Here is a 124,284-nt window from a genome sequence, read left to right as displayed (position 1 = left end):
TAAAACCATAAAGAGCACCAGCTGTTGTGTTTTTAATTCCTGTCTGCTGTGTGTGTGTGTGTGTGTGTGTGTGTGTGTGTGTGTGTACTTTATGAAATGGTTCTGAAAGTCTGCGTTTTAAAGTTATTTTGCCCTTCTTATATATATAGAAGAATCCTCCCAAAGTGCTGAGATTACAGGTGAGAGCCACCACTCCCAGCCTTTCTTCCTTTTTTGAGAATGTATCAGGTATCACTTCTGAACAAGAGCTGAAAAGATAAAAGCAGTACACTGAGATGCATGGCCAAGACTGACATTTGCTTACAATAGATAAACTTAATTCAAAATGTCTGTGAAGACAAGCATTTGTATGTGCTCAAATACACATGTAAAAAATTATTTAGCTGATCATTTCCTTTCCTTTAATTTGAGAAAGTGGTAAGTCATCACTACTTTCTCCCTGTAAGGATTTTCACATGGTTATCAGAAGCGGCAACATAAGGGCCGGGCACAGGGGCTCATGCCTGTAATCCCAGCACTTCGGGAGGCTGAGGTGGGAGGATCACTTGAGCCCAGGAGTTCAAGAACAGCCTGGGCAACATGGCAAGACCCCATCTGTACTAAAAATACAAAAATTAGTGGGGCGTGGTAGCGCATGCCTGTGGTCCCAGCTACTCTGGAGGCTGAGGTGGGAGGATTGCTTGAGCCCAAAAGGTTGCAGCAGCAGGGAGCTGGACACAGTGGCTCACCCCTCTAATCTCAACACTTTGGGAGGATCACTTGAGCCCAAGAGTTTGAGACCAGCCTGGGCAACATAGCAAGACCATGTCTCTACCACTAAATAAATAAATAAATAAATAAATAAATAAATAAATAAATAAATAAATAAATAAATAAATAAATAAATAAATAAAATCAGCTGAGTGTAGTGGCACATGTCTGCTGTCCCAGCTACTTGGGAGGCCCAGGTGGGATCACTTGAGCCCAGGAGGTTGAGGCTGCAGTAAGCCATGGTAGTGCCTTAAAAAACAAACAGCAGCAGCAGCCCAGGCTCTGCCATATCTACATACTTCCATAGGCCTTTCAGTATCATTAATTCTTAAATCTTAGAATTTTAAAGGAGGAAAAAGCTTTATAAATCTTTTGTTTGTTTGATATAAGGTCTGCCTTTATCACCAGGCTGGAGTGCAGCAGCACAATCTTGGCTCATTGCAGCCTCAACCTCCCTCGACTCAAGCCATCCTCCCACCTCAGCCTCCCGAGCAGCTGGGACCACAGGTGCGCACCACCATGCCCCACTAATTTGTGTATTTTTATCAATACCAGTCCTTTTCAAATCTCCCAAAAATTTAAGAGGAGGGAACAATTCCAAACTTATTTTATGAGGCCAGCATTACCCTGATACAAAGCCAGAAAAGGACACTATAAGAAAAGACAATTACAGACCAATATTCTTGATGGGCATAGATGCAAAAATTCCTCGACAAAATACTAACTTGCAAACTGAATTCAATAGCATGTTAAAAGAATCATCCCCCATGATTAAGTGGGATTTAGCTGTAGGACGCAAGGGTGGTTAAACATATGCAAATCAATAAATGTGATACACCACATTAACAGAATGAAGTTTAAAAAAATCACATCATCTCAATAGATGCAGAAAAAACATTTGACAAAATCAACATCATTTCATGTTAAAAACTTTCAACAAACTAGGTAGAGAAGGAATGCAATAAATATAATAAACATTATCAACATAATAAAGGCCATACATGCCAAGCCTACAGCAAACATCACACTTAATGGTGAAAAGCTGAAATATTTTCCTTTAAGATCACAAGGAAGACAAGAATGCCCACTCTTAACTCTTCTATTCAACTTAGTACTAGAATCTGAAATAGAGCAATTAGAAAATAAGTCACTCAAACTGGAAAGGAAGAAATTAAAAAATGTTTCTGTTTGGAGATGATCTTATATGTAGTAAACCCTAAAGATGCCACCAAAAAAAAATTAGACTTTTTTTGGGTAAAGTTGCAAATTTTTTTTTTTTTTTTGAGACACAGTCCTGCTGTGTTGCCCAGGCTGGAGTGCAGTGGCGCAATCTCGGCTCACTGCAAGCTAAGCCTCCCAGGTTCACACCATTCTCCTGCCTCAGCCTCCCGAGTGGCTGGGACTACAGGTGCCCACCACCATGCCTGGCTAATTTTTGTATTTTTAAAAATTGATAAAGTTGCAGAATATAAACCCAACATACAAAAATCAGTTGTGTTTCTGTACACTAATAACAAATTATCTGAAAAAGAATTTAAGGGGAAAATATCCCATTTGAAACAGCATCAAAAAGAATAAAATACTTAGGAATAAATTTAACCAAGGAAGTGAAAGATCTGTAATCTGGCAATTATAAAACACCGATAAAAACAAATTGAAGAAGACACAAGAAACAGATACCCCATGTCTGGATTGGAAGGATTATCATGGTTAATAAGTCCCTACTACCAAAAGTAACTGACAGATTCAATGCAATCCCTATAAAAACTTGAATTTCCACTTGCAAAGAGAATGAAACGGGACCCTTACCTTACGCTATAAACAGAAATCTATTCAAAATGGATTAAAGACTTAAATGTAAGATACAAAACCATAAAAATTGTAAAACAAAACAGAAAGGAAAAGCTCCTTGACATTGCTCTTGGCAATGATTTTTTGGCTATGACACCAAAAGCATAGGTAACAAAAACAAAAATGAGTAAATGGGACCACATCAAACTGAAACATTTTTGCACAGCAAAGGAAGCAATCAATAAAATGAAACAGTAACATACTACATAATAGGAGGAAATAATTGCAAACCATATGAAGGAGGCTAATATCCAAAATGTGTAATGAACTCATACAACTCAATAGCAAAAAGACAACTAACCTGCTTTTAAAATGGAAAAGGACCTGAATAAGCATTTTTCCAAGGAAGACATACAAATGACCAACAGGTATGTGAGAAACTACTCAACATCACTAATCATCAGGAAAATGAAAATCAAAACCAGGCCTGGCACGGTGGCTCACGCCTGTAATTCCAGCACTTTGGGAGGCCGAGGTGGGCAGATCACTTGAGGTCAGGAGTTCAAGACCAGCCCGGCCAACATGGTGAAACCCATCTCTACTAAAAATACCAAAATTAGCCGGGCGTGGTGGCATGTGCCTGTAATCCCAGCTACTTGGGAGGCTGAGGCACAAGAATTGCTTGAACCTGGGAGGCCAAGGTTGCAGTGAGCCGAGATTGTGCCACTGCACTCCAGCCTGGATGACAGAGGAGGGGAGGGAAGGAGGGCAAAGGGGAGGGGGACAAAGGGGAGGGGGACAAGGGGGAGGGGGAGATCAAAGCCATGAAGAGATATCACCTCCCACCTGTTAGAATGGCTGTTATCAAAAAGTCAAAAAATAAGTGTTGATGAAGATGTGGAGAAAAGGGGAACCTTTATACTCTGCTGGTGGGAATGTAAATTGCTACAGTCATTATGGAAGACAGCATGGAGGTTCCTCAAAAAACTAAAAGTAGAATTACCCTATGATTCAGCAGTTCCTTCTTCTGGGTATATATCCAAAGGAAATAAAATTGGCATCTCAAAGACATATCTGCACTTCCATGTTCAATTCAGTATTCACTATAGCTAAGATAGGAAAAAATCTAAATTTCCATTCACAAACGGATAAAGAAAATGTGATGTCTGTGTGTGTATACAGTTGATTATTATTCACCCTTAAAAGAGAAGAAAATCTTGCCATCTGTGACAACGTGGATACGCCTGGAGGACATTATGATAAGTGAAATATGCCAGATGCACAAAGACAAATACTACATGATCTCACTTACATGTAGAATCTATAAAAGTCAAACCCAGAAAAAGAACAATGGTTACCAGGTGCTTGGGTGTAGAAAGAAAAAGGGCAATGTTGGCAAAGGGTGCAAACTTTGAGTTCTAAGATAAATAAGTACTAGACATCTAACGTACAACATGATGCATATTGTCAACATAGGTACTTGAAATTTGTTGCTCTCGGTCTAACTTTAAAAATGGCCATCTAATACTGCCACCTAGTGGTCACTGCAGTTTAAAACACAATGACTCAATCATCACTCCACTTCCAAGACAAGCAAAAATGGCTTTATAAAAATGACATTGTTGGCCTGGTGCGGTGGCTCACGCCTGTAATATCAGCACTTTGGGAGGCCAAGGCAGGTGGATCACTTGAGGTCAGGAGTTAAAGACCAGCCTGGCCAACATGGTGAAACCCTGTCTTTACTAAAAATACAAACATTAGCCAGGCGTGGTGGTTCATGCCTGTAGTCCTAGCTACTCGGGAGGTTGAGAGGCAGAGTTTGCAGTGAGCCGAGATCACACCACTGCACTCCAGCCTGGGCAACAGAGTGAGACTCGGTCTCAAAAAAAAAAAAAGTTAAAAACAGCTTTCTAACAATGCCCATGAAAAACAATTTAAAATATATACCCCATTAACAAAACCATAATAACTAGAAGACCTAGATATTCTAATATACCTTGTTAAAATATCTGACAATCCATTTATCTTTACATGTTCTGCATTCTCGAGTATTCTAAATGATTCCGTTTAATCAAGCTAATCTCAGGTGGGATTGAAAAAATAACAATTCATGCTTAAGTATAAAGAGACTAATAAACTCCACATTACTATTCCCATTCATGAGTTTTTTCCTAACTTTTCAGGTTATGTTCCTTTTATAAATTTTAGAAAATGCAAGTCTTTTTATTTTTCTTATCCCAAACGAATTTCTCCCCATTAGCATTTTACCTTCTTGACCCTCATTCCCACTGATTCCTCTCTCTCTTTTCTCCACGTTCTTGTCTGTACCTTGGGGCCTGTACGTTGTTTTTTCAATAATAAGGGCCATTCCCACTTCAGAGAGGAGAGTGCTGCCTCAAATGCAAGCTGGCCTAGCCTCCTACACACCTGGGACTGTCCAGAGGGACAACCCCAGAATGCAATAGGGAGAACTAGGATAAAAGAGGTTCCTTAGCTCATTCAATAAAGACAAGCAAACTTCCTGTTAGAAACCTAGATGGAGGCCGGGCGCGGTGGCTCACGCCTGTAATCCCAACACTTTGGGATGCCCAGGCAGACAAATCACCTTAGGTCAGGAGTTCGAGACCAGCCTGACCAACATGGCAAAACCTGTCTCTACTAAAATACACACACACACACACACACACACACACACACACACACACACACACAAATTAGCCAGGGATGGTGCATGTCTGTAATCCCAGCTACTTGGGAGGGTGAGGCACAAGAATCACTTGAACCTGGGAGATGGAGGTTGCAGTGAGACAAGATGCAAGACGGTGCCACTGCACCCTGGCTTGGGTGAGAGAGCGAGATTCTATCTCAAAAAAAAAAAAAAAAAAAAAGCCTAGATGGAGGAAACAGCCAGTGCCCTCAGACTCTATCACCTAGCAGTGGAATCACATGGATGCCTTGGTGAAACACTGAATACAGTAATGACATGAACATACACGTTAACAGAACAGGGGAGAAAAGACCTAGCAACGGCCGGGTGCGGTGGCTCACACCTGTAATCCCAGCACTTTGGGAGGCCGAGGCGGGTAGATCACGAGGTCAGGAGATTGAGATCATCCTGGCTAACACGGTGAAACCCCATCTCTACTAAAAATACAAAAAATCAGCCAGGCGTGGTGGCAGGCGCCTGTAGTCCCAGCTACTCGGGAGGCTGAGGCAGAATGGCGTGAACCCGGGAGGCAGAGCTTGCAGTGAGCAGAGATCGCACCACTGCACTCCAGCCTGGGCAACAGAGCGAGACTCTGTCTCAAAAAAGAAAAGAAAAGAAAAGAAAAGACCTAGCAACATCTTGCCTCTCCAACATAAAAGAGCAACTCCTTTGGATGTGTAATGCTCAGGAAACACAAAAATTCTATGAAGAAGGTTTTTAAACATTCCAATTCAGTTTTGCTAAGGATATAGTTGAATAGAGTATACTTTGTTCATGCCAGCTCAGTCTTCATTGCTAGATATGTGTGCAGTGTGGTTGTCTTTTCTACATTTAGAGAAAGGTATATTAGTCCGTTCTCATGCTGCTATAAAGAACTGCCTGATATAGGGTAATTTATAAAGAAGTTTATTTGACTCACAGTTCCACAGGGCTTGGGAGGCCTCAGGAGACTTAAAATCATGATGGAGGGAAAGCAAACAAGTCCTTCACATGCTGACAGAAGGAGAAGTGCCAAGCAAAAGGGGGAAAAGCCCCTTATAAAACCATCATCTTGTGAGAACTCACGATCACGAGAACAGCAGCATGGGTGTAACCACGCGCATGATTCATTTACCTCCCACCAGGTCCCTCCTATGACACAGGTTTATGGGAACCCCAATTCAAGATGAGATTTGGGTGGGGACACAGCCAAACCGTATTGTTCCACCCCCGGCCCCTCCCGAATCTCATGTCCTCACATTTCAAAACACAATCATGCCCTTCCAACAGTCCCCTCTAAGTGTTAACTAACTCCAGCATTAACTCAGAAGTCTGAGTCCAAAGTCTCATCTGACACAAGGCAGCAAGTCCCTTCCACCTATAAGCCTGTAAAATCAAAAGCAAGTTACTTTCTATATACAATGTGGGTAGAGGCATTGGGTAAATACACCTGTTGCAAATGGGAGAAACTGGCCAAAACAAATGGGCTACAGGCCTCATACAAGTCCAAAATCCAGCAGGGCAGCCAAATCTTAAAGCTCCGAAATGATCTTCTTTGACTCCATGTCTCACATCCAAGGAACTCTGGTGCAAGAGGTGGGCTCCCACAGCTTTGGGCAGCTCCGCCCCTGTGGCTTTGCAGGTGTTGTCTGCAGAGTAATTTATAAAGAAGTTTATTTGACTCACAGTTCCACAGGGCTGGGGAGGCCTCAGGAGACTTAAAATCATGATGGAGGGAAAGCAAACAAGTCCTTCACATGCTGACAGAAGGAGAAGTGCCAAGCAAAAGGGGGAAAAGCACACAGTGCAAGCTATTGGTGAATCTACCACTCTGGGGTCTGGAGGGCGGTGGCCCTCTTCTCCCAGTTCCACTAGGCAGTGCCCCAGTGTGGACTCTGTGGGGGCTCTGACCCCACATTTCCCTTTCGCACTGCCCAAGCAGAGATTCTCCATGAGAGCACCACCCCTGCAGAAAATTTATGCCTGGACATCCATGTGTTTCCATACATCCTCTGAAATCTAGGTGGAAGTTCCCAAACTTCAGTTCTTGACTTCTGTGTACCCACAAGCCCAACACCACGTGTAAGCCACCAAGGCTTGGGGCTTGCACCCTCTGAAGCAACGGCCTCGGCTGTACATTGGCCCCTTTTAGCCACAGCTGGGACACAGGGCACCAAGTCCTGAGACTGCACAAAGCAGCAAGGTCCTGGGCCTGGCTGAGGAAACATTTTTTTCCTCCTAGGCCCCTGGGCCTGTGATAGGAGGGGCTGCCATGAAGACTTCTGACATGCCTGGAGACATTTTCCCCCTTGTCTTGGTGACTATCATTCGGCTCCTCCTTACTTATGCAAATTTCTGCAACCATCTGGATTTTCTCCTCAGAAAATTGGTTTTTCTTTTCTATTGCATTGTCAGGCTTCAAATTTTCTGAACTTTTATGCTCTGCTTCTCTTTTAAACATAACTGCCAATTCCAAACCATATTTTTGTGAATACATAAAACAATGCTTTTAACAGCACCCAAAGCACCTCTTGAACCCTTTGCTGCTTGGAGATTTCTTATACCAGACACCCTAAATCATCTCTCTGAAATTCAAAGTTCTACAGATCTCTAGAGACATGGCAAAATGCTGCCAGTCTCTTTGCTAAAACATACAGAGTCACATTCAGTTCCCAACACATTCCTCCTCTCCATCTGAGACCACCTCAGCCTGGACTTCATTGTCCATATCACTATCAGCATTTTGGTCAAAGCCATTCAACAAGTCTCTAGGAAGTTCCAAACTTTCCTACATCTTCCTTTCTTCTTCTGAGCCCTCCAAACTGTTCCAATCTTGTTGGTAACTTGCTTGTTACCCAGTTCCAAAGTCACTTCCACATTTTCGGGTGTCTTGACAGCAGTCCCCCACTATCTGGTACCTCATTTGATGGAAAATGGAGCCAGGTGATGGCTGCACAGAAGCACGCACACATACATGTAGCAGGTGTGTTGATGGTACCAATGATTCAATCTCTCAATTCTCCTGTCGTCCTCTGCTCAGCATACCCATTTCTCCTTTGTCGACTGGCTCTATGTTATTTCTACCAACAGAGGACACTAGAGGGAGACTGCAAATTGAAGAGGAAGAGGCACTGACTCCTTCCCGCCTGCTTCCCACAGCTTAATTCCAACAATGCTCCTTCACCCTAGCAAAGGCAGTGCCCTCCCATAGCTGCAGCTGAACTGAGTTAGCAGTTTTGCAGGTCTTCCAACATATACAAATTCGGTACACTGTGCCAGCCCCAGCCACCACCCCCCATGGACCTTTTCTCTAAACCTAGAAATACCACCCAACCAGCAAGTGGCCCCTCCTCAGACGTCTGTCTGACTCAATTACACAGGAACCCTTCTAGAAGTTGCAATAATTCTATTAGTTGTGGATTTTTCATAGACACATTTTATCATGTTGTGGGAAGCTCCCCTCTAGTCCTAGTTTGAAATAGGGATGTTTCTATTTCAAAGGAACAACCCTTTGTTCCTTCAGCCCTGGGGAAACTGCAGTTGTTACCCCTACAATAGCTTAGGGTAGTTCTCAAACTGTGATCCTAGGACCAGCAACACTGGCATCTCCTGGGAACTTGATAGACATTCACGTGCTTAAGCATCCCAGCCTATTGAGTAAGTAACTCTGATGGTTATCACCAGGAATCTGTTTAATGAGCCCTGACACATGCTGAAGTTTGAGAACCACTGCCCACTGACTTGGAGTTCTTATTTCACTCTCTCAGTTGCCTCCTTAACATTTACAGTTAACAATTCTTTCTATGTTATCAGTTTCAATAACTGGTGTATAACACTCTAACAGTTGCTATTGGAATAAAGAGATCAGATGGCTTCAGTGACGAATTCTATCAAATGCTTTAAAAAGTATTAACATAAATCTCTCTCAAGCTCTTCCACAAAACAAAAGGAAACATTTCCTAAGTCATTTTGAGGCAAACACTACCCTGATATCGAAGCCAGACAAAGACATTGTAAGAATGAAAACTACAGGCCAATATCCTTTAGGAATATAGATGCAAACATCAAAAAATACTAGTACACTGAATCGAGCAGCATATTAAAGGCATTATTCATTATGAACAAGTGGGATCTATCTCAATAATGCAAGGGTGAGTCAACATATGAAAATCAATGTGATACACTACATTAATAGAATGGGGGGGAAAACACCTCATCTGCTGCTGCTGCCAAAAAAAAAAAAAAAAAAGGATTTGACAAAATTCAACACTTTCATGATAGAAACGCTGAACATCCCTATTTCAAACTAGGACTAGAGGGGAACTTCCCACATGATAAAATGTGTCTATGAAAAATCCGCAACTAATACACTCATTGGTGAAAAACTTTAAGCTTTCCCTCTATGATCATGAATAAGACAACGATGCCTGCTTTTGACACTGCTATACAACAATGTACTGGAAGTTCTAACCAGAAAAGTAGGCAAGAAAAAGAAAAGACATCCAAAGACATTCAAATTAGAATAGAAGCAGTAAAATTATCTCTATTTGCAGATGACATGGTCTAATGCATAGAAAGTCCTAAAGAATACACACACACACACACACACACAAACACACACTACTGGAGTAAACAAATTCAACAAAATTGTAGGAAACAAGGTCAACATACAAAAATCAGTTATATTTCTATACACTAGCAATGAACAATCTGAAAATGAAATCTAGAAAATAATTCAATTTATAATAGCATCAAAAAGGAAAAAATACTAGAATAAATTTAAGCTAGGAGGAACAAAACTTGTACACTAAGAACTACAAATCATTACTGAAAGAAATTAGAGGCATAAATGGAAAGACATCTCACGTTCATGTGTAGAAAGACTTAATACTGTTAAGACAATCGTACTACCCAAAGTGATCTACAGATTCAATACAATCCCCATCAAAATTCCAACTTTTTTTTTTTTTTGGTGGGAGCACGCAGGGAAGAAGAACGGAAAAGCCAAAACTAAAATTCACAGGGAATCACAACGGATACCAAATAGCCAAAACAATATTGAAAACAAAGGTGGAAGACTTATACTTCCTAATTTCAACACTTAACCACATAAAGCTATGGTAATTAAAGTCATGTGGTACTGGGCATAAGGATAGGCATATTGACCAATGGAATAGAACTAAAAATCCAGAAACAAACCTATGTATCCATGGTCATCTGTTTCAGACAAGGTGCTAAGACCATTCAATGGAGAAAGTATAGTCTTTTCAATAAGTGGTACTGAGATCACAAATACCAAGACACAAAAGAATGAAGCCAGACTCCTATCTGACATCATATACAAAAATCCACTCATGATGAGTTAAAGAACTAAATACATAAGAACTAAAACTGTAAAACTATCAGAGGAAGACATAGGGATGAATCTTCATGACCTTGGATTTGGTAACGTATTCTTAGCCATGACACCAAAAGCACAAGCAACAAAAGAAAAAAATTGCTAAACTTGATTTCATCAAAAACTACAACTCTTGTACATGAAAGGGTACCATCAACAAAGTGAAAAGACAACCCACATAATGTAAAAAAATACTTGCAAATCATGTATCTGATAATCATATATCTGACAGAATATCCAGCATACATGAAGAACTGTTTATAATGCAACAACAGAATTAAAAAACACAGAAAAGGACTCGAATAGATTTCTCCAGAGACAATATACAAATGGCAAACAAGCACATGAAAAGATGCCCAACTTGGTTAGTCATTAGAGAAATGCAAATCAAAACCACAATGGGGGCCGGGCGTGGTGGCTCACGCCTGTAATCCCAGCACTTTGTGAGGCCAAGGTGGGCAGATCACCTGAGACCAGCCCAGCCAACATGGTGAAACCCCGTCTCTACTAAAAATACAAAAATCAGCCAGGCATGGTGGCGAGTGCCTGTAATCCCAGCTACTCAGGAGGCTGAGGCAGTAGAACTGCTTGAACCCAAGAGGCGGAAGTGGCAGTCACTCCAGCCTGGGTGACAGAGCAAGACTCCGTCTCAAAAAATAAAAAAACACACACAATTAGAGATCACTTCAAACCCACAAGATGGCTATAACCAACAAAACAGAAAATAACAAGTGTTAGTAAGGATATAGAGAGATTGGAGCCTTCCTACACTGCTGATGGAAACTGAAGTGTGTAACTGCTGCAGAGAACAATTTGGTCGTTTTTCAAACAGTTAAACAGAGTTATTACAGAACCCAGCAATCTAACTCCCAAGTATATACCTACGATGAATTCAAAACATATGTTCGCACAAAAACTTGCACACGAAATGTTCACCACAGCATTATTCATAATAGCCAAAAGAAGGGAGAAAGCCCAAATGTCAACTGATAAATGTTTAAAACGTATATACACATACAATGCAGTATTAGCCTTAAAAAGGAATAAAATTTTAACATGCTGTAACATGAATGAAGCTTGAAAACATGTTATGTGAAAGAAACCAGACACAAAAGGTCATACATTGTATGACTCCATTCATATGAAATGTTCAAAACAGGCAAATTTCGAGAGACAGAAAGTAGATTAACGGGGAGGGGACAGGGAGGATTGAGAGTGAATGCTAAAGGGCACAGGATTTCTTTTTGGGAAAAGAAAAGTTCAGGCATAACCTTGTGAATATATTTAAAAACACTGAATTGTACACATTTTTTTTTTTTTTTTTTCCGAGATGGAGTCTTGCTCTGTCACCCAGGCTGGAGTCCAGTGGTGTGATCTTGGCTCACTGCAAGCCCCACCTCCCAGGTTCACGCCATTCTCCTGCCTCAGCCTCCCGAGTAGCTGGGACTACAGGTGCCCGCCACCATGCTCGGCTAATTTTTTGTATTTTTAGTAGAGACGGGGTTTCACCATGTTAGCCAGGATGGTCTCGATCTCCTGACCTCGTGATCTGCCCGCCTCGGCCTCCCAAAGTGCTGGGATTACAGGCGTGAGCCAGCGTGCCCGGCCTGAATTGTACACTTTAGAATGGTTAAAATGGTAATTTTTTTCGAAATTTAAAACTAATTTAAAAAATAGGGCCGGGCGCAGTGGCTCACGCTTGTAATCCCAGCACTTTGGGAGGCCGAGGCGGGCGGATCACGAGGTCAGGAGATCGAGACCACGGTGAAACCCCGTCTCTACTAAAAATACAAAAAATTAGCCGGGCGTGGTGGCGGGCACCTGTAGTCCCAGCTACTCGGAGAGGCTGAGGCAGGAGAATGGCGTGAACCTGGGAGGTGGAGCTTGCAGTGAGCCAAGATTGCGCCACTGCACTCCAGCCTGGGCGACAGAGAGAGACTCCATCTCAAAAAATAAATAAATAAATAAATAAATAAATAAATGACGTTTGTCATGCTGGGATATTTGCTAAAATGGGGAAAGTAACTGCAATTGTGATAAGCAATGATAAAAAAAGATGCCATGAGAGCATTTATTTCAAACTGTGGTAAAACAGACATAAAAAGTTATCCTTTTAATCATTTTTAAGGATACAGTCCAGTGGCATTAAGTACACTTTCACACTGTTGTACAACCTACCATTACCATCCCAGAACTTTTCTTACCTTGCAAAATGAAACTTTGTACCCATTAAATAACAGCTTCCTACTTCTCCCTCCCCCAGCCCGTGGTGAGCACTACTCTGCTTTCTGAATGTTAACTACTCTAGGCACATCATTAAGTGGCACCATACAGTATTTGTCTTTTTGTGATTGTCTTGTTTCACTTAGCATAATGTGTTAAATGCTCATCCATTTTGCAACATGTGTCAGAATTTCCTTCCTTTTTAAGGCTGAATAATAGTCTGCTCTATGGATATACCTATTTTGTTTATCCATTCATCATCAGTCAATGGCCACTTAGGTTTTTTTCCATCTTTTAGCTGTTACGAATGCTATGAACGTGGATATACGTGTTTCTGTTCTGTCCCTGCTTTTTAAAAATAAAAATACAGATGGTCTCCAATTTCATGACAGTATAAAAGTGATACACATTTAGTAGAAACCATACTTCAAATTTTTATTTTTTTTCCCAGGCTAGCGATATGTGGTATGATTACTCTCTCGGGAAACTGAGCAGTGGCAAGTGAGCTGCAGCTCCCAATCACTATGCAATCAGGAGGGTAAACAACCAATACTCTACCGTGCTGATACCGAAAGTGCTGAAACTTCTAAGCTGTATTAAATGCATTTGCAACGTATGATATTTTCAACTTACAATGGGCTTATCAGGATGGAACCCCATCGGTAAGTCAAGGAGCATCTGTAGTTATGATGTTTTTGAAGGGAGACTTTGAAGGAATTTTGTTAAAAATAAAATTTTTTTGAAAACACATACCTGTTGCATCAGCTGAAAGATTACAACTCAGTTTAATTGAAAGCCACCCCCAACAGAGAACCCAAAAGAGCAATACTATTTGCTTTAAAAAAAAGACACGAAAGACATAAAAGTAACCACTGTAAATTTATTATGCATTAGGAAGCTTAACCTAAAAACCAACAGCATAGTAAAAAGATATGTTATCTCTGTTCATAGCAGAACAGGTTTCAAAATATATTTTCTTTTAAATGTATTCAGTCAGTACACAATCCTTTATAAAAGTTGTATATATTTTTTCTGTCAATACCTTCATTACATTTATAAATACAAGATTTACACAGCACCCCATCAAAAAAAAAATTAAAACCCTTTACAAATATCTACATATATTTCATACCTATAAAACTTTCAAAGGAGTGCTCTGTTAAAGGTGGGCCCTAGTTAATGGTCCATTTACTGGTGCAGCAAAATACATATAAATCTGTAAAGTTTTCTTTGTCCATAAAACATCTCAAAAAATAGCAAGACACTTATCGTGAAACTCGGCTTCATAAAACCTTATTTTAGAAAGGAACTTAATGTGCATATTCCCATGCGATTCAAAAGTTAGACAGATTGAAATAAAGATGAATTGAAAACAAATGCGTACTACAGAGCAGTTAAGGCAGAAGTGTGATGGATGAGAATAACTTTGAGAAGTAGGACATGGGAGACATGGGAAGAAGCAAATCATAACGCCTATGAGTCTGAACATGGATATAAACTTCACTCGTATCCAGTTACTAACTCTCAACCTACTTAGGAATTTCCAAACTGTTAGTAACTTTCTTAGAAGCAGCCTACAATTTCTATGTTGCCACCAGAATGCTTGAGTTGTTTTTTTCTTCTGTAAAATCACCTTGGACCCAACCAGGAAATCAGGTCCAGGAATCTGAGTTGTGAGTTTTACATGATTTAAGTTTGCAATAAAAATTTCTTTCATCTATTAAAGGTAATTACTATTCAATTTATTTATGTCCAGAAGTATATATATATGCTGAGTTTCATTCTAGCCAAGAATAGGAAGTAGAATAAAAAGAGACTAGGTTTTTATCTGACCTTTGAACAAAGACAATAGATCCCTGATACTGAGTGACTCTTAAGAGTGGCCATTCATCAACACCTATGGGCTGATTCAGAGAAACAGGAAGGTAGAAATTAAGAAGAGATTCTTTACCTGGAATCTTGGCCAGAGATGGCAGTCCCACTGTAGTTCTGTATACCTTCTGCTGAAAAGGGCATGGAAAGATTGCTGCCACTCTTACTCTATAGTCGTTACAGGAAAGCCATCCTTTCTACCAGAGAGATGACTTTTTCTATTTGAGTTTCACCTTGGGAATTGCACATTAGTTGCAAGGAAGTATTTCAAATCTTATCTTATTCTAATGTATAAACAGGAAAAAAAGAAAAAAGAATGTAAGAGAAAAAAAAAAAAAACAGGAGGAGGAAGAGCAGAATGATGGCGGTGGTATTTATCAAACTTGGCCCTGAAGGATGCCGCTAGCGTCTCCCATCCAGCACCATGAAGTCACCAGGGATGTGGCTACCTCCACGGCTCTCAGAGATGGCGTATGCAGAATCCCACTTTCTGCCGAGTTTACAGCTCAGTGCACTGATTCCCAGGCTCCTCAAATGAAGAGAGCTCCCAGATGCTGCTGTCTTGCAGTAGTGGCTCAATGTCCTCATCACTGCCCCGTTCTGGGGTGTTGGTCAGGCTGCCGCTGCTGCTGCTGTTATGTTTTTGAACTCCACTGGCTTTACTGTATTCAGGAATGAATAAGGCAACCAGAAAAGACATAAGAACTATACATGCCCCAAATAAAAACGGCGGGCCTGGGATGACAGCTCCCTGATGGATGTGGAAAACAAGTGGAGACAAAGAATATAGTTAGTCTCTTAACTCAAAATTATTCCTAGATTACCCAAAAAAACACACCACCAAAAAGTGAATCATATTCTCATAAGCAAATGTTTCATTAAATGTCAAGGCGACACTCCACTAGAGCTTGGTGTTTGGAATATGACAAAGGACGACTGATTAACTGCTTTTTGTACCACTTCTAAATAGCTTAAGCAAAACTGTAAGCTTGTAAGCAACAGCTGTTTACCTATAATCCCATCCTATGACTTCAGATCATGCACCTTTGTACATGAACATTAATTCCAGCTTTGTATAGATATCTATACTAAATATGGCTTAGAGGGAACAAGGGAAGAAATTTCAAATAAATAGTACAAAAAGTACCCTAGCTCAATTTTTAGCTGGATTTTTAGGTCATTTCAAATTTTAACTAGCTTGGGCTTAGCCAGAGAATAGTGTAGTGATTGTGTAGGTGAAAACAGAATCTGACCAAAGTTAAGACATATCTTTTACATAAGATATTAAATCACTAAAATGACCCCTCCCTGATCCCGAGAAGCAATGAACACAATACTTATTGCTGTCAAATAAAATATAGTAACATACAAGTAAGAATGCTCTCCAAATTTAAGGTCACAATATTTTGCTATAATCATACATAACTGTTGTTACACAACTAGACTTATGACCAAATTACCTGCAGGGGAACGTTGTTAGAGTTCAATTTCGGGCCCAACTCAGTCAGCTCCACATGGAACATGTAGAATATGAAGCCATACAGTGCTGGCCCCAGGCCATTGCATAGTCCTCTTATTCCAGTTATGATCCCCTGGGCAACTCCTGAATCAGAACAAAGAAAATAATGCCAGTCTTCTCAGAAAGGCATCTCAAGATTTGGAGCTGCACAGTACTTTCTCGCAACCATGATACACAAATTCGGCAAGACTGAGGAGAAAGCACGCTCATGACAGTAGATTAGAAGACTTCATCCATTATAAAATAAAATCCAAAACTTATAAAATCATATAAAACATATAAAATCATATAAAAACATATACAATAAAAAACTTTAATATCTTCCCATTTCAGGCAATGTCCACTTTTCTGTCAACTGAGATTTCCCTGCTCTGGTCATTTACTGGTGCTTTCACAACAAAAACTTGCCCTTCACCTCTGGCAGCCCTGGTTTCAGGAATACACACCAGTCCCCAGTAGGCAGACTTCATCTTCACAGGTGTATTCCAGCCTGTCTCCCTAGAGACCTACACTGAAAAACCCAGAAGTGCCAAATTCCTAAATATCTCTGCTTTCTAACATAGCAAGCAAAAAGTTAGCTTGAAGTGTATGAAATGAATGTTTCTGTAAATCAAAAATGGTAGTATATAATTCAGCCTAATACAATGTGTTCCAAAACTTTTATATTCTGACATTTAGAAACATGTATATTGACATGAATAGGTATAAAAACAGTCAAAAGAAAATCCATGCCCCAAATGACAGGACAGTGTCTGTCAGATGCCAAGGCAGTGACCGTCCTCCACGGATGGGTCACATCTTCACTTCAGACACAGCACCTCCCTAAGGATGCAAGCCAACTGAGTTACTGTAGCCAGGAGTGACATACAGAATGTGTGGTCTTCAAGGGACAATATTTAACAATGAATATGAGTAAGATACCTAACTTCTGATATAGAAAAAAAAATGCAATGAATAAACCATCCTTTCCAATATAGTTTTTTACTAAAACTTTTGAAAAGGCTCTTAGGCATTAAAAATTTTTTCTCCCTCTAAAATTGTCTACTACTTCTTCCTGAATACAATAAGGTGAGCCATTAGGAGACAGAGAAGGAAAGAGACTAAATTTAGCCATGGGAACTGCTTGAAAGGAAAGCAGTCCAGGCATGGGGGCTCACACCTGTAATCTTAGCACTTTGAGAGGCCGAGGCAGGCAGACTGAGCCCAGGAGTTCGAGACCAGGCTGGGCAACACGGCGAAACCCCATCTCTACTAAAAATACAAAAAATTAGCTGGGCATGGTAGTGTGCGTCTCTAGTCCCTGGTACTTGGGAGGCTGACTGGGAGATCACTTGAGTGCAGGAGGTGGAGGCTGCAGGGAGCCAAGATTGCACCACTACACTCTAGCCTGGGTGACAGAGTGAGACCCTATAAGGGGCAGGGGGTAGGGGGTGGGGGGAGGAAGGGTGGGAAAAGAGGGAGGAATGGAGGGAGGGAGGACAAGACAGGACAGGAAGGGAAGCAGAGGCACGGGAAGGATGGGATACGGATCTAGATGGTGGAATGCTATTTTCCACACAGCAGTCTTAATTTTAATCTCATCTCTCACTCAACGTCTAACTATCAACAACCACACAGACTTTTTCTTACTACTCTCAAATAACTATTTTCTAAATTAAGCTCACAGACTTTGAGTTATTCCAAATAATTAGTGAATAAAGTAATTAAGTAACTCGTGGTTAACTGGTTTTTCATTATTTAATAGACATCTGTTAAAATGTGATTACAGTCTGCTTAATTGTGACACTAAAGAAGAAAAGATGTATCAAAACTGAAAAGGGAAAATGAATAGTTCTATTTCTAATTGTTAGTAATCTGAACTGCTAAGTCTAGCTTTAAAAAATATAAGTGTAAGACCAAAGCAGAGAGGAAAATAGAATGTTCCTATCTGCCAAAGTAAATAAGTGTGATAGAAGGGGCCACATGGCTGTCAGCTCCTGCTGTCGATGGGGAGAACTCAGAGCTTCTCCTGCTTCTAGCAGGGAGGTCTCCCGCTGAAGGAGAAAAACAAGGGGTGGGGCAGTGACCTCACCTTGCTGATCTGACTCTGCATTCCGAGAGACGAGGGCACTGATTGCCGGAAACGTGATGCTGGACATGGCGGCCACGGTCCCTGCTGCCCACATCATCCTGCAATGACAGGACAGGCACAGTCAGGCAGCAGGCCAACCTCAAGGAGCTCACTATTCAGAATGCAATCAGTGGCAAAAGTACAAATGCCTTCTGCTTTCTCCTGTTACATTTTATTTATTTTTTCCTCTTTAAAAATGCATTTTTTTTTTAACCTACAAGGTTACACATCACATTGTAGAAAACAAATGGCCTAGGATGGGGACAGAAGGGCCAGGAAACCTTTGTTTCTTGATTTTACTTCTTTTACAAACTTTTCTTCTCCCTGGTCTCCCTATTGCTATCTTTAGACATAAGCTCAATGAAGTTCGCAAGGAGATTTCTTTTGTTGCTATAAATACATTTTCTCCACTGACTTTTCATTTTTTCTTTGTACCTCTCAAAGGCTCACTTTCACAATGCCCTCGAGCTACAGTTTGCTACCCCTCAACAGAGAGAGCATGGTGTGCCCCCAACTGGAAAAACAGACCCTGCCTTCTTCTTTAGACCTTTGTCCTTCTCTCAACAAAAGAGTCTTAACTATGTATCAGTATGAAGTGTGAGTGAGTAAAGTGAGGCCCCAACTTTGGGATGGTCATTACTGAAAAAGAAAAACCTTACATGATGACAAAGTCTTTTTAACGCTACATGAATGTGACAAAATCAGCTACTGAACCAAAGTTCACAGGAGCAAAATCAAAAAGAACAAGGAGAATCAAGCAAGTTAATCTGGCAAAAAGTCACAGATGGATAGGGGCAGTGGCTCATGACTGTAATCCTAGCACTTTGGGATGCCAAGGCAGGAGGATTGCTTGAGCCCAGGAGTTCGAGACCAGCATGGGCGACATGAGACCTTGTCACTACAAAGAAAAAAAAAAGAAAAAAAAAAATCAAAACATTAGCCAGGAGTGGGGTAAACATAAATAAATAAATAAAAATATTAGCCAGGCGTGGTGGTGCGTGTACATACTCCCAGCTACTAAGGAGGTTGAGGTGGGAGGATCACTTGAGCCTGGGTGCTCGAGGCTGCAGTAAGCCATGATTGTGCCACTGTACTCTGGCCTAGGCAACACAGCCAGACCCTCTCTCTCAAAAAAGGAAGAGCAAGCAGATCAAATGAAATTCCAAAATTCAGAATGGGCACATGTACTTACTCCCCAAACTAAACACTGATAACTATGGCAATTCTAGTTTCTCTAAATTACATTGTCTGTTTGTGTCCAAAGTAAGGACCAGCTCTACCGTCTAAAATGGAGAAGGCATTTCTGCATTTACCCACCAGGCACATGGAGAAATCTGCCACAGTAACAAAATAAAACTCATGATTCCTTCTATTTTTTCTTATTCCACTGAGCTTATTTTGACCTTCCTTCCTGTTTATGGGAATCTAATATGGTAGTAATAACTGCGGCAGAATGCACATGGTTTTGGAAGAAATCTTAGTGTTCAAATTCAAATGATTTATCAAGGTTATGTTATTGCCCCAAGGTCACTCAGTCAATGATAGCTAATGATAGTCAATCATAGTGAAGCTTGCCATAATCAGTCATTTTTTTGTATCTTCTTGTTTTGCTTTTGACTATATTCAATGTCTCTAAAAACTGGCCAGGCGCAGTGGCTCACGCCTATAATCCCAGCACTTTGGGAGGCCGAGGCGGGCAGATCACAAGGTCAAGAGTTCGAGATCAGCCTGGCCAACATGGTGAAACCCCATCTCTACTAAAAATACAAAAATTAGCCGGGCATGGTGGTGAATGCCTGTAATCCTAGCTACTCAGGAGCCTGAGGCAGGAGAATTGCTTGAACCCAGGTGGCAGAGGTTGCAGTGAGCTGAGATCGTGCCACTGCACTCCAGCCTGGGCAACAGTGAGACTCCGTCTCAGGGAAAGAAAAAAAAAAATTGGCATATGCTTTAAAAAGTAGACATAAAATTTTATTTGGGGGCTGGAGGGGAGAGAGAGACACATTCAATTAAGGAACAATTCTGTGAAAGTCCAATGACATAAAGGCAGTCTTTATAAATAATCCTGTTATCTAGCTCCACATTTCCCCAAATTAAAGCCTAATGGTTTCTGCAACGTTGAATACATCAAACCAGCAAAATAACCCTTGCTTCCTTCTCATCACACCCAACCACCCCAAGCTCCTCTAAGAGGCATCTGTCTGGCAGTTCATAAGAATCTAAGAGTGAGGCTTACCAGGCCTGTGATCCAAAACCATACCAGGCTAACTGGAGCATCTGGAAGCCCAAGCCAAGGAGGACAGTATTCTTATTTCCTAATGATCTCATCAAGATGCTAAGAAAGGCCGTCTGCAAAGTAAAGGAGACAACTCTGAAAAACCACATCAACACACAGAATTAAAATACAAGCTGTGTGTGTGAAGACCCTTCCCTGATGACCAGGGACCTCTAAGGGCACACTGCCTGACTCGCGACCTCAGAGTCTGGACAGTACTGATGACCTTCTACAGGGGTGTAGTGTTGGGGGCTCCCAGCCTGATCCGGGGCTCAAGGCTTTCAGCCTCCTCCCTAAGAAGCCTGTCTACCTGGTGCTCTGCTGGCACTTCCTGAAAGGATATCACAACTGTTCACCAGTTACTATGATTGAGAGGGACAGCCTCAGTCTCTGGAGAAATGCTAATCACTTAAATATCTGTGAATAGCAAACTCCTGCTGAACATTTACAGAATATGAGAGCTTCTGCTGGAAGTTTACAAAGTTGGAATTGACGTTAAGTTTGATTTTAACAAATACATACTCTGCTAAATATAACTAGTTGAGATAGTCCGAAAAGGGCTTGGATAAAAGATGACTGGGCTGGCCGGGTGCGGTGGCTCATGCCTGTAATCCCAGCACTTTGGGAGGCCAAGGCGGGCAGATCACAAGGTCAGGAGTTCGAGACCAGCCTGGCCAGCAGGGTGAAACCCTGTCTCTACTAAAAATACAAAAATTAGCCAGGCATGGTGGCGCACACCTGTAGTCCCAGCTATTTGGGAGGCTGAGGCAGTAGAATCACTTGAACCTGAGAGGTGGAGGTTGCAGTGAGCCGAAATCACACCACTGCACTCCAGCCTGGGTGACAGAGCGAGACTCCATCTCAAAAAAAAAAAAAAAAAAAAAAAAAAGATGGCTGGGCTAACTGGAGTTAATGTTTGATTTTGTAAAAAACCAAAATGATCAACTTGAAAGGTTAACATAATTTACATTTGCAACACATTTCAACAAAAAAATATAAACGGCCTTTGCCTTGATACATTCCCATAAGCCTTGTCAAATGTATTATTTTCATAAAGCAGTTTTGCAGCCTTCTCATTTCTCCTTGAGAGAGGTTACCACAGAAGAATGCTCTGCTTTCCTGGTAACCATTTCAGGGAAACAACCCCTAGACAGTACCATACAATATAGTGAATGTGCCTCAGCACAACAGTGAATTAATTTAAGGACAATATGCTTCACCTTTCCTGGTACTGTATTTACAATAGATGGGGAAATGCAAAATTATATATATATAAAATATATAAAATTTTATATATATAATATATAATTTTATATAATATATTTTTATTTTAAAATAGTTTTACATAATATTTTTTATATATATTTTTATATATATTTTTATATATATATTTTTATATATTTTTTATATATATTTTTTTGAGTGGTTTATCCATCACCAGGCTGGATGTATGTGGAGATTTGGTCCGCCACCTCCATTCCAGTTCAAGCTTTTCCTGCCTCAGCCTCTGAGTAGTGATTACAAGGTCCACCACACCGTAGAGACAGGGTTTCGCCATATTGGCCAGGCTGGTCTGGAGCTCCTGACCTCAGGTGATCCACCTGCCTCGGCCTCCCAAAGTGCTGGGATTACAGGTGTGAGCCACCGTGTCCAGCCCTCACTGAATATGTTTTAAAGCTCTGATTCATATTTCTTCAGTCCTGGGAACAGTCGGAGTTGAAGCAGTTACAGATTTTCATTTCTGCTTTTCATTTCTACTTACTTTTCAACATTAAAATAACACTGAAACATTTTCCTAGTTGATTTTGCAATCCATAGATAGATGATAATTATTTACTATTTTGGTTAGTGTAAAAGCAAACAAAATTATTGACCCAGCAGAAGTTAACAACAAATATTCTGAAAAGTAGGGAAGTTGTATCAAAGTTCTCCTAAATCATCTTCTCCAAGAAAACACTAAATGGCAGATGATGCCGGTGCAAGGGGAGCGCCAGAGGCCCCCAGGAGCCTAGAATGGGGAACCACTGTGGCTTCCGAGGAGGCTTAGGCAGTGGCATCGGGGGCCAGGGCCCCTAAGCTGAGGGAGGCAAGGCTGAAGACAAGAGTGGATGCCAGTCACCAAGCTGGGCTGCCTGGTCAAGGATATAATTTTAAAAACATTGTTTTAAATAAAAACAAAAAAAATTTCCCCTAAATTACAACCTCAAAAAACAAAATAACCTCTACACATTATATAAGAAGGAATAGTTCTGTGGACCACATTCACATCAGTTTCTTGATCTGATATTATACTATAGCTGTGCAAGACCTTACCATAGCAGGGGGTGAGGGACTGTGGTAGCAGTTCAGGGAATATCTCCCTGTATTTTTATATGTGGCTTCCTGTGAAACTATGGTTATCAGGATATTTTTAAAATTTTTTAAATACAGATAAAATGATACCCACCTGAGCCACAATGGACAGAATTCCTACCATAGCTATGAATGCTGCAATTTTAACAGATCCAAAACCTATGACCTGTGGAAATGGAATGAAAACACTTTAGTAACATAGATATTATAAAATAAGGAATATTATGTTCTATTACAATGATAAGCTGAGGAAAATTCATAAAACCAGTGGCAAATTAAGACATGCTGAAAGCTGAACCTATGTAACCAGCAATTTATATCTAAAACTGATATAAGAAATCATTATAAGCAGGCACAACTTAGATTGTGAAATGTTTTTTAGACATTTTCTATTATATGTCTACCTGTTGTTTTATATACCCTCTCCATCCCCAACCCCCAAATTGATAAATATAATGGTATCAAGTAATAAAAAATGAAAGAAAATGACTGACTTTTGATGCTGCCAATACAGCATTGCTCACTAGCAAACCCAGTGGCTCTCAACTTTGCCTGCACATTAAAATCATGATGTGAGCAAAAGACAAGGGATAAGGAGAGCAAGGGAAGGAGACCAGTGAGATGCTGGAAGACCACTGGAGACCAATTAAATCAGGCTCTCTGGGGGTATGAACCAGGCACAGATCTCTTTTAAAAGCTCCCATGGCGATTCTAATAAGCAGCCAAAGTAACTTGGCAATGATTTCTAAGCCTCTGACCATAACAGTATCTCTGAAATGTCTACAACTTTTAAGTCTTAAACATCAAGTTTCTTAAGTTACGTTATTTTGGGGCTAGGCGCGGTGGCTCACGCCTGTAATCCTAACACTTTGGGAGGCCAAGACAGGCGGATCATCAGGTCAGGAGTTCGAGACCAGCCTGACCAACATGGTGAATGAAACCCCGTCTTTACTAAAAATACAAAAAATTAGCTGGACGTGGTGGCGTACGCCTGTAATCCCAGCTACTCAGGAGGCTGAGGCAGGAGAACAGCTTGAACCCAGAAGGCAGAGGTTGCAGTGAGCCAAGATTGCGCCACTGTATTCCAGCCTGCGTGACAAAGCGAGACTCTGTCTAAAAAAAAAAAAAAAAAGTTACATTATTTTGCCCTATATTAAAATTCAGGAAAAGGACCTTAAAAATTATGAGATTAAATTATATACATTATTCTCATTTCATAAATGAGTGTCTTGCTTCCAGGCACACAACTGGCTAATGAAAAGTCCTAGGACTAGAACCTCTGAGAGTCAATCCAGTGCTGCTGACATTAACATTTTGTTAGACGTTTTAAAAATTGGAACCAGAAAAATGTAGATTTAGGGATTCTCAGCCTTTATTTGTAAATATATATTATTGTTAAAGAGCTTTATTAAGATAGAATTTAAGTACCATACAATTCACTCATTTTAAGTGTGTTTTAGTATATCCAAATGGTTTTAGTATATCCAAAGAGTTGGGCAACCATCAGCACAATCAAAAGTGATTTTCATCATTCCTCAAAGAAACACAGCAGCCATTAGGAGTTCTACGCCCCTAACCTTCCCATCCCCCAACCATTAGTCTACTTCCTGTCCCTATGGACTTGCCTATTCTGGGCATTTCACATAAATGAAATCATATAATGTGCAGTCCTTTGTGACTGGCTTCTTTCTCTGAGCATGTCGTCAAGGTTCACCCATGTTGTAGCACATATCTGTACTTCATTGCTTTTTACTGCTGAACAATTAACATTCTAATGTATAAGCATATTTGTTAATCCATTCATTAGCTGATGGACATTTGGGTTGATTCTACTTTCTGGACATTATGAATAATAATCTGTGTACAAGTTTCTGTGTTAGAAGTGTGTTTTCATGTCTCATGGGTATATATACCTAGGAGTAGATATGCTGAGTCATATGGTAACTCTATGTTGAATATTTTGGGGAACTGCCAGGGTGTTTTCTATAGCAGCTGTACCATTTTACATTCTCACCAGCGAGTATGAGGGTTCCAATTTCTCCACATCCTTGTCTGTCTTTTTGATTATAGCCATCCTAGAACATGTGAAATGATTATCTCATTGTTGGTGTGACTTGCATTTCCTTGACGCCTAATAATGTTATTCTTCTTTCCTGTGCTTATTGGCCTTTTGTAGATCTTCTCTGCAAAATCCTTTGCCTATCTTTTCAACTGAGTTGTCTCTTTATTGTTGAGTTATTGTAAGATGCTATTGAGTCTTTTATTATAAGAGTTCTACATGTATTCTGGATACAAGTTATTTATCAAATATATGATCTTCAAATATCACATGCAAATTTAACTAAAATGTTAGTGTGTTAATTGCTCTTAGCAGCCAGCAACAATATAAAATAACATGGAATGATTCCGATTTGTCATAATTGGTGGTGGTGGTGACATGAGCATATGTGTAGGAAAAAAGCTAGAATAAAGTAGTCATCGTTGTTTATTACCTACATAAAGAGATACAACTGTTTTTTTTTTTTTTTTAGCTTTCTTCCTTGGACTGTCTCATCTTCCTACATTATTTTGTGTTAAATGCATATTTAATGTAATGCAAAAATTAATTTAAATGCAAGTATAATTTTCTACATTATCTCACCATTCTTTCCTCTAAATCACTAGCATACAACCACTAAAAATGAGCGAAAGAGAAATGCCTGGTAAAGGTCGGGTGTAGTGGCTCATGCCTATAATCCCTGCACTTTGGGACGCTGGAACAGGCAAATCACTTGAGACCAGGAGTTCAAGACCAGCCTGACCAACATGGTAAAACCCTGTCTCTACTAAAAATACAAAACTTAGCTGGGTGTGGTGGTGCATGCCTATAATCCCAGCTGCTTGGGGGGCTGAGGCACAAGAATTTCTTGAATCCAGGAGAGAGACTGCAGTGAGCCAAGATCACACCACTGTACTCCAGCCTGGGCAACAGAGCAAGACTCTGTCTCCAAAAAAAAAAAAAGTAAAAAGGTTTTATTTATATGCCACCACGTAAAATATTAGTCCCACACTCTCGGGAAAACTATCAGAATGAAGAATTTAATACACTTCATTTTTAAATATCACTAGAAAAAGGGGAATTTATCTTAGGAGGAAGCTTGCTCTGTCAAAGTAAACTATTAGGAAAAGGCCTGCCTTCCAATGAAATCAGTAAAAGACCACAGGATGCAATGGAAAGGCAGCTTAGGTCTGAGCAATCCCAGAGAGCTGAAGAACAGTTGGAAAGGAGAAGTTTTTGGTTTTCTTTTTTTTAATTGCTTTAAGTCAATTATCTGTTTTGGGGGACAAAATAGGGTATAAATTTTTTTAAAGTGTACAAGACTCTAGAGAGGGAAGATTTTGATTAATGCTTTTGACCCCCCCTGAAGTCCACAGCAGCAGTTGAGCTATGACCTACTGAAGATGCCTCAGCAAGCTGGCTTCAATCAGACCTGGAACAAGGGCATGTCTGAAATAAGTTTTATCTGTTAAATTTAATTAATATTATTAAAGATTTAAAACATTACAGTATATGAATGTTACAGCAGCTTTATGCACAACTGTCAAAACTTGGAAGCAAGTAAGGTGTTGTTCAGTGGGTGAATGGATAAACTGGCAAATCCAAACAAATGCCAAAAAACAAAATGAGCTATCAAGCCATAAAGACATGAAAGAATCTTAAATGCATATTATTAATTGAAAGAAACCAATCTGAAAAGGCTACATGCTGTATGAAAAAGGTAAAACTATGGAGACAATACAGAGATCAGTGGTTGCCAGGAGTTGGTGGTGGAGGGAGAGATGAACAGGCATAGCACAAGGGATTTTTGCAGTGAAAATTCACTACGTGATATTGTAAGGGTCGATACATGTTATCATGTCATCATACATTTGTCCAAACCCACAGAATGTACAACACTAAGCATGAACCCTAATGTAAACTGTGGACTTTATGTTAAGATAAATTTGTCAATGTAGGTTCATCAGTTGTAAAAATTTCCCACCCTTGTGGGAGATGTTGATAGTGGAGGAGGCTACACATGTGTGGGGATAGGGGATACATGGGAAATCTCTGTATCTTACTCTCAATTTTGCTGTGAACCTAAAACTGTTCTAGAAAAATAGTCTATTTAAAAAAAAATAAATAAAACAGGCTGGGCACGGTGGCTCACGCCTGTAATCCCAGCACTTTCGGAGACCGGGGCGGGTGGATCACTTGAGGTCAGGAGTTCAAGACCAGACTGGCCAACATGGTGAAACCCTGTCTTACTAAAAATACAAAAATTAGCTGGGCATGGTGGTGCACACCTATAATCCCAGCCACTCGGGAGGCTGAGACAGGAGAATCGCTTGAACTTGGAAGGTGGAGGTTGCAGTGAACCAAGATCGTGCCATTGCACTACAGCCTGGGGGACAAGAGCAAAACTCTGTCTCAAAAAAAAAAAAAAAAAAAAAGATAAATTATGTTTCTGCTAATTCTGGTTAATTCTCAAGAAAAAAAATTTTCCACGGTAATTATCTTAATATAAATCATTGCATTAAAGGTGCCCTGTTTACTAATTATATGCCAGCACCTACATTTGTAACTAGAAGCAAGTTCACATGTTTTTTCCTCTGCAGTGGTTTCCTCAAAATATCTTTAGACAAATCTCCATCTTTGATTTTCCTGGTATTGAAAGGCTACTAGCCACTCACTACTCACCTGCCTGAGATAGAGAAAAAAACTTGAATACTGTCCAGCTTCAGGAAGGTATGAAAGAAATACAGTGATGCAGATTAGTAAGACAGTAGAATCTTTTCCAACTTTCTTCAACGACTGAGAATAAGCAGAAAGAACACACTTTATTAAAATGCCAATACACATTAATGTTGCCAATGTTCTGGGACATCAGCTTCATTATTTTGATCTATTAAGATGAATAACAAAAGTCAAATGGTTAATAAAAGGAAGTTCTATCACCATCTTTCTGAGGAAGTTACAAGTCTTAATTTCAGAGGTATGTTATTTCAAATCATATAGCTAAAAAAAAAAAAAGAAGAAAAAAAATAAACCCACAAAACACACTTACCCATCTTTGTTAACATACTGATTAAAATCCCTGAACAGATCCTGAACTTCCTATAAACAGAACCTGGAAATATATTCCTACAGAACCTTTTAAGAAAATCACTTCTCTTGATTTATAATGTAACTTCTTTAAAGCCATATTCAGTACAGAGGTTTCCGTATATGTAAATTCACTCTATTCTTCAATGTGTTCATGTTCAATTTATCTGTATATCTGGTGGACAAATAAGTACGCTCCAGCCATAAGGTCCAACAGGTAAGAACTTGTTGAATGTTACAACCTTGTTGAAAAATCCTTCTTACATACATAGGATTGTTGAATAGAACCAAATGGTAAGTTAATACCAAAGGAGTGGAAAGCGCTGCAGAGCTTCTAGGTCACCAGACCATAGCTTTTATGTAATTAATAAGCAAAAGCAGCTAATGTTTGTTGAGACCCTGCTGGGCAACAGACACTAGGCTAGTTAATTTACACACATTAACAGTAATCCCCACGACTGCCCTGAAAAGTAAGCCACGGTAGCTCTACTTCACAGAGGAGCTTCGATGCATAACCTGATCACTACAAAGGAAGGTGGGAAGCCTAACTGGCTGGCTCCCAACCCCACTACTGGCTTCCTTCTCTAAATATTTCTTTTGGTGTCTGACATTGTGACAATAATAGAATAGGCAGGATCCCTAGGTCATGCCCTCAGGGGGTATTTTAGAAAAAGTAATTTCTGATTAATTATATGAATTTTTCTGAAAGGTAAACTTGGGGGAGGAAAAGCAAAAACTAAACTGCTTGTTCTTTTTTTTTTGTCTACAATTTTTTTTTTCCCAAGAACAATTTCAAACCAGGTAGGGTAGAGAGAAGGTGAGAGATAAGATACTTTTTCCAGTTGTGTGACACATAACCTTCCCATGCCAGAAAAAGAAGGGGGTGGAGAAGGAGAGCAGAGGGAGGGAAGTAGGGAGGGAGAGAGAGAGAGAGACATATTATAAAAAAAAAAATACTCAATCTGTAACATACAAATTAAATGTCTCTGGTCAAAATTAAAATAACTCATTCAAACCAAAGGCATTTATCCTTATTGAGTTAAAATGAGTGAAAATGACCACTTCAAATGACCACTTTCACTTATTTTGTTTAAAAAGGATGAAAACAACCATGCAAAAAGAAACTTTCTTCCCAAACTCTCATCAAGAATTAACTAGACATTTTCTCTCTTCCTTTATGACATGCTTAAGCACCAATTCTATGTATTTCTTGATACAAACACTAACTCAATCCCTTACTTGCAATTAATTTTGTTTTTCTATTTTTACTAAAGAAATAAGTCAACAACTGCTAGGATCCTTGAGGCTGCACATACATACTTTCATTTGCTTGGCTTAGAAAGACATTTAGGAAAGTAAATATTTCCATATTTTTATTTACCGCAAAAGGGTCTGCTTGTTTCCAAGAAATCTGAGCTCCCCAGGAAACCGGTCTCATTTTCTCAGGCAGAGATTCTGGAACAGCCACTAAGATGAAGCAGATGTCCAGAAGAGCCACCACCGTGGCCACCAGCACAACGAGGCTGTCTCCGTAACTGGCAGAAAGATATGCTCCAATGGCCGGGCTGCTGACAAGACTAGCCGCGAAGGTGGCTGAGACCTGTGGGAAAGCATACTCTCACCCAGGGTCCCCAGGTGAACACCTGTGGGGAAAGCATATCCTTACCCAGGTCCTGCCTGCTGCAGATGCACACCTTCAGGAAAGCACACTCAACCAGGGTCCCACAGGTGCATACCTGCAGCCATGCTTCCCTGGCTTTAAGTAAGACAAAAGAAATGTGTTGCATATAAATTTTAAGAATGAAAGAGAATTAAAGTGATTTAAGAATGTGTTCATAAACTATTAACTAACTGGAGATACCCTGCAGAGCTACAAGAGTAAAAAAGGATTATCTTAATTAGAAATAAAAATTGTAAAAACCTTCCCCATAAATAAAACATTAGCTCTTTGGTCTTCTTTAACTGGGGACCGGGGACGTGAGATGGTATGAAAAGAATTCCTGCAGGGCTGATGGTAAAACCTACAAGCTACTGTGCTTGATTTAATCTTCTAAAAACACTGCACTGTTTGAACATTTTACCATTTGGTGGTCATTTCATTAGCACTGCCGGGGATTGGGGGGAACCCTCTGCTATTCTTAGAAAAAAGACTATTAACAACAACAAAGGAATTTGTTGAGGTGGAATTTTGAAGCTTTTTGACTAGACAGCTGTGGATTTCTGTCACTGTCACCACCTGACCCTATCCAGTATAGAGACCACAGAGCTAGCTAAGCACACCCACAACCTGAAGCCACAGTGAGCCCCTTCACACTGCACTCCCATAAGCACGTGGAATGTCCACTTTATTTTAGAACACAATCTGAATGGTCAGATGCTTATTGGGCAAACTCCAAATTATAACCACACTAAATGTCAAATGCATACCTGTAAGTTAGCTTTTTAAACTTCTAATGGATTTTATTAAAAATCACAAAAATTCTGGCAATAAAAAATTCTTTTTCATCCATCATCTTCAAACTGAATTTAAAAAACAGTATATCTGAAATTAGTATTATATTAAAAGTACTATAAAAGCTAAAAATCAAGTATTTTTGGAGGGAAAAAAAGAATGTGGAAAATTCCAATGTGGGGAATAGGAATCTTTCGTTCAATATTTACTGAGTATCTACTATGTACCAGATGAAGAAAAGTAAGCTCTTGCCCTCAGGCTTTCCCGCTTTATTCAAGAATATCAGGGCAACCAAATAACTGCATTATAAACTGCAACGACATGCAAACAGTTATGGGAACATTCCTACACCCTTCTCAGGTGTTAAGGGAGCACTGCTGCAGCATCTTCAGGTGTTAAAGGGTCTATGGCCTCATGAAACTCTATGCAAAATGTGTCTATCTTAAAGCCTAAAGTAGTCTACTTGCTTAGTTTATGTTTTTATCTAAACTCCTCTTTCACTTAACATTCAATACAACTCCGATGAATAAATCTAAAGAATGACTTCACCACAACAAACTCTTAGTGTTAACTCACTTATTAATATGACTAATCATTGCGTAGCCCTGAAAGAATTACTACTTTCTTGGTTTACTGAAGAAGTTTGAGTAAGGAAGGTGTACATATCTTTATATTGTTCTTTAATGGGTCTCAAAATGCTCCTTAGAACTTGACTGACACGTTCTGTAATTAATTGGCAATAAATTCTCCTATATCTAGAAGATAGGTAGACTGCAATCAAGGCAGCCTTGCATGCTGAGTTGCTTATGCTGGCTGGGAGCACACTTCAGCTGAGTGCCATTCAGTCTGGATGTGTGTTCTCACTGATTTCTCTCAATGCCCCTTTGAGCAGATACTAACCCTAACTGTCATTATACAATGAGGAGCTGAGCTGGAGAAGGTAATTAAGTCACAGGCACTTCTGGTTAGAAGTCTCTTAAATCTTTCTTGAAAGCACTACTGCTCAGCACAACAGCTGTGTGAAGGGTTTCCCAGCTGAAAGCGAGGAACAAAAATCTAATAATATTGCAGAAAAATGAGTATCTCAACAGGTATTTCCTATGCTGTAGAAGAAAGCTGTCCCTCACTACTCTGTTGGCCAAGCCTTATGGACACACCTTGAATATGAACAACCTGCCTTCTTGTTTTTGTTTTTTCTTTTCTTTTTTTGGCGGGGCAGTCAGGGGGTATTAATTTTTGGAGTTTGGGGGGCATTTTTTTTTGAGGTGGGTCTGACTGTCACAACCTGGAGTGCAGTGGCACGATCTTGGCTCACTGCAACCTCAGCCTCCCAGGTTCAAGCAATTCTCCTGCCTCAGCCTCCCAAGTAGCTGAGATTACAGACGCACACCACCACGCTCAGCTAATTTTCGTATTTTTAGTAGAGACGGGGTTTCACCATGTTGGCCAGGATGGTCTCGATTTCTTGACCTCATGAGCCGCCCCCACCTCAGCCTCTCAAAATGCTGAGATTACAGGGTAAGCCACTGCACCCGGCCTATTTTTGTTTTTGGTGTTCCTGAGTGAGCTCCAAATCTTGCCTTCTTCGAAGCTTTCCTATCAGCTTCTATCTCTGTCCTCCTCCATCACGACTGGAGATGCCCCTTTTTAGGGCATGACATGAGAGGGACATTCAGGAGTGGAGGGAATAAGCAAGGAGAGAGAGAGAGAAGGTAGAAGAGTCAGAGGGAAGTGGGGTTGAAAGAGTAATTTGCAAACTACTGATGTCTAAAGTCAACAAAGTAAAAATTGTTGTGTTTTGTGGAATAGTAGTAACTCATTTATATGCCCACCGTTGATTCAGGAAGTTATTCATTCAGTCAGCAATGAATGAGAATTTACTCTACTCCAGGAAGTAGATTTAAAAGACCCAGGAAAAGGAGATAAATAACCTAAGTTTCTGGCATTCAATCTCCCTCCAACCTATTCCCCACAACCTAGCCAGATCATCTTTCTTCTTCCAATTTCTTATTCTGAATATTTTCAAATATGGAGGAAGACGGGAGAAGGGTACAAAGCATACTTCCATGCCTCACAGGTTCAGGCATGGAACACACATGCCCATCCACATGCTATGCTATCTTTTCCCCTGAACCATCTGAAAGTAACTGGCAGAGTCCTGACACTGATGTAAAACGCTTCAGCTATCTTCTAACAAGTCTTTCTTCTACATAACCATGATGCTATTATCATGCCTGAGAAAATTAGAAACACTGTCAGGTGTGAAATTATCAGAAAAAAGGTCTCCTATAACTTTTGTTATTCAGCAACTATGTATTTGATGAATGAGTGAATGTAGTCCTTTTCTACACACCATGTTCCAAATGTATGTCCAAAACACACAACCACCAATAGAGTTAACAATGGATTAACATTGCTGAGGTTTAGCACCTCTCCAAATTAGGTGCACAAATTGCTTGTGCAACTTGACTGCTTAACGCTCCTCAGGGGATCAGATAACAAGAAACAAATCAAACTAATTTTTTAAAAAATTCAAATGTTCAATTGTAATCCCCGATGTTGAAAGTGGGGCCTGGAAGGAGGTGATTGGATCATGGGGGCAGTTTCTCATGAATGGTTTAGCACCACCTTCCTTGGTTGTTAATAGTGAGTGAGTTCTTGTGAGATCTGGCCGTTTAAAAGCGTGTAGCACCTCCCCCTTCACTATCTCTTCCTCCTGCTCTGGTCATGTGAAGATGCCTGCTCCGGCTCTGCCTTCCATCATGAGTAAAGGCTCCCTGAGGCCTCCCCAGAAGCAGAAGCCTCTATGCTTCCTTTATAGCCTGCAGAACTGTGAGACAAACCTCTTTTCTTTATAAATTACCCAGTCTCAGATATTTCTTTATAGCAGTGCAAGAAAGGATTAATAAACTCACTTTCCAGTAAATTTCTAATACAATGTTAATTACTATTCTGGTTAAAAATATATATATAGTCTATTATCTTACCCATCCATAAGCTGTACTTCGCTCGTGCTCCTGAGTGACATCAGCTACATAGGCAAATATAACAGAAAACGTGACCGAGAAGACTCCAGACACAGAAATCATCGCAAAATACCACCTATAAAAAGATTATTTTAATGACCCAAGAGAAGGGGAGTGTATGTACACTTTCATTACCTGAGCCAAAGACATCATGTAAAGATTACACACCAAGAAATAAGTATACTTGTATATGTATGTATACTTAAATATATCAAAAAAAATTTAAGTTAAGACAGGAAGAAGTAGAAACATATTAATTTCATCATTGTTCAAAGGGGGTCAGTACATGCCCCCTAAAAAAAACAAAAGAAGAGGAAAAATGGAAAGAATAAGGGGATTGGGTAAAAGTTGTATTTTTAAACGTAGCCAACAGACAGAAAAAAAACCTTCTCAAATATCCTAGCTATAAGTAAGGAAAAGACATACAACAAATGATTTGAAAAGATCTACATAAAAGCAGAAATCATAATGAAAAATATTAGTGTACTTAAGACCAAAAATTTATATCATGTGATAGATGCTTTTTTTAAAAACCTAGCTTAAAATTAACAAAGAAAAATCTTATAGAACAAAAAGTGGGGTTTACTCCAGGATAGAAAAATATTTTAATATTTAAAAATCTATTAATATAATTATTCATTTTAATAGCTCTAAAGAGAAAAGGTGGGCGGATCACGACGTCAGGAGATTGAGATCATCCTGGCTAACATGGTGAAACCCTGTCTCTATTAAAAATGCAAAAAATTAGCCAGGCGTGGTGGCAGGCGCCTGTAGTCCCAGCTACTCAGGAGGCTGAGGCAGGAGAATGGTGTGAACCCATGAGGCGGAGCTTGCAGTGAGCCGAGATTGCGCCACTGCACTCCAGCCTGGGCGACAGAGCAAGGCTCCGTCTAAAAAAAAATAAGAGAAAAGGTAAATAATATCCATTAAGGCTATAAAGTCATCAAATAAAATCTGACATGTACTCAATGTTTTTTAAAAATCTGTGGATACGATAGGAATATTTTTCAGTCTAAAAACCAGCTTAACACCTAATGATGAAACATTACAATACTCCCTTTATGTATATGATGAAAATAAGCCCAAAATCATCACTTTGATTTACTAATATTCATTAGTCAAAGCAATTAGCAAAAGCAGTGAGCAGTATGAAAACTGGAAGAGAAAAAATTATTTACAGATGACAATAACATACCTAGAAAACCAAGCAATTAGAAGAGCTCATGTTGTAGCAGAACAAAAAAGATAAAATTTATAGGAACAAAACTTAAGAAATATATAAGATCTAAAGAAAAAAATCTTAAGCTAAAAAAAGGACATTAAAAAGTCCCAACTCATGGAAAAGCATGACATCTTGGACATAAAGACTCAATACCAAAAAATTCATCAACTCGTAGAAAATAAAATGATTAGGGGTATCCAATAAATTCAGAATGTGATAGGTGTTAGCATAAAATTCCTACCAAATAATCAAATGAAAATATTTTCACACGAGCTAAAAAAAAAAAATCTATTAATAGGATTAAAAACCGAAACAAAACTTCCATATGTAAGTGTGTTCTTCACATAAGAAAGAGCATCTCTGCAATAGGAATACACACCAAAATACCATCTTCTGTTATCCAAAAAAAAAAAAAAACAACTAAGTTACAGCTCACATGCAAATTCCAACCTACCTTTGGTAACCAAATGGGCTTTGGTCACATGCTAAATACTCTCCCGATTTATACAAAGGAAAAAAAAAAAATTGGGCCAGGCACTGTGGCTCATGCCTGTAATCCCGGCACTTTGGGAGGCCGAGGAAGGTGGATAACCAGGAGTCAGGAGTTCAAGGGAAGCCTCACCAATATGGTGAGACCCCATCCCTACTAAAAATCCAAAAATTAGCCGGGCGTCTGTAGTCCCAGCTACTCAGGAGGCTGAGGCAGGAGAATTGCTTGAACCTGGGAGGCGGAGGTTGCAGTGAGCCAAGATCGTGCCACTGCACTCCAGCCTGGTCATCAGTGCAAGACTCCATCTCAAAAAACAAAAACAAGGAAAAAAAACCGAACTCAAATTCACATTATGATTTAAAATAGGCTATCAGCCTTATTACAGTATATTTTAAAGTGACTCCCGCCTATTATGATATAAACTATGTTTGTGTCAGTGCCCCACAGCAATGAGCTGACAAAAATAATATATTTATAAAGTCAACTAAAAGTCACAGTGATGAAGATGGGATTGTTAGCCCATTCTCAGGGTTAAGCTCCCATATCTGACATCATGGCAACATCAGCTGCCCGAAGAGGCATCTTTTATTTCTATTTCTTCACTTAAGTAACTTATCTCAGACTAGAATGTCTTCATTCTAGAATGTCTTCATTCTAGAATGTCTTCATTCTAGAATGTCTTCACTACCCCATTTATAAAATGGATATAATGACAACTGTCCAAACTGGTTTTCAGTATTACCAGAGAGATCAAATGAAAACACAAGTACAACTGCTTTGTAATAGTTAAGAAGTGCTCTGCAAATATAAGTATAATTCACATGTGACTCAAAACAAGCAGTCAGGAGGTGAAGGGCCAAGTCACTCACCATGGGCTGATCCTCATCAGTGGGATTGGGAAGCAGGTAAAGAATACAGTGCCGAGGAGAAAGGGCTTCCTCCCCCACACATCAGACAGGGCACCTATGAGTGGGGCACTCAAAAAAGAGAGCAGGCCCTGGAGAAGAAACCAAAGCAAAGGTTAGTTTTATAATCTGATCCCTCAATTACCTGTAATTCGTATTTTCTAAATGCATTAGCTCTAATTCATTGTATTGCCCCCAAAACAGAATAATACTTTGAAACATTAAATACAAACTACTACTAAAAAAATAAAATTAGGCCTGGCGTGGTGGCTCACGCCTGTAATCCCAGCACTGTGGAAGGCCGAGGCGGGTGGATCACCTGAGGTCAGGAGTTCAAGACCAGTCTGGCCAACATGGTGAAACCCCGTCTCTACTAAAAATACAAAATTACAAAAAATTAGCCGGGCATGGTGGCAGGTGCCTGTAATCCCAGCTACTCGGGAGGCTGAGGCAGGAGAATCACTTGAACCCCAGAGGCAGAGGCTGCAGTGAACCAAGATCGTGCCTTTGCACTCTAGGCTGGGCAACGAGAGCAAAACTGCTGTCTAATTAAAATAAAATTATAACCAAAAATGTAAATGTTCTATCAGAAAGGGAAGGAAGAAGTAAAAAAGCTTGTTTTCCAGAAGAAATTAGAAAAGAGAGATGACATGATATATATATACCCACATTTGGCCCTTAAGATGAACACACATCAAGCATATGAGAATAAGCTAGAAATTTAAATCACTTTAATAAATATATATGGCATATCAATTCTGCACAAAACTCTGCATTAACTGGTACAATGACACCCAAATGAATGTACACCATATACTATCCCCAGGGCCTCACAGGGATAAAGAAGAGGAGTGTACATATGCTTAATGCGCAAAAGAAAACTAGATTCTTTGTCAACTTTGTCAATCAAAGTAAAGTTCTCTCTGCCTGATGAGTTTAGGAAGGAGATAATCCAACCTGAACAATAACTACAGTTGAAACTAAGAGGAAGAGAGTCTGACATAGCTAACACCACACAGAAGCAAAGGAGGCCAAGGAACTCACATTCACTGCTTGCCCACTATTTCCCAGTCACCCTGTTGGCTGGCCACCTTCATTTCAATGCTACAGATAAGCAGCAGGGTGGGGAGAGCAGGGATGGACAAGAGTAGAAAAATGCTGATGAATAATGAAATAGGTGATGAGTACACAGGTATTCATTACACTATTCTTTTGTGTATCTGAATTTCCATGATCCATCTTAAAAATTCCTCAGCACATCACATAAATAGGACACTCCAAAACCTGGCTCCTGACACACATCCTCTGCTGTGGCTGCCTGCGATACTTCCAGTTTTCTGGACATAGAATGTTCCTGTGTGCCAATGGGCCTTTGCATGCACATCCATCCCACACTTGGAGCCTGGAAACTGCTAGTGATTCTTCTCAATCCTGGGAGAGAAGCACCTCTTCCTCTATCTAGTCTCTTAGCTCTTCTATTATGATTTCAGCACTCCATTAAATCACATGTTATTTGTCTGTCTTCTCTACTGGATTCAAAATTGAGATTAAGGTCAGAAGGATGACGTTTCTTCTTATCTCTGTACCCATGGTGCCTATCACAGGGCCTGATAAACACTGGTTTTCAAATACGTTTGGTGAATTGAAAAGAACTTTTCAGAGAAAATCAACTTACAGAAGTCTCCAAGTTCACATAATTGGAAAGAAAAAGGAACAGATTCCAATCCCCTATCAGCCACCAACTGATTAATCCCCTATCAGCCAATCCCCTATCAGCCACCAGGACAGCAGACATAGGTAAACTGGTAAGGGGTGGGACTCAAAGTGAAGCAGCTTCACTGTCTGGGGAAATACCCGCGATTCATCATCTTGCACCAAGAAGATTAAGGACATGGGCACACATGGGTGGGTAAAGGAGGGGAAAGTTTAATAGGCAAATGAAAGAAGAGAGCTTCCTCGTACAAAAGAAGGATTATTATTAATACTTTATATAAAAGAAGCTGTGGGTAAGTTTAGCTTCAGGCATAGCTAGATGGACAAAGGGAAGGAGTTGTTCATGTAGTGTCATCTGGGTTCTCTCACCAATTCTTAGTAAGGTGTCTCAACGTAGTAAGCAGGACAGTTTCTGCAATCCTAGGCTTACTACAAGTTAAGTAACCCCAGTAGACTGAGAAAATCTCAATACCTCTAGCAGAAAATTCCTCTGGAGAAATATCACTGATCTGGTTTGGATCATTTGCCCATTGTCCATGCATCTAGTTTAAATCACTATGCAGCCAACCCTCTGTATATGCAGGCTCCATATCTGTAGATTCATCCAATCATGGATGAAAAATATTTGGAAGAAAACAATTACAAATAAGAACACAACAATAAAAAATACAAATTAAAAAACAATATAGTGTAACAACTATTTACACAGTATTAGGTATTATAAGTGATCTAGAGATGAATTAGAGTATAAGAAGACTGAGAATGAGTGGCCTTACAGGTAGAAAGAAAACTATGCTAGGTCAAGTGAAGAAAGCAAGTAAAGAAAGCCTTTTAAGAATGAAAAAGGGGCCAGGCGTGGTGGCTCACGCCTGTAATCCCAGCACTCTGGGAGGTTGAGGTGGGCAGATCACCTGAGGTCAGGAGTTCAAGACCAGTCTGGCCATGGTGAAATCCCATCTCTACTAAAAATACAAAAAATTAGCCGGGCATGGTGGTGTGCACCTCTAATCCCAGCTACTCGGGAGGCTGAGGCAGGAGAATCGCTTGAACCCAGGAGGCGGAGGCTGCAGTGAGCCGAGATCGCACCATTGCACTCCAGCCTGGGCAACAAGAGCAAAACTCTGTCTCAAAAAAAAAAAAAGAAGGAAAAAGGATCAGAATAATTCTGGTGGAAGAGTGTGGAAGTCTACTTGTAATGAATGTAAGATAGCATGGCAAAGAAAGAAATGGGGTAGTAGCCTGAGGAGAAAAGGAAAAGAGGTTTTGTTTTTAGATTGGAGAAATGGAATGCTTGTATGCTGGTAGGAATAATTTAGAGGGAAAATTAAAAATACTGGGGAAAAAAGGCATAATTGCTGAATTCTTGAGAATGGATGAGATATGTGAAGAAGCTGGCTTTAGCAAGGAATAAGGACAGTTCATCCTTAGAAACAGGAGAGGAGGGAAAGTATATGAGAACAGATACATGTAGGTGGATAGGAGATGTGATGATGGGAGACTGAAATTTCTCTTTGGATTGCTTCTATTTATTTAGTGACATAGTTAAGGTCATCAGACGGTGTTAAAGGTACTGCCTCCAGACAGAGTAGCTGGAGAATTAAATTCTCAAGGGTTGGGGTTTAGCCAACCAAGTGTGACAGAGTAAAAAGAGGGCACGCTTTATATGCAAAGCAGTAATTATAATGATTGACCACAGAATTTAAGCCAAGAAAGATGAAAGTGAGGATACAGGGGTAGGGGTGACAATGAAAGGCAGGTAGGATGGGTTTTCAGTGCTGATATACTAAGCTGTAGTACAAAATAGAGTAAGCTAGAATGGTAAGGAGGTAGTGGTTGAATACTAGGATATATAGAGAAACAGTACGTATAATGGTCAGAGTTCGGATGCTGGAAGCAATACTTTCTGGGATAAAATTCTGGTTTGAGCAATTGTAGCTGTGAAACGATGGGCAAATTATTTATCTTTCTTTCTCAATTTACTTACCTATGAAAGGGAATAATGAGTACCTATCTCTTAGAAAGTTTGCCATTATTAATACTATGTAATGGTTAGAGTTATTATAAGTGAATGGCTAACTTAGGGTGGAGGGAAATAGATCAAGGAACTGAAAGACCACTATTATTGGAAGGATAATCTGTGTGGATATTGAAACCACCAAGAAACAAGACAGGTCTTTGCTGGGCGCGGTGGCTCACGCCTGTAATCCCAGCACTTTGGGAGGCCGAGGCGGGAGGATCACGAGGTCAAGAGTTCGAGACCAGCCTAGGCAACATGGTGAAACCCCGTCTCTACTAAAAATACAAAAATTAGCTGGGCGCGGTGGCTCACGCTTGTAATCCCAGCAAGAATGGCGTGAACCCGGGAGGCGGAGCTTGCAGTGAGCCGAGATCGCGCCACTGCACTCCAGCCTGGGCGACAGAGCAAGACTCCGTCTCAAAAAAAAAAAAAAAAATACAAAAATTAGCCAGGTGTGGTGGTGTGTGCCTGTAATCTCAGCTACTCGGGAGGCTGAGGCAGGAGAATCACTTGAACCTGGACAGCAGGGAGCTGCAGTGAGCCGAGATAGCACCACTGCACCCCAGCCTAGGCAACAGGGTGGGACTCCGTCTCAAAAAAAAAAAAAAAAAAAAAAAAAAAGACAGGTCTTAAATACTGCTAAAATTTCCTGTTCAGCCACTGGTAGGATTATATTATTGCACATTAGTGGTAAACACAAATTACCTAAATTTGCTCATAATAGTTGTTAAAAACAAAATTTTTAAAGTATTGATTTCAAAACTATTTAATGTAGATTATTTTTTGCTAAATTTAAAATTTTACCCTAATTGTTATTTCACAATTTTTTCTTTTATATTTGTAGAATATACTCCAATAACAGCAACAAAAGGTTTCTCAACAATCTAGAATTGTTCAGAGTGAGACTGAAAAGTTATATTAGCAGTTCATAAAGGTCTGTTGTATGTGGCAACACAATACATTGTTATAAAGTATAATGTATTTATGGAAGTAGAAGGTAGTTCTTTCCAAGTTTGAGAAAAAACATTTCAGATTTTTAACTACTTTCCATTTTGAATTCATTGTTTCTTTCCAAGTTTATGAGAAAAAACTTTTCAGATTTTTAACTACTTTCCATTTTGAATTCATTGTTTCCTTCCAAGTGTATGGGAAAAAAACATTTCAGATTTTTACTACTTTCCATTTTGAATTCATTGTTTCTTTCCAAGTTTATGAGAAAAAACATTTCAGATTTTTTAACTACTTTCCATTTTGAATTCATTGTTTCTTTCCAAGTTTACGAGAAAAAAACATTTCAGATTTTTAACTACTTTCCATTTTGAATTCGTTGTTTCTGATGTAAGTAATAAATGTATTTTTACTTTAGGATTCTAATGGTTTTGTGAGGATTATTCCAAACAAGAGTGGTAAACTGTGAATTTTATTTAGAAATGTACTTATGCACAAATTCTGTATGTTACTAACACGTTAGTCATAGTTCTCTGTTTAACTGGAAACAGAAAGTCTGTAAATCATGTCTAGGTTGTGTTTCACTTGTTTATGTATCCACAGTGTTTGTTAAATAATAAAAAGTACCGAAATGGGAGGATGTCTATGGCACACCTGGCTAATTTTGCATTTTTAGTAAAGACAGGGTTTCTCCATGTTGGTCAGGCTGGTCTCAAACTCCCAACCTCAGGTGATCCACCCATCTCGGCCTCCCAAAGTTGTGGGATTACAGGCGTGAGCCACTGTGCCTGACCTACCCTGACTTTTTTTTACACAATGTGTCCTTCTGAACACTGTAGACCAAGCCCCAGAACCTGCACCTGTGGGAAAGGCTGTATTTGCTATTTGTAGTCAGTCCAGGGGGATCCGAGGGCCACAGTGGCTGCCAGTGTGGGACTGACCGAGGGGGCAAGCCCAGAGCGTTCAGCCATGGCTGAGCTGCACACCAGCACCATGGTAGCCATCCCACCAATATGCCACATGGCCTGGCCTGCCCGGCAAGCTGCTCAGTGGCCCTGCGCACTGTGTACCGTCTCAAGGGCTGCAGGAAGGCCAAGTTACTGGCTGTATAAGAGTAGTACCCCAGGAGCTCCTGAAAGACCTAATGCCAGGACCAGTGTCCCTGGTGATGGAACATTCATAGGAGCTCTACAAGGACCTAAACCCCTTTACTCCTCTTACAAGGTATCCGGATTCCTGATTATGCCTTTATGCAAGACTTGGCCAAAATGTATGAGCATCCTCTTGCTCTCACTAGTGCCAACCTCAGCTCCCAGGACAGTTCTCTGAATGTCATGGAGTTGTAAGACCTCTGGCCTCAGTCGTCCTTGGTCATTGATGGGGGACAAACTAGGGATAGCCAGATCCCTGAGTGTTGCCTTGGCTCAACTGTGGTTGACTTATCTGTGCATATAAAATTTGGCATCATTCGTCCAGGCTGTGCCCTGGAAAGTACTACAGCCTTCCTTAAACAGAGGTATGGGTTGCACCCCTCATGTGCATCCTGCTTGTGAAACTCAGGAAGCAGGAAGGCCCATGGCCTGGTGCTGGATACTATGTGTCCGTCCACTGATAATTGCCAAGCCCTCATTTACAGAGGCCATTGGAGCTCCTGCACTAGTCTGATTTTTTTTCTTTTTTTTTTGAGATGGAGTTTTGTTCTTGTTGCCCAGGCTGGAGTGCAATGGCACGATCTCGGCTCACTGCAACCTCCGTCTCCCAGGTTCAAGCAATTCTCCTGCCTCAGCCTCCCAAGTAGCTGGGGTTACAGGCATGCACCACCACAACTGGCTAATTTTGCATTTTTAGTAGAGACAGGGTTTCTCCATGTTGGTCAGGCTGGTCTCAAACTCCCAACCTCAGGTGATCTGCCCACCTCGGCCTCCCAAAGTGCTGGGATTACAGTGTGAGCCACCGTGCCTGACCTAGCCTGACTTTTTTTTACACAATGTGTCTTTCTGAACACTGTAGACCAAGACCCAGAAGCTGCACCTGTGGGAAAGGCTGTATTTAATATTTGTAGTCTCATATATCAGCCAAAAGCTGAATGGAGAGGTTAACAACATTCCTAGGTGTCCTTATTCTAATAAGTTTATTTTTTTAATTGAAAAGTAATTTAAATAGCAGATTTAGAATCTAATGAGAGCCTCCTCTCTGCTGGGTGGTAGCATTCAAAATGGTTCAGACCAGCTAAAAGTGCCGATGCTGTTTAAAAAGTCTCAGGTGACCAAAGGCATGGGTTGGCCTCCTGAAGCTGGAACCAGGTAGAGCTACAGGCCAAACACTCTCTCCTCTGAACCAGTGGAGCTAGGGGTGTCGAGTACTGTAATTGCTGGCGGGGAGAGCAGTCATTTTGGTCTAACGCTAGGACGTCTGCTCAGTTGGTGGGGGTTGTCCAAATTAAAGAATATTGAGAAATAAATCTCCACTATCCTTTTCAGCCAGGGACTTTTTTCTTATTTATTCATAAATTAAGTTGTAGTTATACCTATAACACTTTCATCTAAGTCCAGTGTTCTCAGTAGCCTTTTGTCTATTTACGTGTACTAAGTGTTCAACATAATTACTGTTGGGCATTTGAACTTTGCTTTTCTTTAGTAAAAAGACATACAGCTATAAAAAAAAAAAAGTACCCAAATGATAAAAAATAAATAAAATGCCATTTTACATATAAATATCCTCAAATTCTTTTTGAAAACAGGCAAATAATAAATATTTATTAATATTTAACATTATTTATTATATGAATGTTTTTTAAGAGCTATGAAAATAACGAATTACAATGGCTAAATTCAGCACATTACCAGGGCATAATTTTTTTTTTTTTTTTTTTTTTTTTTGAGACAGAGTCTCGCTCTGTTGTCCAGGCTGGAGTGCAGTGGCGCGATCTCAGCTCACTGCAACCTCCATCTCCCAGGTTCAAGCGATTCTCCTACCTCAGCCTCCCCAGTAGCTGGGACTACAGGGGCCAGCCACCACACCCAGCTAATTTTTTGTATTTTTGGTAGAGACGGGGTTTCACCGTGTTAAGCCAGGATGGTCTCAATCTCCTGATCTTGTGATCCGCCTGCCTTGGCCTCCCAAAGTGCTGGGATTACAGGTGTGAGCCATCGCACGTGGCCTCAGGAATAATTTTAACTATGTTGTTCAGTACAATGTATAATTATGCATAGATTGACATTATCTAAACTGGAAAGCACAAATTAGACCCTATACTCATATGCTTTACTATAAGAAACTAAAAAATACTATTATACTTTAAACCCCTATTTAACTCTTTTCCTATTTAGAAAAAACAAGTGCAGCTCACCGCCAGCATTCATATAATTTTACATATGCAAACTCTTTGAGGCTGAAGCAAATCTGATTGATTTTTCAATGTGAAAATAAAATATAAAAAGTGTTCTTGGGGTTATTTCTAAACAGAACTAACATCGGAATCACCTGAATCATCAGAATTGTCTATTTCAAAAAACTGGATTCATCAAATGAATCTTCAGCCGGTAACTGTTCGAGAACAATGTTAACATCACACATAGAAGTGCTGTGTTTTCTAGGATTTGACATTTTCAGTGATACAGTGCTACTATAGTTTGTAACTAGAAACACCACTACTAAAAACAGAATACAGGCCAGGCGCAGTGGCTCATTCCTGTGATTCCAAGACTGTGGGAGGCCAAGGCGGGCAGATCACTTGAGATCAGCAGTTCGAGACCAGCCTGGCTAACATGGTGAAACCCCATCTCTACTAAAAATACAAAAATTAGCTGAGCGTAGTGGCGGGCACCTGAAATCCCAGCTACTTGGAAGGCTAAGGCAGGAGAATCGCTTGAACCCAGGAGGTGGAGGTTGCAGTGAGCTGAGATCGCGCCACTGCACTCCAGCCTGGGCAACAGAGCGAGACTCCATCTCAAAAAAAAAAAAATCATTTAAAAGAATGAGGAACAGTCAGGCGCGGTGGCTCATGCCTGTAATCCCAGCACTTTGGGAGACCAAGGCAGGCAGATCACGAGGTCAAGAGATCGAGACCATCCTGACCAACATGGTGAAATCCTGTCTCTACTAAAAATACAAAAATTAGCTGGGCGTGGTGGTGCATGCCTGTAGTCCCAGCTACTCAGGAGGCTGAGGCAGGAGAATCGCTTGAACCCAGGAGGCGGAGGCTGCAGTGAGCCAAGATCTCACCACACTGCACTCCAGCCTGGTGACAGAGTGAGACTCCATCTCAAAAAAAAAAAAAAAAAGAATGAGGAAAAAGAATGCTATCAATAGAATGATGTCTTTTGTTTCCAAAGTCTATATACTAAAGCAATGCGAAAATAATAATAAAAGCAACATGTTTTGTGGCAAAGTTATCTTGGAGTAAATGCAGCACCGCTGGTGAGTATTCTCGGTGCAAACAGGAAAACGGTTTAAAGCCGTTTCTATATATATCATATTAAAATCGACATAATGAATTAAGACTAATTAAATCAAGTGGTTGAGTTATTACAAAGCCATGGCCAGTGTTACCAGCTTGGCTTCCTTCTTCCTCAGATATACTTCTTTTTAGTATACCTAAAAAGAAGATGGTAGCAATTGCCCACTTTATTCTGTTGATAGGCAGAGAAGTTAAAAGTTACATAATAATTAAGCCCTTTATAATCTGTTGTGTACACAATAATAAAAATGAAGTTAGGCCTATAGAGTATTCACACTGCTATTTGCCAGTAAACTATTCTATGCCTTATATATTTGTGTTGTATTTTAAAGTGACTTTTAATAACCCAGCTAAAATTTAGATTTCAGTCTCCAGAACAAATAGTATTTGTTTCCCAAACTCCCACTAAAACTTCCAGAGTTAAACTACCAAGGATTCTTGACTTTGGTTCATTACAAACCACATAAAAATTTTTTCTTACCTTTACACCTTGAATGAGACCATTCATGAGGAATGTGTGTTGAGAAAATGTTTCATGTAGAACCTACAAAAAGCAAACATGAAGACAAATTCAAATTTAAGTTAAAGGAAAAATTTTCTGCCTCTCTTAATGGCATGCTACATAAATGAGTCCTGCAATGAAAAATTATAAAATATCAATAAAATCCAAAAAAATAAATAAACTGTGGTACATCCAGACTATCACTAAAAAGAAATGAGCTACTAAGCCACTAAAAAACATGGAGGAACCTCAAATGCATGTAATTAAGTGAAACAAACCAATCTGAAAAGGCTACATATTGTATTGTATAATTCCAAGTATACCTGGAAAAGGTAAAACTATGGAAACAATAAAAAGATGAGTGGTGGCCAGGGATTGTGAAGGCGGGAGGGATGAATAGGCAGAGCACAGGGGATTTTTAGGGCAATGAAAATGCTCTGTATGATACTATGATGGTGGATACATGCATTATATATTTATCAAAACTCAGAGTATAGAATACCAAGAGTGAATCCTAAACTACAGAATTTGGGTGGTAACAGTATGTCAATGTAAGTTCATCAAATAAAACAAATGTACCCCTTTAGAAAGGAATGTCCACAGTGGGAAAAAAAAAAAAAAAAAAAAAAAAAAAAAGGCTATGTGTATGTAGGGGAAGGGATACAGGGGAAATCTCTGTACCTTCCTCTCAATTTTGCTGTGAACCTTAAATGACTCCTTAAAAAATTAAGTCTTTAAAAAACAGAAATTAAAATCTACTCACAAATTATTTCCAACCTTTCCTCTAACATTATTTTTAAGGTTTAGAAAAAGTTTGTCATCTCAGCTACTGACATTTGAACTCTACTTGCCTGTACTGAAGAAAAAGAAAAGCAAATGAAGGACACCAAATATTTCAAGTGAAGTACCAAAGTTCTCAGAAAAAATCTTCCAAAAATAATAAATGTAAGTCACAGAGATACAGAAATTTTCTTTAAAGAGTAATATAGAACTGTTGAATAACTTGATTTGTCACATGCATCACAAAAACATGGTAAAATGCAGAACAAAAAAGCGTATTTTTAAAAAATGCTTATCGGATCATGTCAACTTTTTTTTTTTGGAGAGGGAGTCTCACTCTGTCGCCCAGGCTGGAGTGCAGTGGTGCAATATCAGCTCACTGCAACCCCCACCTCTCAGGTTCAAGCGATTCTCCTACCTCATCCTCCTGAGTAGCTGGGACTACAGGAACCCGCCACAACGCCCAGCTAATTTTTGTATTTTTGGTAGAGACGGAGTTTCACCATATTGGCCAGGCTGGTCTTGAACTCCTGACCTTGTGATCCACCCACCTTGGCCTCCCAAAGTGTTGGGATTACAGGCATGAGCCACCGCTCCTGGCCTGATCATGTCCATTGTTAACCCACTGTCTCTCAGTCCCACATTCTCCCTTCTATACTCTGTCAGATCAGAGCTAAGAGACTATGGACATTCCTCTGACTCCCTTGCCCCACAGGCTTCCTCTTAGTTTCTTTCAGTGGGAAATAGAGGGTGGAGTGAGTGCTGGTCAACACTGCACCAACACCTCCAGGGTTCTCTCATGCTGTCAAAGGAGCAGCAGTGCTGATCCTTCCCTGCCCCCACCTCAAACCTCACCCTCTCAACCTCAGACCACTGCTATAATCCTACATGGAAAATGATGCAAACTTGCATTCCCTTTGTACAGGTGATGCAGTTTAGGAATAACAGACCATCATTTTAATTTGGCAAAACCGTATCTATGGATGAATGACAGAATATATACTTAATGAGTTGCACATTAAATAGATCTCATGTAATTTCTGACCGTATGGGCCCATTTCTGAGCAATCAAGCTACCATGCAGGCAATTCCTCTAAACATTTTCAATCCATGTTTTTAAAAACTTTTCTACTGTTTTCTACCCACCCTCCCCCCAAAAAGGAAACAGTGAAATCTTACTAGAGAAAAAAGTAAAACAAGTCCATAATAATTTTAAAAGGCTAACCTTCATAAAATAAAGCAGTTGTAAATAAAACAGCTATATTCTACTCAGGTTTATGATAAAGTTTAAAAACCAAAATTAAGTATGTAAATAATTTAGCTACAAAAGGCAACAAATGTTATCAGAATAAAGTAAACCTAATAATAAAAGGTGTATTAAATATCTCAGAGAAGATCAAAGCTTTCATTTTTAACATCTCTGTATTAAAAAAAAATCTCAAGCTTAGCCAGGTACAGTGGCATACACCTGTAATCCTAGCTACTGAGGAAGCTGAAGTGGGAGGACTGGCTTGAGCCCGGAAGATCAAGGCTGCAGTGAGCTATGACTGTGCCACTGCACTCTAGCCTGGCGACAGAGCAAGACCTTGTATCTATCTATCTATCTATCTATCTATCTATCTATCTATCTATCTATCTATCTAAATAAATAACTCAAGGAAAATATCCCCTTTAAGTATTCTTGAGAAGGACTACAGTAAACATAAAATGGCATTTGCTTGAAAAAAAAAACAGGAAACATTTTAATAGAAAAAAAAATGACACTTGCTTCTCACTTTTAAAACAGTAACTATGAAGTTTTAAGAAACGAACTGTCTTCCAGTACAACAAAGCTTAGAAATATCTACATGTAACAAACATACACAGAGTTGTGTTTCTCCACTTCCACAGATGTAACAGAAAAAAACATGAAATTAAATTTACAGCATTCCTAGAAAGCCAAGAATCATCAGGCGCTTCTGGATGATACAGAACAGATGAGAAAAGACTGACAACAAAAAAAGAGCTGAAGAAAAGTAGCACTTGAAGGTGAAAGAGAAGACCTTGAAGAAGTTCATTTTCCAGAACCCAGAAAGAAACCTCCCAAATCAGAGGAGTAGGAAAAAATGGCCATAAATGAAAAGGTACTAAAAGGTCACAAAGTAAGCTCCCTGGTCTCTTCCTCTCAAAGCTGCTGACCTACAGATATGGCACCAGAATAACAGTCACAAGCATAGTTCTCTGAAAACTGTGGGACTTCTAAGTGGGATACTTGCAGAATTGAATGGAATGAGATTCAAAAAGGATGGTGCCCCAGATCTCTTATGGCTGCCAAAAGTGGACAAAGTCCTATGACCACATAATCCCATAGAGTACTTTAGTACTCTAGAATACCCACACTTTCACAGAGCAAGAGTGCCTATAACCAGTCCCTGCATTAAATTTTAGGGAATAAGGCTTTCCACCTGGGCTGAAGAACTACACTCTAGTAACCACAGGTATCTAGACTACAGGTGGAAAACTGGCTACAACCTGACTGTAAACTTGAAACAGCCTTTGCAAAATTATGACTGAGACAGTGAAAGATCTAACTTAACCGACTCCATCTTGCTTCTAACCTTCAAGCTGTCCTTGTTCATTCCTAGGCATAGCATGAACTAACTTTGGGAGAAACTTAGTTTATGGTTTTTTAAAACAAAGACAATAATAGCCCTTTCCCAAAGCAGACCTCCTTGCCTGGAGACTAGACTGCCTTTGTAGGACCAACATTAGCCACAAGATTAGAAATTATGGTTTATGAATCAGGTAGCTAGAGGCTACAGGATTCTGACCCTCCCCAAACTGTTTCTAATATCACTGCTTGAGATATTTTGCAGACCCTGCACTTAATGGATCAGCTGGCACCACCCAGATCGATAAACTGGCTCATCTGATCTTGTGGCCCCCACTCAGGAACTGACTCAAGAAGACAGCTTTGACTCCTCATGATTTCATCCATGACCAATTCTGTAGTGTGGCTCATTTTCCTCAAGATTGCCTTGGTCTAAGCCTTTTTTATGTCTCCATATATTTTATAATCAGCTCTTCAATAGCCACAAAATAACTTGCTAAGAATTTTGATTATGATTGCATTGACCACAGAATAATTGGGGAAGAACAGACATACTGTCTTTTTGTTGTTGTTGTTTGATTCAAAGTCTCACTCTGTCACCCAGGCTCAGGTGCAGTGGCACGATCTCGGCTCACCACAACCTCCACCTCCTGGGTTCAAGTGATTCTCCCACCTCAGCCTCCTGAGTAGCTGGGATTACAGGAGTGCACCACCATGCCTGGCTAATTTAGAAGAGATGGGGTTTTGCCGAGGCTGATCTTGAACAAAATAGGGAAACAGATGTCATTAGACAAATACCACAGTAAAAACCGTTGCAGACAAGCATTTATGGATGCTAAAATTAGTAGGACAACAGAAAAGGAACAAGATATCTGGATGGTCTCAAAGTATTTCTCCACAACATACTCACTTGAGACCAGGAGTTCAAGACCAGCCTTGCTGAAACCCCATATCTACTATTAAAAAAAAAAAAAAAGCCAGTTGTGGTGGCACACGCCTGCAGTCCCAGCTACTCTGGAGGTCGGGGCAGGAGAATCACTTGAACCCAGGAGGGAGAGGTTGCAGTGAGCTGAGATCTAGCCACTGCACCCCAGCCTGGGCAACAGAGTGAGACTCTCAAAGAATTAAAAAAAAAAAAAAAAAGCAGACAACAATATGTCCATTCTTCCACAATCAATCTATAGTCAATGCAATCATAATCAAAATTCTTAGCAGATTATTTTGTGGGTATCGAAGAACTGATTATAAAATATATATATACTGACATAAAAAAGGCTTAGACCAAGGCAATCTTGAGGAAAATGAACCACACTAAGGAATTTATACAAGATATTACGGCTGGGCGCAGTGGCTCACACCTGCAATCCCAGCACTTTGGGAAACTGAGGCAGGCAGATAACCTGAGGTCAGGAGTTCGAGACCAGCCTGGCCAACATGGTGAAACCCGGTCTCTACTAAAAATATAAAAATTAGCCAGGCATGGTGGTGTACGCCTGTTATTCCAGCTACTCAGGAGGCTAAAGCAGGAGAATCACTTGAACCCAGAAGGCAGAGGTTGCAGTGAGCCGAGATTGCACCACTGCACTCCAGCCTGGGTGATAGAGTGAGACTCCATTGCCGCCCCCCACCCACTTAAAAAACATATTACTTAGAAGTTAACACAGGATGGTGTTGGCACAAGGAAATATAGCTCAACAGAATACTAAAAAATTTAGAAACAAACCCGTATGTGGACAGTTGTCTCATTTATGACAAAGGTGACACAGTACAGTGGGGAACAAAGAACTTTTTCAATAAATGATGCTGGTTCAATTATATATTCTTTTGCAACCAAAGTGAATACTGACCCCCTACCAAACACAATGATCTTTTTAGATGATAGGACTACATGAGAACAATGAACCAATAAAGGTTTGTGGTAGAAAAAGTTTTCTTAACCAAGATTTTTTAAAACCCCTAACCATAAGGAAAAATAAATTCAACTACATAAAAACGTAAATTCAATTAAAGGCGGGGCGCAGTGGCTCACGCTTGTAATCCCAGCACTTTGGGAGGCTGAGGCGGGCAGATCACGAGGTCAGGAGATCGAGACCATGGTGAAACCCCATCTCTACTAAAAATACAAAAAAATTAGCCGGGCGTGGTGGCGGGCGCCTGTAGTCCCAGCTACTCGGAGAGGCTGAGGCAGGAGAATGGCGTGAACCCAGGAGGCGGAGCTTGCAGTGAGCCGAGATTGCGCCACTGCACTCCAGCCTGGGCGACAGAGCGAGATTCCGTCTCAAAAAAAAAAAAAAAAAAAAAAATTCAATTAAAATTAGTGTCATCCAAAGGCATTAAGAGAACAGAAAGTCCCTGGCATTGAAGAATTCAGGTGAAGATGCTGCCATTCTTGAACTGTGAAAGACAAACTAGAATCTGCAGAGCAGCCTCAGTCTTAAAATTCAAGCTTCTTTTTCCTACTTTTTATTTCAGTGATATTTAGGACACTCTATATTTCATAAGAGTTATGATCTAACTGGCTCTATAAGCCCAAGAATAAAAATCCTTACCACCTAGCAAGAGACCCATAGAACTAGTCAGTAGTAAGACTGAGGTCACATATTGGGAACATGAAAGATGTGGGCAACTCGGGCCTGCTGAATTAATCCTTTCCTGCCCAAGGTAACAGAAAATCACATATGGTTATATAACAACACACAATACAACAATGAAATGTTGCTACATACAACATGGATTAATCTCAAAAACGTACTAAGCCAAAAAAGCCAGACAACAAAGAGTATACATTGTATGATTCCACTTACATAATATTAAACACACAAACACAAAGGCCAAATTGTCATATTAGAAATGTGACAAGGACAGAAATTACTTAGGATTGTTTCTGGGAGTATGGTATAGTACTGGATATAAAAGTGTACTTACTGTATAAAAATTCATCAAGCTGTGTATTTATAATTTGTACATCTTTCTGTACACATTATACTTCCATTAAAAGCTTACACAAAAAGGTATCTGGTTCCTATTTTATTTTAGCCATGAGGAAACTTTAGGAAAATATATCATTCTATAGAATCATATTTTCCTCAGATCAAACTCCTAACACAGCTCAAAATCCTATAATTTTATATTGCAAGGGTAGGAGAACAGCTTTCCTATTTTCTGGTTTTTAGGACAATCAGGGAAATACAGAAATTGAAAAGTGCATAAAGTACTGAGATATCAGCTAATCCACTGGTTTTTCTAACTATATTACTCAGAAATATTATAGGAACCCTCTAATGGTTTGATTTGAATTTCTTTCATTTTTTTTTTTTTTTTGAGACAGAGTCTTGCTCTCTCACCCAGGCTGGAGTGCAGTGGCGCGATCTCGGCTCATTGCAACCTCCACCTCCCGGGTTCAAGCAATTCTCCTGCCTCAGCCTCTTGAGTAGCTGAGATTACAGGTGCCCGCCACCACGCCCAGCTAATTTTTTTGTATTTTTAGTAGAGACGGGGTTTCACCATGTTGGTCAGGCTGGTCTTGAAGCCCTGACCTCGTGATCCACCCGCCTCAGCCTCCCAAAGTGCTGGGATTATAGGCGTGAGCCACTGCGCCCGGCCTCTTTTATTTTTTTTAATTTTAATTTTTTTGAGACGGAGTCTCACTCTGTTGCCCAGGCTGGAGTGCAGTGGCGTGATCTCGGCTCACCACAATCGCTGCCTCCTGGGTTTAAGCGATTCTCCTTTCTCAGCCTCCCGAGTAGCTGGGACTACAAGCACATGCCACCATGCCTGGCTACTTTTTGTATCTTTAGTAGAGACGGGGATTCACTATGTTGGCCAGGCTAATCTCGAACTCCTGACCTCGTGATCCATCCACCTCGGCCTCCTGAAGTGCTGAGATTACAGGCATGAGCCACCAGGCCCAGCCTTGAATTTTTTTAAAAAGAAAGTATTATAAACCCAGTATCTACAAGAAAAGAAAATTGTCAGACTTCTCACACTTGACGTGACAGTATAAAAAGATTAACAAATTATCTTTCAGTACAGCTGTGTAAACCTATTTCAGTGCTCTGGAATTCAACCAAAGGCATAAAACAAACTGGGAGCATTTATTTATTAAGTTACTGAACTTCAGGCAGAAACGGTGGTTTTCAGTTTTGAGCTGCTACCAGACTCCTGACCCTTCCCCAACCCCAGCTCTGTGGGTATTAGTTTAAGCAGAGCCTGCTGCTGCCTGAGAGGACTCATTGGATTTGGAGTGTTGTCAAGTTAACAGGGCAAACACGGAAGACTAGTGGCAGACTGGTGGACTAGGCCAGGGATATAACAGGTAGTTGTAGGAGGTGAGACAGCCACAAGAGGCTTGAAAAGCTCTCCCCAAATCGGTTGACTCTAGATGATATACACACATATAAGAGACTGGAACACACTCAAGCCACTCATACATCCTTGGCCATCAGAAGCTGCACATACTCACAGAGATTCAAGAGAATCTGGCAGAGAGCAAAAGCCAGGGAAGAACTGAAAATGGCCTGAAGTAAGAATGCACTTCCAGCTCACATACAGATCCATTAGTAGAGAGCTGAAAGTTTACTGGCTCGAGGTGTTTTAACTATAATCTCTTACCAATCTGGCTGATCCCTAAATTATGGAGACAGAGATCCCAAGGAAGCCAAGCTTAAAAATAAAAATAAAAATAAAAATAAAAACTGAAAAGAGACATCAGCAGCTGCATACTGTAGAGACTTCACAGATTTAGTCCAAGCAAGTTACTAAACAAGCAAAACGAAAACAACCTTCAAGGTGAGAAAAAAATCAATATCCATGGCCAAGTGTAGTGGCACACGCCTGTAATCCCAATGCTTTGGGAAGCTGAGGTGGGAGGACTGTCTGAGGTGAGGAGGAGTTCAAGACCAGCCTGAACAACACAGCAAGACCCCATCTCTAAAATAAAAACAAAAGGCCGGGTGCAGTGGCTCACGCCAGTAATCCCAGCACTTTGGGAGGCCAAGGTGGGTGGATCACGAGGTCAGGAGATCGAGACCATCCTGGCTAACACAGTGAAACCCCGTCTCTACTAAAAATACAAAAAAAAAAAAACAAAAAAAAAAAACAGCCAGGTGTGGTGGCGGGCGCCTGTAATCCCACCTACTCAGGAGGCTGAAGCAGGAGAATCGCTCGAATCCAGGAGGCGGAAGTTGCAGTGAGCCGAGATCGCGCCACTGCACTCCAGCCTGGGCAACAAAGCGAGACTCTGTCTCAAAAAAAAAAAAAAAAGTTAAAGCTTTAGCCAAGCGTAGTGGTGCACAACTGTAATCTTAGCTACTCAGGAGGCTGAAGCAGGACAATTGCTTGAGCCCAGAAGTTTGAGGTTGCAGTGAGCTATTATTGTGCCACTATTTCAGCCTAGGCAACAGGGCAAGACCCTGTCTCTTAAAAAAAAAAAATCCAAAATTGCAAAACTATACTATCTACATATACAGGTTTTAACAAAAAATGATTGCAATATGCAAAGAAATAAGAACATATAACTCACTCAGGAAAAAAAGGGAGTCAACAGAGTCTCTGAGTGTTCCCAGATGTTGAATATAGCAGACGAAAACTTCAAAGCAGATACTATAAATATGTTCAAAGAACTAAACGAATCCATGTTTAAAGAGTTAGAGGAGACCAGGTGTGGTGGCTCACACCTGTAATCCCAGAACTTTTGGAGACCGAGGATTGCCTGAGCCCAGGAGTTTGAGACCAGCCTAGACAACACAGTGAGACCCCACTTCGTAAAAAAGGAAAGTATGGGCCAGGTGTGGTGGCTTACGCCTATAATCTCAGCACTTTGGGAGGCCAAGGCGGGCAGGAATCACTTGAGGTCAGGAGTTCGAGACCAGCCTGGCCAACATGGTGAAACCCTGTCTCTACTAAAAATACAAAAATCAGTCGGGCGTGGTGGCCCACACCTAGTCCCAGCTACTTGGGAGGCTGAGAATCACTTGAAACCAGGAGGTGGAGGTTACAGTGAGCCAAGACCATGCCACTGCACTCCAGCCTGAGTGACAGAGAAAGACTGCATCTCCAAAAAAAAAAAAGTATGTTAATTACTCAGTGAATAGGAAATTTCAAATAGAATATAAAAATTATAGAAAACGTGGAAATGCTGCAGTTAAAAATTCGGTAATCAAAATCAACAGTCCACTAAAATGACAACACAGACAATTTAAGATGAACAAAGAAAGAAACAGTAACCTTGAAGACAAATAAATAGAAATTATTCAAACAAAAGCATAGAAAACAATTGGCAAAAAAATAAAATAAAATAAAATAAATAGCTCCTCAGAGATGTATGAGACGTTATCAAGTGTAAAAAACTTACCTATGGCTGGGCGCAGTGGCTCATGCCTATAATCCCAGCACTCTGGGAGGCTGAAGCAGGCGGATCACGAGGTCAGGAGTTCGAGACCAGCCTGGCCAACATGGTGAAACCCTCCGTCTCTACTAAAAATACAAAAATTAGCTGGGCATGGTGGCACACGCCTGTAATTCCAGCTACTCGGGAGACTGAGGCAGGAGAATTGCTTGAACTCGGGAGGTGGAGGTTGCAGTGAGCTGAGATTGCGCCACTGAATTCTAGCCTGGGTGACAGAGCAAGACTCTGTCGGGGGGTGGGAGCGGGGTAGCGGGGAATAGACCTATAATGAGAGTCTCAAAAGGAGTAAAGAGACAGTAAAAATATTTGAAGAAATAATGGTCAAAAACTTCTCAAACGTGATGAAAAGCATTAATCTACAGAAACAAGAAGCTCAACAAACCCCAAGTAAAATAAACAAAAAAAGACATTCACACCTACACACATCATAGCATAGTCAAACTATCAGAGAGTTTGGCTATTTTTTTTTTTTTTTTTTTTGAGAAAGAGTTTCGCACTTGTCGCCGAGGCTGGAGTGCAATGACACAATCTTGGCTCACTGCAACCTCCATCTCCCAGGTTCAAGCAATTCTCCTGCCTCAGCCTTCCGAGTAGCTGGGATTACAGGCATGCACCACCATGCCCAGTTAATTTTGTATTTTTAGTACAGATGGGGTTTCACTATGTTGGTCAGGGTGGTCTCGAACTCCCATCCTCAAGCGATCCACCTGCCTCGGCCTCCCAAAGTGCTGGGATTACAGGCATGAGCCTCTGCGCCCGGCCTAAAGTTTCATTTTTAAAAGATGAAATGAGTTTTAGAGATGGATGGTGGTGACAGATACCCAACATAATAAAATGTATCTAATACTACTGAACTGTATACTTCAAAACAGTGAAAATGGTAAGTTTGTTATGTGTATTTTACCATAATTTTTTTAAACGGAAAAAAAGTGATTTGGTTTATCTATATTCATACTAAAAATGTGTCCTGAATAAACACATGTATTTGTTCAAAGAATATATTTATTAAGCACCGACTATATCCCAGGCAGCACTACGCAAACAGTGAGGAAAATTAGAATCTCATGAAACTCAAAATGGGACTAATTATCCTCATTAACTAATAACTAATAACCTACTATAGGTTTCCTACTATGAAGGAAAAACTATTGCAACAAGAAAAAAAGAAGGATTAAGGATGCAGGCAATTTTTAAGTCCTCTGTTCCACCCAAGTTATAATTTTAATGAATCAAACTGTGTTTTTTTTGTTTTTTTTTTTGAGATGGAGTTTCGCTCTTATTGTCCAGGCTGGAGCGCAATGACACGATCTCAGCTCACTGCAACCTCCACCTCCCGGGTTCAAGCAAGTCTCCTGCCTCAGAATCCTGAGTAGCTGGGATTACATGCATGCGCCACCATGCCCAGCTAATTTTGTATTTTTAGTAGAGATGGGGTTTCTCCATGTTGGTCAGGCTGGTCTCGAACTCCCGACCTCAGGTGATCCACCAGCCTTGGCCTCCCAAAGTGCTGGGATTACAGGTGTGAGCCACCGCACCAGGCCTCAAACTGTATTTTAAATGTGCCAGAAGAATTAAAAACTTTAAAAGGTTCATAGCAAAGTCTTATGTAAGGCTAACGGGCTAACAGCCACCCTCTAAAGTTCTCTGCTGTCTAAACCTTATTTAAGAACAAAGATTATCTGTACCCAGCGGGATTCTTTGGTAAGGCAAAATGATGATTAGGAAAGGTTAAGCTCCAATTTTTTTTTTTTAATTTTTGTTTTTTTAGAGATGGGGTGTTGCTATGTTGCTCAGGCTAGACTTGAACTCCTGAGCTCAAGCAATCCTCCTGCCTCACTCAGCCTGCTGAATAGCTGGGCCTAAAGGCATATGCTACTGTGCCCAGCCCATCAATAATTTTTAAAGAACAATTAAGACAACTGAAACTTAACTCCAATTTAAAATGTTTTACTAAAATTAAGTGTTAAATAGTTGTAAGCCACCTAAGATCTGCCCCTGTCATCTTTTCTTTGGCAACTCCCTTCCTTCTAACCACATCATAGATGAAACATACAAGTTCTTGCTAAGATATTCAATACCACCTCTGAAGAAATGGCTATAGATAAGCTACGAAAAACTGAAATTTAGACATTCCTACAATTATTACTCATTGTTACAAAGTACTCACCAATCTGCTATTTACCATGTTCTTAAGTCAAAGACCATTAACATTCTCCTAAAGAAGTTACAGACTTCAACAATGCTCTGCAATTTCCTGTAGGACACGACCCTGTGAATCGGTGGCCTGTTAGGAACCCAGCCATGCAGAGCAGCAGGTGAGCGAGCATTATCACCTGAGTTCTGCCTCCTGTCAGATCAGCAGCAGCATTAGATTCTCATAGGGGTGTGAACCCTACTCTGAACTGTGCATGTGAGGGATCTAAGTTGCGCTCATTATGAGAATCTAACTAATGCCTGATGATCTGAGGTGGAACAGTTTCATCCTGAAACCATCCCCCAACCAACCCAATTCTGTGGAAAAATTGTCTTCCACAAAACCAGTCCCTGGTACTAAAAAAGTTGGGAATTGCTGCTGTAGAGTATCTTAAAGATCTTGCTAAACATATACAGTTCATTTGTATAACAGCACCCCCAAGTCTACTTCAATAGGAGCGCAGTGCTACCCAGGAATATTTAAACAGGTGTTTTGTGTTACATGTGGTTCAGAAACCACAATGAAAAAAAAAAAAAATGAAATAAGCTGTTTTAAACCATTATCAAGAGCTACTCCCAAACACGTATCAAGACATACACAGTGATACATGCCTAAGAACTTACCTCTTTCTCTTACAAAACAAAAACCAAGTTCAGCAATACTTACAGTCAACATTGGAGTTGTCAACAGGCCCCACGCAAAGAATTCAAGGAAGATGACAATAGCAGCATGGTACACACTTGGTCGGCCAAAGCCTTGTAGCTTAAAAAGAAAGTTATTATGAAAATTAGCAAGGAAATATAAGAAATCTATTATCTTAAAATGGTATAGAAAAAAATGTGTAAAATAAATTTAGGGCCTACCTCTGTCATTTAAAATAAAACTTCATTCTGTGTTATCCCTGATGCCTTCACTTCCCCAATAAGGGAAGGTGCTAAGATTATAGACTTTCGGTTGGGCGCAGTGGCTCAAGCCTGTAATCTCAGCACTTTGGGAGGCCAAGGCGGGCAGATCACAAGGTCAGGGGTTCAAGACCAGCATGGTTAACATAGTGAAACCCCACCTCTACCAAAAAATACAAAAATGAGCCAGACATGGTGGCGGGCTACTTGGTCCCAGCTACTTGGGAGGCTGAGGCAGAACTGCTTGAACCCGGGTGCTGGAGGTTGCAGTGAGCCGAAATCCCGCCACTGCACTCCAACCTGGGCGACAAAGCAAGACTCTATCTCGAAAGAAAAAAAGATTACAGACTTCCGATCTGTCCCATCGACGCAAATCACTGGAGCTTTAGTAGAAAATCAACTGGATCTTCAAGAGACTAAGGTTCCAGGATCTGACTGCTCTGTCCCTTACGAATTATGTGTTCCTTAGCAACTTAACTTCTCTAGGGCTGAAGTTTCTTTACCTACATAATAAGAGAGATGGGTATGGGTATCACATGCTCAAAGGCCTGAGGGGCAGCTCAGATGACTTTAAATCAGTATGGAGTATCTTGAGATATCCCAATCCAGAGATGTTTAGAAGCAGAGGATGAAAAGTGTGCAATAATGTCTTTGCACACTCTTACTTATCATCTCTCCCACAGATTACTGCAATGACCTGTTAACCCTGCCTTGACTCGTTTTCCCTGTCCCCTCCAAACTCGTGGTGACATTACACTCAGAGTGAACTTTTTAAAAATACAAATCTTATTCCATCACTCCTGTGGAATACTGCAAAAATAAAGAGCTACAAATTGCTGTCATCCCTGCACACACACATTTTCACAATATGACTTTGCTGCCAATTCCATCAAAAGGTTCAGTCTGTTTCTCCATGTCCCTAGATCAAAGCTGGTTTGACAACTTCCTCTAACCAACACTTAAGTGAAGTGAAAACATGGATTTCTGAACCTAGATTGCCAAAGATCTTCAAGACTACCACAAGAAATATCTTCCTGCCACAGGCATATGAGAGGATAAGAAACTCTCCCTATCAAGGCCTCACAGACAAACCAGTTAACAGCCATCACCAACTGTCAGATATAGGCGTAAGGCCATCTTAGACGACCCAATTACAATCAAGCCTGCAGGTGACTGCAGAAGCACGAGACACATTGAGAGAAATCAGCGAAGAACTCTCGCTGAGTTCCACTCAAACCACTAACCCAAAGAATTGTAATAAATGGTTGTTGTTTTGGGCCTTTAAGTATTAGAGCTGTTTCTTAATTTTTATTTTTTTGAGATGAAGTCTCACTTTGTTGCCCAGGCTGGAGTGCAGTGGCGTGATCTCAGCTTACTGCAAAGTGCTGGGATTACAGGCATGAGCCCCCATACCTGGCCCACATTCTTTTTAAGAGCTAACTACTCAGTATCTCATTATATGAATGTGCCACAATTTTAACCAATCGAATATTGATAGGAGTATATGGAATTTTCACTTATTTAAAACTGCTGCAATTAACTTTTCAAATTTTGTAATAATATTAAACCTACAGAAAAGTTGCAAAAACCAAGAGTTCCTGTATATGCTTCACCCAGCTTCCCCAAATGTTAAAATCTTCTATAACCATGGTATAATTATCTAAACCAGGAAATTAGCATTGCTACAAAACTTTAATCTACATACCTTATTTGAATTTTGCCATTTTTCCCATTTTCTTTTTCTGGTTCAGAATCTAATCAAAGATTTAACACCGCATTTAGTTCTCACATTTCTTTAGGCTCTTCCAATCTAAGTCAGTTCCCAAGACTTTTATTTTTTTACTTTCATGATCTTGATACTTTCAGGGAATACTAGTATACTCTTCACCAATAGTTTTATAGTGTCCCTGAATTTGAATTAATCTAATATTCTCTCATGATTAGACTGAGGTTATACATTTTATTTTTTTTAAATGTCACATCTCATAAAATTCACCATTTTCAAGTGCACACAAGTCAGTGGTTTTTAGAATATTCACAAGGTTATACAACCATCACCACTATCTAACTCCAGAACATGTTTATCACCCCCTAAAAGAAGCCCTACACCTATTAGGAGACATTCTTCATTTCCTTCTCCCCCTACTTCCCCTCAGAACCACTAATCTGCTTTCTGTCTCTATGGATTTGCCTATTCTGGGATCATACATAAATAGAATGAATAAATGGAATCACACAATGTGTAGCCTTTTGTGTCTAGCTTCTTCCAATCAGCATATTTTCAAGGTTCATCCATGTTGTGGCATGTATCAGTATTTCATTCAATTTTATAGGTAAATAATATTCCACTGCATCAATATACTACATTTTGTTTATCCATTCATCAGTTCATAGACACTTAGGTTGTTTCCATCTTTGGCTATTATGAATAACGCTGCTATAAGCAGTGATGTACAAGTTTTTGTATGAACATGTTTCCAATTCCCTTGGCTATACACATAACGGTGAAAATGGTGGGACTATTAATATCCTTTTATTAGTATTCTAGGATAAATTTCTAGAAGTGAAGTTGCTGGGCCAAAGAATATACACATTTTAATTTAGAATCCAATTATAATTTAAAAGTTTCACTAATTATGAGTCAAAAAATACTTCATCTTATGTCACCAAATCAACTAATATCTCTAACATATAAAAAGCTTCTAAAAATGTTAAGAAAAAGACTAACAGCCCAGTAAAAAGATTGGCAAGAAATATGAACCAGTTCACTGAAGAAATCAAATGTCCCTTCAGTAGCCTCATTTGTAGTAAGAAAAATGCAAAATTAAGCTAAATTGAAACACAAGTTCTCAGTATCAGACATTAAAAATTCAAAAATTCAAACATCTGTAAACTTCTATTGATGATGCAATTGAAAAGAAACACAAACCGCAAATAGGAACGAAAAATGGTACACCGCTATGGAAGAAAATGTGGCAACATCTAGACAAATTACATATTTCTCCTTTGAAGCAACAATTCTACTTTATCCCTAAACTATGAGGTGCCATATGCACAAAGCTAAAACACTGTAACAGCAAAAATTAACTCTGGGCCAGGGGAAGTGGCTCACACTGATAATCACAGCACTTTGGGAGGCTGAGGCAGGTGGATCACTTGAGGTCAGGAGTTCACGACAAGCCTGGCCATCATGGTGAAACCCCATCTCTATTAAAAGTACAAAAATTAGCAAGGCTTGGTGGCGGGTGCCTGTAATCCCAGCTACTAGGGAGGCTGAGGTAGGAGAATGGCTTGAACCTGGGAGGAGGAGGTTGCAGTGAGCCAAGATCACGCCATTGCACTCCAGCCTGGGCAACAAGCGCGAAACTCTGTCTCAAAAAATAAAAAAATAAAAAATTCGGCTAACGAATGAAGAAAGGAATAATTAACTTAGAATCCTGCCACTTCACAGCCTCACTGAAATAGTGAATCTAGGCCATGACCATTAATGGCCACTGAAATCACTGGGTAAAAGCTGACAAGGTACAAGGGAATAATCAAACTGATAACACCTGAAGCCTGATCAATCATAGAGACTGATCACAGAGATCATTTGCTACATGATGTAATACAACAAAAAATACCGCCACTTAAGAAGTATTCTTTGAAAAAACAAAGTAAAACAAAAAACCTGGATTCAATGCAGCCAAGACATAAACCAGTATACAGAAAATGCAGGTAAAACAAGATTGGCCTTGTTGTAGTACGGTGATGAATATGGGGAGGTATTCCTAATAATATGTAAAGGTAACCACAAAAGAGCTTTAAACAGATTGCTAAAAAGAAAAGTACTTACAGTCTAATTAACAATTAAAAAAAAAGAACAACTTACAGTCTCATTAACAATTTTGAGGGATACCTGTCCCACCATATTCTAAGACTGCATAATAATTTTTAAATGTTTTGCCAGGTGCGGTGGCTCATGCCTGTAATCCCAGCACTTTGGGAGGCCGAGGCAGGCATTTCGGGACCAGCCTGGCCAACATGGCAAAACCCCATCTCTACTAAAAATACAAAAATTAGCCAGGCGTGACGGCAAGTGCCTGTAATCCTAGCTGCTCAGGAGGCTGAGGCAGGAGAACCACTGGAACCCAGGAGGCGGAGGCTGCAGTGAGCCAAGATCACACCACTGCACTCCAGCCTGGGGGACAGAGAGAGACTCCATCTCAAATAATAATAATTTTAAAATTTTTGCTAATTTGATTTTTTAATGGTTATCTAATTTTATTTTGTACTTCCCTTACTCCCAATGAAGCTGAGCTTCTTTCCTATGATTAGGAATTTCCATTTCTTTTTCTGTGAACTGCCTATTCATCTTCCGTCAATTTTTTATTGGTGACTTTAATCTTTCATATTGATTTATAGGACCCCTTTAGAATCAATATTAAAAATATTTATACAATGCAACATCAAATTATCATTCTCAGCCAGGAGTGGTGGTGTGCACCTGTAGTCCCAGCTACCTGGAAGGATCACTTGAGCCTAGGAGTTCAAGTCCAGCCTGGGCAACACAGCAAGAACCCCATCTCTTAGGGGGGAAAAAAAATAGGCCCAGTGCAGTAGCTCATGCCAGTAATCCTAGCACTTTGTGAGGCTCAATCAGGTGGCAGGTGGGAGATTTACTTGAGGCTAGGAGTTCAAGACCAGTATAGACAACATAGTGAGACTCGATCTCTCCAAAAAAATTAAAAATTAACCAGGCATGGTGACATGTGTCTGTAGTACCACCTCCTCAGGAGACTGAGGCAGGAAGATCGCTGGAGCTCAGGAGTTTAAGGCTGCAATGAGCTATGACTGCACCACTGCACTCTAGCCTAGGCCACAAAGTGAGACTCCAGTCTCGTTTACAAAAAAAAAAGTCATCATCCTCACCTACTGGCATCAATACTCTCTAAAAATAAAAGGCACAAATACACAAACGGACAACAGCTGGAGACTTCAATACTCATTTTCAGTAACTGATAGAACAATTAGAAGATCAGCAAGAAATAGAAGACTTCAGTAACACTGTACACTAACTAAACCTAACAGACATTTATTGAACACTCTTCCCAACAAGATATAAATCCTCATGTGCACATGAGAAGACTATAAAACAAGTCTGAATAAATTTAAAAGGAGTTAATTTAGACTAACTATGTTCTTGACCACAAAGAATGAAATTAGACATCATTAACATAAGAAAATTTGGAAAATTCACGAATATTAAAATATTAAAACATACTCCTGAGTAACAGATAAAAGAAATCACAAGGAAAGTTACAAAACTTCCATTTGAACAAAAATGAAAATGCGACACACCAGTTGAATGCAGCTTAAAGCGGCGCTTAACAGGAAGTGTACAGCTGTAGATATGTGGTTATAAAAGATCTCAAATCAATAATTTAACTTTCCACCGTAAGAAACTAGAAGAGAGCAAACTAAACTCAAAGCAAGGAAAGAAAGTAAGATCAGAGCAGATACAAACGTGATACAGAACAGAAAAGCAATACAGAAAAATCAACAAAATCAGGTCGGGTGCAGTGTGAGCCTAGCACTTTGGGAGGTCAAGGCGGGCAGAACACTTGAACCCAAGAGTTAAAGACCAGCTTGGACAACATGGTGAAACCCCGTCTCTACTAAAAATACAAAAAAAAAGTTTACCCAAGCATGGTGGCACATACACCTATAGTCCCAGCTATTTGGGAGGCTGCAGTGAGAGAATCGCCTGAGTCCAGGAAGTTGAGGCTGCAATAAGCCATGATCATACCATTGTACTCCAGTCTGGGAGAAGGCTGTGAAACCTGGCCTTAAAAAAAAAAAAAAAAAAAAAAAGGAGGCCAGGCGCAGTGGCCTGTAATCCCAGCACTTTGGGAGGCCGAGGCAGGCGGATCACGAGGTCAGGAGGTCGAGACCATCCTGGCTAACATGGTAAAACCCCATCTCTACTAAAAATTAAAAATAAAAAAAATTAGCCAGGCGTGGTAGTGGATGCCTGTAGTCCCAGCTACTCGGGAGGCTGAGGCAGGAGAAATCACTTGAACCCAGGAGGCGGGGGAGCTTGCAGTGAGCAGAGATCGTGCCACTGCAATCCAGCCTGGGCAACAGAGCAAGACTCCATCTCAAAACAAAAACAAAAACAGAAAAAGGAAAGGGAAGAGAAAATCAACAAAATCAAAAACTGATTTAATGAAAATATCAAACTAACGGACAAACCAAGAAAACAGAAGACCTGAATTACTAATACCAGAAATGAAAGAGAAGATAATAATGGTCAACCTTACAGAAATAGAAAGGATTATAAGGGAGTCTTATAGACAATTAGCCAACAAACTGGATAAATGAAATACAATGGACAAACTCCTAGAAACACATAACCTACTAAAAATGAATCATGAAGAAACAGAAAATATAAATAGACCTATAACTAGTAAGGAGACAGAATCAGTAATCAAAAACCTCCCAGAATTCCAGCAGAGTTAAAGAATTAAAACTCTACCCAAGACATGAAGAGGAAGGAGCACTTACTAACTCACTCTCTGAAGCCAGCATTACAGTAGTTGCCCCCTTATCCAAGGGGGACACATTCCAAGACCCCTAGTGGATGCCTCGAAAAGTACCAAACCCTATACAGCTGTTCCTCGACTTACAAAGGGGTTGTGTCTCAATAAACTGACTATAAGTTGAAAATAAACTAAGTTGAAAGTCGCTTTAGACTTATGATATATTCAACCTATGATGGGCTCATCCAGACAACCCAATCATAAGTAGAGGTGCATACTCAATGCATATTGCTTTTGCATCAAGGTAAAGTTGAAAAATCTTAAGTCCAACCATCAAATTTGGGACGATCTATATATACTGTTTTTTTCCTATACACACCTATGATTGAGTTTAATTTTTAATTAGGCACAGTCCTCTTGTGCTTTTGGTCATTATTAAATAAAATAAGGGCTACTTGAACACAAGCACTGTGATACTGCAGTCCATCCGATAACTGATGGCTGACTAACAGATGGACAGCATATAGAGTGTAAATGCTGGATGAAGGGATGGAGCAAGATGGCACAGTATTTCATCATACTACTCAGAATGTGACGTGCAACTTAAAACTGATGAATTTTTATTTCTGGAATTTTCCATTTAGGATTATCAAACTTCTGTCCACTTCGGGTACCTGAAAACCATGGAAAGTGAAACCATAGAAAGCGAAATCACGGATCAGGGAGTACTGCCATACTCTAAAAAAGCCAGACAGGCCGGGCGCGGTGGCTCACGCTTGTAATCCCAGCACTTTGGGAGGCTGAGGCGGGCGGATCACGAGGTCAGGAGATCGAGACCACGGTGAAACCCCGTCTCTACTAAAAATACAAAAAATTAACCGGGCGTGGTGGCGGGTGCCTGGAGTCCCAGCTACTCGGAGAGGCTGAGGCAGGAGAATGGCGTGAACCCGGGAGGCGGAGCTTGCAGTGAGCCGAGATTGCGCCACTGCACTCCAGCCTGGGTGACAGAGCGAGACTCTGTCCCCCCCAAAAAAAAAAAACCAGACAAAGACACTACAAGAAAACTATAGGGCCAGGCACAGTGGCTCATGCCTGTAATCCCAGCACTTTGGGAGGCCGAGGTGGGTGGATCACAAGGTCAAGAGTTCAACACCAGCCTGGCCACCATAGTGAAACCACACCTCTTCTAAGAATACAAAAATTAGCTGGGCGTGGTAGTGCGTGCCTGTAATCCCAGCTACTCAGGAGACTGACGCAAGAAAATTGCTTGAATCTGGGAGGCGGAGGTTGCAGTGAGCTGAGATCACGCCACTGCACTCTAGCCTGGGTGACAGAGCAAGACTCCATCTCAAAAAAAGAAAAAAAAAAGAAAAGAAAACTACAGACCAATTTTCCTTATGCACATTGATGCAAAAATCCTCAATAAAATATTAGCATACCAAATTCAACAGTTTATTACGCAGTTTATTATGGTTATACACCATAACCAAGGACTTATTCTAAGAATGTCGTAACAGTTCACCCATGAAAACCAATCAATGTAATACAACACATTAAAATAAAGAGGAAAACCCCACATAATCATCTTAATTGATGCAGTAAAAGCATCTGACAAAATTCAACACACTTTCATAATAAAAACACTTAGAAAACTAAGAAAAGAATAAAATTATCTCAAATAATACTGGCCAAATATGAAAAACCCACACTTCACATCATATTCAATGGGGAAAGGCTGGAAACCTTTCCTCTAAGATCAGAAACAAGACAAAGATGCGCACTTTCCCCACTTCTATTCAGTATAATACAATACTGGAAATTCTAGCCAGAGTAATATGGCAAGAAAAAGAAAGAAAAGGCATTCAAACTGGAAATGAAGAAGTAAAATTATCTCTGTTCGCTGGGACAAGATCTCATAAGTAGAAGACACTAAAAATTCCACACACAAAAAACCTGTTACAACTAATAAATTAATTTAACAAAGTTACAAGATACAAAATCAACATTAAAAATCAGCTGCATTTCTATACACTAAAGATTAACAATTTTAAAATGAAACTTAAAAAAATTCAAATTGGGCTGAGTGGAGTGACTCACACCTGTAATCCTAATGTTTTGGGAGGCCAAGGCAGGAAGACAGCTTGAGCTCAGGAATTTGAGGCCCTCCCAGGCGACATAGTGAGACCTTGTCTCTACTAATAAACAAAAAACGGCTGGGCACAGTGGCTCACGCCTGTAATCCCAGCATTTTGGGAAGCCAAGGCAGGCAGATCACGTGAGGCTGGGAGTCTGAGGCCAGCCTGACCAACATGGTGAAAACCTGTCTCTACTAAAAATACAAAACTAGCTGGGTGTGGTGGTGCCTGCCTGTAATCCCAGCTACGTGGGAGTCTGAGGCAGGAGAATCGCTTGAACCTGGGAGGCAGGGGTTATGGTGAGCCAAGATCGTGCCACTGCACTCCAGCCTGGGCAACGAGAGCGAAACTGTGTCTCAAAAAAAAATAATAATCAAAAAACTTAGCCAGACGTGCTGGCGCACACCTGTGGTCCCATCTACTCAGGAGGCTGAGGCGGGAGGATCACTTGAAACTGGGAGTTCAAGTTTGCAGTGAGCTATGATCACCCCACTGCACTCCAGCCTGGGCAACAGTGACACCCAGCCTCAAAAAAAAAAAAAAATTCAAGTTGCAATAGCATCATAAAGAATAAGATACTTAGGAACAAATTTAACCAAGAAGGTGAATGACCTCTATGCTTAAAACTGTAAGACACTGTTGAAAGAAATTAAAGAAGGTATAAATAAACATAAAGACATCCCAGGTTCACGGATTTAAAGAATATAGTTAAGGTATCACTGTTACCAAAAGTGATCTGCAGATTCAATGCCAGTCCTATCAAAATCCCAATGATGCTTTTTGCAAGAATAGAAAACTCCATCCTAAAATTTATACAGAATCTTAAGGGACCCCCAATAGCCAAAACAATCTTGAAAAAGAAAAAAAGTTATCTCGCACTTTCTGAATTCAGAACTTACTATAAACATATCGCAATCAAAACAGTGTGGTTCTGGCATAAAAACAGACATACAGACCAACGGAATAAAAAGCCCAAGCGGGCGTGGTGGTGTGTGCCTGTATTTCTACCTACTGAGGAAGCTTAGACAGGAGAATCACTTGAGCCCAGGAGTTCAAGTCCAGCCTGGGCAACATGGCAAAGCCCAGTCTTTTTTTTTTTTTTTTTTTTTGAGACAGAGTCTCGCTCTGTCACCCAGGCTGGAGTGCAGTGGCATGATCTCCACTCAATGCAAGCGTGGTCCACCTCCCGGGTTCACGCCATTTTCCTGCCTCAGCCTCCCGAGTAGCTGGGACTACAGGCGCCCGCCACCACGCCCAGCTAATTTTTTGTATTTTTAGTAGAGACGGGGTTTCACCATGTTAGCCAGGATGGTCTCGATCTCCTGACCTCGTGATCCACCCGCCTCAGCCTCCCGAAGTGCTGGGATTACAGGCATGAGCCACCGCGCCCAGCCTAGTCTTTTAAAACAATAAATTAAAAGCCTGGAAATAAAAAGCCCAGAAGTAAATACATATATGTCACAAATGATATGCAACAAGGGTACCAAGACCATTTAATCAGAAAGGAAAGACAGTCTTTCAGCAAATGGTGATGGAAAAACTGGATATCCACATTAGAAAGAATGAAGTTGGATCGCTACCCTAAACCATATATAAAAGTTAATTCAAAATGGACCAAAAATAACATAAAAGCAAAACCTATGAAACTCTTAGAAGAAAACATGGAGGAAAGCTTCCTGGTATTTGGATTTGACAATGACTTCTTGGATATGGCACCAAAAGAACAGCCAATAAAAGAAAAAATACATAAATCAAACTTCATCAAAATGAAAAACCTTCGTATACCAAAGGACACTATCAAGACAGTGAAAAGGCAATCTACAGAATGGCACAAAATACACGCAAATCACATATCTGATAAGAGATTAATACCTAGAATATATAATAAACTTTTTCAACTCACAGACAAAATAACAACCCAATTAAAAACAGGCAAGGAAACTGAATACACCTCTCTAAATGAGATACACAAATGGCCAAGAAGCACATGAAAAGATACACACAGGCCGGGCGCGGTGGCTCATGTATGTATGTAATCCCAGCACTTTGGGAGGCCGAGGCAGACGGATCACTTGAGATCAGGAGTTTGAAACCACCCTGGCCAACAAACCCTGTCTCTAGTAAAAATACAACAATTGGCCAGGCATGGTGGCGCATGCCTGTGTTCCTAGCTACTCTGGAGGCTGAAGCAGGAGATTGCTTGAATCCGGGAGGTGGAGTTTGCAGTGAGCCGAGATTGCACTACTGCACTCCTGCCTAAGAGACAGAGCAAAAGTCTGTCCCCCGCAAAAAAAAAGAAAGAAAAAGAAAAAAGAAAAGATACACATCACTAATCATTAGGAAAATGCAAATCAAAACCATAATGAGATATCACCATATACTCATTAGGATGGCTACTGTCTTAATCTGTTTTGTGCTGCTGTAACAGGATACTTGAGACTGGGTAGTTTATAAATAACAGAAATTTATTTTTTCACAGTTTTGAAGGCAGGGAAGTCCAAAACAAGGTGTTAGCATCTGGGGTGGACAATCTTACAGCATCCTCACAAAGCAGAAGGTGGAAGGGCAAAAGAGGGTGAGCCCTCTCCCACAAGCCCTTTTTAATAGCAGCATTAATCCATTGATAATGGTGTAGCCCTCATGACATAAACCCTTCGCAAAAGGCGCCACCTCCCAATACTCCTGCACTGGGAATTAAGTTCCCAACACATGAATTTTGGGAGACACATTCAGACTGCAGCAGCTGTGATTTTTTTCTTAAATAAGAAAATAAGTGCTGGCAAGGATGTGAAGAAATTAGAAGCCTTGGGTTGGGGGGAGCGGGGAGGGACAGCATTAGGAGATATACCTAATGCTAAATGACGACTTAATGGGTGCAGCAAACCAACATGGCACATGGATACATATGTAACAAACCTGCACATTGTGCACATGTACCTAAAACCTAAAGTATAATAATAATAATAAAAAAAAAGAAATTAGAAGCCTTGCACACTGTTGGTAGGAATGTAAAATGGTGCAGCCCCTATGGAAAACAGTTTGGCAGGTACTCAAAAAATTAAAAATAGAATTACTCCATGACCCAGCAATTCCACTTTTGGGTATCTATTCAAAAGAAACAATAGGAGGGACTTGAACAGATTTTTATATACCCAAATTCACCGCAGAATTCTCTTCACAATAGCCAAACAGTAGAAGCAACCCAAGTGTTCAACTTATGAATGTTTAAACAAAATATGGTACATATATACAATGGAATATCATTCAACCTTAAAAAAAAAGGAAACTGTCACAACATGGATGAACATTAAGGACATTGTAGTAAGTGAAATAAGCCAGTCACAGCCGGGCATGGTGGCTCATGCCTGTAATCCCAGCACTTTGGAAGGCCGAAGCAGGTGGATCACCTGAGGTCAGGAGTTCAAGATCAGTGTGGCCAACATGGTACAAACCCATCTCTACTAAAATACAAAAAAATCAGCCGGGCGTGGTGGCAGGCACCTGTAATCCCAGCTACTTGGGAGGCTGAGGCAAGAGAATTACTTGAACCTGGCAGGCGGAGGTTGCAGTGAGCGGAGATTGTGCCATTGCACTCCAGCCTGGGCAAGAAGAGTGAAATAGAATGGAAATGGAAAGGAAAGGAGCCAGTCACAAAAATCAAATATGGCATAATTTCACTTATATGAGGTATCTACAGTAATTAAATTCCTAGACAGTAAGTAGAATAGTGACTACCAGGGGCTAGGGAGTTATTGCTTAATGGGCACAGAGTTCAGTTTGGGATGACTAAAAAATTCTAGAGACAGACAGTGGTAATGAGTACACAACAATGTGAATGTATTTAATGCTACTGAACTGAAACTTTAAAAACTATGTTATGTATATATACTAAAATAAAAATAAGTAACTCAAAATACATCATGCATTAAAAATAAAATGCAAAACTATTAGTTTCTAGAGGATTATCAGGAGAAAATATAAGTGACCTTGGTCACATGGTTTCAAGGTAAGTCTGTAGGTACAAGACTTAAGTCATGCCACATGCAAGAAAAAGTTGATATATTGGACTTCACTAAAATTAAAAAAACTCTGCTCTGCAAAAGACACTGGTAAGTGAATGAAAAGATAAGCCACAGATTGGAAGAAAGTATCTGCAACAATCTTATCTCATAAAGAACTTAAATCAAGAACATAGAAAGCGCTCTTACAAGTCACTAATACAACAACCCAATTAAAAAATGGGTAAATGATCTGAGAAAAGGGAGAGACAGAGGGTGACAGTTAATGGATAGATATAGGGACTCTTTTTGGGGAGAGGAAAATGTTCTAGAATTAGATAGTGATAGTTCTACAACACCGTGAATATATATTAAAAGACCAAACTGTATACTTTTAAATGATGAAATGTATGGTATGTGAATATTATCTCGATTTTTAAAATGCAATAGAGAGAGAAGAAAGCAGAGATTCTTTTTCTGCCTCTGGAATACTTTAACTACTTTAACTGTATGTGAAGCCTAGAACTGTCAGAGGCGTGTGAACCAGAGCAACTCCATCTTGAACAGGAGCTGGGTAAATGAGACTGAAACCTACTGGGCTGTATTCCCAGACAATTAAGGAATTCTAACTCACAGGATGAAGATAGGGAGCACAAGATACAGGTCATAAAGACCTTGCTGATAAAGCAGGTTACAGTAAAGAAGCTGGCTAAAACCCACCAAAAACAAGACAGAAACGAGAGTGATCTCTGGTCATCCTCACTGCTATACTCCCACCAGTGCCACCACAGTTTACAAATGCCATGGCAATGTCAGGAAGTTACCCTATAGGTCTAAAAAGGGGAGGCATGAATAATCCACCCCTTGTTTAGCATATAATCAAGAAATAGCCATAAAAATGGGCACCAGAAGCCCTCAGGGCTGCTCTGTCTATAGAGTAGCCATTCTTTTGTTCCTCTACTTTCCTAATAAACTTGGTTTCACTTTAGGGACTTGCCCTGAATTCTTTCTTGTTCAAGGTCTATCCAGGAATCCTCTCTTGGAGTCTGGATTGGGACCCCCTTCCTGTAACTGAACTATGGCAGCCATCTTGAGACCATGAGAGCCAGACAAATCAACACATTGAAGATGGAAAGAACCTGGTCCTTGACGCAAAATCAAGGACCAATCCTGGAACTGTCTTTCCATCAGATTTCTTGTTAAATAAGGTAATAAATCCCAATCGTAAACAAGAAAAAGGGGGAGGGGTGACAGGACCGCAACAGTCTCCTCAAAGATGACATACAGATGGCAAATATGCCTATAAAAAGATGTTCATTGCCAGGCACAGTGGCTCATGCCTGTAATCCCAGGACTTTGGGAGGCCCAGGCGGGCGGATCACCTGAGGCCAGGAGTTCAAGACCAGCCTGGCCAACATGGTGAAACCCCATCTCTACTAAAAATACAAAAAAGTTTGCTGGTTGTGATGGCAGATGCCTGTAATCCTAGCTACTTGGGAGGCTGAGGCAGATCGCTTGAAACCGGAAGGCGGAGGTTGCAGTGAGCCAAGATCGCGCCACTGCACTCCAGCCTAGGCGACAGTGAGACTCCGTTTCAAAAACAACAACAAAAAAATCAGCCAGTGTTTGAGGGTCCTCTTTTCTATTGCAGTTGACCCCACATGAAAGGGCAAACCTCCGTGTCAAAAAAAAAAAAAAAAAAAAAAGAAAAGATGTTCATTATGTGTCACTTTTAAAATGCAAATGTCACTTTTAAAATGTCATTTTAAAATGCAAATTAAAACAATGAGATTGTTAGAAGGATGGATCTGAAATGCATATTGCTAAATGAAAGAAGCAAGTCTGAAAGGCTACAAAGTGTAAGATACCATTTAAAGGGCATTCTGGAAAAAGCAAAACTATAGATAGTACCAAATCAGTGGTAGCTGGAGTTGGAGGGCAGGGTTAAATGGATGAAGCACAAGACACTTTCAGGTAGTAAAATTGTTCTGTATGATATTTTAATGATAGGTAAACAGCACCACGCATTTTTCAAAACCAGCAGAACTTCAGAGAACAAGAGTGAGCCTTGGTACATATTAACTTTTAGAAAACATTTCAGAGGTGGGGAATCCCAGGATGGAATGCAGAATACAGCAGAAGAATCTAATTGTAGTACAAACACATGAAACAACCTCACTAAAGGGGGTATGGGGAAAGGCAGTGATCTAAGTAACTCTGGGAAATAGTGGAGTCTTTTTTTTTTACTTGGAAGCTGGAATTTCATCATAGGCAATAAATATTATGTTTTCTTTTTTTTTTCTTTTAAGACTGGAGGCAAAAAAGCTGCACATAAATGAAACTGGCTCAATTTCCCCATAGAAATTATATTTACAGGTCTTTGAATAAACATAGAAACTGACCCTTCCAGTTTTAAAACCTAAAACTTATATTTGTCTCCAGCGAGTTCTTTCCTCAGGAAAGGGACCCTCAAGCAATGGACTGAAACTCACCAAATCACCATTCGACAATGAGACCCCAGACACCTCTTTCCCCTCATACATCAGGACTGCTTCCTCATCCTTTTCCTAATTGCTGTTTTCCTCACACATAGTTACATTCCTTTTTTCCATATACAAACTCCCCAGTTTTAGTTGGTCAAGGAGGCAGATTCGAAACTAATCTCCCATTCTCTTCAGCAGGCAACACCTAAATAAAAAGGCAAAATTTTTCTCTGGCCTGGAGCAGTGGCTCACACCTGTAACCCCAGTACTTTGGGAGGCCTAGATGGGCAGATCACCTGAGGTCAGGCGTTTCAGATCAGCCTGGCCAACCTGGGGAAACCCCCCATCTCTACTAAAAATACAAAAGTAGCCAGGCGTGGTGGCACACACCTGTAATCCCAGCTACTTGGGAGGCTGAGGCAGGAGAATCACATGAACCCAGGAGGCAGAGGTTGTAGTGAGCTGAGATCGCACCACTGCACTCCAGCCTGGGCAACAAAAGTGAAACTCCATCTCAAAAAAAAAAAAAAAAAAAAAAAATTGGCCTTCTATGTGGCGAGAAACAGGACCTAGATCAACCACCTGGCATTTCTGTAACTTAAACACTGTTATGCTATAGTTGAAAGTTGTACCCCATGGAAATAAAGATTAACAATTCTGAAACCATGTGTGCTATGATTGACCAATTAAATAAACTGGATGGCAGATGGTGGAAGCCAGGTTTCTCACTGCTGGAGTGGAAGGTTACAAATAAACAAGAGAAGGAAGCAAGAATGATCCATGTAATCATGGATTGGAGTTGGGCACATCATTATTAACTCATTTTTTTTTTTTTTTTTTTTTTTTTGAGGCAGAGTCTTGCTCTGCCGCCCAGGCTGGAGTGCAGTGGCGCGATCTCGGCTCACTGCAAGCTCCGCCTTCCGGGTTCACGCCATTCTCCTGCCTCAGCCTCTCCGAGTAGCTGGGACTACAGGCGCCCGCCACCACGCCCGGCTGATTTTTTTATATTTTTAGTAGAGACAGGGTTTCACCGTGGTCTCGATCTCCTGACCTCGCGATCCGCCCGCCTCGGCCTCCCAAAGTGCTGGGATTACAAGCATGAGCCACCGCGCCCGGCCCATTTTTAACTTCATATAGATACAGATGGTCACAAATGGAAATACTTATAAATGTGTGTATTATATACACCTGTTTCCTCACTCTATCAGCTGAAAGAGCCTAAAAGAAATTACGCCCTAGAAACTCAACAGCAATAAGCACATCTAGCGTGACATCTTGGTTTCAAATGCCATTCTCAAATAAAAGAAACCAGGGCTCCCTGGAGAAACAGCTAACTCTGGGACTAGAGTGGGAAATATGTAAGAGGAGCGTGGAGTATCTTGTAATTCCAGAATATAAGCATGGCAGGCCAGGTCTCACTAACTCAGGCCTCCAAAACAACTGTTGCTGTACAGACTGAGTAGTTAAATATTAAAAGCTGAAAGAGCTGGCCAGGCACAGTGGCTCACATCTGTAATCCTAGCCACTCTGGGAGGCCAAGGTGGGGGGATCACCTGAAGTCAGGAGTTCGAAACCAGCCTGGCCAAAATGGTGAAACCCCACCTCTACTAAAAATACAAAAAATTTAGCCAGGCGTGGTGGTAGGTGCCTGTAATCCCAGCTACTTGGAGGCTGAAGCAGGAAAATCGCTTGAACCCAGGAGGCGGAGGTTGCAGTGAGCCAAGACTGTATCACTGCACTCCAGCCTCGGTGACAGAGCGAGACTCCATCTCCAGGGGTGCAGTGGGGGGAAGAGCCAGTACCCTTATGCAAAGGCTGGAATTTAACAAAAGCCCACCAAGAGTTTTGCCTAGGCCTTTCCTGGGCCTTAAAGCATGACAAAATAATGAAGGAATTCTTAAGGCCCATTTTAGTATTAAACAAGTTTTACTGTGGGTCTAAAGAAACTTCCCAGGCCTCCACAAACAAGTTTATTGGGGTATGAAGGAACTCCCCAAACCTCCGTGATTTAGCAGGAGACAAGATAAGGGTAATCACCCCAGCACCTGGACCCATTTAGATTAAGTAAATTTACTGAGGCTCCACAGGAAGGTCTTCAAGACTCAGACCTCAGTTATGGACTAAAAGAAGTTAATCATTAAGATGAATGCACACTTACAGGTAGATACATAACTTAGAAGGTATATAAGCTATGGAAACTGTGTAATATTGAGTTGGCCTGGTGATAATTTCTAGGTATTCTCCCTGTAACCCATTGCAGAAATAAAAACTTTCTTCCTACCCAGTTCATCTGCATCTCGTTATTGGGCCTTAAGAAATAGCAGCCCAACCCTCAGTTTGGTCCGGGAACATAAGTGTTTAAAAAAAAAAAAAAAAAAAGATAGGGTTATATATGTCAAAGCACTCCCAATGGCCAAAGCTAGAACAATTTAAACAAGAAAATAAAGCAATATTGGATTTGGGGATAATCCAAAGTACAAAATAAATATCTATGAGTTCATACTAAAAATGATTAAATAGAAGAGGCAAATCTCTCATGCAGAGGAATTCCAAATAATTTATGCAGACACTCTGCCCCCAAGTAGGTGGAATATAACTACTCATTCTGAAAGTGTGGGCTGCACATAGTGACTTCCTTCCAAAGCGTACAGTATAGAAACGGGTAAAAGAGCAACTTTACAGTGGAGAAATCTGATAAACAGTATCTCAGCCAGGTGATCAAGGTTAAGATCAACAGCGGCACATACTGTTGATATGATATAATGAAAATGGTACTTCATCTCTATGGGCTTCTTCCCAAACACCCGTAATTCCACTCTAATCATGAGAAAAACACCAAGATTAATCTCAATGGAGAAACATTCTACAAAACACCTGATGAGTCCTCCTCAAGACTGTCCAGGACATCAGAAACAAGGAGCGCCTAGGAAACTGTCACAGTCCAGAGGAGCCCAAGAAGACACAACAACTAAATGTAATGTAGTAGCATGAGATACTGGAACAGAAAAAGAGCATTCAGTAAAATACAAGAAATCTCAGTAAAGTATGTATGGACTTTAGGGGTTTTTTCTTTGGCAGTGGATTTTTTTTTCTTTTTTTTTTTTCCAAACGCTCTCCCAAGTAGCTGGGACTACAGGCACACACCACCATGCCTGGTAATTTTTGTTTGATGAGCAATGCCCAAGCTGGTCTTGAACTCCTGGTCTCAAGTGATCCTCTGGCCTCACCATCCCAAAGTGGTGGGATTACAGGTGTGAGCCACCGTGCCTGGCTGGTTTTAGCTGATAATAGTGCATGGACATTGGTTCATTAATTTTGACAAATGTACCATGCCAATGTAAAATGTTAATAATAAGGGAATATGGGTATGGAGTATAGGAAACCTCTACGCTATCTGCAATTTTTCTGTGGATATAAAACTATTCTATAAAAAAGTTTTATTTTAAAAAATAAATAGACAAGAATATAAAAACATCCTGAAGGAGAAAAAGAAAGGGACAGAGGAAAAATTAGTACTATTAAATATTAGAGGCCGGGCACGGTGGCTCACACCTATAATCCCAGCACTTTGAGAGGCCGAGGCAGGTGGATCACCTGAGGTTGGCAGTTCAAAACCAGCCTGACCAACATGGAGAAACCCCATCTCTACTAAAAATACAAAATTAGCTGGGCCTGGTGGCGCATGCCTGTAATCCCGGCTACTTGGGAATCTGAGGCAGGAGAATTGCTTGAACCCAGGAGGCAGAGGTTGCGGTAAGCCGAGATCATGCCATTGCATTCCAGCCTGGGCAAGAAGAGCGAAACTCCGTCTCAAAAAACAAAAAAAAAATATTAGAGCAGGGGTTAGCTAACTACAGCCCACAATCCAAATCTAGTCCACTGCTAATTTTTATAAAGTTTCACTGATATTTAGCAATGCTCATTCATTTACATATTGTCTGTCTATGGCTGCTTTTGTGCTATACTGGCATAGCTGAGTAATACATGGCCAAAAAAACCCTATAACATTTATTACCAGGTCCTTTACAAAAAAAGTTTGCTGACCCCACCCCACTTTGTTTTCATTTTACTTTAATTTTTTGGAGACAGAGTCTTCCCATCGGTCGCCCAGGCTGGAGTGCAATGGTGCAATCTCACCTCACTGCAACCTCCGCCTCCTGGGTTCAAGAAATTTTCATGCCTCAGCCTTCCCAGTAGCTGAAACTACAGGCGCGTGCCACCACACCTGGCTAATTTTTGTATTTTAGTAGAGATGGGGTTTCAGTATGTTGCCTAGGCTGGTCTCAAACTCCTGAGCTCAGGCAATCCGTCTGCCTCAGCCTCCCAAAATGCTAGGATTACAGGTGTGAGCCACTGCGCCTGGCGTCAACCCCAATTTGAATAAATAGAACCCAATGTGGAGTTCACAAATATCAATTATATGGGTATATCAAAAATATACCCATATAATTTATTATGTGAGCAGCTGTTGACATCCCATGACTTTCCTGAGCAGAGGCAGGTACTACACTGCCATATCCCTGTAGCTTCTTTTCCATTTAGCGCACATGCTCCTCCTATAATACACAATTCTCTCAAAGACAGGCTCTAGTAATATTTCTCTAAATGTATCCTGAACTCAGAGATAACAGACATTCGTTGTGGCAGAAAAGGCTGGCTTCCTACACTGCCCTCTCCTCAGCTACTCAGGAGGCTGAGGAGGATTGCTTGCTAACATCTTCTCAGTTTTGTTCATGTTTCATTAACTGCATGCTTAAGCTGACCATGGTCACCATCTTGAGACTGCAGGCTAGAGCGCTCACTAGGTCCTGGAGTTGAATCTAATTCAACCATAATAATTCCATGATTTAAGACAGGAATGAGCTACACGGCCCAACTGTGGTCGATAAGATATAAGGGAAGGCATGTGGGAGGGCTTGTAGACGGTTTTTCACTCTCTAAGGGACGCATAACAAAACAGTATTACTTCCAATTTGGGGGCATTGCTGTGTAATGATATGATAGAGTTGCTCAGTCATCTTGAGGCCACAAGGGGTCAATCCTGAAGATCAAAAGCCAGCACACTCGGAAGAGCAAATAAGACTATAATGAGCCCAGGTTCTCAGCAATATCATTAAGCTGCTGTGCTAAGCACTCTATTCCTGGAGTTCTTATGTGCAATAATAAATCCCCTTATTATCAAATACATCATGTATAGGCATTTTGCACAATGCTAACTTATTTAAAATGAAATATTCAAGTTTTATTTTTATGAGCAAGTTAAGAAATCAAGAATATAACTGTCTAAACTGTTGACTCTACTGTACTTCTAAACAACAAAAAAATATTATTCTAAAATATATTCAAATTGAAAACTGGTGTTCCCTAATTTGAACGTACTGCCACAAGGTCAAGCACGGTGGTTCATCCCTGTAATCCCAGCACTTTGGGAGGCCGAGGTGGGCGGATTACTTGAGGTCAGGAATTCAAGACCAGCCTGGCCAACATGGTGAAACTCTGTCTCTACTAAAAATATAAAAATTAGCCAGGTGTGGTGGTGCACACCTGTAGTCCCAGCTACTCGGGAGGCTGAGGCAGGAGAATCACTTGAATCTGGGAGGTGGAAGTTGCAGTGAGCCAAGATCACGCCACTGCACTCCAGCCTGGGCAACACAGCAAGACACCATCTCAAAAAGAAAAAAACAAAAAAAGTACTGCCACAAGACTCATAGTCATTTCTGTATTAGTAGTGAAGACACATATAAAAAAAAGTTTCACTGTAAGCTGCCAATATCTTAATAATTCACATATTTGCTATTTTTTGCCCATATCATTTATAGCTATCTGGTTAGTAAAATGTTCCATCTAAAAAAGTACTTATCCAGGCCAGGCACAGTGCCTCAAACCTGTAATCCCAGCACTTTGGGAGGCAAAGGTGAGCAGACTGCTTGAGCTCAGGAGTTCAAGACCAGCCTCAGAAACGTAGTAAAAACCCCATCTCTACTAAAAACACAAAAATTAGCTGGGCCTGGTGGCACATGCCTGTGGTCCCAGCTATTGAGGAGGCTGAGGTGAGAGGATCACTTGAGCCTGGGAGGTGGTGACTGCAGTGAGCTGAAATCCTGCCACCACACTCCAACCTGGGTGACAGAGCGAGACTTCATCTTGAAAAAAAAAAAAATTCTTTATCTGAAAGTTTTTATATAAACATAAGGATGTAGAAGATGAACCATTTTAAAAACCAAACAAATGACTATATACTTGAAGACTTTGCAATTTCACCCCCTACCTAATAATAACACTGGAATACAAGCAGAAAAAAAGAATTTTACTGGTTATCTCTCCATATAAAATAACTTTTCTATAAAAATTTTCTCAGCATTGTATTAAATGGTTGAATAAATGGCATGCCTATCTCATCGGACAGACCAAGCAGCATTCATTAAATATTTACAAAATAACTGCTTTTCACAACTTTTCAAACAATTTATTAACCACCACCCAAATGAATACAAACTAAGATGCCAAGAACTGTTTTTGTAAATATTCTTATCTCTACCAAGATTATTTTTTTATTTTTTTGTGGGTACATAGTAGGTGTATATACCCAACATTCTTTAAGAGTGAAAATACTCAACTCCAAACGATTCATTCACTCAACACACATTTGTTAACCTTGACTATACCAGCTAGGTGTTGGGGACAATGGTGAGCAACAGGATACGGTCCTTGCTCTCATTTCATGGAATGTAAAATTATAAATGGAAATATACGCTCTGAAGGAAAAGGACAGAGGTTACTGAGTATATTACAAAGACCCCTGAGCAATATCTGGGCAAAAATTATAATTATCCTATAACAGCAGCAACAATAGCAGCAACAGATATTATGCCGGGCCCTAATGAAAGCACATTATATACACATACCTTCATTTTATCCTCACTACAACCTTTAAGATAGGAACTATTATTATCTCGATTTCATAGATGACAAAACTCAGATGCAGAGAATTTAAGTAACTTTCCCAACTCACATAGTAAGTGCATGAACTGGTATTCCACCAAGATAGTCACACACCTCCAGAGTATGTGCTACTAACCACTGTAATATATTACTTTTCTTATACAGCCCAAATGTTTCCACAAATAGAATCAGTACATACATATGGCAGGCAGCATGCATTGCAGCAACCTGAGTAAGTGACAGGAGTCAAATGTAGCTAGTTCCTCAGGCAAAGCAAAGTGTAGACCTTCACTTGACCACTAAACCTGTTCCCCACGCTAAGGAGTTCTAACCTGCTACTGTGTACTGGAGCAAAAGGGCAGTCTCTACCAACCCCTTCGCCTACTTTCTCAATATGACCCAAAAAGTTCAGATGAACTAGGCACCTGGCTTTTCTCAATCAATCAGGTCATCTGCTGTCCATCAAAAAAAGATAAGGTTGGAAGCTGTTCCCACACATGACGGCCAACTCAAAGATCACAATACACAGTAAATATCAGCAACTTGGAAGCAAAAGGAGATAGACTGTCATTTCCCCTGGACATGCAGTGTCATGGCTGTTCTTCCTCCTTGGCTCAGCCTGCTTTCTAATTCCACATTGATGGCCAAGAAGAGTTCAGAGGCTAATGGACAGACAACATAACCACCTCAGTAAGAGAATTAATCACTGGCTTTTCATGAGATAATTTTTAGAAGGGGGTGGTGGCAGCATGTTATTAGTCCCAGATACAAAATGTGACCATTCCTATAAAGTAAAATCTAGATAAGATGCCTTAATTGGGAGGAAATACTACAGATGATCATTGCGTAATCTTAAAATTGCTTTTAAGCCGGGTGTGGTGGCTCACGCCTGTGATCCCAGCACTTTGGGAGGCCAAGGCAGGCAGATCACAAGGTCAAGAGATCGAGATCATTCTGGCCAACATGGTGAAACCCCGTCTCTACTAAAAATACAAAAATTAGCTGGGCATGGTGGCGCAAGCCTGTAGTCCCAACTACTCGGGAGGCTGAGGCAGGAGAATCACTTGAACCCAGGAGGCGGAGGTTGCAGTAAGCCGAAATCATACCACTGCACTCCAGCCTGGCAACAGAGTGAGACTCCGTCTCAAAAAAAAAAAAAAAAAAAAAAAAAGCTTTTAAATACAAAGAAAATACTCCCATTATACTGCAATCTTTCAGTTCAATTGAAGATCTTGAGACAGATATCACACACTTAACAATAGCTATAATCTTCCTCAAAGGCAATCTAAGGAGTCATGAGAAGTCAGGGTGGAGCCACAGTTAAGAGAAGATACAAAGCATGTATAGTCTGAATGCTGAAAATGGGAAGCCCACCACTAGGACGGATCAAGAACAAGTATCAATAATAAGGATGAACAGCATGTATCAGGAGAGCAAAATATCAGAAGTGTTAGCAATCCCAAGAGTTTCTTTTGAGTATCCCTTCTCCCACCCCTCAATCTCCTGCTCTCTTTCAATCTTATGGGCTCAGTTGACACTACAACTTTGATACAAATAACCAGTGTCTCTACCGCCAACATCTCTCCCTGATTCCTATCTCTAGATTTTCTCACCATCCAGCCTCAAAAACACATGTCAGGAAAAAATAAAGGGGGTAGGGGGGAGGCGCAATGGTTCATGCCTGTAATCCCAACACGTTGGGAAGCCAAGGCAGGAGGATCACTGGATCCCAGGGGTTCAAGACCAGCCTGGGCAATTTAGTGAGACCTTGTCTCTACAAAAAAAAAAAATTTTTTTTGACACAGGGTCTCGCTCTGTTGCCCAGGCTGGAGTGCAGTGGTGCAATCTCGGCTCACTGCAACCTCATTCAAGGAATTCTCCTGTCTCAGCCTCCCAAGTAGCTGGGACTACACATGCCCACTACGACACCTGGCTAATTTTTTGTATATTTAGTAGAGATGGGGTTTCACTATGTTGGCCAGGCGGGTCTCAAACTCCTGAACGGAGGCGATCCACCCGCCTCAGCCTCCCAAAGTGCTGGGATTACAGGCCTGAGCCCCCACACCTGGCCAAAATATTTTTTAAAGAGTTCACATCCAAGTGCAATTAGCACTCTCAAAGTCAACAAAACCAAAAGAAAACTAATCATAGTAATTAATTTCTCCTCCTGACTTCTCTAGTGATACTACTGCGCTGATTTTTTACCTGATTACATTTTCTCATTCCCCAAAATTCAATCTGCTTCTGGCTCCTCTACTAGTTCCTTAACATCTCTCACATGAATCACTTTTCTTTTTCCTTTTTTTTTTTTTGAGACACAGTCTCGCTCTGTTGCACAGGCTGGAGTGCAGTGGCCTGATCACAGCTCACTGCAGCCTCAACCTCCCAGACTCAAGTGATCCTTCTGCCTCCCAAGTAGCTGGGACTACAGACACACACCACCAAGCTCAGCGCCCCCCGCCTTTCCTTTTTTTGGTAGAGACAGTAGGCTGGTAACAAATTCTGGGGCTCTAGCAATCCTCCTGCATCTGCCTCCCAAAGTACTGGAATTATAGGTGTGAGCTACCACATCCAGCCAATTTTTTTCTACTAGGTCAAGACCCTGGTCCAGAAGCTCTTTTCTCCCAAGGTTTTGCCTCCTTACCAATCACTTAACTCTTGTGTCTCTCCACACTCAAGCACTGCATCAGATAAATCTTCCTGAAGAACAATCATGAGCATAGTTTCTCATTGTTCCCATGATCAAACTTGTCTAAACTTGTGAAGGAAGCAAGCAATAAGCTATGCATAGTTACACAGGCAGCCTTTGAGTTGAGGTACTCCTAATTCCTAGAGATTGTGCTCTTCATCAACCAGCCTTGCACGTATCAGTACTACCCAACGCTTTCCAGCCACTATCAAAAAAATTTGTTTCATGGTCTGTGACATAAAGGAGAAGGAAAGAAAAGAAATTTAACAAAGTATTACATATTTCAAAACATAAATGTTCAAGCATGTCTACACTAGACAAAAATCAAAGCAGTCACATGTGCACATCCACATATGGGATCAACATGTGTCCTCAGGCAGGCATATCATACTGGGTAGCCCATTCTTTCATCTTCAAAAGCTGAGCTCACTAATCCTCCCCCAATAAGATTAAAAATGAACGGACTGTCTTGATGCAGCTTCAACTATCATCTCCAAACAAAAAAAGCTCACAAACATCTCTCTCTCTAAATGACGTCTCAGCTACTTTTACTGACTAGAAAATAATGACTTAGATGTCCTGGCAACACCTTCAATTCAACATATGAAAAGCATCTTACTCTACAAACTGCCTTTCCTTCCAACCATTCCAATTTCTATTAATGGATCTTGGTTACAGGGTTAGTCTGTATGACACTCTCCATTATGCCTGTTTCCCTTATGAGCGGGGTAAACATTTATCACACAAATGAGACACTTTTTTTTTTTTTTTTGAGATGGAGTCTTGCTCTGTTGCCCAGGCTGGAGTGCAGTGGCGCAATCTCGGCTCACTGCAAGCTCCGCCACCCGGGTTCATGCCATTCTCCTGCCTCAGCCTCTTGAGTAGCTGGGACTACAGGCGCCTACCACCACGCCCAGCTAATGTTTTGTATTATTAGTAGAGATGGGGTTTCACTGTCTTAGCCAGGATGGTCTCGATCTCTTGACCTTGTGATCCACCCGCCTCGGCCTCCCAAAGTGTTGGGATTACAGGCATGAGCCACTGTACCCGGCCAAGACACTTTTAAGAGTAAAAGAGGGGTCAGGCATGGTGGCTAATGCCTGTAATCCCAGCACTTTAGGAGGCTGAAGTGGAAGCATTGCCTAAAGCCAAGAGTTTGAGACTAGCCTGGGCAACATAGTGAGACCCCATCTCTGCAAAAAAATTAACAATTAGCCAGGCATGGTGGTGCACACCTATAGTCCTAGCTACTCCAGAGGCTCAGGTGAGAGAATCACTTAAGCCCAGGAGTTTGAGGCTAAAGTGAGCCATTATTGTACCACTGCACTCCGGCCTGGGCAACAGGGCAAGACCTTGTCTCAAGTAAATAAGGAATAAAAGGGGGTCCTTGTTAAGAATTAAGCATAGGCTGGGCAGGGAGGTTCACACCTGTAATCCCAGCACTTTGGGAGGCCAAGGCGGGCAGATCACTTGAGGTCAGGAGTTTAAGACCAGCCTGGCCAACATGGTGAAGCCTCGTCCCTACTGAAAAAAATATGTATAGATACAAAAATTAGCTGGGGGTGACGGTGTATGCTTGTAGTCCCAGCTACTTGGGAGGCTGAGGCAAGAGAATCACTTGAACACGGGAGGTGGAGGTTGCAGCGAGCTGAGATCCCGCCACTGCACTCCAGCCTGGGCAACAGAGTGAGACTCTGTCTAAAAAAAACAGAATTAAGTGTAGGCAAAAGGCATAAACTGAGATGTCTGATCACCCTACTTATGAAAAGCACACATAATATGGAAAAAATTCTCAAGTAGGAGCAAGGTAACCTGAGTTCTATTCCTGGCTCTGCTGCTAACTATTAGTAGCTTCCTGTCTTTAACCAATTTTCTGGCCTTTAGTGCTCTCATACATATACCGAGAAAACTAGGACTGGCGTCTAAGGCCCCTTATAGCCTCTAGTGCATATACATCTGAAAGCAGGATCAACTCACACAAAAGGGTGATCCCTAGACAGGCAATGAGGGAGGAGGGAAGATAGGTCAGAAAACAAGAAAGAGCTTGAGGCAACCCAAACACTCAGGACCAGGAAGTCTGTGAGGCAACGGTGTGTCTAACTTCCAGTATTCATGTATCCTTTACATTGGTCTTTTTATTTTTATTTTTTGGCTTTGTAACTCATACATGTTTAGTAGAAAACGTATAAATGAAAATAAAGAGGCCGGGCGCGGTGGCTCACGCTTGTAATCCCAGCACTTTGGGAGGCCGAGGCGGGCGGATCACGAGGTCAGGAGATCAAGACCACGGTGAAACCCCATCTCTACTAAAAATATAAAAAAAAAATTAGCTGGGCGTGGTGGCGGGCGCCTGTAGTCCCAGCTACTCAGAGAGGCTGAGGCAGGAGAATGGCGTGAACCAGGGAGGCGGAGCTTGCAGTGAGCCGAGATCATGCCACTGCACTCCAGCCTGGGTGACAGAGCGAGACTCCGTCTCAAAAAAAAAAAAAAAAGAAAAGAAAGAAACAGGCAAGAAATTATATTAAAATCAACAAAAATCTCAATACCAGCAATGATCACTAGTGTTTTCCATGATATTTCCAGATATTTTTCCATGCAAATACATAAATGTATTTTTAATGTGATAAAAGTTGTGTAGCCAATTTACATAAAAATATATTCACCATATTTATATCAATAGGCATATAGTCATTTCATCCCTTTTAACAGCAGCTTAGTACTCCACCTAATGTATGCACCACAACTGTTTCACCAAGTCCCTTTTAAATTACAATCTTTCATGAATATATATAATTACTACATACATATCTTACAAATATACCTCTGTGGTCTTGTCCCAATAGTGCCTTACAGTAAGCTCCTTGAAGACTGACTGCCAGGTCAATGGGTATGGGCTTTTTTTTTGTATACATTAACTGGCCTCCGTAAGTTTCCCACCCAAGGAGTATATAACAAAAGAATGGTAATTTAAGAACTGAAGATTTCTCCAAAGCAGTATTCAAGATGCCTAAAGCTAAAAATAATCTTCACATTTCACCACACAACACCTTATGACTCTTTTTTCATGACCCATGATATTCACATGTATCTGGCTGGCTAATAATTTAAAATATAAAGCCACTATTTTTCTTCAGGGAACATATTACCATGCTACAGATCTTAAATGAAGTTTCTGTACTTCTATTGCATCACAGTATAAAGAGATATTCTTCTACATTACGTGCAAAAGATACTTTCATTTAATTACTTAAGTACTTCAAAGATCTATGCACAAAGAACTACTAATATATAAAATTCACACTTTTGCTATTTTTAAATTGAAGCAATTAGTCAGATGAATAGTAATTATTACCAAGAAGCAGATTATCCACAGAATTTTAAGTTTTTCTTCAGATCTCCTCGTGGCTTGACCTAATTTAACAATAGACAATGTAGAGCAGGGGAGCTATTTAGGCACAGAGTGACTACACGACAATGCCTAACTCTGTGACAGCACACAAATGACAACAAAAAACAATGCTCAGATGACTCAGGAGTCTTTTTCCTACCTCTACTCTTGAATACGAAAAACAAAATTGCCTATATAGGCAACATAAGGAACTAAGCTGTCAAATAAAAATTAGATTTGAGAACAGAGATGAGGAAAGTCCCAGCTCCATTGTTCAGTCAGCCTGGTCACTTTCAGCAAGTCAATTTATCTCCATGCACTGATGTTTCTCACCATTAAATCATGCACTGCTCTATCACCTACTTCAAAGCTATCATGAGAACTGATGAGTCATAGTCAATAAAAACATATCACATTCCTTAGAACATTAATTAGAATATTCATGAATTCTAAAAAAAAAATAGCAAAACTAGGTGAGATACACTCAATTAAGAAGATTAAATTTAAAAGGCGGGAAAACATCCAGGTTTTTAGGTGCTTAGTTATTCTGCCTCATTGGAAAGGTCTAATACTGTATATAAATAATATTAATATGATTTCTAGTAGAACAGTAGATATCAACAGAAATAAGTGCAGAAAGGGATGTGGGAAGCATAGGAAAATGAAGATGGTGAGGGAAAAAACTTTTTTACATCATACATAGTGCCCCTTCCCACCCACCTTAATGAATGTCACAGTAGACATGACAGTGTTCTCCATAAAAATATTGAGAGGATGGCCCAGGGCTGATGTGAAAGGAAAGAAAAGGTAGAAAACCACCGAGTATGGGGCAAAATAGTAATATTCATATTGAAATACTGATTCTATAAGAGGAAGAAACTTTTAAGCCAGAGAGAAGACAACTGTTAATGTAAAATTAATATAAATGGATAGTAGAAAAAAAAGTCTGAAAAGCTGAGTTTTTCATCCATCTCAAGAAAGAGTCACAAAACCAATCTTTAACAAAGTGGAAAAAAAAACAGTTAACAGTAATCAAAATTACCCTACTGCTTTAAACAACCAAGACACACTGGATGCCAGGCAATGAAGGACAGAGATTCCTGAAAATCAGGAAAGAAAAGATGTGCTGTACTATTATCCCAGCTTACTGCCTGATAAAGATTCCAGGCCTCTGCTCTGGTAGGAAGAACCCAGACAAAGCCTGGAGGACAACTTCCTGAGTTGACACGAAAGTAAGAGCTAATGGAGATCAAGGCAGAACAGAGTAATGGAGGGAAGAGAGATAGAAGCTCAGAGATCTGCAGAAGATCCACTTCAAGAATTCAGCAGGGTACTGATAAGCACATGCATGTGACGTAATTATCAAAAACCAGGGAAAAAACATCTGAACAGTATACAGATCTGGCCAGATGTCACTCTGAGCCTATGCAAGTTTCCACCATCTAACCTTAAAAAACTTTTTTCACTCACATAGTGCTGAGTACAAAATCAGGAAAACCTTGCCTGAGTAGTGGAGAATACTTAGTCCTACAATGAGCACTGCTCCAAATGTGCCTAATAAGATAACTGCAGATTAGACAACGCAGAAAAACGATACAAACACATATGTTCTATACATACATGAAATTAAGAAAGTAATTTCATTTACAACAGCATCTAAAAGAAAAAAATACCTGAAAATAAATTTAACCCAGGAGGTGAAAGACTTATACACTGAAAACTACAAATCGTTACCAGAAACAAATTTCACCTAAATAAAGACATTTATGTCCACAGGAAGGAAGACTTACTATCACTAAGCTATCAATACTATTCAATGTGATTTACAGATTCAATACAATCCCTATCAAATTCCCAAAGACTTTCCTGCAGAAATGGAAAAGCCCAGGAGTTTAAGATTACAGTGAGCCACAATCACACCACTGCACTCCAGCCTGGGCAACAGAGCAAGACCTTCTCTCAAAAAAATAAGTAAAGAATAAAAAGGAGGTCCTTATTAAGAATTCAGGATCACCTCAAATTCATATGGAATTGCAAAGGACACCAAACAGCCAAAACAGTCTTGAAAAATTACAAAATTGGAAAACACACACTTCCTGATTTCAAAACTACAAAGCTACAGTGATCAAAAGAGTGTGGTACTTGCATAAGGAGAGACATACACCAATGGAATAGAATGGAAACTCCAGAAATAAGCCATGTATGGCCAACTGATTTTGAGTAAGGGTGCCATAAAAGAATGGTCTCTTGAACAAATGCTGTTAGAGCAACTAATTTTTGGCATGTAAAAGAGTAAAGTTGGACCCCTACTTCACACCATATATTAAAATTAACTCAAAGGGATTAATGGCCTACACATAAGAGCTAAAAACATAAAACAGAGATAAATCTTGGATTTGGTAATAGATTCTTATATATGACACTAAAAATACAAGAAAAGAGAGAGAGAGAAGTTGGGCTTTCTCAAACCACAAACTTTTAAAATGAACCAAAGACCTATCATTAGACTTAAAACTATAAAACTTAGAAGAAAACATAGGGCAAAAACTTCATGGTATGAATTTGGCAATGACTTCTTGGATATGACGACAAAAACCCAGGCAACAAAGTCAAAATAAATACACTGGACTTTATCAGAATTTAAAACTTATGTGCCTCAAAGGACTCAATCAGCAGAGTTAAAAGGTAACCTACGGAATGGGAGAAAATTTGCAAATCAACTGCCTGCAAGGGAGTGTCTCAGTCTATTTTGTGCTGCTATAATAGAATACCACAGACTGAGTAATTTATAATGAAATGAAATTCACTGGCTCACAGTTCTGGAGGAGAAGTTCAAGAGAGAGGGAACGGCATCTGGCCGGTGCCTTCTCACTGTGTTATCCCATAGGAGAAGGCAGAAAGACAAAAAAGAGACAAAGGGGAGCCAAACTCATTATTTTATAAGGAACCTACTCCCAGGATAACAAAACTCACTGCATTAATCCATTAATTAAGGGCAGGGCCCTCATAGCCTAATCACTTCTTAAAGTTCCCACTATTTTTTTTAAACGATTTTCTTTCAATAGCCCTGACAGTGCCACCTCTTAATACTATTACAATGGCAATTAAGTTTCAAAGTGAGACATTCGCACCATAGCAGGGAGTTAATATCCAGAATATATGTATAAATAATTTTACAACTCAACAATAAAAACAAAAAGCAAATAACCCAATTTAAAAATGGGCAAAGAGGCCAGGAATGGTGGCTCATGCCTGTAATCCCCGCACTTTGGGAGGCCAAGGTGGGTGGATCGCTTGAGCCCAGGAGTTTGAGACCACCCTGAGTAACATGACAAAACTGCAACTCTACAAAAAAATACAAAAATTAGCTGGGCTTGCTGGTGCGCGCCTGTACTCTCAGCTATGAGGATCGCCTGAGCCTGGGGAGATCGAGGCTCCACTGAGCCGTGATCGTGCCATTGCACTCCAGCCTGAGCAACAGAGAGAGAGAGACCATGTCTCAAAAAAAAAAAGGAAAATTCTGACACATGGCACACATGGACAAACCTTGGGGACATTATGCAAGATGAAATAAGTCAATCACAAAAAGATAAGGATGAATACCGTATGATTCTATGCATATGAGGTATCTAAAGTAAGTCAAACACATAGAAACAGAAAGGAGAATGGTGGTTGTCAGGGAATGGGAGGGTGGCAAAAAATGGAAAGTTGTTGTTTCATGGGTATAGAATTTGTTTTGAAAGAAGAAAAAGTTATAGAAATTGGCTGCAGAACAATGTGAATATAGTTATACTACTGAAGTCTACACTTAATAATGGTTAAGATGGTAACTTCTTTGCTATGTGTATTTTACCACAATTAAACAATTTTTTAAAAATCAACTGTATTTCTATATACTGGCAACAAGCAATTGTGAATTTAAATTTAAAAAAATTACATTTATGAAATGATACCATTTACAATAACGTCAAGAAATATGAAATGGAATAATCTGACAAAAGATAGGAAAGACATGTCAACTGAAAACTACAAAACTCAGCTGAAAGAAATTACAGATCTAAAATAAATGGAGAGATACTACATTCATGCATCAGAAGACTTGATCAATTCTTCCCAAACAGATCTTCACGGCCAAAGAATACCAATGACAATCCCAAAAGGCTTTCTTGTGGAAACTGCCAGGCTAATTCTAAAATGCAAAGACCCGGAATCACTAAAATGACTTTAAAAAATAACAAGATTGGGGGACTAACTGTTAGCTTTCAAGTCTTATGAACCTCCAGTTATCAAGACTGCATGGTACTGATGTAAAGACAAATAGATCAAAGGAACAGAATAAAGAGGTCAGAGACTGAGTGATATACGGACAATTGATTTTTGACAAAGATGCAAAAGCAGGCTGGGCACGGTGGCTCACGCCCATAATCCCAGCACTTTGGGAGTACAAGATGGGTGGATAACGAGGTCAGGAGTTCGAGACCAGCCTGACCAACATGGTAAAACCCTGTCTCTATTAAAAATACAAAAATTAGCCAGGCGTGGTGGCATGTGCCTGTAATCCCAGCTACTCAGGAGGCTGAGGCAGAAGAATCGCTTGAACCTGGGAAGTGGAGGTTGCAGTGAGCCAAGACTGCGCCACTGCACTCTAGCATGGGCAATGGGACAAGACGCCATCTCAAAAAAAAAAAAAGATGCAACAGCTATTCAATGAATAAAAACATATTTTTCAGCAAATGAACAACTGTTCATAAACAAATAATTTCCACCCTTATCTTGCACCATATAAAAATGTAATCAAAATGAAACATAAACCCAATTGTAAAATCTAAAACTATAAAGCTTCCATAAACAGAAGGAAGGCCAAGCACAATGACTCACGCCTGTAATCCCAGCACTTTGGGAGGCCGAGGTGGGTGGATATTAAGGTCAGGAGACTGAACTCATGCCTGTAATCCCAGCACTTTGGTAGGCCGAGGCAGGTGGATCACGAGGTCAGGAGATTGAGACCATCCTGGCTAGCGCGGTGAAACCCTGCCTCTACTAAAACTGCAACTCTACTAAAAATACAAAAAATTAGCCGGGCGTGGTGGCGGATGCCTGTAGTCCCAGCTACTCGGGAGGCTGAGGCAGGAGAATGGTGTAAACCCAGGAGGCGGAGCTTGCAGTGAGCCGAGAGTGGGCCACTGCACTTAAGCCTGGGTGACAGAGTGAGACTCCGTCTCAAAAAAACAATAATAATAATGCAAAAAAAAAATTAGCCAGGTGTGGTGGCATGCACCTGTGCCTGTAGTCCCAGCTACGTGGGAGGCTGAGTCAGGAGAATCCCTGGATCCTGGGAGGTGGAGATTGCAGTGAGCTGAGACCGCGCCACTGCATTCGAGCCTAGGCGACAGAGCGAGACTCCGTCTCAAAAATAAAAATAATAATACAAAAAAATTAGCCAGGTGTGGTGGCACGCACCTGCGCCTGTCGTCCCAGCTACTTGGGAGGCTGAAGCAGGAGAACCGCTGGGAGGCGGAGATTGCAGTGAGCTGAGATCATGCCACTGCACTCCAGCCTGGGCGACAGAGAAAGAGACTTCGTCTAAAATAAAGAAAAAAATAGAAGAAAATTCCTATGATTTGTTATTAGGCAAAATTTCTTAAATATGAAACCAAAACCCTGATCTATAAAAGAGCAAATTGATAAATTTCATCAAAATTTAAAATTCCTGTTCTTCAAGACATTGCTGAGAGAATGAAAAGATAGACCACGGCCTAGAGAGAATGTATTTGCCAATCATTTGACGAGGGACTTGCATCTCAAATATATAAAGAACTCTCAAAACTCAATTACAAGAAAACAACCAACCAACAACAACAACAAAAAATAGGCAAAAGACAAGAACAGACATTTTGCCAAAAGGGATATACAGATGATATATAAGCTTAGGGAAGTTGGGCACATGGCTCACACCTGTAATCCTAGCACTCTGGGAGGCTGAGGCAGGCAGACTACTTGAATCCAGGAGTTCAAGACCAGTCTGGGCAACATAGCAAGACCCCATCTCTATAAAAAAATTAAAAAATTAGCTGGGGCCGGGTGCGGTGGCTCACGCCTGTAATCCCAGCACTTTGGGAGGCCGAGGCGGGCAGATCACAAGGTCAGGAGATCGAGACCATCCTGGCTAACACGGTGAAACCCCGTCTCTACTAAAAATACAAAAAATTAGCCGGGCGAGGTGGCAGGCGCCTGTAGTCCCAGCTACGCGGGAGGCTGAGGCAGGAGAATGGCGTGAACCCTGGGGGGCGGAGCCTGCAGTGAGCCGAGATTGCGCCACTGCACTCCAGCCTGGGTGAAAGAGCGAGACTCCGTCTCAAAAAAGAAAAAAAAAAAAAATTAGCTGGATATGGTGGCATATGCCTGTAGTCCCAGTTACTCGAGAGGCTGAGGTGGGAGAATTACCTGCGCCCAGGAGGTCAAGGCTGCAATGAGCCAAGATCATGCCACCGCACTCCAGCTTGGGCAACCAAAGTGAGACTCTGCCGGAGGAGGAAAAAAAAAAAAAAAAAAACTTATAGAAAGATACTGAATGCCACTAGCCATAGGGAAGCACAAATTAAAAGAACAATGAGACATCACTAAAGACCAATTGGAAGGGCTAAAATTGGCCAGGTGTTGGTAAGGATATGGATGAACTAGAATTATCATACAGCGCTAGCTGCAATGTAAAAACTGTACAATTACTTTTAAAATAATTAGTTTGGCAATTTATTTTATTTTATTATTTTTTTAAAGATGGAGTCTTACCATGTTGCCCAGGCTGGTCTCAAACCCCCGGGCTCAGGCAATCCTCCTGCCTCAGCCTCCTAAAGTGCTGGGATTACAGGCATGAGCCACCATGCCCAGCCAACAGTTTCTTAAGAAGTTAAATACATCTACCATATGACCCAGCCATTTCACTCCTATTTACTTTTAAAAAAGTGTATTCTGTACAAAGATTGGCACACGGATGTTCACAGCAGCTTTATTTGTAATAGCCAAAAACTGGTGAGAAGCCAAAAGTCCATCAACAACGGAATGTACAAATTGTGGTTCATCCACAAAATGGAATACTACTCAGTAATTAAAAAGAATGAACTACCGATTTATGTAACACTGATAAATCTCAAAATAATTTATGCTGAACTTTTTAAAAACCAAAGAGGAGAATATGCTGTATTTATAAAATAACAACAACAAAAAAAGCCAGAAAATTCAAACCAGCTGGGGGCAGTGGCTCACGCCTGTAATCTCAACACTTTGGGAGGCCAAGGTGGGCGGATCGCCTGAGGTCGGGAGTTTGAGACCAGCCTGACCAACATGGAGAAACCTCATCTCTACTAAAAATACAAAATCAGCCAGGCATGGTGGCGCATGCATGCCTGTAATCCCAACTACTTGGGAGGCTGAGGCAGGAGAATCACTTGAACCCAGGAGGCGGAGGTTGCGGTGAGCCGTTATATCCCGCCATTGCACTCCAGCCTGGGCAACAAGAGTGAAACTCCATCTCAAAAAAAAAAAGGAAGAAAATTCAAGCCAATATATAGTGACAAAGTAGATAAATTATTGCCTGGAAATGGAGGTGTAGAGGGAGGTAAAAACAAACATTTGAGAGTGATGAATATGTTTACTATCTTGATTATGATAATGGTTTCACAGGTGTATAGACACGTCACAACACAAAACTGGGCACTCCAAACACATATAGTTTATTTTATGTCAAACTGAATAAGGTTGTTTAAAAAAGACAAGCAAATACAAAGCTAACTATAAAAAAAGTCAGACTAAGGCTGGGCACAGTGGCTCACACCTGTAATCCCAACGCTTTGGGAGGCCAAGGCAGGAGGATTCTTTGAAGCCAGGAGTTCGAGACCAGCCTGGACAACAAAGCAAGATCACATCTCTATAAATAAAAATTTAAAAATTAGCCAGGCATGATGGGGACATACGTGTAGTCCCAGCTACCAGGAGGCTGAGGCAGGAATATCACTTGAGCCCAGAAGTTTCCGGCTGCACTGAGGCCATAATCACACCACTGCACTCCAGCCTGGATGAAAGAGCAAGACTCTTGTCTCAAAAATAAATAAATAAATACATACATACATACACATTAAGAATAGATTTCTCTCCAATTCTCACAGAACAATGCTCTTGCTATGCCATAACCTCTTTCTCCATTGCATATCTAAGATTTCATAACCACTTGTGAAAGTTCTACAACATGCTGAACTGGAGGAAGGGAAGAGGGAAAGGGGAAGAGAAAACACATGTAAGAAACTGAGAAATTTCTTTTTTTTTTTTTTTTTTTTTTTTTTGAGAAAGTCTCGCTCTGTCACCCACGCTGGAGTGCAGTGGCACGATCTCCGCTCACTGTAAGCGTGGTCCACCTCCCAGGTTCACACCATTCTCCTGCCTCAGCCTCCCGAGTAGCTGGGACTACAGGTGCCCACCACCAGGCCTGGCTATTTTTTTGTATTTTTAGTAGAGACGGGGTTTCACCGTGTTAGCCAGGATGGTCTCAATCTCCTGACCTTGTGATCTGCCTGCCTCAGCCTCCCAAAGTGCTGGTATTACAGGTATGAGCCATCACGCCCAGCTGAAACTGAGAAATTTCAAAAATGCTTCCATAGGGTAATAAAGCATGTTTACGTGTATACAGCCACAAGGATACCTAACAGTAAGAAAAAACTAATGTATTTGTGTTATGTAGAGGAGGCTGTATGCACTTTTACCATTACCACTGAATACTTTCCTGTATATTCTAGTTCATTTAACATCAAAATAAGATATAAAATTATCAACACATGCAATATTTGTGAATATTTATCAAGAAGATCCTACAAAATTAAATATTTTTTGAAAGACAAAGCACAAGTTATCAATGCAGAGTACCAGCCAGGCATGGTGGCTCATGCCAATAATCCCAGCACTTTGAGAGGCTGAGGCTGGAGGATTACTTGAGGCCAGGAGTTCAAGACAAGCCTGGACAACATAGTGAGATCCAATCTCTACAAAAACTAAAAAAACTAGCCAGGCATAGTGCCACGTGCCTATAGTCCTTGCTACTAGGGAGGCTGAGGTAGGAGGATCATTTGAACCCAGGAGTTCAAGGTTACAGCAAGCTATGATTGTGTGCCACTGCACTCCAGCCTGGATGACACAGTGAGACCTCACCTCTTAAAAAAAAAAAAAAAAAAAAAAAGGGCCAGGAGCAGTGGCTCGTGCCTGTAATTCCAGCACTTTGGGAGGCCAAGGCAGGTGGATCACCTGAGGTCAGCAGTTCAAGACCAGCCTGGCCAACATGGTGCAACCCCATCTCTACTAAAAATACAAAATTATCTGGGCATGGTGGCACATGCCTGTAATCCCAGCTACTTGGGAGGCTGAGGCAGGAGAATTGCTTAAACCCGGGAGGCAGAGGCTGTAGTGAGCCAAGATCACACCATTGCACTCCAGCCTGGGCAACAACAGTGAAACTGCGTCTCAAAAAAAAAAAAAAGAAAGAAAGAAAGAAAGAAATGTACACCACGAATCCCTACAGAAGATGAAAAGAGCCTAAGCGGTCATTATTCACAATTTTATGCCAATTAATTTGACATTTTAGATAAAATGGGCAAATTCCCAACAAAACACAACTTACTGAAACTGACAGAACTAAAAATCAAACAGAAAACCTACGCTGTTCTAGAATTAACCGCCAAAAGGCCAAGAACTATAAAGTTCTAGAACTGTATTACCAATCTTACACAAACTCTTCTAGAGAATAGAAAACCAAACTATCCAACTTGTTTTTAAGGCAGATAGCATTTGGGTATCTGTCTCCTCCAAATCTCATGTTGAAATGTGACCCCCAATGTTGGAGGTGGGGCCTAGTGGCAGGTCTTTGGGTCATGGGGGCTGATCTCTGCTCAGTTGTTTGGTGTCCTTCTCACAGTAATGAGTGAGTCTTCGCTCCATTAGTTACCACAAGATCTGATTGGTTTTGTTTATTGTTTGTTTTTGAGACAGAGTCTGACTCTGTCACCCAGGGTGGAGTGCAGTGGCGCCTCCCAGTTTCAACCTGTCTCAGCCTCCCAGGTAGCTAGGACTACAGGCATGCACCATCACACCCAGCTAATTTTTGTGTTTTTAGTAGACGGGGTTTCACTATGTTGGCCATGCTGGTCTCCAACTGCTGACCTTAAGTGATCCACCCCACGCGGCCAAGATCTCATTGCTAAAAGAAGCCTGGCACCTCCTCCCGTCTCTCTCTTGCTCCCTCCCCCACACGTGATAAGCTGCTTCCCCTTCGCCTTCTGCCATGATCGCAAGCTTTCTGAGGCCCTCACCAGAAGTAGATGCTGGTGCTAAGCTTCCTGTACAGCCCAAAGAACCACTTTTCTTGATAAATTCCCCAGTCTCTGGTATTCCTTTACAGCAACGCAAACAGGTAACACACACCTCCTTTTTTTTTTTTTTTTTTTGCGATGGAGTCTCCCTCTGTCACCAGGCTGGAGTGAAGTCTGTTGCCAGGCTGGAGTGCAGTGGCAGGATCTCGGCTCACTGCAACCTCCGCCTCCCAGGTTCAAACGATTCTCCTGCCTCAGCCTCCTGAGTAGCTGGGACTACAGGTGCGTGCCACCATGCCCAGCTAACTTTTGTATTGTTATAGAGACAGGATTTCACCATGTTGGCCAGGATGGTCTTGATCTCTTGACCCCGTGATCCGCCCGCGTGGGCCTCCCAAAGTGCTGGGATTACAGGTGTGAGCCACCGCACCCGGCGACACACCTCCCTTTTCTAGAAGGAAATGATCTCTTGGAGTAAATACTCTTTTATTTTTCAGATTATGACATCTCTTTGCCAGTATCTTTTTCTCTTTGCCAAACAAGGTAGAAAAAAGTTGTCAGGCCAAGCATCATGGCTCTAACCTATAATCCCAACACTGGGAGGCTGAGACAGGAGGATCATTTGAGCCCAGGAGTTTGAGACCAGCCTGGGAAACAGAGCAAGACTCCATCTCTACAAAAAATAAATTAAAAAAAAAAAAAGCCAGGCATGATGGCACATATCTGTTGTCCCAGCTACTCAGGAGGCTGAGGTGAAAGGACTGCTTGGGCCCAAGAATTTAAGGCTGCAGTGAGCCATGACTGGCCACTGCATCCCAGCCTGGATGACAGCAAGACCCTACCTCAAAAAAAAACAGAAAACAAAAAAGAAAAAAGTTATCAGCTGGACAGTATTCCCTGTGATTACTAGTAGCATCTAAGAACCTGAAATCATGAGTGTCACTGAAACCAAGCGGTAAGGAAATCCCAACACATTAAAATGAAATCAATTCATATAGGGGCTATAGGACACAGCACCCAGAGTTGACATTAGAAACTGCAAAAAAGGGCCGGGCGCGGTGGCTCACGCTTGTAATCCCAGCACTTTGGGAGGCCAAGGCGGGCGGATCACGAGGTCAGGAGATCGAGACCACGGTGAAACCCCGTCTCTACTAAAAATACAAAAAATTGGCCGGGCGCCTGTAGTCCCAGCTACTCGGAGAGGCTGAGGCAGGAGAATGGCATGAACCCGGGAGGCGGAGCTTGCAGTGAGCCGAGATAGCGCCACTGCACTCCAGCCTGGGCAACAGAGCGAGACTCCGTCTCAAAAAAAAAAAAAAAAAAAAGAAACTGCAAAAAGGAAAAATGCATAATTCAGGGGTACTAGCATATGACACGAACGTATATGATTAAAAGCATTCACTGTTCTCCCAACGTCCACACACTCAGGAAAACACTGCTACCTGCTGATGCTCGTCTTCTCACTATCTACTGCAAACACCAAGAAAACTCAGTATTCATCACAATTAACATCAACTCCATGCGTTCTCAGAGAAGAGGAAAGACCAGGCAGGAATCTACCTGTGCCCAAAATTAGGTTACCATCAGGATCCAACGGAGAAAGAATTGGGGAATAAACTGAGTCTAGGTTTCTTTGAGTAAACATCCCTCACAAGTTTCTGCTCTTAAGCACATAAATTTAGCAACTTTAATTTTTAGGTTGGGGACTAGTTCCTGTCAACACTAGGAAATCGGAGACAACTACTTTTATCACGGTCAGATCACCTATAGATTGTGATCATTCAATCACACATGCAAAGAATATTACAAAATAATAACAACATTAGTATGTATTAAGGGGCTTACTAGATGCCAAGTTGCAGCAACCCTCACAACCCTATGAGGTAAATGCCATTATTAATCAGGAGTTACGTTAACTTACCGAACAGTGGAAACTGGGATTCCAAGCATGCTCGTCTAATCACTATACTAATAATGCTTCAACCTGCCAGTTTATTTTTTATTCTGTAAGCCATAAGGAGCCAATGAAAAAAATTAAGGACAACAGTAATGATCATCTTTACATGCTAGAACACATTACTCAGCCATGTGCAAGGTGGACTGACGCTGGGGTGAGCAAGGGTCTTGAAAGAGATAGTCAAAGGCTGGGTCAAAAATGCTGAGGAAACGAGCATAAGAATGCATAGGAGAGGATAAAAACCTAAAATCTGTATCTAATAAACTTAGCTAGACTTTCTGACTGTTGTAAGTATGGGAAGGGATGAAGGAAGCTACCTCGCGGGTTACTAGCTGGGCCACTGGTTAGTAATTACTGCCATCAATTAATGAGACAGGAGGAGGAACTGGTGCTTTAGTTTTTTGTAGCAAGCAGGAAGAGAACAAGTCTACTTAACGCGAATCAAAATGAGAGAAAGCAATTCTACAAAATTTCTCTCCCCCGACAAGATAAGCTTCTCATATTACAGAGATCTTAACTTTGAAATGCTTTTCAAAATAGGGAGTCACTTGGGCTGGGAGGGGACTTCAACTAAGTCCTCATTTTACAGATTAGGCACTGAGGGGCAAGCCTGTTTGAATACTCTGTCCAGGGTGTGCACTGTTCAGGCAAAACCAGGACTAAAAACCAGCTCTGCCGGCTCCGTTCTACCTACTGCTCCTTCTGCTTCACCGGCCCTCCCAACCTACTAATAGGGATTTACATCCCCAAATACGTTCATGTAAACACTTAGCATTCTTCAACTAAAAACAAAATCAGATATGTAAGCTAAAAATCTAAAGCCAAAAGCATGTATTTAATTTCCATAAAATTTCTATTTTTCTTTGGAAAAACTTTCCCATTGTGTCAGTTTCTATTCACTGTAACATTCTCTATATTTCAGGTCCTAAGACCCGAAAAAACTCCTTTTTAAACTTAGGCCTTGAAGAAACGACAAACCCTCTAGGCTTAATATTCCACCATATGAAACCACTGACATGGACAAGGCCTGTTCTGCCGAAACCAGGCCAGTTAAGTTAGGGCTCAATTGCTTCTGTATTATTGTCAGAAGTCATCTCGACCTCAAGTAAAAGTAAAACTGGAGAAAGAGGCCGGCCTAACTTGCTCCTCAGCTGGTCCCCAGCAACGCCCCTGGAAACTCTGCTCCCCATCGCTAGGACCGCCCCTCCGACGCCGGGAGGACACGGAAGGAGCAGCGAGGCGCTGCCCGGCATCCGCCGCCAACTTCCCGGTCGACGGTCTGATTCAAATGCTCCCTACCCGTTTTCCATGTAGACCTGGAGAGAAACTGCGCCAGGAAAACTGTTATCAACTGTTACAGGGACCGAGAACTCCGAAATAACCAAATTACTACTTATATTCACTGTCCCATGTCTAGCGCCTTTTGAAACAATATCCAAACCCTGTAAAGTTTTGTCTGCGATGAGCAGTCACTAGGAAAAACCTGTATTCGTGATGAATCCCCCCCCAGAAAAGGACCGGTTTTCCGAGAGCCGAAGCCCCTGCCCGGAGCGACGGGCTCGCGGGCCCTGGGTGCGACTCCACCCAGCCTCCCCGGGATTCAGGCCGCCGGGCCCCGCGCCCGCGCTCACCCAGCTGCTCCCCGCGGCCTGCGCGCCCGCGCGCTTCGCCGGCATGGCTCCCGCCTCGGGCTCCGACGCCGCCTTCTCCTCCGGCTCCGGCGGCGGCTCCACGCTCATGCCGCGGCCATGCCCGCGCCAGCTCGGGGCGCTCCGGGACGACGGCGACGCCGCGGAGGCGGCGGCGGTGCCCGCGCCCTCATGGGCTCTGCGGCCCGCGGCGGCCTGCGGGTCAGGCGGCGGCGCCAGCGGCGGCGCCGAGGGCTGAGGAGGCGGCGGAGGCTGAAGCTGCGGATCAGGCTAGCAGAAGACCGCAGCTCCAGGAACCGACCACTTAGCAAACCGCACCGACCCCGACTCTCGCAGTTGCCGGCGGCGTCAGGGGCGGGCTGGGCGGTCAGGAGACTGTGCCCCGCCCCGCCTCCCCACAGGCCGGCGCCGGGCAGGAGGCCCCGCCCCGCACCTCAGCTCCCGCCTCTAGAACGAGTCCCGCGCCTGAGTAGCCTCCAGCGACACCACGCCCACTTCAGACCCCGCGTTACCTCGCGACTGGCGCCTTGGCATCAGGACTTCGCGGCGCGCGGGAAATACGTCATTTCGAGAGCCCCTACGTCTGATTTCTTTTTCCGGAGAATGTGGACTGAGGCTAGCAAGTGGGGAGGGGCAAACTCGTGGGGGTTTCGTAGTGATTGCAGTTCAGTTCTGGTCTTGGTTTGCGCCAACCCACCAACTTCTCAAGTTTTTCTATGATTCTCCAAGAAGAAAATAATATAATAGCAATGTCTCCCAAACGTACTTGAACACTTTTTATTCTTGACACGATTAATATCTTGCAGAATGTGTAGGACACAGTTGGAAAAGCCTGGCTTCTTATGTTTATTTATTTTGAAAGATATGCACATAATACTTAAGCATAAAAAAGCCTAGAGGCCTGGCGCGGTGGCTCATACCTATAATCCCAGCACTTTGGGAGGCCGAGGCGGCTGGTTCACCTGAGGTCAGGAGTTAGAGACCAGCCTGGCCAACGTGGTGAAACCCTGTCTCTGCTAAAAAAAACAAAAAACAAAAAACAAAAAACAAAAAAAAACACCAAAAAAATAAGCCAGGCTTGGCGGCGCACGCCTGTAATCCAAGCTACCCGGGAGGCTGAGGCAGGAGAATAGCTTGAACCTGGGAGCCGGAGGTTGCAGTGAGCCGAGATAGTGTCACTGCACTCCAACCTGGGCGACAGAGTGAGGCTGTGTCTCAAAAAAAAAAAGAAAAAGACTACAAAACAATAATAGATTTTTATCTTTTTACAAACATCAATAGAAAAAAGAATAAAATTATTTCTATTAACAGGATTAATAATTTTAATTGAATTAAAGTTATTTCATTTAAGAATTTTTTCAGGTTGGACGTGGTGGCTCATGCCTGTAATCCCAGCACTTTGGCAGGCAGAGGTGGGCGGATCGCCTGAGGTCAAGAGTTCCAGACCAGCCTGGCCAACATGGTGAAACCCCGTCTCTACTAAAAATACAGAAGTTAGCCGGGCGTGGTGGCGGATGCCTGTAATCCCAGCTACTTGGGAGGCTGAGGCAAGAGAATCGCTTGAACCCAGGAGGCGGAGGTTGCAGTGAGCCAAGATGGTGCACTGCACTCCAGCCTGGGTGACAGAGTGAGACTTCGTCTCCAAAAAAAAAAAAAAAAGCCTCTTTTTCGCTTCCCACCCACCACCCCCAAACACACGCACACACACTTTGCAGAAGTCGATACTTTTATTTATTTATTTAATTTATTTTTTGAGAGTCTCGCTCTGTCACCCAGGCTACAGTCACCCAGCCTAGATCAGTGGCGTGATCTAGGTTCACTGCAACCTCTGCGTCCCGCATTCAAGCGACTCTCCTGCCTGAGCCTGCGGAGTAGCTGGGATTACAGGTGCGCGTCACCACGCCTGGCTAATTTTTGTATTTTTAGTAGAGACGGGGTTTCACCATGTTGGCTGGGCTGGTCTTGAACTACTGACTTCAGGTGATCCGCCCCCCTCGGCTCACTGAGCCGGCCTGGTCTTTTTTTTTTTTTTTTTTTGCGACGAAATTTCGCTCTTGTCGCCCAGCTTAGATCAGTGGCTCGATCTCGGCTCACTGCAACCTTTGCCTCCCGGGTTCAAGCAATTCTCCTGCCTCAGACTCTCGAGTAGCTGGGATTACAGGTGCATGACACGACCTGGCTATCTTCCGTATTTTTAGTAGAGACAAGTTCACCATGTTGGCCAGGCTATTCTTGAATTCCTGATCTCAGGTGATCCACCCGCCTCGACCTCCCAAAGTGCTGGGATTACAGGCGTGAGCCACTACACCCAGCCTGATTTGTCTACTTTTCTGAATGATTGTTTTAACAAATAGTTTTCAAAACACAAAGGGAATATATGCATTATGTCATGCTGTTTGAGTATTATGTTTATGCCACTTATGAGCTTGAGTATCAGTTTCTGATTCCTGTATCCATGAAACAGAAAATTTTGTAGACTGTTTTTTTGTTTTGTTTTGTTTTGAGACAGTCTCGCTCTGTTGCCCAGTCTGGAGTACAGTGGCGCGATCTCAGCTCACTGCAACCTCCGCCTCCCGGGTTCAAACGATTGTGGTGCCTCAGCCTCCCCAGTAGCTGGGACTACAGGCACCTGCCACCACACCCAGCCAATTTTTGTATTTTTAGTAGAGACAGGGTTTCACCATGTTGGCCGGGCTGGTCTCCAACTCCTGACCTCAAGTGATCCGCCTGCCTCAACATCCCAAAGTGCTGGGATTACAGGCGTAAGCCACCATGCCCAGCCTGGACTGTTTTCTTAAATAGACTTACAATAAAGTTATCCTAGAGGGAATAATGGAGTTTTTGGAAGTTTATTTTCGTTATCACAAAAGCCACTAAAGTTTGCTATAATACTAGCAGTGTATATTTTTAACTATGGAATAGGCTGTGATTCTACTGAGGCAAACTTATAAATTATACCAGATAAGTATACCATTATATCTTTGATGGTTGATATTGCCATATCAGCTATATCAGAGTAATATATGCTAATACAGTTCTTTTTCCTAAGAGGAGAAATTCAAACAATTTGCTGATTTTTTTTTTTTTTTTTTTTGATACAGAGTTTTGCTCTGTCACGTAGGCTGGAGTTCAGTAACGCGATCACAGCTCACTGCAGCCTTGACCTCCTGGGCTCAAGTGATCCTCCCACCTCAGCCTCCTGGGTAGCTGGGACCACAGGTGCATAAAACCATGCCTGGCTACCTTTTTTATTTTTGGTAGAGACAGTGTCTCACTGTGTTGCCCAGCCTGTTCTCCAACTCCTGGGCTCAAGCAATCTTCCTACCTCAGCCTCCCAAAGTACTGGGATTATAGGCGTGAGCCATTGTGCCTAGCCTTGCTGATTTCTATTTAATATTTTTGTTGAGATTTTTTGTTTTAAAAAATCCTGAAGCTGGATTTTAAGATTGGGTTAAACTTAATGCTAAAATAGGGTATCTAATAACTGAGAGTCTTTAATCCCCAAGACTATCCTCTGGTTTAATGATTCACTAGAAGAACCCTAAAAAGTTATTTTACTCATAGTTACAGTTTATTATAGTGAAAGGATATAGATGAAAATAGCAAAGGTAAGAGGCAGCAGAGTCCACGAGAGACCACGCACAAGCTTCCAGTTGTCCTTTCTGAGTAGAGTCTATGGGCAGCACCTAATTCTCCCAGCAATGATATGGATCTGGGTGCTGTGCTCTCTCTCTCTCTACTTATGTGTGCGTGTGTGTGTGTGAGTGTGTGTGTTAACAATACATGTAGTTTCAGAATTTCTAACTCTGTGGAAGCAAATTTTCCAACTATAGTGTTTATGTACGGTTCTTTTTGTTTTTATCCTGATAGTAGCCAGTCAAAACAGTTTTCCAAATCAATTCAATTTATTTCTTATTTACTCAAATCAATTATTTTTTGATTGAGTAATCAATCAAAATTTTATTTATTTATTTACTCAAATCAATTTATTTTTTCCCCACTCACTTTGGTGAGGTTATGCCATACCTTTGTAATATAATTAAGTTCATTTGTCATGCCGGCCATTCTAGCCTAAGATCCCACTTTAATTTGCATAAAGTTAACTCTCTGCGGTGTATCGTTCTGTGGATTTTGACAAATGGATGGGCCAGGTGCAGTGGCTCAGGCCTGTAATCCCAGCACTTTGGGAGGTCGCGGTGGGAGGATCACTTGAGACCAGGAGTTCCAGAGAAATATGTAGTTAGGCATCTACTGCCACAAGACCCTAAATATTCCCTTGTGTGGTCAATTTGTAATCAACAGAAAGGGGTAAGTGGTGTTGAATTCATCACTTTTTATATATAATCTGAATCTTTTTTAAAGTATGATGCAATTGGGTTGTTCAATAATGTCTGTGAGTCTTGTTGTACTGGCAGTTGTCTGCTGGGAAGGAAATCCAGAGCTGGCACCTGCATGGCCCAGATCCAAGCCAAGGTGTATAAAGCAATACCTTCACATGGTATCTTTGTTGCTCTGTTTCTCCACCCGTCTACTGTTCCCTGTGTGAAAGGATAACAAACTGTCTTACAATAATAGTCTAAATGTTTAAAACACACTTCACTTAATTTTGTTTGTTCCAAGCACTACTTTGTAATTATAAAACAAATTAACAATTATAACCTAATGTGTTAAGATAAACTTATTTTCACAGATTTTTTTTTTTTGAGACGGAATATCACTCTCTCACCCAGGCTGGAGTGTGGGGTGCAGTGGTGCAGTTTTGGCTCACTGCAACCTCTGCCTCCCAAGCTCAAGCGATTCTCCTGTCTCAGCTTCCCAAGTAGCTGGGATTACAGGTGCATACAACCATACCCAGATAATTTTTTTTTTTTGAGATGGATCTTGCTCTGTTGCCCAAACTGGAGTGCAGTGGTGCAATTTTGGCTCACTGCAACCTCTGCCTCCTGGGCTCAAGTGATTCTCCTGTCTCGGCTTCCCAAGTAGCTGGATCACAGGCACATACTACCACACCCAGATAATTTTTTTGTTTTTTCAGATGGTGTCTTGCTCTGTCACTTTATAGTGGCACAACCTCAGCACACTGCAACCTCCACCTCCCAGGTTCAAGCAATTCTCGTGCCTCAGCCTCCTGAGTAGCTGGGATCACAGGTGCCCACCACCACACCCAGCTAACTTTTGTATTTTTAGTAGAGATGGGGTTTCACCATGTTGGCCAGGCTGGTCTCGAACTACTGAACTCAGGTGATCTGCTCGCCTTGGCCTCCCAAAGTGGTGGGATTACAAGGGTAAGCCACTGCGCCTGGCAACAGATTTTAGTTTAAGATAATGTTCTAATCAAAACTTGTTTTCACTATTTGCAATGCATTATCAGTCCTATTTGAGAGTATTCAGTTAGGTTGGCGCTTTTGTTTTTCTTTTTTTTTTAATGGAGAACTATCCTTACTGAACCTCCTCAATTATTTGCCTTCCATTCAGCACTAGGCTAAAAGGCAGATGTGAATTGCCATCTGGAAAAAAAGTATATTTGGCAATTATACATACCAAGATGATTCAGAGTCAAATGGACCGGGCAAACGTTTTATACAAAGGGTGGAATTTTAGTTAGAATGGCGATCATTAAAAAGTCAGGAAACAACAGATGCTGGAGAGGATGTGGAGAAATAGGAACGCTTTTACACTGTTGGTAGTGTAAACTAGTTCAACCATTGTAGAAGACAATGTGGCGATTCCTCAAGGAACTAGAACTAGAAATACCATTTGACCCAGCCATCCCATTACTGGGTATATACCCACAGGATTATAAATCAAGCTACTATAAAGACACATGCACACATATGTTTATTGTGGCACTATTCACAATAGCAAAAACTTGGAACCAACCCAAATGTCCATCAATGATAGACTGGATTAAGAGAATGTGGCACATATACACCATGGAATACTATGCAGCCATAAAAAAGGATGAGTTCATGTCCTTTGTAGGGACATGGATGAAGTTGGAAACCATCATTCTGAGCAGACTATCACAAGGACAGAAAACCTTGACACAGGGCAGGAAACATCACACATGGGGGCCTGTGCGGGGTGGGGGGCAGGGGGAGGGATAGCATTAGGAGAAATACCTGATGTTAATGGGTGCAGCAAACCAACATGGCACATGTATACCTATGTAACAAACCTGCACGTTGTGCTCATGTACCCTAGAACTTAAAGAATAATAATAATAATAAAAAGGTAGAATTTTAAGTGACCCAGGCAAAGGGTTTATTCTACAATGTGTGTGAACCATGTAAAAAGTAGGAATGTAAGGACTTTTTTCCTTGCCCTACTTCTGTTTCACATGCTAGAAATATATACAGCATGCTGCCTGCTGTCCCTGTAGTCTTCACAACAGAAGTGATACCATCTCTATGCCAGAAGCAGGAATTGCTGATGTAGGTCAGCCCCTCTTTTCCTTGTCATCCTCGCATAGTCAATGATCAAATCTTGCTTATGCCCTTTCTCACCTCCTATCTCTTTCACCACTCCACCAAAGCAACTATTGTGCCCTATTTATTTTATATGTCAGATTGTTCTATGCCTGCTTACTGCCTTAGTTCATACCCTTCCCATTTCTCAGTAGTTTGCTGTACATCTTTGGGTTCACTTCCACTTATGCATGTACTCTTCACACAAAATTAGTCTTTCTCACCAAAAGCAATTGTAACAAAAGCAAAAATTGACAAATGGGATCTAATTAAATGTAAGAGCTTCTACATAGTTAAGAAACTATCAACAGAGTAAACAGCCTACAGAATGGGAGAAAATTTTTGCAAACTATGCATCTGACAAACGTCTAACATCCAGGCTCTATTAATATCAGGAACTTAAACAAATCAACAAGAAAAAAAAGCCAATCCCATTAAAAAGTAGGCAAAGGACATGAGCAGACACTTTTCAAAAGAAAACATACATGCAGCCAATGAACATATGAAAAAAAGCTCAATATCACTTATCATTACAGAAATGCAAATCAAAACCACAATGAGATACCATCTCACACCAGTCAGGATGGCCATTATTAAAAAGTCAAAAAATAACAGATTCTGACAAGGTTGCAGAGAGAAGGGAATGCTTTTACACGGTTGGCGGGAGTGTAAATTAGTTCAAACCATTGTGGAAAGCACTGTGACGATTACTCAAAGAGCCAAAAACAGAACTATCATTCAACATAGCAGTCCCATCACTGGGTATATTACCCAGAGGAATATAAATCATTTTATCACAAAGACACATGTATGTGAATGTTCACTGCAGCACTATTCACAATAGCAAAGACATGGAATCAACCTAAATGCCCATCAATGACAGGTTGGATAAAGAAAATGTGGTACATACATGCCATGGAATAGTATGCAGCCATAGAAAAGAATGAGATAGTATATTTTGCTGGACCACTCATGGAGCTGAAGGCTATTATCCTTAACAAACTAGCACAGGAACAGAAAACCAAATACCAGATGTTCTTACTTATAAGTGGGAGCTAATTGATAAGAACTCAATGACACAAATAGGTGAACAACAGATAGTGGGGACTACTTGAGGGTGGAGGGTGGGAGGAGGGAGAGGATTAAAAAAATAACTATTGGGTACTAGGCCTAGTACCTGGGTGACAAAATAATCTGTACAACAAACCCCCATGACACTAGGTTACCTATATAACAAACCTGCACATGTACCCCTGAACCTAAAAGTTTGAAAAAAAAAATGGTCTTTCTAAAATACAAATCTATCTTACGCCACTTTCTTGCCAAAAATTCATCAAGATATCCTGTTTTCATGAAGGAAAAGGCTCTGGTACATTAGCATGACATGAATGCCTCAGGCTGTGGCCTCTCCCCACCTGTCAGCCTTATCTCCTGGCATTTTTCTACACCCATATCACTGGGTTCCCATCATCTGTGAGGCTCCCTCAGTCTGAAATAGCCTCTTTCTCCTTCTCCTCCAGCTATTTATCTAATTCCTGTTAAGACTCAGCTCAGGTATGGTCTCCACCAGGTTTTCCCCAAGTTTCCCTTTCCGTATTGCAAAACCTTTCCTTGCACCTTCTGTACACTTTGTTTAGATTTCTGTCAACATATAGTTCTCTGAATGTTCAAACAAATAAACAAACAAACAAAAAACACATAATCTTGCTGGGCACAGTGGCTCACGCCTGTAATCCCAGTACTTTGGGAGGCCAAGGCGGGTGGATCGCTTGAGGTCAGGGGTTCGAGACCAGCCTGGCCAACATGGAGAAACCTCGTCTTTACTAAAATACAAAAATTAGCCAGGCCTGGTGGCGGGCGCCTATAATCCCAGCTACTCAGGAGGCTGAAGCAGGAGAATTACTTGAACCCGGGAGGCAGAGGTTGCATGAGCCAAGATCGTGCCATTGCACTCCAGCCTGAAGAAAGAGCGAGACTCCATCTCAAAAAACAAAAACAAACAAAAAACATAATCTTATCCAAAGAGATAGTGAGCACATGCCAACATTTTATTTATCTCGGCAATAAGGGAATCCATAAAGTGGGTTCAAAGGAGAATTTGAAAAACTAGGATTATTACAGTCAATGTGAACAAAATGGAAAGATGAATTAATATTGGCACATTAGATGCGGCCCTAGTTAATGTCCTATTGGGCAATTAAACTGTAGCAGTTGGGGTTATCTCATTTTTCCACCATGGAAAAGAAAACCAACTCATCAGTTTCTTAGGAGATAATTTCTAACTTTACAGGGCTGTAAAATATCTGAGCCTAATCAGTAATAACATCAAAAATAAATAGTCAAAACCCTTTGAGAGTCAGAAGACCCTTGGTTGGGTTTGTCAGACAATCGTCTTATAGCATGACATTGATGGAAGTGGAATCTCTTTACTTTTTTCCAAGTTTTGAGTAATTTTGCCTAGCACTATCATTGTCTACCCTGATGCTATACTTTTTAATTCACTTAATCCTGGCATACACTGTGAACTTGAGAGAACTTAAGCGTTGGTGTTCAAACTGGGGTATGTATACCCCTTGTAATATGGAAAGACTTTTCAGGGGTTACGTGGCCATGGATAGCTTTCAGATGACCAATTTCCAGGCCCTCATCCTAGGTGTGTACTCTTTCCTACAGCTAAACTGCTCCCTGAAATGTCTCTGTTCTGCAAGTTCCTCTTTTCCTCCCAGTCCAATCACCCTTCTGCCACCTCACCAAAGCCTCCCACCCATCTCAGCCTGCTCATGAGCACACCCTGAGACCTAAACACTCCCTTTTTCCATTAAGCAAAAGAGCCAAATTGGCCTCAAAAGTCTGACAAAAATATACTGAAAGCCAGTCTACAATATCCTGGAAAATACATTCTTTATCTACAAACTAATGATAAATGTAAATGTCAACTTAAAAGTGTAGGGGGGGATGTTAAACAGTTTATTAACTTTTTTTTTTTCCTTAGGAGATAGGGTCTCACTCTATCACCCAGGCTGGAGTACAGTGACATGATCATAGCTCACTGCAGCCTCAAATTCCTGGGCTCAAGCAATCTTCCCACCTCAGCCTCCAGAGTAGCTGAGACTACAGGCGTGCACCACCATGCCCAGCTAGTTGTTTGTTGTTGTTGTCGTTGTAGAGCCAAGATTGGTTTCACTATGTTGCTCAGTCTGGTCTCAAACCCCTGGCCTCAAGGATTCTCCTGCCTTGGCCTCCCCAAGTGCTGGGGTTAAAGGGACAAGCCACCGCACCTGACAAACATTCTTTTAAGGATCAACAAGCACAACACTGAAGGCCACCGCATAGGAGGAAAATTCCGTACCTCCGAACTCCAGTGGAAGCCAAAGCCGAGACCCTTGTCTTTCTGCTGTTGACTCACTGAGCACTGTGGCACCTCCTTTGGTTAGTTTGCCTCTCCCTTCAGCCTGGTCAGCTGATCCTTTTCCACTGGTTTGATTTGAACACTTTGAGTGTTGACTTAAACCACCCCTTTCTGTCTGTTCCCATTCCTCGCTGCCTTAGTTGGATGAGTGAGAAGGTCTTAGGGTTGATCCCATCCTGGTTCCCCTGTGGAGAGTGTTTGGGAAGTGCCAGTCAATGTAGCCTGGATCATATTACTATAATTTTAAAGTTTCCTGGTCACTCTCCCTGTTACTTTTTACCCTGTGCAGATTTTTTTGTTGTATTTATCACAATTATTTGTATACCAGACAGACTCTTCCTTTCTGGACGTTCATCTTTTTGACAGCAATACTTTTTATTGTTAATCTGTTAACCAATAGTTGAGCTGAAATAAATCCAACTGGCCCACTAGACTGCAAGTATCCCGAAGACAAATGTGTGTTTTATTTGCAATTGTACATCCAGTGTCTACACACAGAAAGAACGGTAGCACATTTATTGAGACATGACAGGCCAATAGTAAGCCCTTTAATACAGAGTCATTGAGTCATTAGGGCAAACCATGGGCATTGTCTGCATTTTAAATGCAGGGAAATAGAATTAGAGAGATTAGTTATGGCAACTGAGATCACATAGCAATAAGTGGTGCCAGAATTCAAGCTGGGGCAGAATGACCCTGGAGTTTTTGGCCTCAAGTCAATACTGTCTCACAAATTGGATTTCTTGAATTATATGGGTAATGAACAAAACAGCCTTGTGTTACTCACTTGTATTCAATAGGTTTTCAGAGGACCAGGGCCCAGGTGATCTACTGAGACCCAGAATGGGAGGCACATACCTCCCATCCTGGGGGGTGGGGAACTCAGCAGCAGCTAGGAGGCTGTGGAGGCAGCTTGGCCTTGCACTCAGGGTTCAAAGCGCATGGGAGCATCACAGTGAAAGCCACCATCATGAGAGAGAGGCCCAAGAATACAGGTGGACTTGCACTTGAGTCCACTGGGCTTGTCCTCGTGGACAAGACTAGGGTGACACTCAGGTAGGGACGAAACACCGGCATGAGCAGATGCGGATGGTGAGGAGGTGCTCGAAGGTGTGAGGTTACAGCCTCACGTTCATGTAGTAGACTGTTTCAGGCTGGGGAAGCTTGGGATACTCTGGCTTCACTACACTTGTTCAAGAAATTATGGAAGTATTGCATTGTTCTCTTAGCATATAAACTTTATTTTCTTTATTCTTATTATAAATCTTTTGCAAAAAAGATAGTGCTAAATACAATTGTCTTATCTCTTAGGACATGTTTGCTATTGAGTTTGTGAAGTTAGTATCTTCATACTTGACTAATTAGCTTGAAGTCAAATTTCAATATTATTGTAATCTCTAACAATACTCCCATTATTTTCTAGTTCCTGTGTTTAGCCATGAAAACCAATGTCACTTCGACTGAGTTACTTCATTGCTATGAGCTCATCTATTAAATAAGGCAGTTGGAGCTGTTTTCTACTATCCTTTCATAATCTCAAAGACAGTGACTGAGAGCCTGACTCTTTAAATGCTCAAAGTGAATTACTATTGATTTTTGTCTTTAAGACATTACTTAATGTGGTTATGACTTGTTTGATGTTAGTGAGTCTTTGATTAGAGTCCATTTCCAAGGTTAGCTTTGTTTCCATAGAAATGCAACTGCTATGCCATGACCTGAGTTAAAACCAATGGCCAAACTGTATCCTGTATGGAAGACTGGGGTTTCTTATCATCCAACTTAAGAACCACTGACCCTAGTGAAGTCCATGAAACAGAGAAGATAAACTCAGAGGAAAATACAATGTAAATTGCCAAACCAGACTGATGTACGGTCCATCAATTGATGAAGACACTTCAACCAAATAGATGTCTTGAAAAATTATAGATGATAAAGTATCGAATGGCCAGATAAATTGACAGGGATTTTATTGATTTTACAAAGGATGACGTAGTTTCACTGACACTGCAGTATAAGAAATACAATAGCAAAAAGATATTGCCTCCCACCTCCCCCAACCCCGAGAACTTTCAGTAACGGAATTTCAAACTAAACCTTTCCTTTTCATCTTTTCTCTTCTCTTTTCTTTCTTTTTGAAACAGAGTCTCACCCTGTCTCCTGGGCTGGAATGCAGTGGTGTGATCTTGGGTCACTGCAACCTCTGCCTCCCAGATTCAAGTGATTCTGCTGCCTCAGCCTCCCAAGTAGCTAGGACTACATGTGCGTGCTACTACACTGGGCTAATTTTTGTATTTTTAGTAGAGACGGGGTTTCACCATGTTGGCCAGGCTGGTCTCGAACTCCTAACCTAAGGCGACCCACCTCCCTTGGCCTCCCAAAGAGCTGGGATTACAGGAGTGAGCCACTGTACCCAGCCAAACTAAACTTTTCTAAGTGTCATGTGGAGGATAAAATTATTTGTATAAATGTTTTCGTAAGTATACGATAAAGCATTTCAACATCCATTGTGATATTTGGTACCATTATATAATGGAAAATAAAGTAAACATGCAGACTGCATACAGTCCAATGCAATTACCAAATATGAGCAAAACCTATTAGATCAATTTCTGGCTTTTTTTTAAGAAACCGAATCAAGTTGATTCAACAGCACCCCACGGTCTCAACGTAACAGGAAAGGAAAGAGGATGCTAAAACCCACCTCCTTTGATAACCTCCAATTAGATGACCAACTTGCCTGATTTGCCTGGGAGTAAGGGTTATCAGGATGTGGGACATTTAGTGTTAAAACCAGGGCAGTCCCGGGCCTACTGGGACAGCTTGTCCTCTTCATCCCTCCAGTTCTTTTTAAAGTGTGTGGAACATCCACATTTCTTTATCCTGGGACTTTTCTGTTTGCATGTGGGCTCTCCAGGAAGTCACAAAGCTGCACAACGGTGGGCTGAGGAAATTAGCCAAGGAATCAGCCACGTCTCCGGGGCATCTGCCTCTTGCATTAGAGGTGTCTTCAGCTCTATCTTTGGGTGTCCAGGCTGCCACCAGGTAGCTAACACAGAACCGTCCTGGGCAACTTTTGTCTTTGGTACTCTGTGTTTTCCCTGTTGACATCCTCAGCTGCCAGCTCCACAGGCCTCACACTGTATTCCCTGTGGCTCATGCCCGTGAACACTCTCTACAGGGACTTGCTTTCAGCACACTGTTAACTAATTGACAAAAATGCTAGCTATTGAAGCTCAAAGTGTGACCTCTTCCAGAAGTGTTGAGGTCTTAAAAGGTCATTCTCAGAGCTCAAAAATCTTTCAAAGACACAAAGCTAGACAGTAAAAATTGTTAGCTCTGTGAAAACCAAAGTGCAAAGCACTTAATAGCGATAGTTGTTTCTTACTGAGTACCATGTGTCAGGCACCATGCTAAATATTTCACAAACATTAATTCATACATACTACAGCAGCCCTGTGTGGTAGGTACTGAATCAAGCCCATTTCACAGGTAGAGATGCTGAGGCTGAGCTTGGTAATATGCCCTGCCCCATATCACAGAGCCAGAAAGATCAGAGCCTGATTTGAACCCGACTCCATGCTTATATGCCTCCAAAGTCAGGCTCTTTTTTTCCCCCCACAATGAATAGGTTATTTTTTTCTGATATCATGCACATGCATAAACACACATACACTATATATATATATATAGTTTTTGAAGAGAGACAGGGTGTTGCTCCATTGCCCGGGCTGGAATGCAGTGGCGCAATCATAGCTCATTGTAACCTCAAACTCCTGGGCTCCAGCAATCCTCCTGCCTCAGCCTCCCAAGTAGCTAGGACTGTAACTATGCCCAGGTAATTTTTTTTTTCCCAGAGACAGGGTCTCACTATGTTGCTCAGGTTGGTCTTGAACTCCTGGGCTCAAGCAATCTTCCAGCCTCAGCCCCCCAAAATCCTGGGATTACAGGTCTGAGCCACCATGCTAGGCTTCACATATTAGGTGTTTTTTGTTTGTTCGTTTTTTGTTTTGAGACGGAGTTTTGCTCTTATTGCCAGGCTGTAGTATAGTGGTGCAATCTCGGCTCACTGCAACCTCCGCCTCCTGGGTTCAAGTGATTCTCCTGCCTCAGCCTCCCAAGTAGCTGGGATTACAGGCACCCGCCACCATGCCCAGCCAATTTTTTGTATATTTAGTAGAGATGGGGTTTCACCATGTTGGCCAGGCTTGTCTCGAACTCCTGACCTCAGGTGATCCACCCCTCGGCCTCCCAAAGTGCTGGGCTTACAGGCGTGAGCCACCACACCCAGCCACATGTTACGTTTTAATGAGGTCTCTTAGTTTGCAGCTAGGATCAAGTCCCCTCTCTTACCTCTCACTGATTCAGCCACATACAATTATTTTGATCACCTGCTATGCACCTATGGTGTTCTTGGCACTAGGAATCCTGCTGTGAGTGAAGCGGAGCTCCTGCCTGTGTGGAGCCTGGGCCACATGGGTCTCCCAGATGTGCTCTGAAGTCACTGTCAAAAGGCTTGGGCACTGGAGAGTTTCATGTGCCTGACGCTAGGGAAGATACCAAATTCTGCATTTGCCTCCAATGGGCACAAATGTCAGTTTCCATCAAGCTCCACCCTGTCCAGGTGACTCCTGTTGTGGCTCTTTTCATACCATCTCCCCTTCTCCCACAAGTGCCACCAACAGGCAAAGGTGGGGAGCTGGGTTTGGAGATGCTGGTCTGACCCTTAGGTGCAATCTTCTCCCCTGATGTTGCAGGAGAATGGGTGCTCAGATGGAGAATTAGCACTCTCCTCAGGATTGGACGGTGCTGTGGCTGGGGGAGTTTGCATTATGTTCTGGGCTGTGAGCTTTTCTAGAATTCCACTCCACAGGCACACGTCTGCTGTGTATGCATTTCTTGATATAAATCAGAAGTCCCTGAGTTCTCTAGTCTTGAATGTCTATCTAACATGTCTAGCCCCATCCGAGGATGCTGGAAGTCGAGTCTGTTGGGAGGCCCCTGAATATGGTGCTTGTTCTGTTGGTGCTTCCAGGAGGTTGCCTAACCCCTCGTTTCTCTTTTGTTCTGTGTTTCTTGCTCCAGGCTATTGCTCCATTTTCTGTAGGTCACCTCCTGCAACCTCTTCTCCAGGGTGATGCTGTTTGCAACACACAGTTCCTTGTCTTGGTTTCCTAAGCATTTTACTTCTGAAGGTGAGATATTGGCTGTAACAATTAAACTATTATTACAAGCTTGGGGATAACACTAGGTACTTAAGAAAAGAACAAACTCAAACCTGAGCTTCAGATAAGCATCACAGGATTAATGCCTGCCTTGTACCGGACAATAGGGATAAAGACCAGGTACCTCCACAAGTGACTCGCCTCAGGTCCCAGCCAGGTGAAAACTGCATGCACTGATTAGCTCTTTCTTTCCTTTTCTTTGTCTGCCTACAGGTTTCCAGGACTTTGCTCACCCTGAAGGATTCTCTGTTGCAAAAAATTGAGGTGAAATTCACATAATATAAAATTAGCCAATTTAAAATACACATTTCAGAGGCATTTGGTATATTCACAAGGTTGTGACAAACATCACTTGTAGTTCTAAAATATTTTCTTCAAACCAAAGGAGACCAACCCCCGTAGCCATCCAGCAGTCACTCGCTGTTCCCTCCTCCCCCAGCCCCTGGTACCCACCAATCTGCTTTGTGTTTCTATGAATTTACCTATCTTGGATGTTCCATATAATTGGAATCCATACCACAACATATGACCTTCAATTTCTGCCTTCTTTCACTTGTCATAAGGTTTTCTGGGTTCATCTACATTGTCAATGAAGTATCAATACCTCATTTCTTTTTAAAAATTGTGGTAAAATATACATAACAGAAATTTATCATTTTAACCATTTCCTTTTTTTTTTTTCTTTGAGACACAGTCTCCCTCTATTGCCCAAGCTGCAGTTCAGGGGCACAATCTTGGCTCACTGCAACCTCTGCCTCCCGGGTTCAAGTGATTCTCATGCCTCAGCCTCCCAAGTAGCTGGGATTACAGGTGTGCACCACCATGCCCGACTAATTTTTGTATTTTTAGTAGAGATGGGGTTTTACCATGTTGGCCAGGCTGGTCTCAAACTTCTGACCTCAGGTGATCCACCCACCTGGGCCTCCCAAAGTGTTCCACCTGCCTGGGCCTCCCAAAGTGCTGGGATTACAGGCATGAGCCACCACACCTGGCCCATTTGAATCATTTCCAAGTGTACACGGTTAACATTTAAGTACATTCTCATTTTGGGACAACAATCACCACTGTCCATCTCCAGAACCTTTTCACCTTCCCAAACTGAAACTCCAAGTCCATTATAGACTTTCCACTCCCTGTCCCCCAAATCCCTGATAACCACCATTCTACTTTCTGTCTGCCCGATTGTGAGTATTCTAGGTACCTCCTATAAGTCAAATCATATGGTATTTTTCCTTTTATGACTGAGTTATTTAACTTACTACAATGTTTTCAAGGTTCATCCATGTGTCAAAATTTCCTTCTTTTTAAAGTGAGCTGCGATCACGCCACCACTCCAGCCTAGGCGACAGAGTGAGACTCCATCTCAAAAAAAATTATTATAGTTATCCTTGTAGGTATGATGTGGTACCTCATTGTGGCCTTGATTTGCATTTCCCTAATAAGTAAGGATGCTAAATATCTTTTTATGTGCTTGTTGACTATTTGCATATCTTTAGAGAAATGTCTAAGTCCTTTACCCATATTTTAATCTTTTTGTTGTTTAGTTTTAACATTTCTTCCAGATATTGGACCTAGGAGCTCCCTTTAAAGATCTTGGACCATAGGTACTATATTGATTCATTTTCTGTTACCTATATCAGAATACCTGAAACCAGGTAATTTATAAATAAAATGAATGTATTTCTTCCAGTTATGGAGGCTGAGAAATCCAAGGTTGAAGGACTGCCTCTGGTATTACTGTCTCTTCTCCTTTTTCCACTAAAGGCCTGGTTGCCTTGACTGCTTCCAAGAGACTGGCAGGGAAAAGCAGTCTAACCATCCACAAATGTTAGCTGGATGGTAAGCTTCCAACTCTCAATAATGAACCTGCTTACTGAAGGAAACACAGCCAACTCCAAATACAATGGGATTTTCTTGTGTTGTTGGTTGGTTTGAGACAGGGTCTTCCTCTGTCTCCCAGGCTGGGGTGCAGTGGCACCATCTTGGTTCACTGTAGCCTCAACCTCCCGGGCTGACGTGATCCTCCTACGTTAGCCTCCTGAGTAGCTGGGACTATAGGTGTGTGCCACCACATCCCGCTAATTTTTTCTTTTTAGTAGAGACGAGGTTTTGCCATGTTGCCCAGGCTAGTCTCAAACTCCTGGGCTCAAGCAATCCTCCAGCCTTGACCTCCCAAAGTGCTGGGATTACAGGCGTAAGCCATTGCACCAGGCCAAAATTAGTTTAGACCAGATCAGACTGTCCTATTTAATAGCCTTTACTCTGAGATATTGGTTAAGCTCACAGAGCTGGGTCCCAGGCAAACTCACTGAGTCTAAGCCCCAGGGTGGTGGCACCTGCCCCAACCTCCGCATTGCCCAACCCTCACAGAGGCAGGAAATTCCTTCTTCCTGATGCTGCAATCAGTCCTAGTCAGTTTCAGAATTTGGGGTCATATGCAGATTACAAAAGGCCACCTTCAAAGAAGCTGCTTATAGATTTCATGAAGTTTCTTAGGAAGTAAAACTTTCTGACTTATAGACAGCAAATGGCTTCCAAGAAGAATAGTACTGCTCACATAACAGTGCAGTATGAGCTGGGTGCAATGGCTCATTCCTGTAATCCCAGCACCTTGGAAGGCCGAGGCAGGGGGATCACCTGAGGTCAGGAGTTCGAGACCAGCCTGATCAACATGGAGAAACCCCATCTCGACTAAAAAATACAACAAATTAGCCAGGCATGGTGGCGCATGCCTGTCATCTCAGCTACTCGGGAGGCTGAGGCAGGAGAATCACTTGAACCTGGGAGGCAGAGATTGCAATGAGCCGAGATTGCACCATTGCACTCCAGTCTGAGCCACAAGAGCGAAACTCTGTCTCAAACAAAACAAAACAAAACAAAACAAAAAACAGTGCAGTATACCCTGAAATGGGGTATACAAGCATCTTTCACCCATGATAGGCCACTCCTTACGAGGAATCCCATTATTCACTTTAAAAAAGAAATGGCAGCTGGGTGTGGTGGCTCATGCCTGTAATCCCAGCACTTTGGGAGGATGAGGCAGGGGGATCATGAGGTCAAGAGTCATGAGGTCAGAAGTTCAAGACTGGCCTGGCCAACCTGGTGAAACCCCTTCTCTACTAAAAATACAAAAATTAGCTGGGTGTGGTGGTGCATGCCTGTAATCCCAGCTACTCAGGAGGCTGAGGCAGGAGAACTGCTTGAACTGGGGAGGCAGAGGTTGCAGTGAGCCAAGATCAGGCCACAGCACTCCAGCCTGGGCAACAGAGCAAGACTCCGTCTCGGGGTGGGAAAAAAAAAAAAGAAATGGCTATGTTAAAGTTTTGACAGTAAATAATTTGTAAGTCATTACTCTCATATGGTGAAAACATCTACTCTCCTATAACTGAAAACCTTTTTTTTGAGACAGAAACTCTCTCTGTCGCCCAAACTGGAGTGCAGTGGTGTGATCTTGGCTCACTACAGCCTCTGCCTTCCAGATGCAAGCAATTCTCCTGCCTCAGCCTCCCGAGTAACTGGGACTACAGACGTGTACCACCACACCCGGCTAATTTTTGTATTTTTAGTAGAGACGAGGTTTCACCATGTTGGCCAAGCTAGTCTCAAACTCCTGACCTAAGGTGATCCTCCCACCTCGGCCTCCCAAAGCGCTGGGATTACAGGCATGAGCCACTGCACCCAGCCTGAAAAAAAAACTTTAACGAAGGTTTTTAAAGGTTCCTAGGGCTGGTTACTGCTGGAAATCATAAACAAAGTGACCATTTAAGTATAAGAATCATCTGAATATCTAGCCTAGCCAACTTGGTGAAACATCGTCTCTACTAAAAATACAAAAATTAGCCGGGCGTGGGGTATGGTGGCACACACCTGTAATTCCAGCTACTTGGGAGGCTGAGGCAGGAGAATGGCTTGAACCCGGGAGGTGGAGATTGCAGTGACCAAGATCGTGCCATTGCACTTCAGCCTGGGCAAACTCTGTCTCAAAAAAAAAAAAAAAAAAAAGAAACATCTGAATTTGACTTTTAAAATTATGACTGTATATCATAATTCAATCAATAAATATGTTAAATGATTTTTTTCTGTGAAGGATAAAGAATATTTTCCCTAAAACCAATCATAAGAAGAAAAGTACTTCCTATAGTGCAAAGTTATAACATAGGCCAGTGGTTCTCAAAGTGTGGCATAGGGAACCCTGGAGAATCCCCAAATCGTTTTTTAGGAGAACGGTCTATGAGGTCAAAAGTATTCTCAAAACAATACTGGGGCCAAGCACGGTGGCTCATGCCTGTAATCCCAGCACTTTGGGAGGCTGAGGTGGGCGGATCACTGGAGGTCAGGAGTTCCAGACCAGCCTGGCCAACTTGGTGAAACCCTGTCTCTACTAAAAATACAAAAATTAGCCAGGTGTGGTGACAAGCGCCTATAATCCCAGCTACTTAGGAGGCTGAGGCAGGAAAATTGCTTAAACCCGGGAGGTGGAAGTTGCAGTGAGCCGAGATCACACCAGTGCACTCCAGCCTGGGCAAGAGTGAAACTCCATCTCAAAAAAAAAAAAATACTGGGAATGACTTGTCTAATTTACTTTCATTGTCTCATGAGTGTACAGTAGAGCTTTGCTCAGTCTGTAAGATATATATAATTATATATATACAGTTGAATCCAGTGTCTTCTGTTAAGGCAGAGAAAAAAATTTTTGCAAAATTGTAACACAATACCATTCTTCTCACTATAACTTTTTCTTTTGGAAATTCTTTTGTGAAGTTACTTTTTGCATAACTATGTTATTTATGTTAACATTTTTATTGTATTCATGTAAACGTTATTTTATATATTTTAATTTTATTTTTAAGTTAGCCTACAGTAAAATTGACTTTTCTTGTGTACAGTTCTATCAGTTTATTTATCTATTTTTTTGAAACAGGGTCTCACTGTCACTCAGCCCGAAGTACACTGGCATGATCACAGCTCACTGCAGCCTCCACCTCCTGGGCTCCAGAGATCCTCCCACCTCAGGCTCCCAGGTAGCTGGAATTACAGGCATGCACCATCACACTGGGCTAATTTTTGTATTTTTTTGTAAAGATGGGGTTTTGCCATGTTGCCCAGGCTGGTCTTAAACTCTTTGGCTCAAGTGATCCTGCAGCCTCGGCCTCCCAAAGTCCTGGGATTACAGGCGTAAGCCACCGTGACTGGCCAGTTCCAGAAGTTTTAGAAAATACAGATTCATATAGCCATTGCTTCAATGCAGACACAAAAGAGCTCTATCACCCTAAGAAACTCCCTCGTGCTCCTCCCTTAAGGCCACATTCTCCCACTAACTCCTGGCAACCACCGATTTGTTCTCTAACATTTATAGTTGCATATTTTTAAGGTTGTCATATAAATGAAATAATACAGTATGTAAACCTTTGAGATGGGCTTCTTTCACGCAGAATGTTACCTTTGAGATCCAATCAAGTCGCTGGGTCCCTTTTTTTGCCGGGTAGTATTCCATTCATTGTGTGGATGTACCAAAGATTACTTACCCATTTACCAGTGGGAGAAGTTTTCAGTGTTTCCAATCTGGGGGTATTACAAACAAAGCTTTATGAAACACTGCTATACAAGTTTTCATGTGACCATAACTTTTCTTTTTTTTTTATTTTGTTTTAATTTTTTTTTTTTTTTTTTGAGACAGAGTCTAGCTCTGTAGCCCAGGCTGGAGTGCAGTGGTGCAATCTCGGCTCACTGCAAGCTCTGCCTCCTGGGTTCACGCCATTCTCCTGCCTCAGCCTCCCAAGTAGCTGGGACTACAGGCGCCCGGCTTTTTTTTGTATTTTTAGTAGAGAGGGGGTTTCACCGTGTTAGCCAGGATGGCCTCGATCTCCTGACCTTGTGATCCACCTGCCTTGGCCTCCCAAAGTGCTGGGATTACAGGCGTGAGCCTCTGCACCGGGCCATAACTTTTCATTTGCTAAGGTAAATGCCTAGGAGTGGGACTGGTGGGTCATATAGTAAGTATATGTTTAACTTTATAAAAGGGTGCCAAGCGTTCTTCCAGAGTGACTACATCATTCTGCATTCCCACCAGCAATGTGTGCAAGTTCTAGTTACTCCACATTCTTGACATCACTTGGTCAGGTCAGTTTTTCTATTTTAGCTAATGGTGTGGTGTCTCACTATGGTTTTTTTGTTTTGTTTTTTGGGAGGCAAGGTCTCACTCTCTCGCCCAGGCAGGGGTGCAGTGGTGCTATCATAGCTCATTACAACTTCAATCTCCAGGGCTCAAGTAATCCTCCCACTTCAGCCTCCCGAGTAGCTGGGACTACAGCGGTGTGCCACCATGCCCAGCTATTTTTTATTTTTAGTAGAGACAGGGTCTCACTATGTTGGCCAGGCTGGTCTGGAACTCCTGAGCTCAAGCAATCCTCCTGCCTTGGCTTCCCAAAATGCTGGCATTACGGGCATGAGCCACTGCCCCCAGCCTCACTATGGTTTTAATTTGCACTTCCTGATGGCTAATGATGTTGAAAATATTTTCTTGTGCTTATTTTCCATTGATATAACTTCTTTGATGAAGTATCTGCTCAAGTCTTTTACTCATTTTTTACTTAAACTTTATTTTCCTTCTGTTGAGTTTTGAGAGGTCTTTGTATACTCTAAATACTAGTCTTTGTCAGATAAGTGATGTCTCAACATTTTCTCCAAGTCTGTGGTGTGTATTTTCATTCTCTTTACAGTGTATTTTGCAGAGCATGGGTTTTAAATTTTATGAGTCTAATTTGTCATGTTTTTTAGTGGATAAGGCTTTTGACATCATATCTAAGAACTTTTTGTCTAACTTCAGTTCATGAATATTTTCTTCTGTTTTCTTTTTTAAATGTTATGCTTTGAATTTTTACATTTACATGTATAATCAATTTTTAGTTAGTCTGTGTACAAGGTGAAATTTAGGTCAAGGTTCATTTTTTTGCAGGATGACTAATTATTCCAACACTGGTTTTGGAAAGACTGCCCTTTCTCCTTTGAATTACTTTTGCACCTCTGTCAAAAATCAATTGGCCATCACCTCATACCCATCAGAATGACTACTGTAAAACAAAACAAAAAACAGAAAATAATGAGTGTTGGTGTCAGAGGCATTTGAGCCAGAGCAACTCCATCTTGAATAGGAGCTGGGTAAAATAAGGCTGAGACCTGCTGGGCTGCATTCCCAGGAGGTTAGGCAATCTAAGTCACAGGATGAGATACGAGGTCAGCACAAGATACAGGTCACAAAGACCTTGCTGATAAAACAAGTTGCAGTAAAGAAGCCGGCCAAAACCCACCAAAACCAAGATGGTGATGACAGTGACCTCTGGTGGTCCTCACTGCTCATTATACACTAATTATAATGCATTAGCTTGCTAAGAGACACTCCCACCAGCACCATGACCATTTACAAATGCCATGGCAATGTCAGGAAGTTACTCTATGTGGTCTAAAAAGGGGAGGAACTCTCAGTTCTGGGAATTGCCCACCCCTTTCCCAGAAAACTCATGAATAATCCACCCCTTGTTTAGCATATCATCAAGAAATAACTATAAGTATACTCCAGTCAAGAAGCCCATGCCGCTGCTCTGCCTATGGAATAGCCACTCTTTATTCCCTTACTTTTTTTTTTCTTTTTTGAGACTGAGTCTTGCTCTGTCACCCAGGCTGGAGTGCTGGAGTACAGTGGCGTGATCTTGGCTCACTGCAACCTCTGCCTCCTGGGTTCAAGCAATTCTCCTGCCTCAGCCTCCCAAGCAGCTGGGACTACAGACACGTGCCACTATGCCCAGCTAATTTTTGTAATTTTTGTATTTTTATTAGAGACAGGGTTTCGCCATATTGGCCAGGCTGGTCTCAAACTCCTGACCTCATGATCCACCCGCCTCGGCCTCCCAAAGTGCTGGGATGACAGGCATGAGCCACCATGTCTGGCCTATTCCTTTACTTTCTTAATAAACTTGCTTTCACTTTACTCTATGGACTCGTGTGAATTCTTTCTTGGGAGAAGTCCAAGAACCCTCTCTTGGGCTCTGGGTCAGGACCCCTTTTTGGTAACATTGGTGAGAATATGGAAAAACTGAAGCTCTTGAGCACTGTTGTCATGAGAATGTAAAATGGTGTAGCCACTAAGGTAAACAGTATGGTGGCTCCTCAAAAAATTAAAGAGAGAATTACACTATGATCCAGCAATTCTACTTCTGGGTATATATTAATAATAATGTATACTAAATAATATATACTACTAATAATAACCAAACTTGATTTATCCTACTATACTCCCCAACACAGAGTACTTCAGACACCAGATATGTATGGGGTTCTCCCCACACACCAAGTAAGTAACCAGCTCTGCAGC

At 41.3% G+C, this 124,284-nt stretch overlaps 1 protein-coding gene and 1 pseudogene across 4 annotated transcripts; one reads left to right on the top strand and one right to left on the bottom strand.

The window, feature by feature from the left end:
* Positions 1 to 13,712: 13,712 nt before the first annotated feature.
* Positions 13,713 to 101,392, bottom strand: MFSD14B (major facilitator superfamily domain containing 14B). Of its 4 annotated transcripts, none has more exons than XM_032164574.2 (12): positions 101,331 to 101,392; positions 58,472 to 58,567; positions 45,815 to 45,877; positions 36,161 to 36,288; positions 33,541 to 33,655; positions 29,483 to 29,701; positions 27,697 to 27,810; positions 23,071 to 23,142; positions 20,586 to 20,698; positions 18,311 to 18,408; positions 16,181 to 16,323; positions 13,713 to 15,471 (listed from the first exon to the last, which is right to left on the bottom strand). In XM_032164574.2, the coding sequence occupies exons 2-12, from the start codon at positions 58,478 to 58,480 to the stop codon at positions 15,220 to 15,222; spliced, it is 1,326 nt and encodes a 441-aa protein (XP_032020465.1). In that variant the 5' UTR covers positions 58,481 to 58,567; positions 101,331 to 101,392; the 3' UTR covers positions 13,713 to 15,219. The 4 variants fall into 4 exon arrangements, with proteins under 4 accessions (XP_032020465.1, XP_032020464.1, XP_058301618.1 ...); XM_032164573.2 differs by lacking the exon at positions 101,331 to 101,392 and adding an exon at positions 100,801 to 101,243; XM_058445635.1 differs by lacking the exons at positions 58,472 to 58,567; positions 101,331 to 101,392 and adding an exon at positions 46,599 to 46,696.
* LOC116474238 (threonylcarbamoyl-AMP synthase-like) lies at positions 39,623 to 42,462 on the top strand (annotated as a pseudogene).
* Positions 101,393 to 124,284: the final 22,892 nt, after the last annotated feature.

Source organism: Hylobates moloch, unplaced genomic scaffold (assembly GCF_009828535.3).
Source record: "Hylobates moloch isolate HMO894 unplaced genomic scaffold, HMol_V3 SCAFFOLD_10, whole genome shotgun sequence".
Classification (NCBI taxonomy): Eukaryota; Metazoa; Chordata; class Mammalia; order Primates; family Hylobatidae; genus Hylobates; species Hylobates moloch.
This window is presented reverse-complemented; position numbering and strand designations above follow the sequence as displayed.

Excerpts from the sequence above, each read along its gene's own strand:
- MFSD14B (XM_032164573.2), bottom strand. The coding sequence starts at position 100,908 with ATGAGCGTGGAGCCGCCGCCGGAGCCGGAGGAGAAGGCGGCGTCGGAG. Across the intron at positions 23,143-27,696 it reads TTTTTCTCTATCTCAGGCAG|GTCATAGGTTTTGGATCTGT; the intron begins GTGAGTAGTGAG and ends CCATTTCCACAG. Across the intron at positions 16,324-18,310 it reads TGCAGAGTCAGATCAGCAAG|GAGTTGCCCAGGGGATCATA; the intron begins GTGAGGTCACTG and ends GTTCTGATTCAG.